At 37.9% G+C, this 142,693-nt stretch overlaps 11 protein-coding genes and 1 pseudogene across 15 annotated transcripts in view; 5 read left to right on the plus strand and 7 right to left on the minus strand.

Moving 5' to 3' along the window:
• Nucleotides 1-16,260: 16,260 nt before the first annotated feature.
• Nucleotides 16,261-19,778, minus strand: LOC133728857 (allantoate deiminase 2). The gene is made up of 12 exons (XM_062156286.1): nt 19,555-19,778; nt 19,339-19,433; nt 18,894-18,997; nt 18,728-18,812; nt 18,507-18,623; nt 18,216-18,325; nt 17,992-18,097; nt 17,770-17,856; nt 17,124-17,366; nt 16,917-17,042; nt 16,670-16,831; nt 16,261-16,570 (listed from the first exon to the last, which is right to left on the minus strand). Exons 1-12 carry the CDS (start codon nt 19,679-19,681, stop codon nt 16,448-16,450), a joined length of 1,485 nt encoding a protein of 494 aa, XP_062012270.1. The 5' UTR covers nt 19,682-19,778; the 3' UTR covers nt 16,261-16,447.
• Nucleotides 19,779-38,879: 19,101 nt separating this feature from the next.
• LOC133732565 (polygalacturonase QRT3) lies at nt 38,880-41,281 on the plus strand. The gene is made up of 3 exons (XM_062160143.1): nt 38,880-39,327; nt 39,477-39,713; nt 40,002-41,281. The coding sequence occupies exons 1-3, from the start codon at nt 39,100-39,102 to the stop codon at nt 41,070-41,072; spliced, it is 1,536 nt and encodes a 511-aa protein (XP_062016127.1). The 5' UTR covers nt 38,880-39,099; the 3' UTR covers nt 41,073-41,281.
• Nucleotides 41,282-49,309: 8,028 nt separating this feature from the next.
• Nucleotides 49,310-53,318, plus strand: LOC133733190 (polygalacturonase QRT3). Its single transcript, XM_062160813.1, has 3 exons — nt 49,310-49,677; nt 49,769-49,993; nt 52,217-53,318. Exons 1-3 carry the CDS (start codon nt 49,489-49,491, stop codon nt 53,267-53,269), a joined length of 1,467 nt encoding a protein of 488 aa, XP_062016797.1. The 5' UTR covers nt 49,310-49,488; the 3' UTR covers nt 53,270-53,318.
• Nucleotides 53,319-55,277: 1,959 nt separating this feature from the next.
• On the plus strand, nt 55,278-56,158 carry LOC133734229 (RING-H2 finger protein ATL74-like). The gene has a single exon (XM_062161866.1). It carries the CDS (start codon nt 55,357-55,359, stop codon nt 55,915-55,917), a length of 561 nt encoding a protein of 186 aa, XP_062017850.1. The 5' UTR covers nt 55,278-55,356; the 3' UTR covers nt 55,918-56,158.
• A 7,167-nt stretch (nt 56,159-63,325) lies between these two features.
• Nucleotides 63,326-66,497, minus strand: LOC133728859 (choline-phosphate cytidylyltransferase 1-like). The gene is made up of 8 exons (XM_062156287.1): nt 66,206-66,497; nt 65,709-65,822; nt 65,292-65,387; nt 64,799-64,841; nt 64,437-64,592; nt 64,260-64,340; nt 63,735-63,836; nt 63,326-63,637 (listed from the first exon to the last, which is right to left on the minus strand). The coding sequence occupies exons 1-8, from the start codon at nt 66,322-66,324 to the stop codon at nt 63,500-63,502; spliced, it is 849 nt and encodes a 282-aa protein (XP_062012271.1). The 5' UTR covers nt 66,325-66,497; the 3' UTR covers nt 63,326-63,499.
• Nucleotides 66,498-67,932: 1,435 nt separating this feature from the next.
• On the minus strand, nt 67,933-71,023 carry LOC133731155 (receptor-like protein EIX2; annotated as a pseudogene).
• A 2,600-nt stretch (nt 71,024-73,623) lies between these two features.
• LOC133728860 (organelle RRM domain-containing protein 6, chloroplastic) lies at nt 73,624-76,413 on the minus strand. Of its 4 annotated transcripts, none has more exons than XM_062156288.1 (5): nt 76,166-76,413; nt 74,655-74,720; nt 74,455-74,523; nt 74,224-74,333; nt 73,624-74,144 (listed from the first exon to the last, which is right to left on the minus strand). In XM_062156288.1, exons 1-5 carry the CDS (start codon nt 76,317-76,319, stop codon nt 74,007-74,009), a joined length of 537 nt encoding a protein of 178 aa, XP_062012272.1. In that variant the 5' UTR covers nt 76,320-76,413; the 3' UTR covers nt 73,624-74,006. The 4 variants fall into 4 exon arrangements, with proteins under 4 accessions (XP_062012272.1, XP_062012273.1, XP_062012274.1 ...); XM_062156289.1 differs by having other exon boundaries at nt 73,638-74,144; nt 74,224-74,330; nt 76,166-76,408; XM_062156290.1 differs by lacking the exon at nt 74,655-74,720 and having other exon boundaries at nt 73,641-74,144; nt 76,166-76,406.
• Nucleotides 76,414-80,957: 4,544 nt separating this feature from the next.
• On the minus strand, nt 80,958-84,568 carry LOC133731156 (uncharacterized). The gene is made up of 4 exons (XM_062158600.1): nt 84,052-84,568; nt 81,726-83,998; nt 81,370-81,605; nt 80,958-81,279 (listed from the first exon to the last, which is right to left on the minus strand). Exons 2-4 carry the CDS (start codon nt 83,106-83,108, stop codon nt 80,958-80,960), a joined length of 1,941 nt encoding a protein of 646 aa, XP_062014584.1. The 5' UTR covers nt 83,109-83,998; nt 84,052-84,568.
• Nucleotides 84,569-96,759: 12,191 nt separating this feature from the next.
• LOC133728864 (copper-transporting ATPase RAN1) lies at nt 96,760-103,178 on the minus strand. Its single transcript, XM_062156292.1, has 9 exons — nt 102,742-103,178; nt 100,911-101,525; nt 100,122-100,551; nt 99,659-99,984; nt 98,791-98,849; nt 98,346-98,688; nt 97,968-98,168; nt 97,627-97,884; nt 96,760-97,481 (listed from the first exon to the last, which is right to left on the minus strand). Exons 1-9 carry the CDS (start codon nt 103,024-103,026, stop codon nt 97,005-97,007), a joined length of 2,994 nt encoding a protein of 997 aa, XP_062012276.1. The 5' UTR covers nt 103,027-103,178; the 3' UTR covers nt 96,760-97,004.
• Nucleotides 103,179-117,849: 14,671 nt separating this feature from the next.
• LOC133728867 (thioredoxin O2, mitochondrial-like) lies at nt 117,850-120,899 on the plus strand. 2 transcript variants are annotated; one of them, XM_062156296.1, is made up of 6 exons: nt 117,852-118,167; nt 118,255-118,305; nt 118,393-118,472; nt 119,621-119,665; nt 120,079-120,173; nt 120,665-120,899. In XM_062156296.1, the coding sequence occupies exons 1-6, from the start codon at nt 117,864-117,866 to the stop codon at nt 120,675-120,677; spliced, it is 588 nt and encodes a 195-aa protein (XP_062012280.1). In that variant the 5' UTR covers nt 117,852-117,863; the 3' UTR covers nt 120,678-120,899. The 2 variants fall into 2 exon arrangements, with proteins under 2 accessions (XP_062012281.1, XP_062012280.1); XM_062156297.1 differs by lacking the exon at nt 120,665-120,899 and having other exon boundaries at nt 117,850-118,167; nt 120,079-120,177.
• A 3,950-nt stretch (nt 120,900-124,849) lies between these two features.
• Nucleotides 124,850-128,377, plus strand: LOC133728866 (protein RGF1 INDUCIBLE TRANSCRIPTION FACTOR 1). Its single transcript, XM_062156295.1, has 4 exons — nt 124,850-125,557; nt 126,789-126,863; nt 127,222-127,383; nt 127,649-128,377. The coding sequence occupies exons 1-4, from the start codon at nt 125,318-125,320 to the stop codon at nt 127,973-127,975; spliced, it is 804 nt and encodes a 267-aa protein (XP_062012279.1). The 5' UTR covers nt 124,850-125,317; the 3' UTR covers nt 127,976-128,377.
• Nucleotides 128,378-142,207: 13,830 nt separating this feature from the next.
• Nucleotides 142,208-142,693, minus strand: part of LOC133732571 (phenylalanine--tRNA ligase, chloroplastic/mitochondrial-like) — a 4,843-nt gene continuing 4,357 nt past the window's right edge. The window contains exons 9-10 of the mRNA XM_062160149.1: nt 142,566-142,679; nt 142,208-142,471 (exon numbers count right to left, since the gene is read on the minus strand). Coding sequence (XP_062016133.1) covers nt 142,421-142,471; nt 142,566-142,679 — 165 coding nt within the window. The 3' untranslated portion in view covers nt 142,208-142,420. The remainder of the gene's footprint in view (nt 142,472-142,565; nt 142,680-142,693) is intronic.

A 142,693-nucleotide genomic window follows, 5' to 3' on the forward strand; every position in this document is an offset into this window, starting at 1 on the left:
CACACCAAAGCTCAAAAGCAGTATTTTCTATGGCTTTGCTAGGTGTTTTGTTGCAAATATAATTTGCAGTTTTTAAAGCCTCACCCCACAGAAATTTAGGCAAACCTGTTGTACACATCATACATCTAACCATGTTCAAAAGAGTCCTATTCTTTCTCTCTGCAACACCATTCTGTTGTGGGTTATAGGGTGTTGTATATTGAGCTTTAATTCCATTGTCTTGCAAAAACAAGGCAAATGGACCCTGTTTGGATCCAAAATGAACATTTTGGCCTGACAATGCACGTCTTGGAGAAATTGAGCCAATATCAGTGGCTCAAGCTATATATTTTCGACAAGCTCGAAATATATATTTAGAGGCTAAATAAAGCCTACTATGGAAGTATGACAAGTCAACTTTAGCATATTTTCCTACTTCAGCTAGGAAAAACCGAGCTAGACAAGGAAGGAGGGGTGGCAGACTAACCAAATGAAATCGAAATGTGCTGAAACTTTCCAGATCCATTCTAGACAGCCCAAGGATCATTTCTTATGCAGAGTGCAAGAGCTTTTTTTGAGTGGAAGGCCTTCAAACAATCAGCCCAATTTTCTATAGAAGCAAAACTGGAAAACTGGACCTGTAAGAGGTCCAGCAGCATTTTCGGCCCAACCACATGGAATAAAAATCTGAAAATTTTTCAGGATGATCTACACTCATAGTGGAACATTTCATATGAAGAAGTCGAAGGCATATAATGAAGTTTTGTTGGAGAAATAATTGAAGGAATAAAGGGGCAGAAACTGACCTAAAACCAGCTCAATATTCACATGTTCATGTTTCCTACCCACATGAAGAAATCTAGATGCTTTTCTCTTTTTCCTTGGATATATTTTTCTTCTACAATCTCTTTAATAGATCATCACCACTTCCATGTTGCTGCACCTTCATGCTTTGCTTTCATTTCATCTTTTCTCTATCTTTTCCATATTTTACAAGTGAACTTAGATCTACTTTCATTATTTTTCTTCCACTCATCATTTCACTCTTCTTTTTCTTCCCTATATAAACACATTCTCCTCTCATTCTAAAGACACCCATTCACATTCAACAACAACATCTCTAAGATGATCTAAGTTCTCTCTAGAGCAAACCTCTCTAAGAGCAACTCCTCTCCTTCTCTTTCTCTTACCGGTGATCACACTCCTAGTCCTAGTCTTCTCAGAAGCCGACTTTCAGTGCCACCAAACCCTCTGTCAACGTACTTCGGTCCTAGTCTCCTCGAGAGCTGATTGTAGTACCACGACCAAACACCGACACCAAGACACATTCACAACACAACATCAAAACATCTCTAAGATGATCTAAGTTCTCTCTAGAGCAAACCTCTCTAAGAGCAAATCCTCTCCTTCTCTTTCTCTTACCGGTGATCACACTCCTAGTCCTAGTCTTCTCAGAAGCCGACTTTCAGTGCCACTAAACCCTCTGTCAACGTACTTCAGTCCTAGTCTCCTCGAGAGCCGATTGTAGTACCACGACCAAACACCCATTCACAACACAACATCAAAACATCTCTAAGATGATCTAAGTTCTCTCTAGAGCAACCTGTCTAAGAGCAACTCCTCTCCCCTTCTTTCTCTTTCTCTTACCAGTGATCACACTCCTAGTCCTAGTCTTCTCAGAAGCCGACTTTCAGTGCCACCAAACCCTCTGTCAACGTGCTTCGGTCCTAGTCTCCTCGGGAGCCGACGGTAGTGCTGCGACCACAACGGTTACAGAACCAGCCAAGCAAGGGTAACGCCCTAGCAACCCAGCCAAGCTAAAGTCACGCTTTAGCAAGATCTCAATACTTCCCGGTGATTTCGCTCTGCTCAATCTGCAATATTGAGTATCGACTTGTGAACAAGAAGAAACTTCAGCAAAGTCCTCACCACGAGGCACAAAGAATCCCGCGACGAGGTTGGTGCTCTCCTCGTCTACAATCGCTTGAAAGAAGTCAGGTCAAGGGACACCCCCGATGACCGCACCCGAACGGTGCTGGCACGCCCGCGCAAGAAAAGAGACTGTTGACCAGCTGCAACAAAATTGGAGCCAAACATTTTGGCACGCCCAATGGGACAAGGTTAGAATTTTTTTTCTCTTCAAGACATTCAACCACCGGGCTTCAAACCAAACATTTTGGCACGCCCAGTGGGACTACATCAGAGTCTTTTCTCTTGAAGCACATTCAACCACCGGGCTTCAAAACAAACATTTTGGCACGCCCAGTGGGACTACATTAGAAGTTTTTCTCTTGAAGCACATTCAACCACCGGGCTTCAAAACAAACATTTTGGCACGCCCAGTGGGACAAACTGTGAGCTATAAATCACACCACTATTAAGAAGTTGAGGTTAGTAAGGGGTTGTGAATCATAACGGAATAGGTGAAGTCTCTTTTGTTAATATTGACCTAAACTCCTTATTGGTGCCTAGTTCAGGTCCCTTAAGGTTAAGGGCGGTTTTTATTAACACTTGTTGAACTGTCTTCACGCTTATGATCTTTCTCATCTTAGTAAGAATAGCCTATGTGAAATGGTGTCTAGAAAGGGGACAACGTTCATAACAGGTTATTGAATCCAGAAGTGCGTACAAATGGGCCTAAACCACTATGTGGGAGTAGTTCATGCCAAAATGGATTCTGCCTCTTTTGTTCGCCCTCCCCCATCTGGCCATTTCAGTAAGGTTGCCCAAAGGATTTGAAAGAAAATTTGTGTCTAGGCGACTATACTTGGGCCGCACGTCTAAACCTTGATTCACAGTGTCTTATTGAATTCAGCTACTTTCAATTCAGACTTCCAGAAGCCATTGGGAAGTCAAGCGCAAACCCTTATCAAAAGGTTTACGTTAACTGCCCGAAACATAAGACCTCCAGTTACAGACCGCACTCGCGTGCAGACTGTCGTGGTCTTTCTGAAGAACAAGTAATCCAAAGATTTTCTCCCCACCCTCCATCAACAGAGATGTCAACCGAACGATGAGGAAATCAACATCCTACTACTGAAGGCGAGAAAGTTCCCACCGCCCAGCCTAATCAGGCTGACGATACGTCTAGCATCACCTAGGTAGCCGCGAGCGCAGTTACAACTATTGACTTTGTGCCTATTCTCGTTCCAGAAAATGCGACCATAGAAGAGCGGCTTGACATCCTTCAACAGAATTCTGCTGCATACCATGAGAAGATGGAAAAAGCCCTTGCGGAGGACCGTCGACGGCTTGATGAGTTCACGATCTCGGTCAAGAGGCTTGAGCTAGGGGCACAACAAACACAAGGGCAATTGGATGGCATGAACCAAAAAATACAGAAGAACCACGAAGAGCTGTTGGTCGCAAGCAAACACATCGCTTCAGAAGTCGTGGCGATTCGCAAAGAAGGATCCAACGTCGCGACCCAGGTGGCCATGCAGAAGGCTGACCTCGATCAGGCCAGAGAGGTTCTACATAAAACACTGGGAGATCCTAGCGCCATTCTGGGCTCTCTAGGTCAGTCCCCTATATCTGGCAAGTACATACCACCAAATGCTCGAGAAAAAGCAAACGGCGGCAGTACAACCACATCCGCTACTGCCGCATCAGTCAGAGGTAAAGAGACTACTCTGGCAACGGGTGGGAAGAACAACGCCGCGTCATCAGTCACCCAAGGAACCAGGACTTTGAAAATCAATGAAGGGGCCTTTGTTGATCATAGCCTGTTTCCACAATATGACAGTGACGGAGTTGAATACGTGCACCACGATCCACCTCCAGCAAACCATTATGGTACCGACAGAGTTAAAAGTCCAGCGAAGGTCACCACAACCACAAAGGGTCAGCCAGCAGTGGGTTTTACGTCACAGACGTCAACCCTACACAAAGTGACCCATGGAGGCGGCATATCTTTGGTTAATCAGGCTTCACAGGCGCTACCACTGATCTGGCCAGTTGATGATACAGTGGTTCACCCACCTCCTCCTGATCCTAGATATATAAGGAGAGAGGAGGTAGAAGCAATGATCAGGGCCGCGAACCAGAGGCCTAACCTGGAGGAGGCCTACCAGGGGCCCTTCCCACCACATATTACACAGACACCTTATCCTAGGGGATATAAGAACATTACGTTCTCTACTTTCTCGGGAGAGGAAGTCGAAAATGCCGCGGCCCATTTGGTTAGGTTTCGAGTACAGTGTGGCCAATACCAGAACGATGACAATCTGAAGTGTAACATCTTCGCTACTTCTTTATCGGGGTCTGCCTTCACCTGGTTCACTAAGCTGCAACCGGGATCAGTTGCAAGTTCGCCCGCGATGGAGAAGCTGTTCAAGGAAACCTTCGGGACTATCGAGCCGGAAGTAGATCTGGCTTCACTCACTCAGATGGCTCAGCAGCCAACTGAATCCGCTGTCATGTACCTTCAGCGCTTTCAGATCCAGAAAGGAAAGTTGAACGTGATTCTACCAGAGAAAGAACTGGTAAAGTTGGCAATCAAAGACATAGAGCCCCGCCAAAGCAAAAAACAGCATGGAAGCATGTAACATCCCGTATCTTAATTCACCGGTTTACTAGTCATTTGGACAGTAAACGACAATTCGATTTACTTTTACTCTTTTTCGGTAACTTTAGTGGCCCTAAAAGTTGACTTTTTGATCGGGTCAAAATTTGAGAAAACTTCCTTCGTGAAAGTTGTAGAGAACGTTAAACCGAGCGCGTGCATATGTGATTCGTAAAAATCGGAGTTCGTATGCGAAAGTTATAAGCGAAAGATTAAAGTTACTGTTCATAGTTACTGTTCAGGGTAAGTTTCTATAAATAGCCAATTTACTGTGGTAAGTTTCCATTTTGGGAAACTTACCGGCTTTTCTCTCTCCTCTCCCCCGATCCTTTCTCCTCTTCGGCCCGATTTCTTCTCCCTCCGATTTCTTCCTTTTCCGGCCACCCCACGATGGAATCCGGACATCATCAGGCTCGCCTTCTCTCCCTTGACACGCCTGGGGTGGTGTTTTGCGGTGGCTCGACCGGTGGAGCTCGATTTGGAGCCGTGAACTTCACTGTAGCAGATTGGGGTTTTCCGGCGATTCTTCCGATTCCGGCCGTTTCCGGCCACGAAATTGACATCGAAGGTTCGGTTTTTGACATAGATCATTTCCCCTAAGGTCTTTCATTTCAATTTGCAGTGTAGAGGTCGAATTAACGATTTGCAATTTCTAGGGTTCTTGGAATTTCTGGAAATTTTTAACCGGCCGAATTGGAGCTCTTCCAGGTAAAATCGGAACTTGTTGTAGTTGAATGAATGGTTGGGTCTGATGAGTAGGTGGTGCTGTCCAAATTTGGTGGCCATTGGAGGTGGTGGCCACCGGCGCGTGGGCCCCACGCGCCGCCACTGTGGATGGCGCGTGGAGGCGTGTAGGGCAGTGTTTTAATTCTAGTTTTTAGCCCATTAAATTCTATAAATGTTGTAGAGCTTGTTTGTGAAGTTTGGTGATTTTTGGAGAAGCTTGGAATTAATTATGAATTTTTGAAGTTTAGGGTTTCGATTATCGAATTATGAGAATCCGACCGTCGGATATCTCTCGGTTCTGACTTGGAACCTTTAAGATAACGAATTGGTATTAGTGGTAGAATGTGGGTTGAATCCGAGGAGAAGTGGAGATGTAATTATGAGGAATTGATTTTAGGAATCGTATTAATTTGTTGAATAGTTATTCACGGAATATAATTGTGTACAGGGTGACGCACCGAGCGATTGCTCGACGAAGGAACTCGTATGCGTGATCACCTGAATAGTACTGTGAGTGGACTTTTATTTTTAAAGAATGATGCATGCATTTATTTTTCCCTAAATAATAATTTATTTATCATTTTATTATCGAGCATAATATTTTGCCTTGGATTTTAATTTTGGCATTGTTTTTTTTCCATATGAATTTCATATACGAATCTATTATGCTCAGATTTGGATTTTATGATTTATTTTCGGAATATGATTAAATTTTCGGAGATTAATTATAATTTATTTTCAATTATGATTCGGGAATGGATTTTGAGCCTTTGATAAGTATCTCCGATATATGGCTTTTATTTGAAATCATGATTTAAGTGATTTTCGACGAATTACTTTCCGAGGTGATTTCCGGAATTTATTAATATATTTTATTCGTCGATATTGAGATTTTTGGAATATTTTTCGAAAATGGAATTTTCGATTGAATTATTTTATCGATTATTTCTCGCCTAATGGTTTATGAATTCTAGAAATTTGGCGTGCGGGGCCACGTCATTGGAGTATATATTTTCTTGAGATTTTCCGAGTATGGATGGGATTCATACTCGTGTTTTGTTGCGAGGTTGGGGAAGCCTTACTGATTTACCGGTTTTCGATTGTTTTTCCTCACCATACTCGGGTCATTCGATTAGGTCTCCTCCTCACTTACTTTGTGTTTGTGAGTGGCAGTTGAGGTAGCTTATTCTCCTCCTCACTTACTTTGTGTTTGTGAGTGGCAGTCGAGGTGATTTATTCTCCTCCTCACGTGAGTGGTAGTCGAGGTTATTAGTTCTCCTCCTCACACAATCTATGTGTGGGTGGCAGTCGAGGGTAGGAAGAGCCTAAGGGGCTCCTTTACCCGTATGGTGATATCTCTTCCCCATATCCTATTATTACTTGACTAGCGGGGCCTAGTCCGATATCTCTTAGCCAGCGGGGCTGGTATGTTTTCACGAGATTTTGAGTTTAAAGAAATGTGTTTTATAAACGTGGCATGCATCGAAGTTTTATAAATTTAAATAAGTGGGAAAGTATTTAAGTTTGCTTCATTTAAATCATCTTAATTATTTATTTTTGTCCACTCACACTAACGTGTTTTCAATACTTTCCCCTGGGCCCTTCGGTTTTAAATGCCCAGTTTGCAGGCGAAATTAGTTGAGGTCGGGCGTACATGGAGTCAAGGCATAGTCAACAGCATTGCTTCCGCGTACTCATTCTATTTCTGTTTCTTTGTTACCTAGGGGATTAGTATTGCTCTGATAATCTATGAGATTAATATTGTTTTAGGTTGAGACTGATATTTGTGAAATGGGAGTTGTGATTTGGGGAGCAGATGGCTCCAGGAGAATAAGGATGGATGATTTAGAAGTGTAAATGTTTTCCTACAGGTTTTGGGTAGCCTACTTTTAGGGGAAGTTCCGCCAAATTTTTGGTAGAATTTCTTCTAAAGTGGGCCCCGCAGGGCCACTTCGGATTTCGGGGTGAAATCCGGGGCGGGTCCTGTCAAAGCATGTTCAACTCTATGGGGGAACTGATCACAGAAGTAGGGAGCTTTGAGCATCTCCTCAGGGAAATGGACGCCATGAGAAACTCATCCAAAGGAACATACATGCCTGGGAAGCATAGAACTGTGGCTGCGCTCAGCCATCAATCAAGTTCCTATGATCCTTACTATAGGAGCGAGGAATCCGGCCTGGCAGAGGCTGACGAGTCTGAAGAAGACGAGATAGCTGCCCTGGAACTCACCGGAAAAAAGGCTTCAACACTAAAGCAACTGAAACTGTGCAAAGAGCCGGTGAAGCTCAAGTCGGTGGTTTTCACCAAACCAGAGTTTGCAAGTTATACTTACGACGCGAACAAAGCGCATGAAATCTTGGATGAAATGATCGCCGCAAGGATGGTGAAAACTGACTTCGGCCCATTTCCCAAACCAGAGCAGTTAAGGGGGAAGAAATACTGCAAACTCCATAATATGTGGAATCATAATACAACCGATTGTGTTAAGCTGAAGGATCAGATCCAAATCTGGTTAAATAACGGTAGTTTGCAAGTAGAGGCACCGAAAACAGCAGCAGCGTTGGTGGACCTAGATCCCTTCCCAGATACCGGCATCAACATGGTGGACGTGGCATGGGGTGAAAAAGATCAGCAGAATCAAAGTCCAGACCATGCGGCTAAGGATTTGAAAAGGGTTGGAGACAAAGTCATGAAGCGGGAATCCAAGACTCGTTTACCCATCGTCCTATGCTCTCGGTGCAAGGAAGAATGTGACACTCAAGCCCTAGATGAGGAAACATCCCAGACTGTCCGCTTTGGATCTCTGCCGCCAATACGGTTAGTATCATCCTCTAGAAACTTCCAACCATACAGCCTAAGAGTATACAGTGGTTCAGAAACTCTTTCTCCAAGGGACTCAAACTTATTCAAAAAGTTGAAGACCGCGAGGGAAGAAGAGCAAGTAGATAAGCGGCAAGGGGTTTTAACCAGACCTTACAGTCCGCCAGTGTCGACGTCCTCCATCAAAGAAGGGAGATGGTATACACAGAAGAAGGGCAAGGCGGTGGAGATGAGCTCTTCAAAGAACAGAAAACTCCAGCGGAGGTTTGGGGAAGCAAAGCGAACCTTGGAAGCACTAGATCAAGGACTGATCAAACCATCGCAATTACTGAAACCTCCAGAAGAGTATCAGAGACAATTGGAGGCACTGGACTCCAAGAGATTCGTTTCCCCGCAAGTTCAGAAACAGCAGCCCAAAGTATCACAAAAAGAGCAAAAGCCACGTGCCCCCAAGAGCAGCGCTCAGGAGAAGTCCCTAGTTCCCGCAAGGCGAGAACCGCCGCCAGCTCGTAAAGTCAATGTTTGGCGGAGAATATCTCACGAAGGAAGAAATAGCGAGCCTTCAATCTTTGACAGGCTGGGGGGCAAAGACAATCGGTCCGCAACTGTGCAGTGGAGGCCTAAGAAAGTTCAAAGTTCGGTGGTCGCTCTCCCAGAGGAAGTGCCAACGGCGAAACAAATTTCAGAGTCGTTGAACCAGGTTCCCATGGTACAGGAGCACGAACAAGCCAAGGCGGTAATCCCCGCAGAGGAATCATTGGTTGCTTTCATGGCTAAACAGTTCAACACCGAAATCTCAGCAGATGAACCCAAGCTCAATCTTGATGATGACATGGACGAGACAGAAATGGTGGATACCTCTTGCAATATGGTTTATGTGCTTCCTGCTAAGTATGCCTTACCAGTCGCTGCGCAGGAATGCGTAGAAACTGACGCAATTGGAAAACAGCAGTTGCAGATCATTTCAGCCGCAACAACACCGTTGGAAAAAGTAGTGTTCCTTGAGACTAAAGATGCTAACAGCAAGGGTTTCTTCATGAGCTTCACAAGACCTATGCCCACCTTGGTGCAACACATGCGACCTTTGTATATCACAGTGGAAATTAATGGGACTAAGGTCAGCAAGATAATGGTTGATACCGGCGCGGCTGTGAATGTCATTACTACAAGGACCATGCAGCTTTTGGGAATCAAGAAGGAGAAGATCCAGTCTACCTCTCTCACATTGAAGAACTTCGCGGGCACAGTAACCAAGACGTTAGGTTTACTGTTCCTAAAAATCAACGTGGGTCCCGCAGAAGGCGTTTATGCGTTCTTCGATACAGATTGTTACGCGGCCTACAGTGCCATCCTGGGAAGAGATTGGATTCATCGGAGCTATTGTGTTCCATCAACACTCCACCAAGAGCTGATCCTGTGGAACAGGGTGACAGATAAGGCTGAGATAATTAAAGCAGACCCTCGCCCTTTCCCTGTTTCCGTGAATTACGTAGATGCTAGGTACTATTTTGAGCCAATTACTCCATTGCAAGTCAGTAACATCGACAATAAGGGCCGCCCCACAGGGGTGACGGCTTCCGAGTTGGCACAGTGGGGGCTCACGCTTGCAAAAGAAGACCTAGCAAGGCCCGGCCATGCTGTGCCCCACGCAATGGATAATTAATGGATTACGACCTTCCAGAGGAAGGGGTAGAGGCCTTCCACTCCTTGTACGACAAGTTATCTTCGTACTTAGTGGAGAAAGAGGCCTATGATCGAGTCGCAACATTAGAAGTGGTTAGCGAAGAAATATCTGGAGCTTTTCATTAATAAAATCTTAGGGAAAGGAGCTTTTCATCTCAAGGACCTGGATGGAGATGTCCATCATAACCCTATCAATGGCAGATACTTGTTGCTATACACATGGCGAAACTACCACCAAGGAAGAGAAGGATCCTCATTCGCGATCAAAAGCAGTCTCCTTCGCATGGGGGGCACGCTAAAGTTATGATCTCCTACAACCTGCCCAAGTTTCGCCAGATCCATGGGGGGCAATAAAGTTGGCAAAGGAAGCGTCAGTTCATGACAAAGGCAATTCAGTAGTGGCATTCAAGCTTTATGGCCTATTTAGAGGCCTATATGGAATCAGTCAAGTATTATCAGTCAAGTCAATACAAGTGGCTTTAGAGCAACAACATTATAAGAGCAGTGCTGATTCAAGACCTCTTCAGTCAAGACGAAGACCCTTTGACTTCGAGGTCTGGGGGGCAATGTTTGGACCCAAAATGAACATTTTGGCCTGACAAGGCACGTCTTGGAGAAATTGAGCCAATATCAGTGGCTCAAGCTATATATTGTCGACAAGCTCGAAATATATATTTAGAGGCTAAATAAAGCCTACTATGGAAGTATGACAAGTCAACTTTAGCATATTTTCCTACTTCGGCTAGGAAAAACCGAGCTAGACAAGGAAGGAGGGGTGGCAGACTAACCAAATGAAATCGAAATGTGCTGAAACTTTCCATATCCATTCTAGACAGCCTAAGGATCATTTCTTATGAAGAGTGCAAGAGCTTTTTTGGAGTGGAAGGCCTTCAAACAATCAGCCCAATTTTCTATAGAAGCAAACCTGGAAAACTGGACCTGTAAGAGGTCCAGCAGCAGTTTCGGCCCAACCACATGGAATAAAAATCTGAAAATTTTTCAGGATGATCTACACTCATAGTGGAACATTTCATATGAAGAAGTCGAAGGCATATAATGAAGTCTTGTTGGAGAAATAATTGAAGGAATAAAGGGGCAGAAACTGACCTAAAACCAGCTCAATATTCACATGTTCATGTTTCCTACCCACATGAAGAAAGCTAGATGCTTTTCTCTTTTTCCTTGGATATATTTTTCTTCTACAATCTCTTTAATAGATCATCATCACTTCCATGTTGCTGCACCTTCATGCTTTGCTTTCATTTCATCTTTTCTCTATCTTTTCCATATTTTACAAGTGAACTTAGATCTACTTTCATTATTTTTCTTCCACTCATCATTTCACTCTTCTTTTTCTTCCCTATATAAACACCTTCTCCTCTCATTCTAAAGACACCCATTCACATTCAACAACAACATCTCTAAGATGATCTAAGTTCTCTCTAGAGCAAACCTCTCTAAGAGCAACTCCTCCCCTTCTCTTTCTCTTACCGGTGATCACACTCCTAGTCCTAGTCTTCTCAGAAGCCGACTTTCAGTGCCACCAAACCCTCTGTCAACGTACTTCGGTCCTAGTCTCCTCGAGAGCCGATTGTAGTACCACGACCAAACACCGACACCAAGACACATTCACAACACAACATCAAAACATCTCTAAGATGATCTAAGTTCTCTCTAGAGCAAACCTCTCTAAGAGCAACTCCTCTCCTTCTCTTTCTCTTACCGGTGATCACACTCCTAGTCCTAGTCTTCTCAGAAGCCGACTTTCAGTGCCACTAAACCCTCTGTCAACGTACTTCAGTCCTAGTCTCCTCGAGAGCCGATTGTAGTACCACGACCAAACACCCATTCACAACACAACATCAAAACATCTCTAAGATGATCTAAGTTCTCTCTAGAGCAACCTCTCTAAGAGCAACTCCTCTCCTTCTCTTTCTCTTTCTCTTACCGGTGATCACACTCCTAATCCTAGTCTTCTCAGAAGCCGACTTTCAGTGCCACCAAACCCTCTGTCAACGTGCTTCGGTCCTAGTCTCCTCGGGAGCCGACGGTAGTGCCGCGACCACAACGGTTACAGAACCAGCCAAGCAAGAGTAACGCCCTAGCAACCCAGCCAAGCTAAAGTCACGCTTTAGCAAGATCTCAATACTTCCCGGTGATTTCGCTCTACTCAATCTGCAATATTGAGTATCGACTTGTGAACAAGAAGAAACTTCAGCAAAGTCCTCACCACGAGGCACAAAGAATCCCGCGACGAGGTTGGTGCTCTCTTCGTCTACAATCGCTTGAAAGAAGTCAGGTCAAGGGACACCCCCGACGACCGCACCCGAACGGTGCTGGCACGCCCGCGCAAGAAAAGAGACTGTTGACCAGCTGCAACAAAATTGGAGCCAAACAGACCCTTTTGTTGGCCGGATTCAGTGTACTTGCCATAGAACTCACCCCCTCTATCTGATCTTACTGTTTTGATTTTCTTTTCTAGTTGATTTTCTACCTCAGACTTAAAGATTTGAAAAGCTTTCAATGCTTGTGCCTTTTCTGAAAGTAGATAAACATAACTGTATCTAGAAAAATCATCAATGAATGTGATAAAATACACATTCCCACAGATAGTTTGATGCCTAAATGGTCCACATATATCAGTGTGTATGAGTTCTAATAAATTTTGGCTTCTATATGCAGTCTTCTTTCTAGTATTAGTTATTTTTCCCTTAAAGCACACAATCTGTTAGATCAGAAAAATCAAGTTCATTTAGGATGTTGTTTTTCACCAAAATTTTCAGTCTCTCTTTTGAAACATGGCCGAGTCTTCTATGCCATAAAAATGCAGACTTTTCATTTAGTTTGGTTCTTTTAACACCTGTTAAAGTGCTAGTACTGTTGGTGTTATTTTCAACAATTAAAATTTCTTGTTGAGCCATTGAACAATTTAACTGTAAATAATCATTCATAATAACACCAGAACCAATTTGAACAGAATTTTTAGAAATAAGAATTCCATTACTATCCATAACAAGTCTACAACCAGATTTTACTAAAAGAGAAACTGAAACCAAATTCCTTCTCATGGAAGGTACATAAAAAACATTGTCCAGAACTAATAATTTTCCTAATCCTAAATCGAGCTTTAAGGTTCCAATAGCCTTGACTGCCACTCTCATGCCATTGCCTACACACAGGTTCACTTCATCACTTTTTGGGATTCTCCTCCTTATGAATCCCTGCAAAGAATTAGTAATATGAATAGGTGAGCCTGAATCTATCCACCAAGACTGTGGTTCAACATTTATAATATTAATTTCTAAGGAAAAAACTATATTAGAAAAAATCTTACCCTTTTTGGCTAACCAATTCTTATAGCCAGTGCAGTCCTTTTTCATGTGTCCTACTCTTTTGCAAAAGTAGCACTTGAACCTGAATGGCCTGTTTTCCTTGGCCACTGCAGCTGTTGAACTCTTAGTTATGGCTTTGGTAGGCTTGAACTTATTCTGGGGCTTTTTCCTTTTAGGCTTCTCAATGAGGTTAATGGTTGTAGCAGGTTCCTTTTCTTCATTGATCCTAGATTCCTCATCCACACAGATGGATATAAGTTCATCTAGAGTCCAGTTTCCCTTTTGAGAGTTGTAACTGGTCTTAAGATGACTAAAACTGTTAGGCAAGGAATGTAGTGCATAATGCACTACTTGCTCGTCCCTAACCCCCATTAAGAGTTCCCTGAGTCTGCCATTTATATTGATCATCTTCATAATATGCTCTCTAACTCCCCCTGAACCCATGTACTTCAAATCATGAAACTCCTTGGTTAGCCTAGCTGCTTCTGCTTTTTCACTTTCTTTAAACTTAGCACCTATGAGTTCCAGAAAATCTGATGCTAGCTCAGGCTCTTCTATACTTCCCCTGACAGTCTTAGACATAGATGTTCTGATGAGGTTCTTAGCCATTCTATTGGATCTATGCCACTTCTTGTAAAGGTCAGTATCTTTCTTGGTGCTCTTTTCATTTAACTCTTCAGGCTTATCCTCAGTAAAGCAGTAGTCTATGTTCTCATGCATTCCCATATAATTTTCCACAGAGTCTAGCCAAGCTCTATAGTTGGTTCCAGTTAACATCAAGACACTGTTCAAGTTCATGTAAGAGTTACCTAAGGAGCAAAACAAAAATTCGAGTGAGTTCTCTGTTTGTAAAGAAAATATGTTTAAGTTTTCTGTGTTTTATTTAGCTTTAAGTAACCAAAACAAGAACATACAGAAAACCTAAACAACCATACTTGCATTCATGTCAGTCCATAACAAAAAACAATGTTAAGCAACACTTTTGAGCAGAAGCATAACATCCTGGAGTTCTTTATCAATATGCCATGTTCAATGAAAACAAGTTATCCAAAAAAAAATTTATCCACATCTTTAGACAGAAGAGAAATTTCTAAGTATCCGTATTTATTTTCATCAAGCATGCATACTGCTGTTTTGTATTCTAAAACCATACTTAACCACTTCTTTGGAAGATAAAACTGAAGCATAGTTTTAAAACACAAAACACAATTTCAGTTTTGTTACTCGATCAGGTACAGTTACTTGGTCAGTTACTTGACCAGTTACACGCACCTGATCGGTGTTTTCTGCCAACATCAATGAAGGATGCTTTGTGCATCATAATCACTTATGCCAACAGAAAACCACAAAACATATGAGCTCTTTTACTTTACATTCTATCCAGATTCATCCTTGTAAGAAAATTAAGCTCTTGTATCTGTCAACTTTAACAACGTGTAAACAAAATCTGGGAGATTTCTGTTCTTCATACAATTTTACACAATCACAGATACAATACCATATCATCAATCAATTCAACATGCATATCAATTCACACATACACATTGAAGCACAGACAATTGTTTCGATTCCAAGAATCCACAGAACAATTAAGAAATTGTAAATTTCATCCGGTCACCATCTACTCTAGCCTAACGCACGCCGGGAATGCAACTAGGGTTCTTGGGCACAATCAAAAATTCAATTATCATGCTATGAATCAAAATCAATCTCACAAAAAAACCTGTTTTTGCTTTTTCCCCAATTTGCTGCTAAAAAAAAAAAACATAGCGGAAGCGTGAATTTTATAATTAACCAGATGCAGCAGTCGACTTTAAGTAACTTACCTTGATCAGGTACCTGACCAGTTACTTGGTCAGTTACCTGGTCAGTTACTTACTTGGTCAGGTACCTGATCAGTTACATGACCAGTGACTCGGTCAGTAACCTGATCAGTTACTTGACCCGTAAAGCAAAAAACCCTTAAAAAAATTTATGTTCGTTTTGCAAAACCCTAAAACGATTTTTCATATTTGTGAGCCTATGCTCTGATACCAATTGTAAAACCATAGTTACATGCTCACAACATATGCACAACAATCATAAAAGGATTAAGGCTTACCTTCAGCAATAACAGACATGGATTCCATCTTATGCAACTGCTTAACTCGATCACTGAATGTGGTCTTCTGTTACTTACCAACTTGCTTCTCAATGGACAGAACAATATGCAATAGTCGTGGTAGTAATCAGGGACCAATTCATCTGTATATATATGAGACTTAAACCTCAAGAAGCTTCCCATTAAAGCATTCATTGTCAGTTTAGGTTTCACGGTTAGATTCCTAATGTATCACAACTTGTAGCCTTTCTTGTAGACTAAGCAATGGATTACTATCCTTAATGAATTGATACACTACTTCATTAAGTCACTAGTATTGATTCACTGTTTGTATCCATGTTAAACTAGGATTGATATTAAGCTAATCATCAATTACTTTATGATGATATGTGTTATGTCCATATTTGATCTTACATGAGCCTCATGCAGAAGACAATAAAGATCATGAAGCAGATGATGAAAAGCTTGGTTTATATACCAGCGTAGTGCTTGGCTTTATCATAGGCTTTTGGGGTGTTTGTGGCACATTGATATTGAAGAAGTCATGGAGGTATGCTTATTTTCAATTTTTTGACCACATCAAAGAGAAAGTAGCACTGCTGCACTAGCGATTGCATTGAAAGTAGCTCGTTTGAAAGCAAGGCAGTGATCGGAAACAAAACAAAAAGAAAGTAGTAGTTATATAATATGCTTGCTGATTTTTATCTATTCTATCTATGCAGTAATGTACGATGTGCATTTCCTTATGAACCTTGTTGTTTGATTAAATGTTGCTGTTGTTATTTTGGTAACGGCAGCAATGATTTAGCTGCTATGCTTTTCTTTTTTCACTTGTAAGGTCAGTCTGGGTGTCCGTATTATCAAGTTTAGCTTTTGTTTTTGGTAGACAGCTGTGAAATTTCCTTGAAGAGGTAAGGTTCTAATGTCCTTCTCTTGGTTTGTAAATTTTTCTATTTCATATGAATAAAGAATAGAAAATGTCACAGTACTAGTAAAATGAGAAACATTATGTTTTTTTATTTTTTCAAAAAAAAAAAAAAAATTACTCGTATGGCTTGTCAAAATGGTGACTGCAAATCAGTAATGCAGGGGCTTCACATTGCAGAGTAAATATGATCCCTTAATTTAGGTGTGCTTGACAAAAGAATTGTCACATTAATCATGATTATGTACAATTGTCACATGCTAGATTATTGAGATTTCTCCTATATATACAGTAATGTCGAAAAAAAATGTTCCAATCTAGAGCTGAGTCTCTATGAATGCTAGGATTGCCAAACCAGATGCCCAAACATCATCATCCAATACATGTTCTTCAGGGGAGTGACTTATGCCTCCTCGACAGCGGACAAAAAGCATGGCCACCTGTTCATATTTTTGGAGAGCAGAATTATACACCAGAGGAAATAACACAAACAGTAACATATAGTTCATGATTCATCTTGCAAATTAAAGATAACAAACCTTGGTTAAATGAGACAGAGCCATTGCATCATGTCCTGCTCCACTCATTAATACAGGTACTTCATCCTGAACAGAACCTGTCATTCTCTTGAGCCCAAGATAAGCTGCAGACTTCAGCTTCGAGGTCAGCTCAGAATCACAAATGACTGCATTTGCATCATGCTGAAAAGGTTCAAAGCATGTAAGGTTACTGTCTTACTTGCTAAGCTACCTGCAAATGATTGAATAAGATATGAAAGTTCCATACCTTACGATCAATTGTGCATGAAACTGAACGCCTATCACACATTTGATACAATCGGTTAGATAATTCATATACAACAGCTTCACGTCCCATGTCATCAATTGCGCGTAAATCTACTGTGAATGTTACCTGAAATCAAGAAGATCATTTTTATTACCAGATTTAGCATTTAATATCAAATTTAGCGATGTCAAGAGATAAACTTCTTGCCTGTCCTGGAATAACATTACTTGCACTTGGCCAAGTCGATATCTCACCAACAGTACAAACGAGTGAAGTTGAAAGTGATTCTAATGAGTAACTTTTGCATTGACCATCAAAAGACAGAAAATCTTGAGGATGCTTACATAGGCTTTCTAATAATACAATGGCTTCCGCAGCAGCAGCCATAGGGTCATGACGCATGGACATTGGAACTGTTCCAGCATGCCCCTGGGAACCTCTCATTGTAACCTACAATGTTTATGTATATTGGACGCTCAGCCAAAATAAAAGTTTAATATAATGCTATTCTAGTTTTACTGCTTTATACATCAACATCTGTATGATGAAATACAATCTATAATTACACATAAGGAGCTTTTGTATTCAACTTCTTGGTTCTCTCATGAAATTATAAAGCAATTTTCCCTTATAGGGAGCTAATGAGATGTGCGTAGTTTCTCATAAAGATATTGTTCCACTTTTTCCAGACCTAAAAATAAATATTAGTCTCTTTTTGAATCCTCATGAGTTCCAGACATATATGTGTAGTTGCATGGTACAATTCTCAACTATGGAAATTTTTCTTGTTTGTATGATTAAATGAAACATAATTTACACATGCACCTATGAAAAGCTGAAACACTTTTGATACCTTTAGTCTTGTCTGTCCAGCTATGCCTTTAACAACTCCTAGAGGAAAACCAACCCATTCCAGTACAGGCCCTTGTTCAATGTGAATCTACAACATGAAACAATCAGCAGAGTTTGCTGTCAGAGCACTAGAAGAACTTATAACATGCATCCATTTTATTGCCGTTTCCACATACGATATTCTAATACAGATTATCAACATAACCAGCGTAGGGCATTATACCTCAACATAACCCCAAACTGACTTTGGGTCATATCTGAGCTGCTGCAAGTGCTCCTCTGTAACTTCTATGGAGTTTCTCTTAAGAGCATCTTGAATTGTCACACCACTGAACAAGGACTATACTCATAAATTTATTGATAAAGATGGAAAATAATAAAATTGAAATAAAAAACATACTAAATAGTGTTACAAATAGATATAAATTGGGATTTATTCAAGGAAACCTTTTATCAGTTATTTGCAGTGCTGAAACTGGTAAAATTCCAGCTACAGCAGCACTTCCTATGAATGTAGACTGAAACCTTACTCCTTCTTCATCACTAAATGCTATTACCTACAGATGTTGAGCAAAAGCAACATGATATTAGTAGTTAGAATTCTAGCAGCGCCACCAAAGAGTAATTTCTGCGTACAGTTTTGGAAGAGATTTACTGCAATGTTTCTTGTGAAGTAGTCTATGACATTTTTCAATGAGCCAATGATATATTTCCACAAAACCTCAATTTTACACTGACCTCAACCGGCCGCTTTAGTTCTCCCAATTTTCCATTGATACTCAAAACCTTCAATGCAGATACCACAGAAATGATGCCTAAAGACCCATCAAATATCCCGGCGTCAACAACAGTATCCTGTTATAACATATAGATAAGGGAATGGAACTGTTAATTACTCCTGTTGTTTGTAGTACCAGAGTACAAATTCAGTTAGGAAATTTAGGGGAAAAGAACGGTACCAAATGAGAACCAAGTATTAGAGCCTCAGCACTAGCATTCCTACCCTCAACTCGACCATGGACATTTCCCAAGCAATCAACCCACCTGGAAATCAAGACCAAACATGAGCCAAGAACTGCTCAAACACTACTGTTTGGATGCAAACAAATTAGGATTGAAGCTCACGTTCGCAAACCAGCATCCTCCATCCATTCGCGGATAAGATTTCCAGCCCTCACAGCTGCTAGGCTCATGAATATCCTCTCAAGATAACCATCACCATCACTTACCTATTGATTCAGACAACAAGCAAAATTCAAGAACAATAACTATGAGTTTCACTACCATAACAATAGTAATGTGTCAGTACAGTATTAACTTTAATTCAAGTTAGACTAGAACGATTTTCTAGAGATTAATCCTTTGAATAATCTGTAGTTAGCACTACATTTCTAACCAAATGATCACTAATTTAAAATCCAATACTTGGTACTTTTCAGAGATCGGATTCAGTCTTGCAGATTGGAGATAAATTATTTTTTTTCCAATGAAAGTTTGAGCTACTAAGGATTGCTGATACAGAAAATAGGCAACAGCTGAAATATTTATATACAGAAATAACAAATGGGACCTTTCCAAGCTGATGGAGTCTTGCCACAGCTTCATCCCTCAAAATTTCAGGATACAAATCCGCTCCTCTGTTTCCCTCATCTTCTCCTCCAACACCTATTCACATCACCATCAACAACAAATCAATGCCATGTAAAGATTGAACCTTTATTTTACTCAGACCAAAAAAAGATAAAACCTTTACAAAATCAACATGCAAGAGCCATTGATTAATTACCAGAAAACCCAAAACAGGGAGTGATGGCTGAAGAGACCAGAAGCAAGAAATGGCAACCCAGAGCCAAAGCGGAGGTCGGACTAAGGACGGAATGGGGTCTGTGGGAGACACGTGTAACAACTGCCATGGCTGCCCGAAACCCAGTTCAGAGAGGCAAGCCACACGCAACTGAAACTCGGTGCAAAGCTTTTGTGATCCTTTAAAAGGCATAAGCTTTGGCCTCTGATTGTTTGAGGTGATGGGGATTGGTGACGGCTGAGGTGGGAGGTGATGTAAGGGCCCACTGGGAGATGTGTGGGGCATCGGGTGACGTGGCAGAATCTTGGTTGCAATATGTGGAGGGGAGCCATGCAAGATGCGAGTGCAGAGTAATAACGAAGAAGGAACCTATGACCATTGATTCAGGAGTCAAGTGCTGTCATACGTGGGATTTACACTAATTATGAAGAAGAAGAATTCAATTCGGAGAGATGGAGCAAAGATAGAACGGTCTATTTGCCTCTTCAAATTTTATTTTGATTTTCCAATTTCTCTGAAACTTCCTCTTTTTGCTTCTACTTTTGATTTTTCAAAATTAAATTAGAAATGTAAATACTTTTACCATCAATATACACTGAATTGTCACATGATTTCCAATTTCGAATAACATTTCATATATTTAAATCAAATTTTTTATGTTCTTAGACAGTGTCCGAAAATAGATATTGAAACATAAAACCACAATATTGAATAGACAGTGACTTGTATATATAGAAATTACGATGACAAGTAAAGGAGTAGTGGAGACAGGAGAAGCGAACGTCGTTTAGCGGCTGCATTATCATCCATCCCATAAGCCTCATATATTCTTCACCCTAGCCCTCCTCATATATTCTTCACCCTAGCCCTCATTGAGTTTCATGACTGTTCACTAATTTGGCTCTAAATAAATAATTTGGTGATTGATTCGGTAGATCTATTGTGTACGATGAAGACAAAAGTATTAGGGCACTCGTGAGTGCAGGTGGTGGTCTCCAGTCACACTCCGACTCGTGGTTTACATTATTGTTAGTTTACTGTTATAATTGCTTAATAAACTAATTGCATGCCACTGAAAACACCACCACATATTCCACATCGCATAATATATTTCCAGGTCCAAAATAGACGAGAAAGAATAGCTTGTTCAGATTTTGTGAGCTTAATAACGTACTTAACTAATAAGCCACAGAATCATATGCAATCCGTATGTGTTATTATCATATTGATTAATAACTTGAAGTTACGTAAGTGGCTTCTTTTCTTCATTTGGAATTTAAATGGCCACCACGCGAGACCAGATTAGTTGTCATAAACTTACAATCTGTCATGTTTAGCCACTAATTAAGTTAATTAATTAGTTAAGCAGATACAATGTGCAAGCTAGCTAGCGCGTTCTTGTTTTGACCATGCATATATATGCTCCATCTTTGAAGCCAAGTTTTCTGGCTTTCTCCATCACTTGCAACTTACAACAATTGTAGCCTAAAATCAATTTCCTCTTCTGGCCAATACGTCAGGTTACAAAATTAGTATGTATGTGGATGAAATGTTTTAATCTAAAAGGAACGTTGGCTAGGAGCTCTGAATTCAGCTCCCGTAACTTTCACAGACAAAGTGTTGATGCATATGAAAATACTCAAAATAGTAGTAGTGTTATGGAGTAATTAGTTTGCATACATTATGAAAGCATCATGTTATAAACGTTAGTAATTGATATTGCTTGAAATTTGGTATGTACTTGATTTTTTTTTCTCTAATCTTAACAATGAATTTTGACGTAGATCTCAGTTTTGCACTTCACCTAAAGTTTTTGCAAACTAAACTCTAAACTAATCAACACTCATCTAACAAATTTTCTCAACTCACTCGTTTTAAATTCTTAACGTACATTGACCATGCATCAATTAAGAATTTACTTGATGAATATATTCACTGTATACTCCTACCCCTAATTTTTGGTCACATTTGATCCAGATCAAATTCATTTAGGATGCATAATTTACGATCATGGTCGTTAATTTATTGCCTCGTCGCCCTTTTCTCCTTCATCAGTCTATCAAGGGAAGGTAGTAGTTCATCGACTTTATGCCTATAGATTCCTGGAGAGCAGTTGTGGTATTATGTGCGCGGTGACGAGGTTTAAATTATACCATATTCAGTGTATTATTGCTGAAGATTCAAGTGGAGTCCTGGACCTACAAAATATTCCCCCAGTTTATTTTATATATGCACCAAGATTCATCATATAATAAGTGAATCCATGGACAACAAACTATACAAATTCAGAGCCGGCTCTGATGCTGTGCAAGAAGTGCGACAGCACAGGACTCCAAAGTGAGAGGGCCGTAATTTTTGGATTAATGCTTTATGTTTATATAATTAAATATAAAAAACAGTATGGAGTATGGCCCTTTTTTTTTTCCTGCGTTCATTCTCTCTCGCTTGAGTCCCTCCTCAATTTTCAGTGGCCTGTTTATTATTTCTCATCTATCTTTTTTTAATGTTTATCCTTTTTCATTCTCTGATTGCTCTAAAAAATCCCAAATTAGAGTAGATCATGTTCTCTCTTAGACTCCCAAAGTCTTCGTTAATATTCAGTTAGAGACTTTGAAGCAAAATGAATCGCATATTCTCATCAATAATTTCTAGACCCTAGTCACGACTCAAGTATGATTAATTGATTTATGGATAAGAAATGAATAAATATTTTGCTTAGTATTTGTTCAATTATTATTTAATAGTTCAATTTGTATAATCTTCCTAATAGTATGTTCAATTCTTATATTAAAAATAATATGAATTAGGGCCCTTCTTTAAAGGGAAGTCTTGATAGGTTCATTACCAGAGAACCATAAGGTTTGGCTGAACATTTAGTCAATGAAGAGCACATTGATAGGAAGGAATCGGTTGATAATACCAGAGAGAATGGGAATGGCAACGAAGTTGTTGAGGGTTTTATGTGAGATCTTTTGTAATTTATGCTTGGCTGCAAACTTTACATTTTGATTGAATATTTGGCATTTTTGAAGTATAAGTTTTAGCTATGAATTTGATGAGTTATCAATGATTTTTTCTTCATAATATTTTCATATAAGATTAAAACCTAGAGGGCAGCATTTTAAGTTTTTGCACAGGGCTTCTGAAAAGTTTGAGACGCCCCTGTATACAATATAAGAAGAAAAGGCTCCATGCAATTACTACATCGTAAAATACTGTACATGTTACTATAAACATGCTGCCTTTGACAAATGCATGAGAACCGTAGGATCAAAGCAGAAGAGGTAAGAAATGAATGGAATTCAAATCATGTAGATAATTGTGCGTTTGCTTTTTGTATACTCATCGTGTGGCAATCATCAGTGACAAAGCTAGAAAACTATATTTTTGGGTGAGCTAAAATTTCAACTTAACTTTCGTAAAACAAATTTTTTTTTTTTTTTTTTTTGAAAAGTGAATTCATTGAAACTTTTAACGATTACAATCGTTTAGAATGACATCTCGAAAAAACCTTGGGAGCAGACACAAGCCATAGACGGCTTGAATCTAGAGCTAAGCTAGAACAAACCAGAAGGTGTACTACACCAACAAGAAGTTCATGTACAATATGAAGGAATGGATGGATTTCAAAACTTTTTAATTAGTGCGGAATAAGTTTAACAATTAAACTACTAACTAAACATAAAATCCATTCCTTTAACCCATGATCTTGGCTTATTGTGATATGTATATAAACATAGCATGCATGGTAAGGAAGAACAAAGAGGGAGTTTCTGTTCTACTCACCCTTGGAGCGTGATTTTAATCCGATCCAAGTGAACCACCAAAGTTCCTCTCCTTGATCTCTCCTTGTGTGTGTTTCCTCCACCTTGAAGCACCTTGAATTAAGAACTCCTTCTTATACTCCTTCTTGTGCTTGTAATCTCCTCCTTGATGTAACAAGTAAAGCCACAAAAATATATGGCCTCTAAGGATCTTCACCAAGTGAATCAAGAGATGAAGAAAGATGAAAGAAAAGAAGAAATTATGCAAGTGTTCTTCTTTCCTTTAATTTCTGAAAAATGGACCAAGAGAGAACTCTCTTTCTCTCTCTCTAATCTGAAAATAATAGTGTGGAGACACTCACTTTTCTTTGTCCATGCTTTCCCTTTTATATAATAGGAAATAACTCCAATTACTAAAAGAAAAATATTGACTTTCATAAAGCCAATATTTTGGCTGGTCCATACATGTTATTGGGCACTAAAAATGTGTCTTGGGCTTTCATTTAAATCTCATTTAGTGAAGCCCAAGTCCACACCAAAAAACCCGACAATCGTTTAGGCCCAATAGGTTCGGTTTTACCCGAAAATCCTAATTATGTTCAAATAATAAATCTAATTAATTATTTGCTCATAACCAACTCTTGTTTAATCTTCTTCATATACAATCTCAATGATCCACTTATATGGTGTGCGATCTCTTAGGTTCTAATTAACAAGGCAGTGAAGTTTATAGAAACCATTCTATTTTGTTTACGAATCAAAAACTCCATTTTTGATTCTCCCTTGTTATTAGGATAATAAATGTTTATTAATCCTCGGGGACTTCACAAGTCATGAGTGACGTCTTGCAACATATCATGACTACCCTAGTTAATGTAGAATGACAAAGAACCTATTCAATTGGAATTACAATACAATACGGTCCTTCTCTTACACTATGTTCTAAATCACATCATCGGGGTATGGAATTGATATGTCAATCCCCTAATGTGATTTTCATTCTTATGTGATTCTTAGAATGTGATTAAAAACTCCTTTTTAAATCTCATTCAATGCTTTGGCCAAAGACTCATTGAATCACATCTTTGAACATACACCTTATTTACTTAAGGATAGAGATTCCTTGTTGTACACTCACATGTCTCCATGACCGAATTGATTATACCAATGAATGCATCTATTATATCCATTAAGAGACACAATGTTATTGCATCATCAAGAGATAATCCATTCACTCATAAGACAACTATGGTGTCTCAGGTCAAAGGACTAATTTGTATTATTGCAATTTAGAGTTCAAGTTTGACATGTAAGTAAGACTCCATACAAGAACTCTAATGATCGCGTTCAGTATACTCTTTAAGTTAAGAGCACCCACATACTTGTATTAGTGTCTCTACACAAATGACAAGAGACATATCATCCTCCATATTGAGAATACATAGTATGTGCTAGTCTTTCCGGATTATCAATGTCCAAGTGATAATCCTATGACTAGGAACCTTTTAGGATAAGAGTGTGAAAGAGTAAATGTCTCACACATCTAACTCTTTAGATTACTTTCTCTTTAACTCATATTCCTTGGACCTTGTTCAATCAAATATTAAGTATAAGCAATGAACAATAAACTTGCCCTTTTGAATAATAATAATTACAATAATAATTACATCAAAATGATTGTTTTAGGACACAATTCCTTCAATCTCCCACTTGTACTAAACCCAATCAGCCATGAAACGTACACCCATCTTCTCAAGATGTTGTTCTAGCTTTGCTTGTGATAAAGGCTTAGTGAATGGATCTGATATGTTATCAACAGATGCTACTTTGAGAATGTTAACGTCTCCACGATTAACAATCTCCCTTATGATATGGAAACGTCTTTCGATGTGTTTGGATTTTTGATGAGACCTTGGTTCCTTGGCTTGAGCAATTGCCCCATTGTTGTCACAGTAAAGTGGAATCGGTGACTCAATGGTAGGAACAACATCAAGTTCAGTGATGAACTTTTTCATCCAAACTGCTTCCTTTGCAGCCTCTGCAGCTGCAATGTATTCTGCCTCAGTAGTGGAATCTGCAGTAACGCTTTGTTTGCAGCTTCTCCAATTTACTGCACCTCCATTCAAGGTGAAGACAAACCCCGATGTGGATTTTCTGTCATTCACATCAGATTGAAAATCTGAGTCTGTGTATGCTTCCACTTGCAACTCTGATTGCAAATCACCACCTCCATAAACGAGGAATAAATCTTTAGTCCTTCTCAAGTACTTAAGGATATTCTTAACAGCATTCCAGTGTTCTAAACCTGGATTGGACTGATATCGACTAGTTATGCTTACGCCATAACTGATATCAGGTCTTGTGCATAGCATCGCATACATGAGGCTCCCTATTGCAGATGCATATGGGATCTTGCTCATCTTTTGCACTTCCTCAATCGTTTGTGGGCACATTTTCTTAGAAAGGTGAATGCCATGTCTGACAGGCAGAAAACCCTTCCTAGATTGTTCCATGTGAAATCTATTCAGCACTTTGTCTATGTACAAGGATTGAGATAATCCAATTAATCTTTTTGATCTGTCTCTATAGATCTTTATTCCTAGTACATAGGCAGCTTCTTCAAGATCCTTCATAAGGAAGGTCTTGGACAACCAAACTTTAATTGAAGATAACATTCCTACATCATTCCCAAAGAGTAGGATGTCATCTACATAAAGTATAAGGAACACAACAGCACTCCCACTGACCTTTTTGTAAACACAAGGTTCATCCATGTTTTGTGTGAAACCAAAAGATTTGACTGCATCATCAAAACGGATGTTCCAACTCCTTGAAGCTTGCTTGAGTCCATAGATGGACCTATGAAGCTTACACACTTTATGAATGTCATCTCTAGACGCAAAGCCTTCAGGTTGATCCATATAAAGCTCTTCCTCAAGGTTGCCATTCAGAAAAGCAGTCTTTACGTCCATTTGCCATATCTCATAATCATAGTGAGCAGCTATAGCAAATAATATCCGAATGGATTTAACCATGGCAACAGGAGAGAACGTATCTTCATAGTCAATGCCCTCTCTTTGCTTATAGCCCTTTGCCACCAACCTAGCTTTGTAGGTTTCTATTTTACCATCTGAGCCTATCTTTTTCTTGAAGACCCATTTGTTTCCAATTGGTCTAATACCAGGTGGAGGGTCAACGAGAGTCCAGACTTGATTGGTATACATAGAGTCAATCTCGGATTCCATGGCTTCTTGCCATTTCTTTGAGTCAACGTTTGACATTGCTTCATTATAACTAGAAGGATCATGCAGGTTTTCATTGTCACCAAGGAGATTTAACTCCCCAAGGCTTTCATGACACAAACCATACCTCTTGGGAGGTATCCGGATCCTACTAGATATTCTTGGAGTTTGTGTTATAGTTGGTTCAGGAAGTTGTTCAACGGGAAATGAAGTGTTAGTTTGTGGCTTGTTGGACACTTCCTTGAGTTCTACTATTTGTTCAACATTTCCATCAAGGACATAGTCCCTTTCAAGGAAAGTGGCATTCCTGCTAACAAACACCTTTTGTTCTTCAGGTTGATAGAAATAATATCCTAAACTATCTTTAGGATATCCCACAAATAAACACTTGCTTGATCTAGCTTCAAGCTTGCCTGCTTCTAGTCTTTTGACATAAGCTGGACAACCCCAAATCTTAATATGATTGAGACTTGGTTTCTTCCCATGCCACATCTCATATGGTGTAAGAGGGATGGACTTGGAAGGCACTCTATTTAACAAATAAATTGCTGTTTGAAGTGCATATCCCCAAAAGGATATAGGTAAATCAGTATAGCTCATCATGGAACGAACCATGTCTAACAAAGTTCGATTTCTCCTTTCAGAGACACCATTGAGTTGTGGTGTTCCAGGAGGAGCTAATGAAGAAACAATGCCTTCTTGTTTGAGATAATCAATAAACTCATTGCTTAAGTATTCGCCTCCTCGATCGGATCTTAGAGCCTTAATACTCTTGTCGGTTTGTTTCTCAACTTCATTTTTAAATTCTTTGAACATTTCAAAGGCTTCAGATTTGTGCTTCATAAGGTATATATATCCAAACCGAGAATAGTCATCGGTAAAAGTTATGAAGTATGAGAATCCACCTTTACTAATAGTGGACATGGGACCACATACATCGGTATGTATTAGGCCTAAGAGTTCTTTAACTCTTGTTCTTTGTCCACCATAATGTGACTTGGTCATTTTTCCTTTTAGACAAGACTCACAAGTAGGCATAGGATCAGATCCTAACGACTCTAAATATCCATTTTTGGATAATTTGTGAATTCTATCTTGGCTAATATGACCAAGCTTAAGGTGCCACATCTTAATGGGGTTAACCGTTTCCCGAGATCTCTTAGATCCCAAAGCATTTTCCTTCATACAATTAATACTACCATCTAAAGCTAGATGAAAGAGACCATCAATAATATTAGCATGACATATCATGCGTTCATTAATAGATACAAAACCACTTAGTTTATCAAAAACTACTCTATAACCATCCTTCAAAAGCATGGAGATGGAGATAAGGTTCTTTATACATATAGGAAGATAAAGACAATTATTTAACTCCAATGTATCTCCTGATGGTAACTTCAAAATATAAGTCCCCACGGCTTTGGCGTCAACTCTTGTGCCATTTCCAACACGTAGGGTGATTTCTCCAGCTTTAAGCTTCCTTGCTCCCACTAGGTCCTGCAACGAAGTGCAAACATGGTGAGATGCACCTGAATCAATTATCCAAGTGGAAGTATTATTAACTGTAAGTATTGATTCAATCACATTGATCATACCTGCTGTTGAAGACTGGTTCTTCAAGGATGCAAGATAAGCTTTGCAATTCCTCTTCCAATGCCCATCCTTGTTGCAAAAGAAACAAACACCTTTTGGTTCCTTTTGTTCCTTCTTCTTCTTCTTTTGGACTGCTCCTTTAGGCTTTGCCACTTGTTTCTTCTTCCCTTTGCCCTTGCCTTTGGACTTGGAAGAAGAAGCGACAATGGCCATACTTCCACTCTCTTTCTTGATTTGCTTCTCAGCTGTTACCAGCATATTGAGAAGATCAGAAAGACTATGATCCATTTGTTGCATATTATAGTTCATTATGAACTGAGAAAATGAATCATCTAGGGAGGATAGAAGAAGATCTTGAGCTAGCTCCGCATCAAGTGCAAATCCAAGGTCTTGAATTTGCTCAATAAGGCCTATCATTTTTAGACCATGTTGATGCACAGGAGCACCCCTCACATGCTTTGTCTTAACAAGCTCATTGACAGCTGTGAATCGCACATTTCTATTTCTCTCACCAAACAATTCAGTGAGATGAAGTAATATAGAACTGGCGCTATCCATATTCTCATGTTGCTTCTGAAGTTGTGAGTTCATGGATGCAAGCATAACACATTTAGCTTGCGTGTCATCATCCTTATGCTTTTGATAAGCAACACGTTGCTCATCGGTTGCATCTTGAGCCAATGGAGTGTGAGGAGGTGCATTTTGTAAGACATAAGCGATCTTATCGAATGTCAATACAATTTTCAAATTGCGGAGCCAGTCATTGAAGTTTGGGCCCTCAAGACGATTTTCATTGAGAATTTTGGTGATAGGATGTCCTGACATATTGCAGTCTACATAACATAAAATAAAAGAAGTGAGATTGATTTTAAAACCAAGTGACTCGGGTCTTAAGAATCAAATGGCACCCTCTCACTATTTTAACAAATTCCAAATCCCTCAAGGAATTCGAGAGTATAAATTAAAACTCTTAGTGAGTATGGAAGACTCATTTTCATTAAGCCAACCGCATCATAATAGAACTATAGGTCAACTTAATTTCCATGAGAGGATACTCTTATCCAATCACATCAAATGTGAATATCCATAACTTTGGCCTCTAAAGTAAGTAAGTCTCACCATAATAGGATATTGATAAATTACTCTAGTTAAGCTATACCCATCATCTCATGTAAGTATAGGGATCAAAAATTAAATCTCATCATAATAGAATATTGACCAAGATTTGTCCCTACCTTACAACATCAAATGTTGAATAACCTCTTTTTAATGCTCCTAGCAAGAAATACCCCCGTTCGGAATGATATTCACATGTAAGAACATCTAATAGGAGATTACAATGTTGGAAGGCCACAAAGAAGCATTCATAATGTCTTCTTCGTTTTTCAACTTAATATCACTTTGAGGGAATTTTAAGGTCTCATCTTTAATAATCTCATTAATAACAATCACATTGCATTTGCTTTGATCCTAATGCAATCACATTTTCATTATACTTGATCTATAATAAAATACTCCCACTTAATTGTTTTTCGGAAAAACAATTTGATTTCGTCAAAAACATTTTTCAAATGGAATCATGGGAAGTATAAAATTACTTGATCAAGTACAACGAACATGCAATTATAATAGGTCACATAGGATGATTATGGACTTGTTGTTTGATCCAACATGAGCCAATATGTTGGATCAAGGTCATGTTTGGGTGGTTGATTTTAATTACGCGTAACGATTACGAAAATTAAATAACTAAGCTAAGCTATTACACTTTGCACTTGAACTTATTTCAAGGCTTGATGACTTCAAACTTCTTCTTTGGATCATCATCATGTGCCTCCATCTTCGATTACAAGAGTGGATAAGGGGCATACAAGCTCCCATTTAAATTTAATCAAACTTGAATAAATTAAATAAGCTACTTAGTTACACAACCAAATGAATTAATCAAATTAATTACATAACCCAAATGAATTAACTACTTTAATTACATAACCACATTCATTCAAAATGAATAGTCGGCCAATCTCATGCTCAATTATATTAGGCCATAGTCCATAATCATCCTTTAATTAACCAAGATTAATAAGGTTAATTAAACAAGCATATTTAACTCAATCAAAATAAGTTAACTACTAAATTACTTTAATTTAAGCAAGTAAATTAGTTGAGTGATTTATGAGATGATGTCTTACATCATGCATCATTAACTTTTGGTGAGTAATTTAGGGGATAATGTTTTACATCATGCATCACCAACTTTTGGTGAGTGATTTAGAGATAATGTTTTACATCATGTATCACAAACTTTTGGTGAGTGATTTTAGAGATAATGTTTTACATCATGCATCACCAACTTTTGGTGAGTGATTTAGAGATAATGTTTTACATCATGCATCACCAACTTTTGGAGAGTTATTTAAAGAAACTAATAATAAAGATGACTAACTCTACCAACTATTTGGTGAGAGAAACATGGAAATGATTTTATGTCATCATTAACTATTAGGTAAATAACAATTCATGAATTTATGGATCAAAAGTGAGAGCAAACACCATGGAAAAATGAGCTAGTTCACAACTAGTTTAGACATATTCCAAAAACCTGGAAATAAAATTCCAGCTTTATGTTCTTCCATTGAACACTTGTTTACTTCATCTTTGAAGCCAAAACATGCATCCCCTAAAGCATATATCATCTAACATGTTTCTAAGATTAACATTTTAATTAAGAAACATATAGAACCCCTTAATACATATCTCATATGCATTAAAGTTTCATAAAACTTAAACCACTTCTTACATGTAATTTCTAGAAACCTTTTCTTGCTATCATAAAATCTACCTTACATCACATGCTTCATAACTTTTATGATAAAGCAAATTTTATGATCTAAATTACATATTACTCTAAGCTTAAGAAAATCACATCAACAAACATACTTAGCCATGTTTATAACATATCAAAATTAAGCCAATGGCTCTGATACCAATTGAAGGAATGGATGGATTTCAAAACTTTTTAATTAGTGCGGAATAAGTTTAACAATTAAACTACTAACTAAACATAAAATCCATTCCTTTAACCCATGATCTTGGCTTATTGTGATATGTATATAAACATAGCATGCATGGTAAGGAAAAACAAAGAGGGAGTTTCTGTTCTACTCACCCTTGGAGCGTGATTTTAATCCGATCCAAGTGAACCACCAAAGTTCCTCTCCTTGATCTCTCCTTGTGTGTGTTTCCTCCACCTTGAAGCACCTTGAATTAAGAACTCCTTCTTATACTCCTTCTTGTGCTTGTAATCTCCTCCTTGATGTAACAAGTAAAGCCACAAAAATATATGGCCTCTAAGGATCTTCACCAAGTGAATCAAGAGATGAAGAAAGATGAAAGAAAAGAAGAAATTATGCAAGTGTTCTTCTTTCCTTTAATTTCTGAAAAATGGACCAAGAGAGAACTCTCTTTCTCTCTCTCTAATCTGAAAATAATAGTGTGGAGACACTCACTTTTCTTTGTCCATGCTTTCCCTTTTATATAATAGGAAATAACTCCAATTACTAAAAGAAAAATATTGACTTTCATAAAGCCAATATTTTGGCTGGTCCATACATGTTATTGGGCACTAAAAATGTGTCTTGGGCTTTCATTTAAATCTCATTTAGTGAAGCCCAAGTCCACACCAAAAAACCCGACAATCGTTTAGGCCCAATAGGTTCGGTTTTACCCGAAAATCCTAATTATGTTCAAATAATAAATCTAATTAATTATTTGCTCATAACCAACTCTTGTTTAATCTTCTTCATATACAATCTCAATGATCCACTTATATGGTGTGCGATCTCTTAGGTTCTAATTAACAAGGCAGTGAAGTTTATAGAAACCATTCTATTTTGTTTACGAATCAAAAACTCCATTTTTGATTCTCCCTTGTTATTAGGATAATAAATGTTTATTAATCCTCGGGGACTTCACAAGTCATGAGTGACGTCTTGCAACATATCATGACTACCCTAGTTAATGTAGAATGACAAAGAACCTATTCAATTGGAATTACAATACAATACGGTCCTTCTCTTACACTATGTTCTAAATCACATCATCGGGGTATGGAATTGATATGTCAATCCCCTAATGTGATTTTCATTCTTATGTGATTCTTAGAATGTGATTAAAAACTCCTTTTTAAATCTCATTCAATGCTTTGGCCAAAGACTCATTGAATCACATCTTTGAACATACACCTTATTTACTTAAGGATAGAGATTCCTTGTTGTACACTCACATGTCTCCATGACCGAATTGATTATACCAATGAATGCATCTATTATATCCATTAAGAGACACAATGTTATTGCATCATCAAGAGATAATCCATTCACTCATAAGACAACTATGGTGTCTCAGGTCAAAGGACTAATTTGTATTATTGCAATTTAGAGTTCAAGTTTGACATGTAAGTAAGACTCCATACAAGAACTCTAATGATCGCGTTCAGTATACTCTTTAAGTTAAGAGCACCCACATACTTGTATTAGTGTCTCTACACAAATGACAAGAGACATATCATCCTCCATATTGAGAATACATAGTATGTGCTAGTCTTTCCGGATTATCAATGTCCAAGTGATAATCCTATGACTAGGAACCTTTTAGGATAAGAGTGTGAAAGAGTAAATGTCTCACACATCTAACTCTTTAGATTACTTTCTCTTTAACTCATATTCCTTGGACCTTGTTCAATCAAATATTAAGTATAAGCAATGAACAATAAACTTGCCCTTTTGAATAATAATAATTACAATAATAATTACATCAAAATGATTGTTTTAGGACACAATTCCTTCACAATAAAATACTGCTCTGAATCACTTATAGAGAAACTAACAGAAAACTGAAGATAAATTCTCAGCCTCCTCAAGATAATTACCAACAATGAAACCATTGCCACGATCTTGAGATTTGAAGACCAAACCATCAGAATCTGTAATTCGGGCATGCAAGAGATCGGTAGATAACTCAAAACTGTGTTCGTCCCAGTACAATTAACACTGCTCGCCAGGCATGCAATTGTGGTACTCACAGCGTGATTATACAGAGATCTTTCATAGATTATAGCAATGAGCAATCTGCCTGCACGTAAGCTCAACACACCCAAAATAAGACGAAGAACACATTTAAGCAAGCAAATATCCAAAACACCTCCTGGGTCCCAAATCCAAATATGTGGAGAACTCAAGCCCAACCATTGGGCTCTGTTTTGGGCCCAAAGCCAGCCCAGCCCCCAAGTCCATGACCTTATACTGGGCACCCAATCAAGGCAGGACCCGGTGCAGAAAGGGAGAACCAGTGTCGTCGTCCCCATTACCGGCAGCAAGCTCGCCGTGCCAAAGTCTAGGCTCGTCACTGCCGCCGTCAGTTGCTGCACCTCCTCCATCCAACTGCCCTGAATCACCGCGTCCGGCAGTGCTTGTGCTCCTCCCGCCTCAACCGCCAATCCCAGATCCAAGTATCGACAGCCACAGCCAAGAACCCTCACCCCGCCGAACTCAGGCGGCCTACCCTATCACCACAGCATGCGATCAAAATCAAATCCCATCAAACCCAGCCTGTTGGACCAACGTAGCATCGCAAATCCGAGATCGAAGACGAACCCCAACTCAGATCTACTCCACACCGGCCAACACTGAACAAGAACACGATCAAAGACGCAATCAACGCCTTCATCACTACATCTCTGGTACCAGCGGATCCTCAGAAGAGTGCTGCCGTTTCTCTCTGCTCAAATTTTTATTGTTTTGAAGAAAATGGCCATATTACTTCTATGAGTAGGGGCACATTTCTCTCATTTGGATGAAAAATGTTGGAATTCCCTTTCAAAAAAAAAAATTTGGAATTAACAGAACATGTGTAAATTGGCAATTTTTGTCAAGTTTATGAGGTTAATTTTCACAGTTATAAGTTTGAGGTGTAAATTGACAATTATATCTAAATTTAGAATGTATTTCGACAATAAGCGTACAGATTATGTATTCCATTCTCAAAAACATGAAAGAGAATACCGTGTATCGTTTATAGTTTTCAAATCATTAGGTAACATTGTCTCGTAAGTATTGTGACAAGGCCCAAGACATCGAGCCTAGCTAGGGGAGAAAGGCCTTTCAAATACATCCTGCCCATGGCCGTGACAACTCATAGCCCATTTCAATACCCCCGTTTCTCCATTTGCTTTTTTTTATTTTTAGCCAATGCTTCTACACGTGCTAAAGATACAGGAATCTTAGCTTGCTAAAGATATAGGAATTTTCTATAGTCCTTACTCCTTACCGCACATCTATTTGAGTAACTTGCTAAAATGATATAGAAAGACACGACTGGTAACATAAGCAATGGAGACGGTTGTTGCATGCACGAGAATTTCAACAGCAAAATTCGTGCTATAAGCTAGCAACAAAATTTGGACTCCTAACTAATTTTCTTGTCTATACATAAACGGTCATATTCTTCCACAATTTTGGCCAGTAAACTGTCCAAGACGTTGAGTTTAAACTGCCTATTTCCTGGAATTTATACTATCATATAGTAATTGTCGAGTGAGAAGCTTTTTTTTCTCTCCCTTCTAGTAACATGGGTTGAAAAGCTGCCTGAAAATATTGAAATATTATATTCTAGAACTAGAATATTCAGGTTTTCGATATTATTTTCTCATGAAGAAAGCTTGAAGCTATTTAATAGTGATGAGACATTTAAACGTCATTCACCAAAATATCTTGAAATTTATTTGAATGTGAAGTGATTTCATAGTTCGATTCCATTGTCTTTACACAATTAGGTTGAAATTTCTTGAAGAAAACATGCCAAATTTATTTCTGTTTGATTTGGAATGTGAAGCTAGAGTTAGCTAGGACAACATCATTCAACTTTGTCTGCAAGACAACAATGTCACGGATCAGAATCATCATATTTGGAAAGAACACTTTCCCACTAAAAGCAAAATGTGTACAAAAATATAGCAATAGATATCCTTTCATGAAAATACCTTACATATGGTAACCCTCATCGAGAACACATAATGTTAATTGATAAAAATTAAAAATACAAAAATGGTAATGTGTACGTGGTCTCTATTCATTTCCTCTTTGATAACCACATAGAAATATATTCTAAGCTAAAGACTAGAGTACCAAAGTTCATCTTACAATTGTCTTAATATATCCCACACAATATCCAGTCAAATTGGACCTCCTACACGTGCAATATTTGGATGGTAAAGGTATCATATACTCAATTTGGCGTCCGCCTATTTCAGATTTCAGTAGTTTAATCCACTACTCATTCTTTAAGTATACAGTTGATCAAGACCCATAAAAAAGTCTAAGCTATAGGTGGGTGTTTGTGTAAGCCATAAGCTATAGGTGGGTGTTTGTGTAAGCCGTAAGCAAAGAATTAAAGTCCATTTGGTTTCATTGCTTCAGTTTCTTCAGGATGAAGAAGAAAATTGAGGTAACCTTACCCAACAGCATCAATGAATGTAAAGCATCATCATGGATCATTCTTTACTTTCCCATCTCACCATCCTCAATCATTCTCTCCAATCGACACCTTATAGGCTTATATACATAGCTAGCAAGTTTTTTTTTTTTTTTTTTGGTAAACACATAGCTAGCAAGTTAACTTGTAATAAATTTTGTAGCCATTTAGGCAAAGAATGCTTTAGTTGTAGAGGTCTATGCCTTCTCAATTTAAATGCATTTTCATATGATAATCCACTATCCTGAAGTGAGTTATGAAATGGGAGGATTTGGTAATGGTTGGACCTTTATGATAAATCGTTAACTTGCTAAATACAGTTATTGACTAAATGGTGTATGGTTTGAGATTTTTTTTTTTTTTTTTTTTTTTCTTAAGTGCTAACGCTATACTTTAATATCTACAAGATAAGAAAAAATCTTGAATAACTGAGCTTGAATTATTTAGAGATAAGTAGTGTCCTAATAACAATTAGCTAGAGGCATTAATACAACAAGGTGTGGAATGTTTTGAAGGGATTGTCTCCTTTTTTTTTCTAAGTTGGAATTCTTTTGAAATACTGCTTTTATTTCCTTTTCCTTTCAGGGAAATGGGCAAGTGTCACTTCTTCTTTCAAGAAGAGGATATGCTAAATGTTTATGAAATTGTTACATCAAGGATACTGTCATTCTTTTCTTTCTTTCTTTTTTTAAATAAAAAAATGAATTACTAAAATTAACAATTTTTTTTTTTTTTTTTTTTCAACACGAACTCAAAGAACAATGTCAGTTTATACGCCACACGTGACCGCCCGCATTATCATGGCTCATGGGTCAACCTGTTATGTAGGCAAACCCCACGCGTAAGTCTTGTTATAGACAAACCCCGCTCATAATCCTTAATCCTTATACCAGTCTCATTCAATTTTCACTGTATCATTCAACTTTATAGGGTGAGAAAATCAAAATTATGTAACACATTGTGTTAAAGACAAAGCATGAGTGATGCATTTGGTAAGGAAATAAAAATAACAATATAGGTAGGTATAATGTGAGAGTTGGGACATCTTTTTTTTTTTTTGGGAGAATGTGATGATTCTCATTCGTGGCATTGTTGGCTTGTAGATGTGAGTTGGGACGTGTAAGTGACCTAATTTCTCCCTATTTGATCTTGGTGATGCCAAATATATCTGGTGACATAATAAGGTGACAAAACGTGCTATGGACAAATGGACGAACCAAATTACTTTCATGTATTGACTCAAAAAACAGTGAACGTACTCTCTTGTTTGGTAATAAGCTTGGGATCTGTCCAGACAGTGAAAATGTACTAATGCTTGCCCGTGAGTTGCATAATCTTTTGTTCGACCTTTACAACTATATAGTAGGGGCGGGTTCAAATTACCCTCTTGCTCTTGCACTTACACTAACATAAATGAATGATTAGATAATAATTATAACATTAAATATTTATTTTTGTTATTAAAAAAAAACTTGACTATAAATATCAAGAGTTGAGATTATCTCATAAGTGCATAAAATAATTTCCATTATATGGTTTGGTGGGCTTTGTATCAGCATAATGGTGAAACAAACTTGTGAAAAATTATTCGGATCTTGAGATCTTCAAAAAATATTCAATTTGAGTTTTATAATCTTGATATTCGCCTCGATCAAGTTTATTTTTTTAATGTCTTTCATTATATTACTCCTTTTTTTTTTTGAATCAATCCATCAATGATTGCATTACTCAAGCCAGAATGACCATTACATACCCCTCCGCTACCATTCGAAGATAGACAAGAGGTTGTGGAGGTAACACACGGTACATAGTACTAGACCACTCATTAGACATCCAGTGCTCACTTATGAAAGCAAGCCTATTACTACGATAATCTACGACGCAGTAATAGACCGAGTAAAACAATACTCATTAGCGCTCGAAAGAAAACCTAACAAGCATGGTCCCTAGAAAAGGGTTATTTGAAAGCAAACACTACTAACAATCTAAAGCCCTAGGTCCAAACATTTGGCCCAAATGACAAAGTGAAAGCCCAGTCCAATAAGACAGCAGCCCTAAAGGACATCCTGCCAAAGCCCAACAACGAAGCCCAGCCCATCTACTATCCACAGCCCCAAGCCTTCAAGCTCCACGCACGCCTGCAGATTGCCGCCGGGACCCTGCCTTACCGCCACCGTCTCCAAGCTCGCTCCCAACCTAGAAGAGAGGGACGAACCACACCACAGATTGAAACTCAACCCCAACTCGGTATGGGTCGCACACTCACTGCCGTCTAGAGCGAAACTCAGCTGCACTCGTCCTGATCGAAACCCAGTCGCCGCCGTCAGGAACGAACAAAACCCAGTCGCCTTCGTCGATCTGAAACCGGTACTCACGAACATCCAACCACGAACATCCAACCCCAAGCTGTCTCAATCCGAATAGGCCAGCTACCTGTTAAAACCATAAGCAAAGAACCCAGAGGGCTACATCATGTGTCGCCTGCCCGGCAGCATCCCCACGACATCAAGGAGATGCCGGAGAGCCACCAGACGAGGGCTGGAGCTGCCTTTGCCGCCACAAGCTTAGTGTTCTTGGCACGAGTTAAAGCCACATTAATCCTATGCCAGTCTCCGAGCAGAGAGGACGTGTAGTTTTGTGGATTTTCAGTTGACCTAACAAAGGAGACTAGTATGCAATCTTTATCTCTTCCCTGGAGACATCAAAGTTACAGATATTATATTACTCCTTTGAATGCATTGAATCAAATATAAAGACTAATTTGAGTAATTTGAAAATGATTAGCCCCTTTCTTCTACTTGTTCTATTGAATGTGTGATTATTATTACAAATTTAACTTCTTAACCTAACATGATTCAAGTCCTTAAATTCCCGTAGGTTTTCTCCTCATATTCAAAATCCCATAAATTGATCAACCAAACCACAATGAGTGGCAATGATCCTCTGGTAACCGGCCTACGATATGTTATTTGAAACTCCCACACTGATACAGGTATTCCCTTCCCCCTTCCTTTGCCTTGCTCTGTAAAAATACCTTTAAGACAACGTCAAACTTGCTGAGGTCCCTAAAGTGAGAAGTTGGTAACGAAAACATATCGAAATGAAAACGCAAATCGTCATTATTAGTAGTATAAATACCCCATTAAAGATGCACCAAATAAAACAACCACGGGGGTGGTGCCTTGTGTGTGATCTAGTAGGAAAGCATTTCGTCTCATTTTCTTAGCAAATCTTAGTTAGGCCCTTCTCTTTCCATGTCCTTTTTCTCTACCTTCCTTCTCTCTCACGCAGATATAAAGTGATGGATTGAATCACTTTTTGGTTCCAACCACCTGTATCTAACTCTGGAAAAACAGAGAGAGAACAGAGCAAAACAGAGGAAAACAGAGAAGGACATGGAAGCTGCAATGCCGGGAAGGACTCTACTGTGGATTATGATTTATAGCTTGTTTATCACAGTTCATGTTTTTGGAGAATCCTCTCATATGGGTCATTTTTCGAGGAGCGATTATCGAGACCAAATGAGAAGACTGCAAGAGTTCAAGGCCTCATTAACCCGGCACGATTCGGGTTCTTTTGTTGCACCATCTTCAGTCTCACCTGCTCCTAGCCCTAACCCTCCGGTAGTTGATCGAATAGCTTTATGTATTATATATTTTCTTGTTGTTTTTGTTGGTTCATTTCTTGGTGTTCTTCAAATAGTTTATATATGGTTGGTCAACTAATTAGTTCATGTTGTTGAAACTTGAAAATGGTGGTGATGATGATGCAGGGGAGGACTAGTCCTCGTGTGTATCACGTGACAACGTACGGTGCTGATCCTACCGGGAACAGAGACAGCACTGAGGCCGTGGCTCAGGCATTTGCAGATGCATTTAGAGGTCCATCAGAAGGGTTCTTGATGGAGGGAATTAGCAACCTTGGTGGTGCACAGATCAATCTTGAAGGTGGCCAGTACCTGATTAGCAAACCGCTCCGGTTTCCTGCTGCCGGAGTAGGAAACCTTATGGTATGCCCCAACTCATGAGTTCAATTCTCATCTAAGATGCATTAAAGTCTAATATTAAAGTATCTAAATGTGTCGTTTATGTGTATTTGATGCATCATGTTACATGTGTATCTTTTTACTTAAATATGTCCGACATGGGTTAAAATTAAAGAATTGTTTTCTGTGTGTTTATAGTCAATTCTTTAAAAGGCGAACATGTGTTTCCCAATTCTTCAGTACTTCATCCGAACAAAGAATAGTAGTTTCCAAGAATGCTGTGATTTTAATGTGAATCTTTGATGAAAACAGATTCATGGAGGAACGTTGAGGGCCTCAGATGACTTCCCGACTGATGGGTACTTGATTGATTTATCTACTTCATCATCATCATCCCCCAACAAGAATGAAAAAAACAAAGAGAGCTCATCATCAATGTCTGCACAGCTTTCTTCATCATCCTACAACTATGAGTACATAACCCTAAAAGACCTTATGCTAGACGCCAACTACAGAGGTGGGGGCATTTCAGTCATAAACTCACTCAGAACCAGCATAGACAATTGCTACATAACCCATTTCAAAACTGATGGCATTCTAGTCCAAAGTGGCCATGAAACCTACATCAGAAACTCCTTCCTAGGCCAGCACATCACCGCGGGCGGGGATCACAACGAAAGAAACTTTTCCGGCACTGCAATCAACCTTAAGGGAAATGACAATGCTGTGACAGATGTGGTGATTTTCTCTGCTGCTGTAGGTATAATGATTTCGGGACCCGCTAATATACTTTCGGGTGTACATTGCTACAATAAGGCCACAGGTTTCGGAGGTGTTGGGATTTACTTGAGATTGCCTGGTTTGACACAGACTAGGATTGTCAATTCTTACATGGACTACACTGGTATAGTTGCTGAAGACCCAGTTCAGCTTGATATATCAAACAGCTTCTTCCTTGGTGATGCATACATTGTGTTGAAATCAATAAAGGGTGTTGCCAATGGGGTCAATATAGTTAACAACATGTTCACTGGGTACAATAAGGGGATTGAAATTGTTCAATTGGACCAATCAAATGGGGGTTTCAAGGAGATTGAGCAAGTTGTTGTGGACAGGAACGCTGTGAGGGGGATGAACATAAAGGGCACAACTGGAAGGAGAACTGTGCAAGGCAATGGAACCTCATGGAATATAGACTTTAACCCAATTCTTCTATTTCCTAATCTTATTAGGCATGTGCAGTACTCTTTGAGCACTGGTGCTAGAAATGTGTTCCCCAACCATGCCCTGAGGAATGTATCAGATAATCGGGTCGTGATTGAGTCAGATGTGGCGGTTCCAGCTTCGGTTTTTGTGACAGTGGATCAAGGAATGTCAAGCTAAAGAAGGGCCGAAGCTAATACAATTTTCAGGTCATCAAGATTTATTGAGTGGAGAATTGTGAATAGATCGGAATTTATGGATATATTTTATACTTTACTAAGTACTACTAATTTTCGCTCGTGATTTATTTGTAATACAAGAATTAAACTATATGATATGTTGTAATAGTTAAAGCCATAATCGTAAATCATATACTAGACGTATGCAAAAATTGGGTCACAATTTCTTATTTTTGCCAAGATCATATAGGAAAAATGGTCACAAAAACAACACAGGTCAAACCCTGAATTGATTGAACAAAAACGTGTTTGAACATCATTCAAATACCATCTAGAGGGTCTCTATTGTACAAGACCATCAAATATGGAAAACACTTCTGGATTGGTTGCTTTGAGGAAAAAAAGAGAAAGAGGAAGAAACACACTTTTGGTGGCGATATTTAGTCTGAGAAACATGACACTATGTAGTCTATGTAATGATATCTGGGTTTGAACATACTCACATAATGAGAATGAAAAAAAGAAAATGAGGATTAAATAAACAAATCAGTTTCAGGTAGAAGTTTGATGGAGTAGGAAAACCAAGGATCAAAAGTCCAAGGCTTTGAAATTTAAAGTTTAACTAATCTTTGCTATTGAATTTGGTTGCTAACTTTAGCATCGATCAGCCAATCAACCTAAAGAGATGGAAATAATGTTAGAGAAATATGTACATGAATAGAGGACCAGGTTATAATCAACAGTGGTTACGAGTTAGGATTATGTCTCCTGTGAGATATATTCATATATCATCAATTATAAAAAGTAGGTTTCTGAAGTTTACAGATTTTTTTTGAATCTTGCCATTGAACACACAGAAGAAAAGTTAGAAGAGAAAGGAAAAAAAAAAAAATTAAGTATGTTGAAGATGACGTGTGATGGATACTAGATGTCATAGAATTTTATTATATAAATTCTATTTTTGAGAAAGAAAAAAATGTCAAATTAGACAAATAATAGGAACAAGAATTACATATAATAAGTTAATAACTCATTACACAATGACACGACATATGAAGATCATTACCTAAGAAATCTCAATTATCCCTACTATTGTAAGCACCAAAAATAGATACTATAAACTATAAACTCTGAGGGAAGAGTTTGAGAATTTGATTGGATTATGTTAGATCAAGGTTATTTCTCTCTGAACAGTCATTTGAATCACCTATGCAATGATCATGGTGGCCTCGCAAGAACGCGGTGGGGTTTATGGGTCCACAAGTACGTTGATGAGCATAAAGGACTAAAAGGAGCAATACCGGTCTAGAAACGACCATCGGTGGATATCTGCGGACTCTTCAAGGTGTATCCACTTCCAAAATCTGCCTGCAGTCAGCTGTTGAATTAGAAGTTGGGCTCTTTCATTGCCGGTTTTGGTGGTGGTTCAATGAGGCCTTAGTTGGGGAGCAGCCTCTCCCTAATCTAAACTTTATTTATCCAACAAAAAAATAGTCACCAATGCAAAACTTTTCCACCCGCATCCTATAGGCTTCATGAAGGGTTTAGGAACCTAAATAGAGACTTTAAAAAGCCCAAAAGATGGACAAAAACACACATTTCTAATAGCCAGCCCCATGTAGAAATCCTCAAGCCCAATATGTCCCACAGTTTCTAACTTCTAATAGCTACTAAAAGATTTTCATGGTGTTGATGCTCGAAAAATCTTTTTCAGTAACGAGGTAAAGGAAACTCGGGACAGAAGTCTAAATCGCAATCTTTTACTCTTTAGTTGCTTGTTATGATTGAAACATGTGTGTTAAGATTATCAAAATAAACCATCCAGAGTCTGCCACATGTATTCATCTATATATTACGCATACAATAATGCTCCAAAAGTAAGTTATTATTTGTTAATGTAGATTACTGTCTAAGCAATCCTTTTATGCGGGAATCACAAACACTGCTCCATGCCTACGGCTGCAGAAAATGGCAATGAATACAACTTTCTCAACTACCATCATAATGTTCATATTTAATCCAAGCAAACGTATTCTATGCTTTTCTGTGAAATAAAGTGTACCAGACATTTCCAGTTCATCTTTCAATACTTGCTTTTCTTGCAGAAAGAAACGAGAAAGGAGGAAAAGCAAAACCAAACTAAACTAAAGGTTATCAAAGGGTTCTTTATTAAAGCTAATTTGGTTGTCTATGTGCTTTAATTTGTGGAATATCAGGTGTATAGAAGAATTTGGAATGAGTATTTGCATTTGTTTTGAGAGAAAATAGCTAGGAGATGGAGTCGCAAAGGTTACAATGTACTTCTTTTTGTTTTAGAGGTTACGGGAAACTTTCCATGAAACACTGAAACATACGATGGAGGGATCAGAGGGTGTTGTCATGGTGTGGCTTGTTAGGAAATTCGGGTCACCTTCTGAATTCCCTAGCCCAAGACCGAAACCGAATCAAGACAGTAATCACAAACTATGCAAGCAAACACAAAATTGTTGAAGAGGTTCGATCAAATAGTTGACCTACGTCCCCGGGTGATGATGATGGTGGATCCACTAAACGAGAAGAAGATTACAAACTTTTGAAGAACGTTTTTGGTTCTTCCACTCAAATAACCTCTCTCCTCACAACCTAAATTCTCAATAGAGAATTCCCAAATACACCCGAACTCTCAAAACTTGCAACTCTCTAAAATCTCTCAAATTATCAGAACACTCAATTGATTCACACCTAAAGCTATGCCTCTAATGTCCTATTTATAGGCTCACAATTAGTCAGACTTACAATAGGATTCAGAATCATAGAAGGTAATCCTAAACATTTACTTCTAAAGAAAAATTCCATAAATCCTAGATACACTAGAATAGCTTTGTAGGGGTGGGCATAAACCGAGCCGGGAGTCAAAAACTGGCCGAACCGGACCGGAAAAACGGTCCGGTAACCGAACCGGATATAAAATGCACTGAAAAACTCATCAGCCGAACCGAACCAGTTCAGCACTTCAAACCGGCCGAAGTCAACCGAATTGACCGAATTTAAATACATATATATTTTTTCAATGTGTTGTCTCTTTCTTATTGGATGAGTTTTGTTTATGTTGCACCTTGCCACACACGATCTCAATCAGCTCATATAAATGCTTATAACCCTAAAGGAGCAGCCTCATTCTCTCACGGCCTCACTCCGATCTCTCTCTCCCATCTCTCATTCTCTCTCTCAAGTCTCACCATCTTCCATAAAAATCAGGCCCAAGCCACGTTCTTCAAGAATAGATGAGTCTATGTCCTTCATTAGATCCGTCCACCGTAGTTAATCGACGACTCTGATCTCTCTCCCTCATCAATCAGAGATTTTTTTTCCAATGCGATTTGGGAATTGAGAATGTTTAAAGTTTTGACATTTTCTTCTTGTTATTAATTTTGTTTTCTTATGAACTTTGGCTCTCAGTATGTTTGCTGAGATTAGTATTAAGCTTCTGAGTTTGATTTTTTGGATTGTTTGCTGAGATTTGTATGTTTGTTTTTGTATTGTTTTCTTTGGTCAACAGTTTGTATGATTAGTTGTATATGCTTCAAGCTTTGATCCTTTTGTTGTTATTTAGCTTTGCGTTTTGCTTGATTTGCTTCATAACGGGTTGTATTAGTGTGCCCAGAATTAATGGTTTTTTTTGTTTGTAATAATAATGCCCAGAATTAATTATGTGCCCAGATTACAGAACTTTTAAACTCATCATTGAACTTGAAGCCCAGAAAATGGGTTTTATTGTTCACCAGGTTTATTGCTTTGGTTGCTAAATAATAAATTGGATCAATTGATTAAGAATATGAATGAAAAAGATAAGAGTAAAGCCCATAAAATCATAAACTAGCCAAAAAAGCCCATTAAAATTGGAAGAAAACAAAAAAAACCCATCTAAAACCGACCCCGAACAGGGCCGAATTCAAAATTCGGTAACCCGAAATTTTCGGCCCAGCCCATTCTTCTTCGATTCTCGGTCCAGATTTTGGCCCAACTGATAAGTTCGGGTCGGACTCAGTTTGGGCCCAAAACCGAGCCGGGCCGACCCGCGCCCACCCCTAGCTTACCTAAAGCCTTCAAAAGTAAAGAATCCAAAACAGACAAGGAATTAGATATTGAGCCGCAATCCTAACAATTTCCACCTCGGCTCAAAATCTCTGAACTTTCACTGAACGCAAGTTTTCTTGGGTCTTCTCAACGAACCACGATCACCACCACACCTCAGTGCGCCTCTTGGCGTGCTTAACATTAAGATGAGATAGTCAAGTTTGAGAAGCACTCAAACTTGACCCTTGGACAACAACTCTTTCCCTCAAACATGCACTGTGCAGCCGATTGCATGCAATCCAAGTCTCCATCAAAGTTACCAAACCTAATAGGAACGATCTTTAATGGTTTGCACAACTCACCTCAAGCAACATCCCCTTGAACGAATTCTGCACCATAAATGGTACCTTCTCTTGACGCATCATTCTCATAACACCAAGTTTGCTTCTCATTGTCCTTTCTAAATCTACTCTCCAAAGTAGGTGACACCTTAATTGTGGAATTTGCATGAGCTAGCATATCCCAACCACAAACTTGTGTTGGGATCCTTATGGGTCTGCCTCCCTTTAAGGACTGCTGCAATGTTGGTTGCTCTTGAAATTTTACATTTTTAGAAGCAAATTTCGTTCCTCCACATTTACTATTGCTCATCTTCCCCAAATGCCTATAGGAACCAAGATTGCCAATCTTTCCACCTTGAACAGAACTTTCAACAGAATCAACTGTTCCACCTTGAACAAAACTCTCATCCAAACGATAGAGACCATTCACCTTCTTACCCTTCATCACTAAGAGTGCTCCATTCAAAACCTTCATATTTCCATCTTTACCCACAATCTTGTGGCCTTCCGAATCCAAAGTGCCAGGAGATATCAAATTCCTATCCAACTTAGGAACATGGCAAACATTCTCTAAAGTCCTCACCGATCCATCATGTACCTTCAATTTGATTGTTCCAACACTAGCAACTTTGTAGGTATGTGCACCCACCGACTTTACTAGACCTTCCTTCACATACTTGTAGGAAGAAAACCAATCCCTATTGGGACACATGTGTTCAGAACAACCTGTATCCAAAATCCACTCATCTTGTGGCTTTCCTAAACATGATGTGACCATGAGTGCATCTCCATAAAATTCTCCATCATCTTCACTCTCCACCGTTGCAGTAGTAGCTCTCTTTGACTTCAATTTTGGACAATTATATTTGATATGCCCAAAATCATGACAGTAATAGCACTCTTTATCTTTGTCTCTATCTTAATCTCTAAAATTTCTTGACTTTGATCTACCACGACTCAAACCCTCTTTCACATTAGATCTCCCTCTTACAACCAAAGCAGATGTATTTGTAGATGTCTCTTCTTCTTCATTTTTCTTTCTCCTAGATTCCTCACTCAAAAGGGTATCCCGAACTTCGTTGTAGACCAACTTATTTTTCCCAGCTGAACTGCAAATAGAGTTGACGGTAACATCCCAAGTATCTGGCATGGAGGTCAATAGTATCAACGCCTTGAGATGCTCTCCAATTATGATATCTACCGTGGCCAATTGTTCAACAATATTGGAAACCGCTGCTTGTTGTTTTCGCACAAAACCACATTTGCTCATCTTCATTGAAAATAACTTTCTCAATAAGTGTACTTGCTCAACAGCGCTTGGTTTCTCAAACATCTCAGACAAAGTATCCATTAACCCCTTAGTAGTTTTCTCATTAATCACATCGCGCCGAACTTCGTTTGATAGCGATAGTTGAATAGCTGCTAAGGCTTGAGTGTCAAGCTCCTCCCAATCCACCTTTTTCATGCCCTCCGGCTTAACTCCTAGCAAAGGCTTGGACAGTTTCTTCAGATTCAAATAGTCAGTTATTTGAGACCTTCACATAGCAAAATCATGCCCATCAAATTTATCAACTCTTATCTCGACGTCTTCAATCCCCATCTTTCCTCTAGCTCTTGAAACCTGGCTCTGATACCACTTGTTAGGAAATTCAGGTCACCTTCCGAATTCCCTAGCCCAAGGCCGAAACCGAATCAAGAAAGTAATCACAAACTATGCAAGCAAACACAAGATTGTTGACGAGGTTCGGTCAAACAGTTGACCTACGTCCCCGGGTGATGATGATGGTGAATCCACTAAACGAGAAGAAGATTACAAACTTTTAAAGAACGTTTTTGGTTCTTCCACTCAAATAGTATATCTCCTCACAACCCAAATTCTCAATAGAGAATTCCCAAATACACTCGATCTCTCAAAGCTTGCAACTCTCTAAAATCTCTCAAATTATCAGAACACTCAATTGATCCACACCTAAAGCTATGCCTCTAATGTCCTATTTATAGGCTCACAATTAGTCAGACTTACAATAGGATTCAGAATCATAGAAGGTAATCCTAAACCTTTACTTCTAAGAAAAAACTCCATAAATCCTAGATACACTAGAATAGCTTACCTAAAGCCTTCAGAAGTAAAGAATCCAAAATAGACAAGGAATTAGATATTGAGCCGCAATCCTAACATGGCTTACATGGAGCCTGGTCTCTAATTTCTTTTAGGGATTTCGGTTCAGGGAAAGTGGCTGAGGGTTTTTTAGTGTCATTTGGAATCAGATTAATGAGATTATGCTAGTTGTGGCATCTTGTTGTTATCTGTTGTCTCTATGTTTGAACCCTAGTCCTTTGAACAGTATGTCGTTGAAGTGTATGTTGGAATATAGGTTGAAGTTGTTGTCCTAGGCTAGCCAATTTTTTATTTCTACTAGTTCTTAGTATAAGCAAAGCAGTTTGTTACGAGTCATGAGTTCATTTTGTACATACATGACATTGTTGGTCATAATCAGCACTGATTTGGAGCCCACCTCCGAACGTCAGAAAGGCCTCGATGGTGTGACCTCTGGGAACACCAAAACAAAGACCTTCACCTGAGCTTTACCTCAAGCCAAGCACTGCCTTGACACCGACATAGCCTCCCACAGAGGTCCAAAATATGAGAATCGATGTACATCAGTCCCACATCAAAGACAAAATGGAGTTCCTCCCTCAACTCACCTATAAAAGGTCTCTCTCTCTCCTCATGAATACTTACTTATTTATTGCTTACTTAACATTATTGCAAGTCATATTTGACATCTTTACACTCGATTCAGATTAGACACATCTTCCTTGAAGTAAATCGTGTTGCTAATAGATTGGCGCACCATACTAGTTTGAATTATATTTCTGATTCGGGATGTTCTCTACAAGGACTCTTGTATTAATGCTCAAGGTCAAGGTTTTATGTCCCCCTCGACGCATTTTAGTCATTCTAATAATAAGTCAGACGTGTGAATGAGCCTCCCAGTTTAGCTGGGTTCCAAACTCCTTCAAAAAAAAAAAAAACATTAACTGACTTAGGCATCAGAGGAGTGAAAACTGCCAAATGCGGTCTCCCTCTTTATGCTAGTGTATTTTATTTGACAGGTGACGCGACCGCATTCCCTCTGGACCCGCGTTAACAAGATTAGGGAACCCCTTGAATCTTGAGCATTGACACATTTCTGTTTATGTAATCAATTTTAGAATTAGTACTCACTATTTGTTATTGACTTATTGTGCTATATTGTTATCACCAGTTGGGTATGTGAAAGATTGTGGCCTTATCTAACAACTCATCTTCATAATTATGAGATATGACTGAAAGATCCACTCAAATAAAAAAAAAATCAACTATAAATTACTAATTAAAATCTCTAGATTTGCTTCCTTTCTTTTTCCTCGGTAAATTTGATGAAATCTGCTCTAGATAAATAAACCACGATGGTAGATTAATTCAAGGAAGAATTGTAAATATCTAATTAACCTTTGCTCATTGAGTGAGAGTCTGATTCTTTTGTGTGTGTGTGTTTTTTTTTTCCTAAGAAATAGTTTTTTTTTTGGCAAGCCCTAAGAAATAGTTGAAAAAAAGGGGAACTTTGATTAGTCATTGAAATGAGGACCAGCATTTTTCTTCTTTCCTTCTTTATAATTAGATAATGTAGATAGTAGACTCACAACGTTAATAACCGAGGGAGGCTAGGATTTTCTTCATTTACTTTCTTTCTTTATTCCCTTCTATATTTTACTCAAGATTGAAGCACTACAGGGGGGAAACGACCACCCACCAATATATACACCAATTAAGACTCCAAAACACACCAACAAATCCTCATTTCCCTCCCTCGGTCCCAAAGCAGGCCAAACAAAAACAAAGCTATACGCCTGTACCAATACCAGGCTACCGCCGGCCCCCTCCTCTCTCTCTCTCTCTCTCCCCTCCTCCTCCTCTTTCTCTATCTATAAAACACCGAGTGGCCGTATAGTCCTGCACTGTTAGAAAAAGAGATAATGAGAATGAGACCTATATCAGCATTGTGTGGTCTCCTGCTCCTAATGCTATTGGTAGAAGAAGCTACATCTAGTTCCAGAAGACATGAAATGCTATCATCATTTCAGGCAAAGCTTCATGAAAAATCACTGTCCGGTCCAACCAAACCGCCTCTCTCATCATTGTTCGAAGCTTCAAATGTCACTAGGGTAAGCGAAAATGATATATACCTGTTCATGTTTTCATACATTTCATCCTTAATTATTCCCAATTTAGTTAAAATAAACTTTGTTTATATAGGATGGGAGAGTGTTTTACCCGATCGGGTACGGGGCAGACCCGACCGGGGCAAATGACAGCACAGAAGCCATAGCAAAAGCTTTGGAGGAAGCTTTTCAGTTGGAAAGCGGGCTTGAAATGCTGCCTGGAATCACTGACTTGGGAGGCATTGTCATTGATCTGCAAGGTGGAAATTACAAGATTGCCCAGCCTTTACGGTTCCCTCCAAACAGAGGCAACATTGTGGTCAGTCTCTCTCTCTCTCTCTCTCATGTTGTCTGTGTCAAAGTGTCATCGTGTACATCAAAACACTGCAACTCCAAGAATAAATCGACTGCTTTGTTCGCATCGGAGAATAGCCATATATGACAGTGTTGGGGTCAAAATTAAAACCGTGTGAGAATAGTAATTCCTGAAAGAGAAAATGTATGATTTTATATTTAATCCTATAGTGACAGATTGAAAATTAGCTGCTGGGAAATAGAAAAGAAAATTTTTAAGACCTGGAAAATTGAAGATGGTGAAAGAGAAACAACCTTTTGAGGGCATGTGCGTTTGTACCACGTCTCCATGTTGTAGTTCGTGCTCATTAACAAAGAACTGCATTCCCGCCCTTTCCACCATTACTTTATTTTCTCTGATGAGGCTCTCCGATCTACTCTCCAACCTCCCATTTGAAAAATTAAAGTTGATAAATGCACTGCCAAATTTGATGCTCTCACATTCAATTTTATATCGACTTTCAGATGACTTTTAAGTTTCCATGTTAGGTTTGTAAGATCGATATTGGTATTTATTAGAGAAAACTAACAAGGTTCAACCCTTTTTTTTTTTTTTTTTTTTTTTTTTTTTAAGGATCAAAGGATTTCACCCCTACCCCATGGTGACTCGAATCCATGACTTCGTCATTAGGTAGTGGGTGCTCTAACCACTGAGCTTACACAATTAAAAGTTTTTTTTTTTTTTAGCCACGTTCCTTCCCAACTGTAACTTTTTTTAATTTTTATTTTAAAACAGATTTTACCTTTTAATTTGCCTATAGAGCATCATAGTATGCATTTTTGAGACTTACTTTGCGATTTCAACATGCAAACAGTCATAGGTTTAATTTTATATTATCTTAATTTTTAATTTTCTTCGTTCAACGCTTGCACTAATTTACATGTTTAATTTTTACTTTTTTTGTTTAACTTCACTCACATCAGTCACATGCCTACGTGAGATTCTTTTAATTTTACTATATTTTGTCAACTATGTTAAAAAGACGATATCTCAAGAAAAAAAGAAGGAAAAAAAAAAAAAAAAGAGGTCGATATCTCATTTTTATACATAAATGTTAGTGAAGTATTAAACCTCAACGTTCAATTAGTAACTTTCCTGTAATAAAAAATGAAACTAGTAACTTTCTTTCTCCGACACCCTTCTTTCTCTTCCTCCATGATAAAGTTGTGTTAGATGTACTGCATATGTCTAATTATTCGAAGGTGACGGGTTTTCAGTGCTTTTCTCTATGCATTTTCACTAAAGACTTCTGCATTCCCTGTTTAACCCTAAAAAAATTCCAACATACTAGTTAGATATCCACACTAAATATATAAGGGGGCAAGGGGGCAAGGGGCCTTTGTTTTCTCATAATAAAACCCTTTTCCTTGGAGTAAGTTTAATAATTTAGGGGCAACACCCTAACTAAAAAGGTAAGACTGAATCACTAGGAATAATATATATATTTCTTAAATAATTGCATCTTTCACTCTTTCTGCAATAACTGTCTTAATCACGCGTACTGGCGGACGCAGCTAAGGCCCAGTGAAGGCCGCTGCCCCCAGTGTAATTTTTAGTTTTGTTGTATCAGCCTCACAACCTATACATATGCTGATAATGTTTTTGACTTCTAGTTATATCATTGCCCCCACTCCATAGCAAATTAGCAATATAAGCCTCAACCTTAGAACTCCATTCAAGTACGGACCTTTATATATGAAAGTCTATAGGCTCAAGTGAAATTCTCGTCCACATATATCAAACAAAGAAATAGAAATATTTCTTTGTCTATAGTTACTGACTTACTAATTAGCTAAACTTTGAAGATTAGTTTCCACAGTTTACAGGCTCGTTGGTAGGCTATATCTTTGATTTAGATTTTTTCATTTTCGCTTGGAATTTTTTTTTGTTTGCTCTATGGATGTTGGTTTTTGGCGAGAAAGTATTCATACGACATACTGTTGACATATGCATTACTAAAATATTGGCATTCATTGAAATTTTATTATGTATTGAAATTTTTTTTGCCCGCTCGCATATATAATCATGCGTCCACCACTGATCACACATGCATACTATGGATGCATGGAGAAGGTTTCTAATTTTAATTAGAAGTTACTATTTTGGTCTTATAGTCATTTTTCCACTTTCATACTCAATACATCTAAAAGATTCTAAACCATGAACATATATGATCATAACAATCAGATACAAGGAGGAACGCTGCGAGCCTCTGAAACATTTCCCGGTGACCGCCACCTAGTCGAATTATGGTCTCCAAATTCTCAAAAGCTTGGGGAAAAAACCTCCATCACCAATCGATTCTTCTTTGATAAAAAAGTCGAAGGCGGTGTAGGAATCTACTACGAAGACATCACCTTTAGAGATATACTATTCGATTCAAGCTTCAGGGGAGGAGGCATTTTCATAGTCGATTCAGCTCGAGTTCGCATAACCAATTGCTTCTTCCTACACTTCACAACACAAGGGATTCTAGTCGAAAAGGGCCACGAAACCTACATATCAAACACCTTCTTGGGACAACACTCCACAGTTGGTGGTGACAAAGGTGAGAGGGGATTTACCGGCACAGGCATCGATCTTGCTAGCAATGACAATGCCGTAACTGATGTCGTAATATTTTCAGCTGAAATTGGGATTGTGTTAAGGGGTCAGGCTAACATGGTCACAGGGGTACATTGTTATAACAAGGCAAGTGGCTTTGGGGGTATAGGTATTTTGGTAAAGTTAGCAGGAAACTCACAAACTAGGATTGACAATTGCTACTTGGATTTCAATGCTATTGTCATGGAAGACCCAGTTCAAGTTCATGTGACCAATGGGTTCTTTTTGGGTGATGCTAATGTGGTGTTGAAATCTGTCAATGGCAAGATTCTAGGGTTAAATATTGTGAACAATATGTTCACTGGGAACCCTAGAAGTACTGTTCCCATGGTTCAATTAGATGGGCAATTTGGGGACATTGATCAAGTGGTGATTGACCAGAACAATGTGATTGGGATGAGCTTGAAATCAACGGTAGGGAGACTAAGTCTGGAGGGGAATGGGACCAAATGGGTAGCTGATTTTTCTTCCCAGTTGGTCTTTCCCAACCGGATTAATCATTTTCAGTATTCTTTACATACAAAAGGGGAAACCAAGTTTACTACACATGCTGTGACAAATGTATCGAACAATGTGGTGGTTGTGGAGAGTCAAAATGAGGTAGATGGTGTGGTTTCTCTAGTTGTTCACCAGTAGATCATTATGTTTCAGAAGAAGATTTTTTAATGTAAGATTAGCAGTTCGATGCTCGTAATCATTTTTTACTTCTCATATATATTGATGATTTGTGTGTATAGAGAATGGATGAGATAAAGAATGAGATAGAAGTTTCGACAGATAATTTCCATAAAATATGTAGACCTATTAGCATATTGACCAAATATGATCATGGTTACAAATAAAGAACATGTTAGCAACTTTTTAATAAATTTTTATTTCATATGGTCTTATAATCAAAAATCATTTTATCTTGTCTTAAAGAAGTAGGTTGTGAGATTTTCTGCTTACCAGAAAAGGAATATAAAAAAAGACATTACGGGTTTGAAGTGCAAAAGTATATGGCTACCTCATGGGCGATGGTTTTGATGATGTGTTTACTCTCTTGGAATCTAGTGTCTTGACCTGGTTAATTATCAAAGCTTGAATTCAACCAAGACTTTGACCAAAAAAAAAAAAAAAGAATTCAACCAAGACAACATCCTGAATCAACAGAAAGATTCAAAGATAAAAGCTCTTTAACTACAGATTTCTTGGGGATGGGAAAAGAAAGAACTTGGGGAATCTAAACATCTATAAAGATCAGACATCTATCAGAAAACAAGAAGTTTATATATACGATTATACTTAGAGAGCATACTGATCATGCAGTTTCTTTTCGCTGAAGATACTGATTGTGCTATTAATCATGATACTCTTGCACGCGGGTATATCAATTAAGAATTTCCTGAATACCATGAGTGGCCCAAGTCATAAAATGAAGTTCAAGACTTCAAGCTACACACATGTTATTGCTACTATACCCACATGTCTAAATTTAGGATGCAAAATTGTATTGGTCCGATGACGTGGGCGAGTTTCATGTAATTTTATTATTTATTTTTTACAATTTATTAAAAATTATTTTCTACATTAGTAGAACTTGTTAAGTTAGTAGACAAAAATTATACATCTCAAAATAACATAATAATCTACAATATAAAATATTTTGATACGTAACAATAATATAAGTTCTTTTTTAGATAAACATGCATATTTGTGTGAGCGGTCAAGGGTCAATGTCAGCCAATTAGTTGCTGGCTACGTTGGTTCGTCTAGTGTTTTAACCATATTGATTGAAGCGATTGCCTCACCTGAATCACCTTAGGGTCGGCCTAATCTAATTCACAGTTCGGATTATGTATTTTATTATCAGATAAGAACATAGCTATTCTAACTACTGTTAATTTGTATACTTTCTCCAAATAAACTCCATATCTAATGCAAGTTGATGGAAACAACCAATAGAAATTTGTAAGATTTCTTTTGGAGAGAGACATACTTTTCCATATCTTGAAGCGCATAAACACAACTAAAGAAGAAGAGACAGTAGTCACTCAGAGTACGCTTTCACCAAAAGAGATAGGGAAGAAGAGACAGTGGATTGTCAAGTAAGCATATCCCATCTCACACCATTTTCCTCATCTCAATTTTACTCTCACACTCCATAATTGAGCCTAGCTAACTGTTCCTACCAGGTGGTTGCTCTTTTCCCTTTCATTTCAGCATGTACTGTCTGATAAAGTAATCTGGGGTTCACATCTAAAACCAATTGGCAATGGAAACTCATAGGCAATGTCTTATTTTTTCAATGTGAGATGTATAATCTCAACACGCCCCCGCACGTGTGGCGAATTTTCAAGCCATACACATGGACAACATTGAGTGACGTGGAGCTCGTGTGGCCGTTAGACATGCACACGTGGGTAATCCGTTTTGATACCATGTTAAAATTCATTGTAAAAGGTTGACGAAAGATGACATTGGGTGACGTGGAACTCGTGTGGCCGTTAGGCATGCACACGTGGGTAACCTGCTCTGATACCATGATAAAGTAGTCTGGGGTTCACATCCAAACCCTTATAAACTCATAGGCAAGATCCCATTTTTCCAATGTGGGATATATAATCTCAACACTGTCAACTTCGTGCTTATCATGCCTAGCTCTCTTCTCCTCTTAAATAAACTTCGAGAGATAGCTATCTTCATTCCCCACCACTTTCAGACATCTCTCCACCATCTCCAATATGGCTCAAACACCCCCTCCAACTCCAATTCCAACTCCAACTCCAACTCCAACTCCTAGTCCTACTTCAATTAGAACAGTACTACTTCGTCACCAAAACCCTCCTGATCATGATATAAATCCACCCCCTCATGATCTCAATGTTATGATCATTTTGGCAGCCATTTGCTGCGCTTTTGTTTGTGCCCTCGGCCTCAATTCCATGCTCCAATGCGTTTTTCAGTGCGTAAATCGTGCCATAACCGAACCAGTCCGATGGGTCGCTTCACGTAGGCTAAATTCAGGTCTAAAGAAGAAGGAAATGGTAGCTTTGCCAACTTCAACTTATTCGAACTCATCAAGCTCTTCTCCATCACCATCATCATCTCCGGGCTGTGCTATTTGTCTCGTGGACTTCTCCGATGGGGACAAGATTCGGGTGCTGCCCAAATGCAACCATCGGTTTCATGTTGTGTGCATTGACAAGTGGTTGCAGTCTCACTCATCCTGCCCTACTTGCCGGCAGAGACTCAAGTCTTCCAGTGATTCCATGCTCTCTCTATCTGAGATTGTCACAACCTAGAGCTCAGATTGGTTGGAGTCATATCGATCAGTAGTATTTTGTTTTATCAAAATATGTCATTTTCTCTACTTAAGATTCTGATCCTTCCTTGTCGAGTTTAGAATGAAATTTTTTTGCAGCCTGCAACTATGTAGAATAGCTAATGAAAATTCTAGTTTGGTAATATTAGTATAGTATGTTGTCAGTTTGTGTAATACCTTATTAATAGTTATTATAAAGATTGATCTTAAATAATGGAAAGTTGGAAACTGTGGCAGCTCTTTTCTCTTTCTAATGATGAGGAGGTGAACAACCACATGAAATTAAAATTGTAGTTGCACTAATCCAGGTTACTTTGGAACCTTTCTCTCTCAGAAATTTTCTTAGCAAAAAACTAGGATTAAGTTTAGGTGCGATTATTGTCACCCTACTAACTACTTTCTTCACCCTATAAGTTTTTGATTTATTGAAAAACTAAAATACCATAATATAAAAGTACAATAAAGGACAATATCTTATTAAGAAAAATAGAAAATTACTCATAAGTGTCACTTTGAAACTTTAATTAGCCATAAGGTCACCAAAGTTTTCTTGTACACATAAGGCCACTTACATCTTTAAGTTATTTCATCTATGACAATTGTGCCCCTCTACAAACAAAACAAACTATCTCTCTCTCCCTCCCTGACCACCGGAGCTAACTACCGCCGGGAGAGAGTGATCGAACCTCTCCACTGTTTGAATTGGTCGTCAGGCTGCCGGGAGAGAGTGATTGAGCCTATCCACAGTTCGAATTCATTGACGAGATTTCTGATGCAAGCCGGGCCGGAGGCGGTATGCGTCACTTGAAGGAATGACTTTATCGACCACGGTCGGAGTCTCCTCCATCTTCCACCGCGACCAGATTGTCATCCTTGTCGTCCACAAGATCTGGTATGGGAGCGCGGGTCGTGGATCTGGTATGCGAGTTGAGGTCATGGATCTGGAGCTAGGCTCCGGCGATCTGGAGTGACGCGCAAATGATGTTTAAAGGCGACCAATGGTCTCTCTCTCAGTTCCCGGCGCTGTGATCTTTGCTGGAGACAGCGTTTTTCAAGGTGTGGAGGAGCGGGTTCAGAGTCATTTGTTCCTGTGAGATCAAACTGTTGGTTTGACAACAATTACGGCGAGGTCTGGTTCGAATCCGCCGTTTGGTCAGAAAGTTATCCTTCGTCTCGTAAGCCCCTCTCTCTCGAACGACGTCGTTTTTGGTGTGAATTTGAGTATATGTTGAGCATATGTTGAATGATTTCTCCATGTTCTATGCACAAAAAGTTACTTGTTTTGACCTTGAAAGAGAAAGCTACTTGTTCTGACCTTGAAAGAGAAAGATTGATACTGGAATATTTGTTTCTTTGTTAGTAAGTGATTAAGCTGGTGGGATTGACTAGAAATGTCAATATGAATAATTTCGTGTTTAATCAAAATGTTGATGCTTAAGGAATGCTGATGCTCTTTACAACAGTTTTAAATGGCTATTTAACCAAGGGATAGTAGCTTTCTATTTTCTTATGCTAGTATATTTTCAAACTAATGTTAATAGCTTCTGTTTTCATTTTGATAGATTTCACGTTAGTAGCTCTTTATAACTGGTATAGTGGTTTTTCAACAAGGTGATAATAGCTTTCTATGTCTCTGTTAGTATTTTTTTAAACTGATGTTAGTAGCTTTTGTTATAATGACTTTTTAGCACATTGACAGTAGCTTTCTACATCTATTGTAATAGATTTTCACAACTATAGTAGTAGATTTTTAAAACTATGGAAGTAACTTTTTATTTTCATAGCTTTGTTAGACTTTGAGAATAGCTTTCTCAGTCTATAGGAGTAGCTTTTTTTCTACTTGGTAGTAACTTTTAGTTTTTGTGAGAGTAGGTTTTGGTGTTGGTTAGTGTAGTTTTTGTTCTGCTTGATAGTAGTTTTTGGTGATGGTGAGAGTAGCTTTTGTTACTGGTTATGGTGGCAGTAGCCATTTGTTGCTAGTGAGAGTATCTTTTTGTGTCGGTGACAGTAGATTTTGTTAATGGTGTTAGTAGTTTTTGATTTTTAGGAGCGTATCTTTTATTTGTGACAGTAGTTTTTGTTGCTGGTGACAGTAACTTTTGTGACCTTGTTGGAAATCTCACCAGCGTAGCTTTTGTTTGTGACAATAGCTTTTGTTTGTGACAGTAGCTTTTGTTGCTGGTGATAGTAGCTTTTGTGACATCGTCGCCAGCATAGCTTTTGTTGCTAATGACAATAGCTTTTATTGCTAGTGGTAGTAGCTTTTGTGACATCGCCGGAGGTTACCGGAAATCTCATCATAGTAGCTTTTGTTGCTAGCCACAGTAGCTTTTGGTGTTAGTGATAGTAGCTTTTGTGGTTGCCAGAGTTTGCTGGAAGTTGGCCGGAGATCGGCCGGAGACCCACCGGAGTTGGCCGGAGACCTCACTGGAGAGGAGAGAGAGAATGGTTGTTGACTTTTTACTCTAGTTGCATTTATGTAAATATGTTGATTTTTATATCCAAAATATAACACCATTTTTAATCTAGTGGCCTTATGAGGGAAAAAATTAGTTGGTGGCCTTATGGCTAAAAAAACATTCAAAGATGCACTTATATGTAATTAAATTATAATCTTATTACACCATACAAAACATGTACTTAAACTTCATTCATCGCTAAACTCTAACGTTTTCTTTCTTAGCATTCATCATATTCAATCGTACGTTCTCATGTTATGCTAACAAACAAAGAATTTGAGATGCGGATAAAGTCAAATAGAAAAAGAATTCGAGTTAAACCCGAGTACCCTACATTGAAAAATGATATTTTGGGTACAGTAAATGGGTGAACTAAGTAAATTGGAAATTAGAAAAATATACATAGGGTGAGAAGAGAATTTAGGGTGAAGAAAGTAGTTAGTAGGGTGGCAATAACTGCACCCTTAAGTTTTCATTGGATAACATCCTTGCTATTTGGGATAGAAGATTTAGGTATATCTATATATCAAATTTTAGTGTGCCTTGCATATTATATCTCTAATTATTATTCTTTAAATAAAATATTAATGAGTAAATAAATAAATAGTTAAACAATATACATGTAAAAAAAATTCAAAAAATACATGTAAAGATTATGTAATGTAATTAATAATTATTTAATTATAATAGGTTATAAGATATCATTTACTCAGTAAAATTTGAGATTCTTTGCATGGAATAAAGAACTAAATTCAGTTTAGTCCCTCAAACTTTAGATCAAACATCAGTTTGGTCCCTCATCTTTTTTTTTTTAATCAAACTCATCCTTGATCTCCCAAATTGCATCAACCTCGTCCAAAATTTGAATTTGACTCCGAAGATGACGTCATGCGCTGAGTTGAAGCCAACAAGGAGGTCCCACATTTCTGATTTTGAACCCACAAGAAGGGCAAAATGGACATTTTAAATTTAATCTAATTTCTAATTTTTTTTTCTCTTATTTTCTCTTTCTTCTGCCTCGCACTCAAATCTGAAACCTCCTTTCTCTCTCTCTCTACTCTCTCTCTCATTCCCAGCCACCATGAACATCTCCTCACAAGCTAAACAGATCTAACACAAACAATCAACCAAAACCAGACAATCGAAAGAAAAAGCAATCCAAAAATCTCAGCAAAAACGAAATCAAAAAAGCATCAGATCTCGACGGATCACAGAAAATGAGAAACCTTAGAGGGCGGAGAATACGACGGCGTTTAGTGAGTAACTTGGCGAGACTGCCGCGCAGATCACGGAGGACGACCTTGTCGAGGCCATTGACGAACTCGACTTCATGAGGAGGAGTGGTAATCGCCCTTAATGAACTTGACCAAGCAGGCGATTCGGTATGCGGATGGAGGAGTCAGAGGACTTGGAATCGGAATTGGAATTGGAATGGGAAGGGGAAGAAAGAGAGAGAGAGAGAGAGTGGATGATGGCCGGCCGCATTAGTCGATCCCGCGGTGTTGCAGGGGCGTTGAAGAAGGAAGAGGTATTGGGCTTGAAGAAGGAAGGCCCAAAATTAAACATGACAATCGAGAAGATTGATGGCTTTAAATTGTGGCTTTGATCTGCCAAACATTTTAAATTCCAGTTGGGATTGGTTGCATATGTAGTTCATTTAAAGCATTCTACTGCAGGTGTGAATTCAAATCCCATTTCGATTTTGCATGAATAATTTTGGTTTTGGTGGAGGTTGACTAAGGTTGAGTTATGTTGGGTTGAAGGAATATCTAAATCTTGTTATTAATTTATGGTTTGGTGTATCCTCAGTAGATAAGGCCGGTGTTCCATCTGTATATCATTCCTGTAGCCTGGGTTGGGATAAATTTTGCAACTTTTGATTTGATTATCTCAATAGCAGAGTGGTTGTAAAAGGGAAAAGGGCTGATCCATTGAAGCTTTAGGAGAGAGTTCAAAAGAAGTCCACCACCAAATTTGGTACATGCATTTTTTACCAGAATTCATGGTGGCCGGCCGGTGTTCATGGTGGCTGGGAATGAGGGAGAGAGAGAGAGAGAGAGAGAGAAAGGAGGTTTCAGATTTGAGTGCGAGGCAGAAGAAAGAAAAATAAGAGAAAAAAAAAATTTGAAATTAGATTAAATTTGAAATGTCTATTTTGCCTTTCTTGTGGGTTCAAAATCAGAAATGTGGGACCTCCTTGTCGGCTCCAACTCAGCGCATGACGTCATCTTCGGAGTCAAATTCAAATTTTGGACGAGGTTGATGCAATTTGGGAGATCAGGGATGAGTTTGATTAAAATAAAAATGAGGGACCAAACTGATGTTTGGCCTAAGTTTGAGGGACTAAACTGAATTTAATCCTGGAATAAAAATAGGGGTTTTTTATCACCATTAGGAACTGAACTTTCTTGCACCAGATACCCAACTTTCAAAAGTAATCAAAGAGGTATCTAGACTTACAAAAACTGATAAATTTAACACCTTTGTTCGTTTTCCTTCACAGCTCTATTAAATCTAAGAGCAAGTTCACCCGTTGGGTCACCGGGTCACCTACTATTCACTACTTTTCAGTGTATATTTTCATTCTCTGGGTCACGAAATACACTGTGCCATTGACCCAGGGCACGAAATACACTGTGCAGGTCACCATGGTGACCCAGAACACTGTACAGGGTGACCTAGGGCACGAAATACACTGTGCTCGTGACCCAGAGGGTGAAATTAACACTAAAAAGTAGTGAATAGTGGGTGACCCAACGGGTGAACTTGCTCTAAGGTTATATACAATTTTTCACTCATTTTGTAGTTGGAAATGACAATATTATCCTTTAATTTTTTTCTCTTCCTCTTTTTATGTTCTCCTTCTTCGTCATCCTTATGCAATCTGCATATTGCATTTACAACCTAACTACGTACCCAATCTTAATTCTTCTTTACTTGTGATGACCCTACTTTAGCTCAATCATCTTCCTTGTGCATATTACATCTGTAACCCAAGCTTTTTCCATAGAATTGAAATTCGTCATTGTTAATGTCTAGATCTAAGGAAGGAATGTGAAAGAAAAAGAAAACGAATCTCAATTGTTATTAGAAAAAAACAACTAATCGCCAAATCAAACAATAATTTTAAATTAAGAACCACCATTCAATTTCAATTCCAACGTAGAAACTCAGTTAATAAGTACCTACAATTGCACATCACAAATTCGTCAATCTATTGAATCCCATTTTCATAGAAATTATAAGTACCTACAATTGCACATCACAAATTCGTCAATCTATTCAATCCCATTTTCATATAAATTAATTTGATTCTATGTTCAGTTGGGTGGACCATATGTATGGCATCACTGAATACCCTGATAAATGCATCTTAAAAACAAATAAGGTTGGGATGTTTCCCACCTCCTGAAGAAATAGAGAAAAAGGGAGAGGGAGACGATAGAAGAAGAAGAAGAGAATCAACAAAATAATAAATGATTGAAAAACTATTCTTGTGTGAAAATACTATTGGAACCCCACAAAACACTACACATGCACCGCCTATGATCAGTTTTAACGGAGAAGTAAAGGAAAATAAGCCGAGGTATCAAGTTGATTTGTTTTTCCAAGTTTAGGTGCCATTTTAATCACTTTTGAAAGTTGGGTATCATTCTGTCCGGTTCAAAAAGTTTAGATCCTGTTGGTGATAAAAACTCTAAAAATAGGGATTGACTTGGTTTAACATGTTTGAACGTGCCATGGGTGATTTTCTAAATTTCATGTGTCATGTGAAATTCACTTGTGCCATGAGTTTAGTATTCGCGAAAAACTGTTAGAATATGTGTGACCTTGCAAACCACTGAAATATCAAAAGAATTTTTAGTTAAAAAAAAAAAATCATTAGAGCTTTCGGTTTTCTATCAATTGTAACACATTCTAAATATCATGCTTTACCATTTGTAAGACTACGAAACACAAATAGAAATGAAGTTTTGTATGGTTTAGCACGTTGAGAGGCCATAGGGGCACTCATGGTAGGAAATAAATGGCATTGCCGAAACATGTTAAACTTTGTTAACACTAGTTTTTTTTGTAAGTTTTCTTCTATCATAAGCTTGCCATTCATAGAGCATGATCTTTAGAACGTGTTCTTGTTGACGGAACATTACAATTTTGAACGAATTTTTTTAATGTGTTTCATTGTTTTCTTACTTTGAAAATAAGAGTTTAAAAATCATTATTTGAGGGGAAAAAATCATGTGTTATAGTCCACAGTTTTTGGTAGAAATCATGATGTTGATTGAAATTTTTTTAGAAATTATTATGGGGTCTAGTTTCATGGAGTTGAGTTGAGGCTATGAATTTTTACAATATAAACCATGCCTAACAATTAGAGCTACAAATCTTTGCATATAAAATGCAATTTGGGATTTATTTGTGGTATTAAAACACCCGTTTGAGCTTCTTGTTGACTAAACACATAGATAGCATAGCAAACAGAAAGATAGCCCGCCAAATAGGAAAAACACACTGTTCTAAAACATGCTATCATGGAAAGTTGGAAACCACTAGCACTAAATTTCCCGAACTACCTCAAGGACAAGCAATTACACTACCTATTCCTCCATGTCAAAGATCTGGTGAGAGGGATCACATTTACGCTCAATCATGATAACAGGACCAGAAAAGGCATGTCTGAGCTTCCTTCTACTCTTCTAGTGCACTTGCATCTGGTTTTTGTGGGAACTGCAAAAAGCCTTCAGTGTTATGTCACTTCTTGGCCTCATAAGACGATGAGAAAAATGGGACAAAAATCACCAACTTAAATCCCACGGCAATCTTGGAACAATATATAATTGAGATTTGAAGTTGACGTCCATTTCAGTAAAGTTCTTCGTGTGTTGCCTGTATAAGTAGATGCCACCACATCCAAATATACATCCAGGATAACTAAAAAGTAATGGACATAATGCGCTAACTAATTCAAACAGGAAACTGTGAGCTGAAACAGAAATTACAGAATTCTAATCATTGTGTATTAAAGATTGAAGCTAAACTTGATTAAAGCTGTTTCTTAGCTAAGTATATCAGCCCAATCAAAGGACAACAACAATAACTAACTTAATTTTCGTCTTCATCATAGTTTTCTTCTTCAAAGTCATCACCATATAGCTCATCATCATCGTCTTCATCACATAAAAGCCTTTTTAACTGTTGCTTCCTTATTCCCTCTTGAATTCGGTCCCTTATGACTGTTCCCTGGTAGAAAATATTGAAATAAATCTCCCCTATATCAGCTTGGTGCATACAACGCAAGTCATATAAAAGAACCATTTAAGAGAGAAAGAAGCCGGACCATTTTATGGAAACCTTCTTCAAACATCTCAAGAAATCCAGCAACCAATCGGTCAGCATTCTCCACCCATTCATTACGATGCATTTTGGCTACAATTTGTATCTGCAAAGTCCCAACAGAGAAAAGGGTAAATCAATTTACTACGGTCATCCTCAGACAACAACTGTAAGAAAATGAGACCTTTGCAAGACTAACAAGACTACTTCATCGTCAGTTAACTAAAAATCAGCAAGTGAAATGCTACAAATTCATGAACAATCATATTACTAGTAGAGAAAGGAACATGATCAGCAAGGTGTTCATATAATCTGTCAGTAATATGATTGAAAATTTACAGATTCTTTTTATATCAAGTTATTAACATGTCTACACACAAACTTGACTGAAAACATACAAATAACTCATGACTCCATGAGTTAGAATAATACATCTCATATATCATATCTCAACTCTCAAAAATCATCTAAAGTTAGTAATGCATATGGAAAAGTACCAAAAACTGATTGAGCATAATGGAATATATACCTTCTCTCCAACTTTTTCTTGGTGCTCCTTCACCCTCTCACGTAGTTTTTTCAGTCCCATATTCACTCTCAGCCGCTTTTCCTAATGGTGAGAAAGAAGAATGATATACAATGGATCACTTCTTGCAGTAGAACAAAAGAGTGATCACTGAAGCATAAGATATAAACAAGAACATACCCTCACATAGCTAACACCTAGATCCTTTCTTGAGTACCCACGGTCCAAATTACGCATCACATACTGGTTGTAATCTTTAACAATCCTCATTATGATATCAGATGTAGAGATACCATCAGTTCGCTTTGTTTCCTTAAACTTCCCAACAGACTTGACCTGTAAAGAAGTTCATAAGAGGGTAGAAATGGATAACGAAAACCTAAAAGCAAGACAGTTAGCGACAACATAGCCTATAAAATCCAGAATCTAGTCCATTCAACAATAAAATGTCGTGGTCCACAGAGAACATAACAAATTTGACACACAAAAGAGAAAAAACAGGTAGCCCAACTACTTGTGTAACTGCTATCAGTAAGACTTACAAATTCATAGACATCCTTTCCAGCCCCACTTGCATCAGCGTAGCTACATTTAAGAATATATGGATAAAAGTTATCTGTGCCGTCATAAAATAAAATACAATAAACCAATGGGAAAGAATAATCTGACAACTGAAAACCACATAGTAATCATGTTACATGGAGACAATCATGAATCAAACAACATTCAGAAATACAGATGAAGTCAGTCAATGACAAATATCCGGCCGTGAACAAAGTAGATAGAAACAGGTCATCCTCACATGATTACTTCTCTGAGAACATAAGCAAACGATTTCAACTTCTTTAAGTGGCATTAATAGATGCTCACTCCCTAAGATTTCATTATTTGAGCATAGTCAACACAAAACTTAGATGCCCCTCTACTCATGTCAATGATAAATCCGTTTTACCCTTGAAATGAAAGTCAGCCAAGCATTTTGCAGAATTCAATCAAGTTCAATGAAAGCAATTTCATTTGGGTTTAGTTTCTTACGGAAGAGAATCGTGGGCCACATAGTCGATCTGATGTTTGTCAAGAAACTCTTGCGTGAGAACCCATGGCGCATCAGGGATAACTTCATCCACCCATCTGTATCAGACACATTACAAGAAAATGCTTTAGGAACAACAGTTGAAAAATGCAAGATAGCTCCGACTGCGCAGATGCAAAAACAGGCATTCACTAATGTGAGCAGCCCATAAAGTAAACAAGGTTACATTACTTATTCAAATTCACTAGCCGTGAATAGTGAAAAAATAAGCAAGAGTGGGAAAGTTCAGAATTCTTTTAAAAGGAAAGCTAATTTCTACTTACTCAACATAGTTCATTAGATGCAACACAAGCTTAAGCCTAACAAAAACACTGCTTCAAAATGTATTCTAATTCACACAAAAGTAGCAACAAACTAACTTGCAATGGCGGAGTGATTCATAGCGCTCCTGGTCGGTCATAACCGTTTTGCCCTTGTAATTGTGAGTAACTTCATCATTGCAGCAGCCAACAAGCAGGTACGTATTTGGGAACCTAAAGTTCAACCACAAAGCAAATATTTCCAAAACTGAATCAAACTCCATTGAATTCATAACCCCAAAAAACATGAAGCCATAAAAAGGCATCAATATAACTGAAATTCACTACCGAGTAATCAGAGCATAAAAAACAAAAACTACAAAAAGGAAATTTTTTGGCCCAAAATTCATATTCCAAGACAAATTCAATTCAATATCGCATTCAAGACCTCAACATCCAGCAGCTAACTACAAATTGACAATAACCAAAACCCAGAAAGGGAATTGCTTGACTTTCAAGAAAGAAAACAACGAATTTAGCCAAAAATAATGAAAACCCACTTCAAATTATGAACAAAAAAATCAAACTGATACGCAGAAACAGAGAAAGAGAGTTACGATTTCTTGGCTTGCTCGAGAGAACGGGCATGTCCGAAGTGAAAGAGATCATATATCCCATCTGCATAAACTCTCACAGGTCGATCCTCCTCACTACTCTGCTTCTTCTGATCCTCCATCTTCAATTGCAGACGGGGTTTCGGGTCTTTTGGGTTTTTCCGGGTTCTGAGAGAAGAACAGAGACAGAGCAAAACAGAGACCCTCTTCTCTGTTTCTCAGTCTCTCTCTGTTTGAAGGAAAATACGACTTGTAGTCTTGTACGGAAACACCGGCTGGGGCAGGTCGTTTCTCTTCGCGAATCGGGACTTCGAGTTTTACTAGGATACGTATTATACTGTTCACCGTTTTGGTTGTTTAATCTGTTCCAGCAAATTAAGGTTGTCTTCTTCTTCTTCTTTTTTTACTTTTATCGTTTATTTGTTTTGTTTTTTGATTTGTGGATCCCGGTCAGTGAGGTGATGCCTGATGCGAACAAAGGCAACAGCATCGACATGGCACTGAGAAAATACTTCGGGCTTAAGTTTCATTACTTTGTTGCTTTAGTGGGTTTGGAGTAATAGAGAATATTTGAAAATTCTGTCACGTTCGGTGTATGTCATACTTATAAATATATTTTTTAGAAATAGAGGTTTTCGAAACTTTAACTCTATAGTATGTGGAATGAAATATTCCTAAAAAATAAACACATTGACGAAACACTTATAAAATTAAACGGATTATAAGCATTTGACGACACAACACTTATAACACAAAAACATGCACACAAATCCTTGAAAAGGAGAGGGACGCCGTTGGTTTGTGTGCACACATCTTTGCAATATGAAGTGGAAGTGTGGAACAGACTGGTCGGACGAGTATGAAATCGGGTCGGTCGGTTTACGTACCGGATACAGTCAGAACACTGGCAGTAAGGGACCGATTCCACGCCTAGTATTTTATAAACAAAGATCAAAGTTGAATTGATTTTAGGGTTGGTCAAACTACTGAAATTAGTATCAGTGAAAAAAAAGTATTGTTGTTCAAACTTCAACTATCGATTTTGACGGGAAAATCAGCAAGAAAAAGCTCGAATTCTTCAGTCCAGAATGTGTGGGTCTCTGTCAGTCAAAAGTCAAAACATGTTCCAAGAGCTTATGTTCAAAATAAAAACAATATATCTGCCGTGACAACCCAACATTAGCTTCCATTCAGCATTGGGAAGCTGACAGATTTAAATAAAAATCTGCAGCACCTAGTGTGGATATTCTCGATCAGGTATAGATTTGTAAAATTACTGCTTACTTTTCCAACTACTAGAATGAATCAATGAATAGAACATTCATTTTTATTTCAAGTTGCCATGTGATCATCTCATTGAAACATGTTACGAAAGATGGAAGACAGAGCAAAGAAAACAAATCGACTCTGCATCGTATATATCTAACAAAAGTAGATAACACCTATTAGGTGTTCCTTTTCCAATCAAAGGTTCCTTCGGAAACGAGCTACTTTCACTGCAATTGCCACTGCTATTTCTTCCATTTCAAATTAAGAGGGAAAACACCTAAGTTTGGCCGAAAAAATAAAAGAAGAGCGAAAACTGCATGTAGATGACACTACACACTAGTGTATTCTCCCAAACAGAAACAGCTATATAGAGTGAATAGAAACATTCATTTCTAGTATTTCTCGTTGCTACAGAACATGTAAATCTTTTATTGAAACATTGTAAACAGATGGAAAAGAGAACAAAGGAAAAACAGAAAGTTAGCTATTCTGTTTAGCAAAGGAACATGTATTTCTAGTTGCTGCATGTATGTAGCATGCATCTTGTTAAGCCACCTTCATTGCTTCTTCTGTCAATCAAGTTTCCTTTGCAAACCATGCACTTCCATTGCAACTGCTAGCTACTGTGTCTTTGATGTTGTCAAAGAACCGAAAATATGCATACCTCCATGACTTCTTTATCAGTAATGTGCCACAAACACCCCAAAAGCCTACGACAAACCTGAGAATGATGCTAACATAGAAACCAAGCTTTGAATTGTTATCTTCATCTTTATTGCCTCCTCGAGAAGAAAATTGTTCTGCACGTGTCTCATCTCCCAGGCAATCTGTTGAAAGAGGAAACCCGCGCAGTGATGGATTGCCCTCGTAAATAGATGGATCATCAAGCGTCAGGAGTTGATTGCCCAAAGGAATTCTTCCAGTCAAGTTATTGTAAGACAAGTTCAAGTAAGACAAGAAGGTCAACGAAGAAAAGCTTTGAGGAAGCTCTCCCATGAGGTGGTTGTGTGAAAGATCAAGGGTTTCTAACCAAGATAGATTCCCAATCTTGGAGGGAATGTTTCCACTTAATTGATTCCTTGACAAGTTCAGGGTACCCAATTCAATGAGACTGCATATTTCTTCCGGGATTTCACCTTCTAAATTATTTGATGAAAGATCAATGCTCTTTACATATTCCATAATCATGTCACTATATTTGAATTCTCTTCCTTTCGATATTACTGTTGTTTCCTCATGAATATAGGCTCCCAATGAATAGCCATCTTCATTGACTAGAGAGGTCATACCATTAAAACACTTGGGAATGGTCCCAGAAAAGTTGTTGTGAGCAAGGTCTAGGATGTGGAGGTAGGAAAGATTGCACAATTGTTGAGGGATGTGTCCACTTAAGAAGTTTGATCGCAATTGTAGCATTTGCAATTCGGCCAGCTTTGATCCTATCCACAAAGGCAATATTCCAGTGAATTTGTTGCCTCCAAGATCAAGTCTGCTCAACTTAGAACAATTATGCGAGGAAGAAGGAATTTTGCCACCAAAATTATTGTTGTTCATCTTCAATACAACAAGAGTCCTTGGGATACCCATTGAGCTCGGAATATTACCAGAGAGATTGTTGTATGCTACATCTACAACATTTATTTCTTTCCACAGACTCCATGCTTGAGGAAACTCTCCAGATAACTTATTGTTTCTTAGTGAAAGGATGTACATACCTTTTATGCTACAAATAGAGGGTGGAATGGTACCTTTCAAATTATTGTTAAAAAGATACAGACTCTGTAACTTGGGCAACAGTTCTCCAAAATCCAAGGGAATAGGCTGGGAAAGTGAACTATCATGAAGACTATCCAGTATCCACAGATCCATTGGTGGACAAAAGCTGAAGAGGGCCATCAAATTGATTATTACTCAGATTTATTAAAATCAACTTTGGAAATTTGGATTGGAATGGTAGCTTTCCTGGAATCTGATTGTAAGATAAATCCAAAACTTCAACTTGGGAAGAAATTTTCAAGAACCACTCCTGAGATATGGAATCCAAGATTCCAGTATGACTAAGGATCACATATGAGAGTTGAGTTTGAGATTGTAGCCATATGGGAAAGGCAGGACCTATTTGGCAATTGTAGATCTCAATTTTGTGGAGCTTGAAAGGAGGAACCCACTTATAATTAGTCACACTAAAAATGAGGGGCATGGGACGGTCTGTGCTCAATGTAAAAGACTCCAACCTTGTCAAGTTTATGAGATGAGCTTCAGTTAAGGTGCCTTCCCATGAATTATAAGACAGATCAAGGTCAACTAGCTGAGACAGTTGTCCAAAACTTGCTGGTATTGACACGCTCATACGATTCAAAGAGAGGTCCAGTGTTTTCAAGGTTGATAAATTTCCAATGGATTCTGGAATTGAGCCCTGTCAAGATGCTGCAGATTTTTTAGCATTCCCAGGGAAGAGGGTAATTCGCTTTCCAGCATATTACCAGACAAATCTAGTGACTCTAAACTAGCATTTTTACAATCTGAGAAACCATTCAAAACCTCTTTGACTCCCCCCTCAAGGTAGTTTAACCTAAGATGTAATTTCTTTAGTCTGCACAAATTTCCGAAGAGCTTGGGAATTTGACCCTGGAGGCCAGTATCAAATAAATCGAGGTCTTCTAGACTTTTTAGGCTTGCAAATTCCAAAGGAATGGGAGCATTGAAAGAATTTCGACTCAGATCAAGTTTTCTAAGGCTCGAAAGATTAAAAAGCCAGCTGGGAAATGAAGAATTGATGTGATTACCTGACATATCAAGGACCAAAAGGGATGTGAAGTTGACCGTCTCAAGTGAGATGGGAAGATTTTCTTTAATGCTGCATGCAGATAAATGCAACTCTAACAATGAAGGAAGCATGTTAACATCATGTAGCCAATTTAATGCATTGTTACTAAGATTTGCTCCTCCAAGGTCGAGATATTTGAGGGAAGGGAGATGAGAAAGCCAATTCAAGTTTTTCGAATATGAAGGGCATGAGGGGTGCTCACAACTAAGGTCAAGGTAATTCAAGTTTGACAGGTTACCAAGTGAAGAAGGAATCTCACCCCCAAATGATGCAGAGGATAGACTGAGATACCTCAAACTTTTAAGCTGCCCAATGAACTTTGGAATCTCTTTGAAACAATTCCAACCTAGGTCTAGGTAATACAAATGCTTCAAGCTAAGCAAAGAAGGATTTAACTTACCTGCCAAGCAAGACCGTCGGTAAGTCAACAATCCCGTCTTTTCATCAAAAAGGGGATATGTAATTGTGTTTCGGAGGTCCATCCTAGCAACATGACCGGTGAGGTTGTTGCATGAAATCCCAATCCATCGACAGCAATCATGTCCCACCCAAGAAGAAATCTTACCAGAAGGATCAGTAAGATGGTGCTTGAAAGAGAGAAGTGCTTGTCTCTCTTCCTCAAAGCATTTCTCACTTCTTGGAAGTCCCTCACCCAAACAGACTTTGCATGTTGTCAGTAAATATAAATAGGCCAACAACAAAAAGAGAAAATAATAGCTAACCATTCTTATGCAAAGGAGGTTTTCTTTGCTACAGATGGTATACAAGTGAATTCAATTTATAGAAGGCTAGCAGCGCTTAAAGTCAATATTAAAATCCATATGGAAATCAGTAATGTCCAATTTCCAAGCTATCAACCCCCTTCGGTTACAAGTTTAGCAAGTCTACCCTGAGTCCCTGACTCAGGTATGGTGCTGCATTGCTGCTCTTCTTCATTCTATTCTTTTCTTGGTCTTCAAATTGAGTGTATAAAAGTTTATATTTGATTAAGCTCAACTTGGGATATATTTAATTATTTATACATTCAAACTTATATAGTGGCTAGTCGTGAGGCTTTACTTTGCAAGTCATTTTATGAGAGCCTATGTGGCTTGCAGAAGTATATTCATATATGAGCTTATGTTTGAATAATCATCAAATAGGAAATACTATTTCCACAAATCATCCAAGAGACTAAGACTGACTTGAGAATAAGAGGGTCTATCAGGAATGAACAAAGGAGAAAAAAAGATTAATCATTTAGTAAAAAAGGACAAGTTCGAACCTGGCGGTCCATACTTTCTACAGAAAGCAGAGCACTATATCTTGATTATTATATTGAATGAATACAAACCCCTTGGACCTTCTTGACGGTTCATGGACTTCATCCTGGAATAGTTTGTCTGCTAGAGATAGAATATACAATTACAGTACGGGGATAAAAGTATTGCAACAAATAAGGTACAGAATACCTGAATTTCGAAATGCCTCCTGGATAATCAATTAGGATAAACTAGATCACAAAAGATATACCTTCAGCTATCCAGTCGAAATTCTAAATTTCTGCAGCAAATTTACTTTTGTGGAGTATGGTATATCTGCAGCTCCAAGTTAAACAATTAAGAGATTGGAGAATTAGAGACAAACCAATTTCAAGTTCTAGCACCTAATGGTTGTGATTGGGACTGAGGAGAAATTGTTGTGATATTTAAGCATTTCTCTATATCCCCTCACTTCTGAACTTACTGCATCCAGATGGTCAGTCTGTGTCAAAAATAATCGCTCCTCCACCATACCAATTTTCACTGGTACCATTACTGCCTAAACTTATTCCCTTTCAAGCATTGAAACAAAAGGTTAGGGAAAATACTCCATGACAATGTAGTGTATGAAGCTCTCTGCTTTCCTTCTAATAAGGTTCATTTATTATCTATAGTATTGAAACATTTATGAAACAGGAAGCAGTTAACATTAAACTTCCTTACATTTCTTTTATTGCTGCAAGTACATTGTACATTACAAGATACATAGTACACAAGAACTTTGATCCCAATCAAAGTTTCCTCTGAAAACGAGCGACATTTAATGCAATTGCTACTGCTGCTCTATCTTTGATGTTGTCAAAGAATTGAAAATACGCATACCTCCATGACTTCTTTATGAGTAACGTGCCACAAACACCCCAAAATCGTATGACAAACCCGAGAATGATGCTAACATAGAAACCAAGCTTTCCGTTATCAATCTCATCTTTATTGTCTTCTCCAGGAAAGTTTGTGCTATAGGTGTGTCGTCTCCTGGGCACTTGGTTAAAAGAGGAACCCCACAAAGTGATGGATTGCCCTTGTAAATAGATGAATCCTCAAGTGTCTGCAGTTGATCACTCAAAGGAATCCTTCCGGTCAAGTTGTCATACGACAAGTTCAAGTGAGACAAGTAGGTCCAAGAGTTGATTCCAATCTTGAAGGGAATGCTTCCACTTAACTGATTCCTCGATAAGTTTAGGGTACCCAGAGTAATGAGATTGGTTATCTGTTCAGGGATTGCACCTTCTAAATTAATATTTTTTCCTTCTCATGAATTATAAGAAAGGTCTAGGTAAACTAGCTGAGAGAGTTGTCCCAGGTTTTCAGGAATAGACCCATCCATACTATTCCTAGAAAGGTCCAGTGTTTTCAAGGACAGACAACTCTGAAATTGAACCTCGGATAGAGCTGCCACTGAGATACTGCAAGTTGTGCAGCATTCCTAAGGAGGCAGGCAATTCGCCTTCCACCTAATAAAAGACAAAACCAGTGAATCTAATCTGGCGTTTAAACAATCTGAGAAACTATTCAAAACCTCTTGAATACCCCCATCAAAGTAGTTGTACTTGATATTTATTGTATTTAGGCTGCACAAATTTCCAATGAGTTTGGGAAAGGTCCCAATGAAAGAATTATAGCTTAGATCAAAAGTTTCGAGACTGGTAAGATTAAAAACCCAGCTGAGGAATGAAGAATTAATAACATTACGTGACATATCAAGGACTTAAAGCGAAGTGAAATTAACTGTGCAGTGAGAGTGGAAGACTTTCAATTTGGCAATTGGACATATGTACCTCTAGCAGTGATGGAATCATGTAGCCAACTTACTCCTACTCTACTGCTAAGGTTTAGTCCTCCAAGATTGAGATATTTTAGGGAAGAGAGATGAGAAACCCATTCAAGTATTTGGAAGAAAAGTGTCATCGACGAGTAGTCATAACGACTGAGATCAAGAGTGTTCAAATTTGAGAGGTTACCGAGAGAAGGGGGAATTTCTCCCCCAGATGTTCCATATGAGAGATTGAGATACATTACACGGGTAAGCTGGCCAAAGAACTCAAGAATTTTAATTCCTTGAAACTCATTCGAGCTTAGGTCTAAGTAAATCAAATGCTTAAATGCAATTATTCTCTATACTATTGTATCTCATGTCTAATGTAGTTGGTTTCTTCTGTCAATGGATTAAGTTCCCTTTTTCCATAAAGAAAGGACATCTTTTTTCCATGACCACAGACATTTGAGACTTCCATTAATAACAAATGTTATATTCATACATTCTAATACAAATAGAGTAATGAATGATGTTCAGTCATTCTAATAATGGCTCCATAATATTAATGCTTCAGCCACATTGAGTTGCTGGGAGTCAAATGTACCTTTGCATCCAGTAATATTTTGAAATCTCCTGTTTGTTTGTTTGCTATCAGTACCAGCAGTCTGTAACTTCCTCTTGCTGCTGCATATACTGCTTCTTTGGGGGTCCAGATGTTTTTGGGTATCCTGCATAAGCATCTTTACCAGGTTTTGCAAGCTCTACATAGATGACCCTGCCATCAAAAGTCTGATATACAAAGCAAATGAGACACAAGGGTAATACTTCCCAAGGAAAAATGTAGCATGACAAAATGGCAAGGTCGAACCTGGTGGTCCATGTTTTCCAGGGCAAGCATTGCATCATCTTGGCTGGTATACTGAATAAATGCAAACCCCTTAGACCTCTTTGAAGTTTCATCCTTCACTAGTTTAACTGCTAGAGACAGTAATACAGTTACACGACTGGGAGAAATGTCTTCGGACAAACTGACAAAGAACCCAATATATGTCAGGCCAATAGGTAATCAACTAGGAGAGACGGATAAGAAGATATTTACCTTCAGCTATCTCTCCGAAATTTGAAAACTTCTGCTGCAAACTATTTTCACTGGTGGAATATGGTATATCTGCAATTCAAAGTAACACACTCAGAACTTGAAATAAGAAACACGTTCTATATTGTTTTTATACTTTTCTGTGACTTCAGCAATGTAATGAACTAACGAGTAATGACACATTTCTGGTATATTTTTAGTACCATATTCAAGTGGCTCTTTTACTATCATATTCAATGAGAGGAACTGATTAGAAACACAAATTGCACCTGGATTTGGAGCAGGCAAAAACCATGATTAATTAAATAAGACTGAAAGGTGGAGAGGCACGAACAAAGATTTTTCCAAGGGTTAATGTAATACAAAAGAAATTAATTGAATCTACTCATTTTGTTCAGAAACAGTTTGAACCGAAAAAAAAACAAAACAAAACAAAAAACAAAAAACAAAATGAAGTACAAAAAGAAATAACCTAAAATATTAAAGGTGATTATGACTGCTACCAACCTACCGTGGTACAGAAAAAAACTCTAAACCTAATATGACATCTTGCATCTTTCTGTCATATCATGGTAGATCAATATAGCTAGTATAATAACGGTTTCATTCAACCCCTTCTTCTTGCAATTATGGCCGGATTAGCAACTTTAAATCTACTAGTATCAATGATATTCCATTCCAAGTAAAGATTGCAAAGATACACGTGATATTCCCAGTGAATAGCGAGCAACTTTGTCCTTGGTAGTGGGATTTCTTGGATAGCAAGTCAAGTAGTCATATACTGAGGAAGAGCTTTAGTAACTAAATCATATTCCACCAATCAACAAACGGTTACTGGGGAACAGCCTTAGTAACCTAAATCACCAATCCACAAATATCCATTCCGAATCCTCTTTTACCCATGAAACAAACAAAGGAACTCAAAAGAAGATTTTCCCATGTAAGTGTTTTCAACCAGCAATAGACATAATTTGCTCTGTACCTTATGCACCGTTCATCTAGGTGTCTTCATTCACCTGAAATACAAATGAACTATCTATGCTAGCCTGTTTGCGTTGCCTAATAGAACTGGGCAAAACTTATCCCTTCACTTCATTATTATCAATAATCACATTGTAAACTATTTCCTTTCAAATATACTGAACCCCAACCACGAAATCAATCACCCTTGTGTTTCTCTTGGTCATCAGTGTAACTGCTCCCTCACTTCTACTATATGTTCAGTCTGCTTCAATCTCAATTTAACTACTTCCTCACCTCTAAGAAACTTTACAATTGTACCTCTACTTGCCTTTTCTTTTTTCCCTATCCTCTTCTTTCCTATCTCATCACCCAAATGAAGTTGTGACTTCGGCTAAGCCTTGTTGCCAAAAAACTGTAATAAGCAAGAACATAGTCCAAAATTGACAAAACTGAGAAGACCCAATGCGCTAAATCATGACAGTTATATAACCAAGAGCTAAACTACATCTTTAACATGTCAAAATTCAAACTTTCACTACGACCCAGATAGTAAAATCAATAAACATCAGTTCATCCACCTCAAAAATTACATCAAACTCACAAACCGAACAAGACCCAGATGGTAAACCAAAAGTAAAGAACCCAGCTTTATCACAATTCACACACTGAACCAATAAAAAGATAGTTCAAAACAATCAACAGACACATAATCAGTTCAAAAACAATAAACAAGGCAAAGAAATGAGCATACTTTTGACCATGATTCTGCTTGCGAGAGGATAGTCGTAGAAGGAAGCTCTGAGCTTCAAAGACTTGGGCACCCTACGGTTTGACCCAGAAGCTTGAAGAGTGTTAATGGGTTTTCCATAGTTGTACGATGGAAAAGAGACTGGAGCTGCCCACATAGTTTCTCAGGTTTCAGTTCTAACAGTCCTGCACTCGCTCTACTTCATCATCCTCTCCGCGGCTTCGGCGTTTTCAGCCCACATTTGGAGTAGTGGATTTTGACCCGACCCGGTGGGCTTGGCTCTTATTTTTGGGTCCACTATAACTACCTAGGGGATCCATATATTCACCTAAGGGCCTCTCTGACTCGATTCTCATCGACAACTAATTAGGTGCTATATAGGAGTGCTATTTTCCGTATTCTTGCTTTAAATATAATATGAGTATAAAGTTTATCAATATTATACTAAAAACATGTTAATTAATTTAATTAAAAATGTGTGGCAACTGAGCTACTATCATGATTATGGTTCTGGAAAAGTCACCAATTTTTTAGCCCAACTTCCCCTAAAATGAATTGCTGGAGAGCCCAAGTGAGACTTGGGTCTCAAATATGGGATAGAACCCTATGATTAGAGTTGCCCAAAACATTCTTATTCAATATCTATACCAACCTCTTCGCATAGAGGCGCTCCTTGTGTTTCTCATTTGTTTTTCGCCGATGATAGCTTGCTTTTCTGTGATGCATCTGTGGAGGACTGTAGTAAATTGAAGGAGATCTTTAGTACCTATGAATTGGCTTTGGGGCAGAAAATCAATACTTATAAATCTGCTATGGCGTTTAGTCCAAAGACTGATCGCGTTATAAAGGAGGAGTGTTGTTCTATTTTGGATATGAAGGTAGTCACTTGTCATGAAAGGTATTTGGGACTGCCTACGGTCACCGGTAGAGACAAAAAGGGTACTTTTAGAGGTTTGGCAGATAGAGTTTGGAAGCGGGTTCAAGGGTGGGAAGGTAAGATTTTATCAAAAGGGGGGAAAGAGATACTTATCAAAGCTGTCGCTCAGGCGATTCCCACCTATACGATAAGTGTTTTCCAACTTCCGGTGGGTACTTGTGCAGAGATTAATAAGCATCTTGCCCGTTTTTGGTGGGGGAAGTCGAGTGGTAAAGGGATCCACTAGAGGAGCTGGGATAAGTTGTGTTGCACGAAGAATGAAGGGGGCTAGGCTTTAGAGAAATCCAGCAGTTCAACAAAGCTCTTGTTGCTAAGCAGGGGTGGAGGTTGTTAAGAGATAGTAACTCTCTGGTAGGAATTAAGGATGCTTAAAGCACGCTATTTTCCTAAATGTGATTTTCTACAGGCTGATGTGGGGAATGGTCCATCTGCTATATGGCGTGCAATTATATGGGGTCGAGAACTTCTTCTACAAGGTCTGAGGTGGAGAGTTGGAAATGGAGTTAATGTTATGGTGTTCATTGATCCTTGGGTTCCTGGTCTGGATGATTTCCGTGTTTCTTACAAGAATGGGTTGGATATGTCAACGAAGGTTTCAGAATTGATTAATGACGCTGGTGAGTGGAATGTTAATAAGCTGGAGCAAATTGGGACGTCCCGAGAAGTGGAAGCTATTCTAAGCATTCCTTTAGTTCGTAGTGGGGGTCGTGATCAACTAATCTGGAACCAAAATAAGAATGGAAAATATTCAGTAAAGAGTGGGTACTGGCTGGCTTTAAAGGAAGGTAGAGAGAGCGTAGAGGTAGTCAGAATGGTGTACCAGCTGCGAATGACTATTGGAGACATATTTGGAAGCTAAAAATTCCCTCAAAGATGTCCCATTTTATTTGGAGGTGTTCAACTGGGTATATGCCGTGCAAGGAGTCTTTGTTCATAAGGAGAATGATAGTGGATTCTATGTGTTCTAGGTGCCAACAAGCTTCGGAATCGCCTTTACACGCGACATTTCAATGTCCGCTATGTGTCGCGGTGTTGGAAAAGGCGAGCTGTAAATACAAGGATGTACAAGCTCCAGAAAGAATGACAGATTATAATCTCTACATAATCAAGAACAGAGAATATGCATAACACAACAACATTGGTCACGCAGTGAAAACCTCAATTGAGATTAAAAACACTGCGGGGCTCTAACTCTTGAGAACCCAATGATTCACTAATCAAAATAGATTACAAAGTTACAACTCAGGTATTGCACTGACCGCGGCAATCCCTCCTGAACTGACTAACTTACAATCTGGGATTGCACTGACTGCTGCAATCCATACTGGACAGACTACACATTTAACTGTGGGATTGCAATGACTGCTGCAATCCTTACTGGACAGACTCACAAACTGTTTTCAACATGGAACAAAACAGAGCAACAAAGAGTCTGACTCTTTTACAATCAAGGGATTGAAACTCAACACGATTTCAATACATAGAACAAACAGAATACCCATGTATATATAGGAGGAAGAAGGAATTCCATTCTGTCAAAGTTGCTAGAAGCTTGGTTGGAGTAGGGCCTTGTGTTTCGGCAAGATAACCAACTAAAATGGGGAACCCTGCTGCAATTGTCTCCCACTTTGATCTTTGACAGCAAGGCTTCCATGAAGATGAACAAGGCCACCTGTCTTCGACAGCAAGATATCCATACTTGCAATTAAACAAACTATCATACTTGGTCTTTAAGTTCATGTATGAATGATCACCAGTTGCTTGCTTCCCACTATCATTTTAGACAGCAAGGTCTTCATGATTACACTGAGTGGACAGCAAGGAAAAGATATAGTTGCTTTCACCTTTCTTCTTCACTCGGATCCATCTCAAGGGGATATTAATTACCTCTCCAAGATTTTCTTCCTCACCCGGATCCATCTCAAGGGGATATTAATTACCTCTCCAAGATTTTCTTCCTCACCCGGATCCATCTCAATGGGATATTGCCTCTCCTTGCCAATATGTTAATACTAACAAATCACCAGAAGATCACGAGGTGAATAGGCACTTGCTTCCTACTTCCATCTTGGACAGCAAGGAGAGATTGAAAGCTGATTTGTGGTTTCCTCCATTCTTCCATGACAGCAAGGTTCTTGTCAGAAGAAGGTGGAGAACCAAGCTGCCATGGTCTTCTTTCTTTCTCCTATGGCAGCAAGACGATATCGAAGCCAGATGCAAAGGCTCCCTCCTTTGTTCTTTAACAGCAAGGTTGTGAGTATAGAAAGATTAGCTCCCATGTTCATGTCTGAAAAGCAATGCCACCACATGGTGCTTAATTAATCCTCCATGCTTTGACAGAATGATCACCATGAAGAGAAGATACCCACGCATGAGAGTGAAGAAGAAGACCACTGCGCACAACTTTTGTGGTTAATGGAATGCCAACAACACATGTTGTACTAACAATCTCCCCCTTTGGCATTCCTTAACAAAATTACTATATGGATGGCTAACTCCCCCTCAACAAATACTTGAGAATTCTTAGGAAGAAAGAAGCCTTCATTCCCTGAAACATTTATCACACAAACTTTGTGAGAAATAAATAATATGATGAAGCCACAACTCAATAAGCCATGTAGTAGCAAAATAATCCTTAACAGAAAAAACAAAATGCCAACAATATCTTCTCCCCCTTTTTGTCAAGGAATGACAAAGGCAACTATGTAGCCGAAGCAATGTAGAAGAAGAATTACCTGTAGATGTTGCTCAAGAGACACCAACCCAAGAAGAAACAATCAGAGGAAGATAGTCCAAATATCAATACTCCCCCTAAATGGGATCATGTTATGAAGGATGCACGAATGAAATGCAAACACACAATGAGTGGGTTTGTATCCAAGAGTTAAAAACAGATTCAATTTGCATAGCTTTTCAGACAAGAGTAGGACCACAAATCCATAAACATGAATGCAACAAGATAAGGTCACATGAGTAAACCATTTTTGACAACCACAAGGTAAGCTGGAAGATGATCGAGTATTCTATACCTTTGTTGTGTAAGTGAACATAACTCAAGATGGAGTGTGTAACATTCTTAGAATCCTTGAAATTAGAACACACATAAGAAGAGAAATAGACCAACATATTCGATAGATATTTCTCCTTATAACACCGTGTGGGCACAATTTGTAATCTTTTCTTTTGCCTTTTCACACAACATATAGTTTTTCACAAGAAAACTAAGACTCATGTAATGAGTTTTATGCCAGCAGCTCCCAAGTCAGATGACTTTAGGGTACTAGATGTAACAAGGACATCCCAAAGGACACATCAACTCGAGTCAATAGTTTTACATACCACCGGGGTGACCAAACCATTTCCTTTTCTTCCCAATCCTTATATCGTTCGTCACGACCAAGGCCTGTTTACTTTGGGAATAGCCTGGCCATGCTCCAAATATATTGTACCTTTTTAACTAGGAGCAATAATAACATTTTAACAACTTCATATGTGTGGACTAAGAACAAGTCAACCAAGAATATTACTTACCACCACAAGGAGTATGTGTGCATGTGATCATACAAAGTGATAGAGAATATGTTGATCATGCTCAAGTTTACACAGTGATGCAAGAACAAGTTCAAAACATGCTAATCATCTCATCACACTCATATTTAAGGAAGGGAGTAGAAACCTTGTCAATCTAAGTTCAAATGAATCTGTCAGACACTTCGGGATACAAACTACACATGCAATCCTGATTCTCTAGAAACCAGAAAAATAAAAAATACAGAAATAAAAAGAGCAATGCACTTATACTACAATGAGATCATACAATATGAATGCATGCAGAATGGATCAAGTGAAGTGAGAGTATCAATACTTAGAGCACCCACCAATGTCGCTTCTAAGAGATTCAAATCGAGCTGTGTCTAAGGACTTAGTAACCGAATCAGCCAATTTGTGTTTAATAGGAATAGAAGCAAGTTCAAACATGTTATCAAGTTTATCCATATGAGCAGAAAGACAATTATTAGAACCTTTTTTAATCCAAATTTGCTTCTGCTTCAAATTCTGCTCTTTGGGGATTGGAATACGCTCTGCCATCCTTTTAATCAACTTTAGATGCTCTTTCAGCTCAGCTTGCAGCGATGCAGTTGGGCTAATTTTTGATGCTTTCCTTTGACTTTGAGTGATCCTGCGAAGTATATTACATCTAGGACGTATGTGTCCCAATTTTCCACAATAATGACAAGTGGGAATGAACTTTATGGAGTTGTGAATATACCTGTGTTTGTCAGAACTTACCTGAGCAACTCTCTGATTGGTTTGAGAATTCAAATTCGGTTCTAATCTTTTGGGCAACTTGGGAGCAGAATCATGGTCATTTGAAGTTTGAGAATGGCCCATTGACTTTTCACATTCCACACCTCTTACAAAGGTCAAAGGCTTGCAAGTTCCACCTTCATACCCTAAACCTTCTTTGTTGCTATGAGCTTTACCAAAGCCAATCATCTTAGAAACCTTTTCAGACCCAATGGAGAACTTGTTGAAGCTTTCCTTGACTTTAAGTAGCTCATCCTGCAATTTCTCATTTTCAAAAGTTAATGAAACATTTAGAGTAGACTGAGCTTTGACTTCAACCTGCAAGATTTTAATTTTGTTAATAAGATCATCATGCTCCTTGTCCCAATCTTGACTCTTGACCTCATTCTGCAAAACTTTAATCTTATCAACAAGGTTAGAACGTTCTTTTTCCCATTCTCTTAAAGAATTTTCAAATTTTTGCTCAAGTTTTTCTTTTTCCACTCTTAAAAATGTAACTTCTTCTTCAAGTTTGCAATTTTTTCGAAGAACAATTTTTGAAGCATTGTACAATTGCTTACACTTTTCATTCGTCTCCTCATCAAAAGCTTCAACTTCAATATCAGACTCGTCGGATAAATCAATATTAAGGGAAGAAGTAAGAGCAAGATTTACCTCTTCAGAATCCGATTGAGATCCTTCATCACTATCACTCCATGTGGATTTTAAAGCTTTGTCGCCACGTGAATTATATCTCCTGTTCCCACAATTAGCAGCAATATGTCCAATTCCACCACATTCATAGCATTTAGGTTTGTCAGGAAAACTTTTCTTTTGAGCAAATTTGGCAAACTTTGAATTTTTATCAAAACGATTCTCAAATTCTTGACCTCTCTTTGTGTCAGAAAAGTTTCTTGAGGTGTTTCCAAATGAGTTTTTATCATTCAGAAATTTTTTAAACTCTTTTGTCAACAAAGTTAAATCCATAGAATCATCAACAATATCATCTTTATCATTAATGGAAGAAAAAGCAACATCTTTTACCTTTTTATCCGGTTTGAGTCTCATCTCAAAAGTTTTGAGATTTCCCACCAGTTCGTCAAGAGTGTAGGTATCTAGATCCTGAGCCTCCTCAATGGCAATCTGTTTGGCCTGGAATTTTGAAGGAAGAGACCTAAGAAGCTTCTTGACAATTCGGTGCTCCTCAAATGGATCATCCAAGCTCCGACATTGACTTGTCACATTGAGAAGCCGAGCATGAAAGTCGTCGATTGATTCATCTTCAGTCATTGACATATTCTCAAATTCCAAAACTAGTCGTTGAAGTTTCTGCCCTCTAACCTTTTTATTACCTTCATAGGTGACTTGGAGAAGATCCCATGCTTGTTTGGCAGTGTCACAGTGGCTGATTCTCATTCTCTCCTTCTTGGATAGAGCTGTGAATAATGAATTTCGTGACTTGAAATCACAATTTCTGTCACGAACCTCCTCCTTTGTCCATTCCTTTCTAGGCTTAGGAATTCTTGCAGAACTCACTTCTTCTTTCTTGGAGTCTTCTGCCATGGTTGGATGTTCCCAACCAATTTCTACTATATTCCACATATTTTCATCTTGAGAGTAGAGAAATGCCCTCATCATAATCTTCCATTGTGAGTAATCTTCTCCATCAAATAATGGTGGACAGTTAATGGAGCTGGAGGCTCTGTCACGTTGATGTTCCATCCTTGATCACGGATCAACTAAAACTCTTTAGAACCCGCTCTGATACCAATTGTAAATACAAGGATGTACAAGCTCCAGAAAGAATGACAGATTATAATCTCTACATAATCAAGAACAGAGAATATGCATAACACAACAACATTGGTCACGCAGTGAAAACCTCAATTGAGATTAAAAACACTGCGGGGCTCTAACTCTTGAGAACCCAATGATTCACTAATCAAAATATATTACAAAGTTACAACTCAGGTATTGCACTGACCGCGGCAATCCCTCCTGAACTGACTAACTTACAATCTGGGATTGCACTGACTGCTGCAATCCTTACTGGACAGACTACACATTTAACTGTGGGATTGCAATGACTGCTGCAATCCTTACTGGACAGACTCACAAACTGTTTTCAACATGGAACAAAACAGAGCAACAAAGAGTCTGACTCTTTTACAATCAAGGGATTGAAACTCAACACGATTTCAATACATAGAACAAACAGAATACCCATGTATATATAGGAGGAAGAAGGAATTCCATTCTGTCAAAGTTGCTAGAAGCTTGGTTGGAGTAGGGCCTTGTGTTTCGGCAAGATAACCAACTAAAATGGGGAACCCTGCTGCAATTGTCTCCCACTTTGATCTTTGACAGCAAGGCTTCCATGAAGATGAACAAGGCCACCTGTCTTCGACAGCAAGATATCCATACTTGCAATTAAACAAACTATCATACTTGGTCTTTAAGTTCATGTATGAATGATCACCAGTTGCTTGCTTCCCACTATCATTTTAGACAGCAAGGTCTTCATGATTACACTGAGTGGACAGCAAGGAAAAGATATGGTTGCTTTCACCTTTCTTCTTCACTCGGATCCATCTCAAGGGGATATTAATTACCTCTCCAAGATTTTCTTCCTCACCCGGATCCATCTCAAGGGGATATTAATTACCTCTCCAAGATTTTCTTCCTCACCCGGATCCATCTCAATGGGATATTGCCTCTCCTTGCCAATATGTTAATACTAACAAATCACCAGAAGATCACGAGGTGAATAGGCACTTGCTTCCTACTTCCATCTTGGACAGCAAGGAGAGATTGAAAGCTGATTTGTGGTTTCCTCCATTCTTCCATGACAGCAAGGTTCTTGTCAGAAGAAGGTGGAGAACCAAGCTGCCATGGTCTTCTTTCTTTCTCCTATGGCAGCAAGACGATATCGAAGCCAGATGCAAAGGCTCCCTCCTTTGTTCTTTAACAGCAAGGTTGTGAGTATAGAAAGATTAGCTCCCATGTTCATGTCTGAAAAGCAATGCCACCACATGGTGCTTAATTAATCCTCCATGCTTTGACAGAATGATCACCATGAAGAGAAGATACCCACGCATGAGAGTGAAGAAGAAGACCACTGCGCACAACTTTTGTGGTTAATGGAATGCCAACAACACATGTTGTACTAACAGCTATGTGTCGCGGTGTTGGAAAAGGCGAGCTTTTATCCAAAGTTGGGCCAAGGTACGTGGAATTCTTTTATTTAGTTTATGGAGGATGCTAGAAGGTTTCTTGTTGTTCTTTTATGGTGTAACTGGAAACAACGTAATGCTGTTCAATTTGGTGAGACCCCAAGACCTCCAGAGGTAGTCTATGAGATGGGGGCTACGGTGTGGGTAGGAATTAATTATGCATGCTCAGACGTTGGTGCATGAAGTTCAGAAGGTAGGTAATGGTCATCTAAAGGTTAATTGTGATGCCTCTGTAAGTCAAAATGGGGGCCAGGTTGGTGTGGGATTTGTTTGCGGGGATAGTAGTGGTTCTTTAATGGCAGTGGTGGGAGAAAAAATTGTAAGTAGACTTAAGCCATGTGCGGCTGAATTACTTGCTATCTTAAGGGGTCTGGAGTGGTGTATTGAACAAGGGTGGAGGCGGACTGTATGGAGGCGGTGCTTTTAGTAAATGGGAATGATGAATGTCTTGCTGAGGACGGCGTGTTAGTTGACACGATCAGATTCTTGTTGGGTTCCGTTGATGTCCAAGATATACATTATGTCCCAAGGAGTGCTAACAGGGTGGCACATGAAGTAGCAGGTTTTGTAGCTCATGATAATGGGCGACATGTTTGGTTAGGGGTTGGGCTCTCTTGGCTCATGGATGTCATTTTAGATGACGGGCTCGTAACTGTTTTGGTTAGTAGGGAGGAGAGTGAAGATTTCTTGTCCACCACCGGTCATTCTTAAAAAAAAAAAAAAAAAAAAAAACCTCTTCGCATTTACTTTTTTTTTTTTTTTTCAATCTACATTTTAAATAAATAAAAAATCAAACAAAGAAAAACTGCATGTCTAAGTCTAACTAACTACTGAAGAAAAAGTGCAAGACACAGATTTCAGAAGTTTTTTTGAGTCTCTATTGAACGGTACGGTACCTAGGAGGCTAGGCAGTCAATCACATGATTTGTTAAGCACCCAATGTAATTTAATTATTTTGGTATCCAACCACATAAATAACACTCCTATCAAATTCTTTCGACTTTTTTAAGACTGGATACAAAGTTGAATGAGTCCAATTATGTATTTTGTCTTGCCAACTACCGAGTCAATAGGCAAAAGCTAGCTAAGCTAAGATTCTTAGTCAAAAATGTCAGAATGGTAGAATTGAAGATAAAGCAAAGGAAGAATAATTCCGATGGATCATGCAAATGACCCTCAAACCTGCAACCAGCTGCTATTGATTGCAGCACTTTCCTCCTCGGATCCTTCCAACCCCTTTCTCACTCAGTCACTCTCTACTGTCTAGTCAATACTCTCCAGTCTTGACTTTTTCTTTCTTTTTTATGGTCAGAACAAGACTCCAGTCTTGGGTGGTATACAATTAACAGCAGCTACTTGTTAGCACTAAACATATACTAATGCACCTCCAGTCCTTCGGTGGAAGTTTCCAAGACTTAATGAAGTTGAACAGATCAAACAAACCCCAATTTGTGAATCAATTACTTAATTATAATCTCAAAGTTTTCAGTAATTATCTTGTTAATTTGTATTTTCTTTAATTTTTTTAATGAAAACAAATTAGATTCTCATTCGTCTCAAACCAGAACGGCACAAATACATATTTTCCACTGCCAACCCAACAGGCAAGTAAGAAAGTGTCATGCTAGCATCACTCATTATACATCCGATGCTCACTTATTAAAAGTGAGCCTATAAAATTATGAAATAATCATAATACATATACCCACCCCAAAACAAATCAGTAAATTTATGAATGGGATGAACAAATCAACTCGTGGTCTAAATAGGGGGAAAAAAAACTCATTGAATAATCTTAAAAAGAATTGACCCTAAATATATTATCCAAGTAAGCAATGAACCACAAGACATCCAGTGTCAAGCTCAATAAGACTAGTTCATCATCATCATCCACCACATATGTAATTAAGCGAAAAGAAAAGTAGAAACAGAATTCGCCTCCCTTTTAATAAAGAATTTAAATTGAAGGGTTTAGTAAACTCCTTCCCAAGTTCCGATGGAAATAGTTATTCTTTCTACTAGAAGAACGAAATGAAAAGGAGATCGAGGATTCAGACTCAAATCTTTTGCCGACAAATAGCAAAGACTAGTTGCTAAGTCAGAAGAAGTGTTCTTTGACAAAACACTTCCATTCATACATAAGAGATCGAGTGAGCTTATTCTAAGTATAGGGTGAGATGCTCGATCGCGGTGCTGAGTAATATGAGCGATCAGCAAAAGAATATTGATTCAAAGTGAATAACTGAATATCATATCTCATACGTATATATGACGAACAATTCCTGAAATAGATATATATTGTTCTATTACAGCATAAGTTAATGAACATAAACTCAAAAGACAATAATAACTACATATCTAGCTTAGAACTTTTTGTCGATCCTTTTCCTAGTAAGAACTATAAGTATCAATTAATCAAGCAATTCATGTAAAGATATATCTTCCTGATCCATGACCTCAAACCCATCCCCGATCTCCATACCAGCTTGCATAGGATTATAACCAGGACTACTCGAATTCGACGAATAATGAAACACATGATCACTACCATTAACATTATCAAACGGGTACATACGCTGTTGCTCTTCTTGATGCAGTTGGACATGGTTTTCTTGCAGTTGCAGTAGCGGGTGTCGTTGTTGTTGCTGTTCTTGCTGCGCTTGCGCTAGCCGCTGCAATTGTTGCTGCTGCTGCTGGTTGTAACTATAGTTGGGATTTCCAAAAGGCGCCATAACTACAGAACTAGTACCTGCACTATTGACTCCGAAACTCAGATTGATCGGACCCTTTTGGTTACCGAACGAAATGGGCGTGCTAGAAGCGGCACAACCTGTGAATTGTTGAACCAAAGCTCGAAAGTTGTTGGCGTTGGCGTTAAGGAGAGTGATGGGGGTCTTCTTGGAAACCCTAGACCTCCGCCGGATTGGTTTCGCTACACTTCCGGTAGGAGTTAGCTGACCTCCATTATTGGGGCTGGTACTGATGAAGCTCTGATCAGTCACAACAGCAATACTACTTGTTGTCACACCAGTTGAATCTGATGAAATGATCCCTCCTCCATTCATGGGAGTTGCAGTGAAGCCTTTCTGGTAGTATTGCTCCCACTCCTTAGAACCAGGCACCATAATGCTAATTAATTTCAATGGTCTCTTTTTGTTGTGAACTGTAAGGAAGGTGATGTATATGAAAGCTTGATATTCTATCTCCATAGTATTTATAGCGACTTGTTTTGGTCAAAATTAAGACAAGTCTACTATTGACCTTTCAATTCAGAGAAGAGATAGAGATATCCTTGAGGGGCAAAGTATGAAGGTGCTTCCTAGAAATTACGTGGGTTAGTATCAATGAGGTAAGCATATCCACATCACTTTCGAACTCTTGAATTAATTTGTGACGTGTAGCCTTCTGAGATGGTCTATGCTTTCTTGGTCAGAAAATTGTTAAAAGACGCCAACCATTGTTAAAAAAAGTTTTAATTATCCTGCTTAATTAGTTTGATTTGCTACTGGTCACCTAACAAATCCATGCTGCTTCAACTAAGTTTCAGATAAGGAGAAATCAATATATAATCATGATCATCCAAGCACTATTTAATTTGGGGGCTTCATGTGTGGATGCATTTGAGTGAGAGAGAGAGAGTGAGAGAAAGAGAGAGAGGCTAATATTTAATGAACTTAACCATGCATCATTACGACTTGAATTAACAATGTGTGGATGACCAACTATGTTTCTTTGACTGCAGTTGAATACATATTTTTGAGTCTAATTAATTCATACAAATATTTTTGGAGGAAATAAATTAGTGGCTCTGTTTTAATTATAATTTTTCCAATAATTAGTTGGAAATTTTGGTAAATAATATTCTTGACATCCGATGCATAATTACAAGTGAGACTTACAATAAAAATATGTGATTCCACTTTCAATGATGAGTCTAACGTATTTTAAGTAGTGTCTGATGTATGCCTTTGCCAATCAAGTGTGCAAGTAAAACCCTAAATTTTGGAATATGTAGAGCATAATGAGCATAAATGAATCATCAACAAGCAAGCAATACAAACCAAATACGTAGGAGAATGGAACAGAATATCACTAATTTGGGAGTAAATGGGACTTGAATATATATTTTGATAGGAAGAAACTATGATCCAATTAATTTATCAAGTAATTGATATTTAGATTCTAAATTAGTGAGACAATGCCCTACACATTGCGTGCGATTAATTAGTAATTGAAAATGGCAACGTATATGCTCAACTCATTGTCACTTTCTAATTAAGTTAAGAAAACAATGATATCATGGGAGATCTGGTAGCAAGCATCACCTATTAATTATTATTCCGAGGTTATTTGCAGGCTTGCAGCACCCTTTGAAATCATGTACTTCATACTAAACTAAAGTCTAAAACTAGTATTTCAGAACAAAGGAATACTAGTTAATTTATTAAAAATAGAGGTCGTATATCACTGTTCCTGGTCTGAAACAGCTTGAAAGATGACGCTAGCACTAGCTGCAAGGATGATCCAATGTGAACACTTCTGTATTTTGATTAATCTTTCTTGATTACTTGAGCACGAAGCTAGCGTTGAAGCTTTCCTTTAGAAGATAATCTAATGAATTAGCTTCTAGAGAGTAATTTGATCAATATTACCGCTTCCATGCATGCATCATTTTTGTCCAAAAGTGTTGCCAATCGAAGATGAGAACATCTCCGCGTTAGTGAGTAAAACCTTACTCCTTATAACCCAATTAATATGAGGATTGAAAACAAGTAGGGTTTAACCAAAGTCAGTTTTCTCAATAATTTTCACCTTGTTCAGACCCAATTTGTAATACAACTTACTTGTTTTGTGCAAGCGAGATGGCGGAGTTCAACTTTGAACATACACAAATCCACATTCGTTAGTCATCACACCTGTAAATAGTATTTACTAAATTTTAGCAAAAATTCTATAATGTATTAAATGATTGATACTCCATGCTATATGACAACCTTATAATGCTAACCTGTTTGCAAAGATTATTACTTTATGCTAGCTGGTTTGGAAGACTAGAAATGATGTTATTTTTAGAAAGGTTTTGTTAATCTTATGTCAATTGTTATGTCAATTGAAGCAATAATGAAAAGCTATGCTGATTTTAACACTAGTACTAGTGGAGCAAAAACTTCAAACCTCTCAACCACAATTGAGTGGTCCTGCTCCTCCTACTTCTTTTGTTAAAATCAATTTTGATGGCTCAGTTAGAAGAGATTCAGCTGCTGGTGGTTTCGTGATGTAGAACAAATGGCAGCCCAAATTGAAGAACAGTTCGATCGTGCAAAAGGAGGAAAACCCAAGTTACTATTGCAACTTTCGCATTTGGTGTCTGATTTGATCGTGCCATAGCTTTCCGGAAAGGGAATCGTGCCAGGAACAAAACTCATTGCTTTGCCATGATGTGTGGGCTTTTTCGGGCTTTCGGGGTCGTTTAGCGCCTCAAAACTGCAATTTACTGTTTTTCAGAATTTTCGGTTTCCTAGTTTGTTTTGGATTTGTTTTATTTTTACCCGTGGGCTTTAGGGTTTCATTGTTAGTCGCCCTAGGGTTTCTTTTCTCATATATATGCAACCGTAAACGGCTGCAGAACCATCTTTTATCATATTATCAATCAAATTGAGATTTATCTCTTTATTCTCTGGTGGACTCCAGAACCTTTGTTTTAGGTTTATTGCTTGTAAACCTTAGGTGATCTTTCCGACTACGTCATTTCGTTATTAGAGACCATAATAGAAGACCAATCATTGTTGCAACCAAGTATGTTGGCAACTCTACTATCCTTGTTGTAGAAGCTAGCTACTGCACTTAGGGATAGCCTGATTGCAGCCAAAGACAAAGGTTTTACAAGAGTTGAAGTTGAAGGAGACTCGAAGCTAGTTATTGTTGCATTTAATGGAGTGGTGATCTCACCTTGGAGGCTGCTCAAATTGATTTAAGACATGAGAACCATTGCAACTTTCTTTTCTCAAATTTCCTTTAAGCATATCTATAGGGAAGCAAACTTTGTAGCTAATACCATTACAAATTTAGGACATGATGTTGCTTCTCTTATGTCTTGGAGTGATAGGGTTCCAAGTGAGGCTTCTAGAGCCTTAATATTTGATGTTGTAAACATTGGTTGCCCAAGAGGCTTCCTTCTTTAAGTATTTTCGTTTTCATAAAAAAATAAAAATATATATATATAAAAAAGACATTAACTTAGTCATTAGTGTTACCATATGACTAGTTAATTTTTTAGTAGTTTGTTTATTCTCAAAGATGAAAATGAGAAATAAAAAGCTAACAACTATAATTTAACTACAGTTCATGCCCTAATTTTCGTAAAAACTAGACACAATAATAATAATAAATAAATAAATCAATCAACTCCTAAGACTAGGTGTGCCCACGAATTTCTGCCAAAATTGTATATTCTTATTTTCTCCCTAAAATTTTTCAACCCTTAAATAATGATTACCAAATACTTCTCAAAGTAACAAAACTAAAAAATCACTAAACAATTTTTTCTCTACTATTCTCTAAATCAGAAAACAATAAAATTCATAAATTTAAAAAAAAATCGTTCAAGTTTTCGGTGTTTTCTATCAATTGAAACACGTTCTACAGATCATGTTCTATGATTGTTAAGCTACGGTACGTGCAGGAGAATTTCAAGAAAAATAGTGTTAACAAAGTTTAACATGTTTTGGCATGCCATTGTATATATACAAAGGATGCCGCCATGGTACCACCCAATGAGCCAAACCATGCAAAGCCCAATTTATATTCAAATTTTCATGTTTCTTCATCTCACCATTGATAAAATAATGTCTTCCTAATATGTTCTTATTGATAAAATATATAAATCTTTGACGGACTTTTATTTTTTAATTTTTCAAAGTCGACAAAATAAGAAAATAAATCTGGGATACCACTGCATGGGTGTGTGTGAGTTACTAACAGCTAATTACCAAATAAAAAAAAAAGTCGACAAAATAAGAAAATTTATAATTCAAAAATTCAAAAAAAAAAATTGTTAGATATTACTCCATAGTTTAGACAAGTAATAGAGGGAAGAGCTGTATTCATTAAAAAAATTCAAAAAAATAAAAATAAAAATCCATTGCTTTATATATATATAGCTCTTAGCTCTCTATTCGTTGATTCTAAACAATGTATCCATCGTATGTCAGAAGACTCAGAACTCAGAAGATATGTACATATAGTTCAAAAATAAGATTATGCATTTGATTGGCGGTGAATATAGGTGATCGATCAAGAATAGAAACATTGTATATTACCGGGTAGTCTTGTTCAACTCCAAGCTCGATCAAATTCAGCAATCAATATGCTATTTCGTCCACACGCTCAACATTCTTTTCCATTAAGTTCCCTCATCACCATCTCATTCATTAAGAATGATAAATATATACTGGCTAGTCTTGTTCAACTCCAAGCTCGATCAAATTCAGCAATCGATATGCTATTTCGTCCACACTCTCAACATTCTTTTCTTTTCCATTAAGTTCCCTTATCACCATCTCATTCATTAAGAATGATGTAACATATCAATAGCATATCTCCGAAAATACATGTATAATGCATTAGTTAGTCAATGGTCAAGTTCAATCCAAAGATAGAGAAAGAAAAAGAGAAAGAAAATGAATGATTGGGAATAAATATTTAAAAAGTTCAGTTGATCGAACTTTCAGTAATTCGATAAACATAAATGTCATTATTTTTCTCTTATTTTATTGTCTAATACATTTCTATTGTAAACAGAGTGTCTTCAAGAGAACTCGGATAGTCGGATGGAACCCTAGGTTCCCTCCATCATCAGCGCTCGTTTCTAGAGTTATCAGAGTTTTGTGGCAGTAAGCGATCGAGAACCATAATCTTAGGGTTGTCAAAGCCCCCTGTCTTGGTTTCTTTATCTCTTTCTCCTTTTTCACCGCAACAACTGTTTGGCTCCAAAACCAGTTGGCTTGCAAACTGTCTCTTTTGAGCGAATGATTGCGCAGGCGTGCCAGCACCGCGGGGTGCAGTCGTTGGGGTAGTCCCTTGACCTGACTTCTTCTTCAAGCGCTGTGGACGAGGAGAGCACCAACCTCGTCACAGGGTTCTTCTCTAGCCTTTCGGAAAATGACTTTTGCCTTACGGATAAGGACTTTGGTTGTGATCTCTTCGCGTCACCGAATCGATACTTAGTATTGTAGACTAAGCAGAGCAATCATTGGGAAGTTTGGAGAAAGCACGGGTTGCGCTAAAGCGTGACTTTAGCTTCGCTGGGTTGCGAGGGCGTTACCCTTGCTTCGCTGGTAGTAACGGTGGCGGTTGCGCTCGCAGTCGGCTCCTGGGGAGACTGGGACTGGAAGTACGGTCGCCGGTTGGTTTGGTGATGCTGACAGTCGGCTCTTGGAGAGACTAGGACTGGCGCACGGTCACCGGGTTTCAACAAGGTTGAAGGTTTGCTCCGGGGAGGCTTTGTAATCGCTAGGATTGATTGCTATGAGAGAGGTGTCTAATTCGTCCTTGAAACCTGGTATATATACCTAGGGTTTCGACTGCTCCTTGTCGTAGAAGGATTATTGATTGAAGTTTCCTAATCAATCTCTGCTACCTGACTCCAATAAGGTTTCGTTTTCCTCATGGATTCCGGAATGGGCGAAGCTGTAACCCAAACCCCAGTAGGCTTATTTTTGGGCCGCAGGTATCGGCCCGCTGTGCTAGATCCACTAAAGGATATTGCCAAAATTACTTTTGGGCTCAAACAACAACTGCCTAGCTTGCTGGTTTTTCGACTACAATTCAGTTGTAGTACTTACCCATTCATTTCATTAGTTTTCTCGATAAAAAAATTTCATTCTTGAATCATTGTAATTCAAAGTAACGAAAATGGTAATGATAGTAATCAAAGAGCTATATGAATTTTTTAAAATTTGCTCGAGTTAATTTTCAAGTATGATATTTGAAAAAATGCAAACAATATATGTACTGAATGTAGTGTAGCAACCTTATACGAAAAATGTTATACATTAACAGTAACTAGTTCTCTTTCAAAGGGTGTACACAATCAAACTTCCTTTAATAAACAAATTGGATTCACAATTGCATTATCTTTTAGCCAAGTGAAACAAAATAAGTGGGGCCTTTCCACCCAATGGAGTCACTAGCAAGAATCATGTGGCTTGTAGAGCAAGTTCATATATAAACATGTGCTGTTTGACCAAAAAATAAGATTATACTTGAGATCCTTTGAACATTTCTTAAGGTCTTTTCTGTCGTTGAAAAGAAATTAGCAACACATCGTTTTCACTTGGAGTGATTGTATATGTCCAATTGTCCATATGATACTGTTGAGGAGTCCATTGCATGCGTATATCTGTAATGTGCACACCTCCTCTCTTCTTTTGTTTTAAGAGGTAATTTCATCATTAAACTAATTAAACTGTCACATACACAGATAGCTACCAAATAGCCAATTATAGTACGTCTTAACAAAACTCAGTAGCCTGAATCTAGTATTATTTAGTTTCTTCACCAACTCACTATGGAAGTTGCCAACAAAATGCATGTTTTCGTTTCTTTCACCGACTCTCGTCGTTTCTCCTTTTCATGAGGAAGTATAAAAATAAAAAATGTGGAAAGTCGAAAATTTTATGTATTAAATTCTTAGGTTCACACTCAGTCCAAGCTGTTTCAAAACACTCACAAAACGAATTAGGTAGAGTAATCTCTAATATCATTGTCGGTTTTCGTTTTTCTCATCTTGCCATATATAATCATAAATATAATTATTGGTTTTCTAAATCACTCATTGAACATTATTCGTGCAAATGATTTAGAATATCATTGATTTTTTGCAGAGATAATTTTCAAATAGGACTTTAAAATATAGAATGTTTGAATCAATTGATGAGAATAAATTAAGAAAAATTATACGTACATTAACGTATTGGTACATCAAATGTAAACCACTATCTATAGTAGTAGACAAGCTTCCTACAATCGTAGACTATCTCTTAATTAGGCTAAGCTAGTTTACCAATACATGAAGTCAGTTTATTTTTGTATCGAGCGAGTTGGTCCTATTACAGTAGGAACTGGTTGTGTGTGAAAGTACAGTCTCCCTAAGATGCACATGTACTATTAGATAATGGTGACAACTAAACTAAGGGCTGATTATTATTGGGTCAAAGTCTCAAAGATGGACAATTTCTTTAATTTCCAATTGAAGCAATAATTAACCTCAAGAAAACAACAGTAATCTTTACTCTTTCTTTCAAACCCTTGCAGATCATGAGCAAGGATATTTTGACCAACATCACATGTATTTCTTTTCTTAGGTTAGGTTTGACCATGTCCTCTTTGCGTCACCAGTGAGCTGGGATCTTGGTTGATTAATCAAGCGGCTAGAAATCAAGACTGAGTTGAATGTTTGCCACAACCTTCTTCTTTCACCTCTCTTGCTGACTACACAACCAAAGTTTGAAGAGTAAGGACTGAAGATATAATTGAACCAACCCACCAAAGTTGGAGTGTGTGGTGTAAAGTGTAAAACCATTAACATCTTAGGGAGCAGGGTTCAGATATATTCCTGCCTCTGGCATAAAGACAATAACACTTTAGGGGATAGATTCATGTATATGAAGAAAATCAATTGCCTCCTTTAATTTGTTCTTTGAAAGGTTCCAAGCAACTTCGGATGCAATTGTCGCGCGCAGTCGACAGCTTCTTGCGTATGAATGATATGTCATATGTGTCGACACACTGAAAACCCATGCCATTATTCACGTGCATAAAAGATGGAGGCTAAATCTGATATTAGGTGCTAGTCACTCGCTCATAAATTTGATATACATATTGTTGGCTTATTCGGATAGAACTTGAGCTTTCAAAGCCAAATTAGCATGGTATGGCAACGTTGTCTAATTAACATGTTATCGCAACTTTGTTTACATCAGATCATGAGTTTCAATACTCAATTATTCACTTTTGTTCATTTGATTACAAGGTGCATGGTGTAATTTCACCTATGTTACTCTTCGTCCGCCTATGTACGTGTAAGTGTTATATATCTATATATATGATACCCATCTTGGTTAATTGCTGACTTTAAACTGTCACAACATTCTTATCCAAATAATTTTGTGATGCAGTCGGAGTAATCTGGGTTTACAAGTTATAAATCTTAAAACAGACAAATCTGGAGTCCAAAACTCTTAAGTTGATTGATCAAAAATATAAGATAACTGTCTACAGCCATTTAAGGTTGCTTAAATACTAGAAAACAAATCCTATGGCAACTAACAATCAAGCCTAAAAGCCTATGGATTAAATCAGAACAAATCCAAAACTAAGTTTTCTAATTATAATGTTGTAAAGATAGTAAAATGCAGTTTTAAGGCCCGAAACGACCTGAGATGCTCAAAAAAGTGCGTATGTCATGACAAAGTGACAAATTTGTTTTGAGCGTCATTCCCTTTCTCGAAAATGTATAATAATTAGCATTTTGACACCGAATGCCAAATTTACAATGTTCCTATTTTATCCTTTACTCGATCAATCTGCTCTTCAATCTGGCTGAAACACTCTACATCAATTTGGACTCACTTGTCTAAACTTTTTGTTATTGGCACACGTCCCACTTGAGATCTCTGTAAAAAGCCACCATTGAAGTATAACATTCTCTTCCTCATCACATCTCAAAATACTCTCGTCTTGTTCAATCAAGTTCTCATGAGCAGGGATAACATCCTGTTCCTATTTTGTTGATTATGCATTAAAACAAAACATTTTTTCATCCTTCAACTTCAACTTAAGATATCCAATTGAACCTAGAAGTCACAGAATGCATCACCAACATTGACAAAAAGCCCTCTTTTCCACCTGAACCATGACATTAAAACACAAAAACATCTGGAATATCACAAACCAGAACCCAGGGATTGTATCAATCAGACTGTATAATATATCCATCTCAAATTTTCAATAATTTACTCCATCCAGCAATCATTGACACTATTAAACACTGAAAATTTATCGAACTCTATCAATCGGTGAACTGTGTACCCAACCTGATTTGTTCGCCGCTAATGTGAAAATGTGATTGCAAGTTCAAATCCAGTGAAAACATCAATCAAAACAAAAGAGAATAGGGAACAACAATGATGAGGTAGTTATTATACAAGTGGAATTTACAAATGATGAGATCGAATTACACCCCATCAGCTCACATACAGAGAATAAAATAAAAAGATGAGAACAATTTTTCACAAAACTGGGATAAGTTCCACCTAAGGATCTTTCTTTTATCCCATTTTAGTTCCTACAAACCCTACAATTTTTACTTTTTCGTTTTTTAGTTCTACTCTACAACTATTTCCAGTATGGTGGTAAGTCGGGGTTTTCTGTATCTCCTAAGGAGCAAAGAGGAGCATACAACACTAACAGATGACATAGCCATGCATGCACCGGCTACCCATGGCGGCAACATGATCCCCAGTGAAGGAAAGAAAACCCCTGCGGCAATAGGTATTGCAATCACATTGTAGGCCATGGCAAACACATAATTCAATCGGATACGAGTGAAAGTCTTTCTCGAGAGATCAACGGCTGTGATCACATCTTCCAAGTTATTTCTCATCAATACATAGTCAGCTGCTTCAATTGCAATATCTGTCCCTGCCCCTATTGCCATACCAACATCAGAAGCAGCTAGGGCAGGAGAGTCATTGATTCCATCACCAACCATTGCAACTATGCTTCCATCTTTTTGGAATGAACGTACAACATCAGCTTTTCCAGCCGGCATTACCTCCGCTCGCACATCTTTAATGCCAACCTGCCCAGCAATATGCAACCAAAACAGTTTAAACATCTGTACTTAAATCCATAAGAAGCTACTAATGGTTGCAAGAGAGAGCATAGTTATAAAGTTCAGCAACAGCGTAGTGAAAAACTGAAGGTATAGACAGATAAATACAAACCTCCTTTGCAACAGCCTGTGCTGTCCTCCAATTATCTCCTGTAACCATGACTGGTATGACACCCATCTTACCAAGTCCCTCTATGACTATTGCAGCTTCTCTTTTTAGTGGGTCTGCAACCCCCAATACACCAACTAAATTGCCTTCATATGCAACAAGTATGCCTGTCTTTGCACTTTCTTCCAGCTCTACTACAAAGTCCTCAACATGGGTTGGAATGTCAATTCCGCTTTCAGTCATCAATTTCCTATTACCAACCTGTTCAGGACACAATACATCTGGTCAGCAACCTTAGGTGGGTGAAGCAAGCATATCGAATAAGGCATCTGTTTAGAACTTACCAGAATAAGTTTTCCATTTATTGAGCACTGGATGCCTCTACCTGGCAAAGCAGAGAAATCTGAGACATCAAAAAGCCATCCAGAGATCAGGGGCTCCTTGCTTTGGTTTGTTGCATCATTGGTTGCAGAAGGCTCATCAAAGAAGTGGAAATGGCGTGCATATTCAACTATTGCTTTTCCTAGTGGGTGTTCACTGCTAGCCTGAGATAATGTAAAGGCAGAAGGAAATTCAATACATATAAATATATAATTATATATAGACATGCAACAGTTGTCATCTTTTGCAGCTTAATATTTCACCTCAATTTTTTAAGCATAGCAAAAGATCAGAGCATGATTAATCATGCCTGTGGAAACTAGTCAGGAATAGAAAATTACCTCTGCAGATGCCACCAACTTAAGAAAATCTCCACGATCCATTCCTGTGAAAACTTTTACAGCAGTAACTGTAGCCTTTCCTTGGGTTAGGGTGCCTGTTTTATCAAATATCACGTACTTAACCTTTTGAGCTCTTTCCAGAGCATCTCCTCCTTTTATCAGCACACCATTATTAGCACCAACCCCTGTTGCGACCATGACAGCTGTTGGTGTTGCCAAGCCAAGTGCACAGGGGCATGCAATGACCACAACTGATATGGAAAACATAAGGGCAAAAACAAAGTGATTTCCATTTTCAGGGAGCCACTGTTCTGGGTAAGCTCCAAAGGCTCCAGCAACATACCTACAACAATCAATGAATACAAGTCAATGGCAGGAATAAATTCTAAGACCTTACATATGAACTTACAAAGTGAAAAGAATGTAACAAAAACTGTGAACTTACCAACCCAAAAATGTCAACAATGACAATACAACTACAGTAGGAACAAAAATGCTTGCAACCTGCATTCACAAAGACATGTTCAAAAAACTAGTTAGACTACAGTTTTTAAAAAAGTAAAGATATTTACTGCATATATCATAAATTCGAACAGACACTGAATCATAAGGAGGGTCAAAAATATATAACAGGACTTCACAATTTTTCATGGGCACTGGATTTCTTGCCCTTCAATTAGATTCAGGTTTCTTAATATGTTAAAAAAACAAACATATAAAATAAGTAGTTGAAAAGAAAAATATCCTCATCAAAATTTAAGAGCACCTTTAAGATTTAGTTCTAGTTTGGCATAAGCACAATCAAAAGGCAAGAAAATAACAAGAGAGCTTGAGAAATAGTCACTGAAAAAAGGCAACTGACACGGTGATGATCAGTATGACTTTCGCCTAAGTCAACACATAACAGCCACAAAGAAAAATAGGACAAAGTACAAGCAACAAATGATACAAGGCCAATATAGCCATTTCAGACTATATACACAATCAACTTCTGTGGAAACTAAAAGGCTTAAACTGTGCACTCATGATACTTATCAACTATAACTTGAGTTTCGATAGTCTACCATAAAATAAGCAACAAGATAGGTTTACAATTTATGAATTTCAAGAAATGAAAGACATTGAATATAGCAGTGGAAACGTTCCTCTTAACCTAATGATGTTTCCGAAGTTAACAATGCTAAGAACTAAAAAAGCAATCTTATGTGCAAATGTTATCTAAAGGGAAGAAAACACGTTACTATGAAATTCCAAAACAGTTTTCAAATGATATAGCACAGAACCAAATTAATTGAAAAGCTGTATTTACTTACAAAATCAGCAAATTTCTGAATAGGAGCTTTGGACATTTGAGCGGTCTCGACCAAATTAATTATTTGATGTAAAACTGTATCAGATCCAACTTTTGTAACTTGTACGTGAAGGGCACCATGTAAATTTATTGTTCCTCCAATCACCAACGTGTTGACTTCTTTTGAAACAGGTATAGCTTCCCCAGTTACCATACTCTCATTTACATAACTTGAACCCCACACAACCATACCATCAGCAGGAACTTTTGTACCAGGAAGAACTTTTAATGTATCTCCAGGCTGAATGAGCAAAGCATCAATTTCCCTCTCTCCAACACATCTCCCACCTAATAGCAAATATAACCAAGAATAGCCAGTTATCATTACAGCTTTACTTTAGATTGCATCATTAACTTATATAAAAAAGGAAATGAAAACTTTGATCGGTAAGGTTGGGGAGAAAACAAATAAATGAGAACAATACCTTTATCTTTAACAAGCAACAAAGCTGTAGCTGGAGTGAGTTCTATCAACTTTTTGATGGCATCTGATGTCTTTCCTTTTGCAAGACATTCCAGATACTTCCCCAATAGTACAAATGTTATTAGCATGGCACTTGTTTCAAAGTATGTAGGAGACCAAAACCCAGTGACTGCACCATATAGAAGTGCACAAACAGAGTAGAAGTAAGAGGCCGAAGTTCCCAAGGCGACCAGAACATCCATGTTAGTTGAACCATTTCGTAGGGCTCTTGCAGCTGCAATGTAGAAGCGCTTTCCAATCACAAATTGAACAACACTCACCAATGCCCACTTCAACCAATCACCCATTTCGAAAGGCCCACATCTCCAGAGCAATAATGAATACAGAAGTGGAATGTGAGGGCAGACTACTCGAATGAGAAAGACAGGAACCTAAAAAAATTATTGAATGTCAGTAACAAATACAAGAAGTAATACACATGTATATAAACATGAAAACTATTATAACTTATGACTAATAAGTGTATTTAAAAAGGTCCAAATTACAACAGTCTAGATCCATTCTGAATGAACTATATAAGAAACAATCTTTCTTATTACAAACTTCAAACTTAATATTCTCAGTATACAAATATCTCCATTGTCTTTGATGATAAGACTGCTCAATTACCATGTTTGATCAAAGCGGTACTAATATCAGGAAAAAATGGGTGAAAACAAAGGCAAAAAGATGAGACAAGGTTAACGATATGATGCACATAACCAAGTGGATACCACGAAGAAGAACTCACACTGAGAACCAGGCTGGAAATGAAAAGCCGAAACATATTTGAGGCTTCATCAACATCTTTGCAAGTCATTCTTGTATAAGGGTTTGCTACTTGAAGTTTGAACTTCCCATTGCTAGCCCCCTCAATCCCATCAACCAAGGATCTAGAAGTGACAACTTCAGGATCAAAGAGGATTTCAAGTTCTCTTGAAATCCTGTCAAGACGAAAATGTCTCACCCCTTTCAAGTTGCTGATTATGGCTTCTAAAACCTGTGCATCTATCTCACTGAATATGCCAGCAACTCCCAGTATAATTTTATCCTGCTCACTACTCTGTACAAAAGATGCTTCAAAACCAGCATCTTCAATAGCATTGACTATGTCATCTTTACTAATTACAGTAGGATCATACTCCACTTCCCCTAGTGAAGTAGCTAAAGCTACAACAGCTCTTTTGACCCCAGGAAGCCCTTTCAGAATACCTTCAACAGAGTTCACGCAAGCTGCACATGTCATACCTCCTATCGAAAACTGACCGGACAGGTTTCCATGCTGCTTTACTCCGTTTGCACTGGGCTCAGGTATAACCTCTGCCTCAAACCCAGCATCTTCAATTGCATTTTTGATGTCTTCGTCCTAAAATAAGAAAGCTAACAATATCTCAGTAACGAAAAAAAAAAAACTACTTTAGCATACAATGATGAGGGTAATCATTGGAGAGAACCTTATAAGGATACAAAATCAAAGTTATAGCCTCAAACAATCAACAAAAAAAATATATATATATATATATACAGCAAAGCAAACCAATTAAACCAAAACAGTAATGCCAAAAAAATGTAAAGCAAAGCATCCAATTTTTTTGAGCAGCGAAGTATTCCTTTGGCTACAGAGCCTGATAAGTATTTCCATCAACTAAGAAAGTCCAAAATGGGTCCTTTGAGAGGCATATGGTCTGAATACTCAATAACTTTGACTATGCATGTGAAAGGAACCTAAATTATATAAATATAAATTACACTGGATCAAGAACTTTTCGGAGTAAGTTTGCACATTATACAGTACACATAAGAAAACTTCAAGCAAACTTCCTGCTGTAAATGCTGATTGCAAGGCAGCTTTCTAACATCATCTTGATGATAACAGGCTTACATTACTTTTAATTTTGACACAATTACTACCTATGTCTAATTCTAGCTCTCTGATCCAGTTGTGCATAGCAGCCTCACAAATTGGGAGTATGTTAAATCTGTATCATCCCTAGGGGAAAGAAAGAAAAAAAGTAAACGGAAAATGCACCCACCTATGAAAAAATCTGGACTTGTGATCATAACGCACCGAAGATATGTAACTTTCAGACAAACCAAAATTAAATGGGGGGGAGAGAGAGAGAGAGAGATCCAAGTTGGATACCTCATCATCATTAAAGAAGGGTGGTGGAGGACTAATATGTCACTACAGCCTAATCCTTATCATGATTGCCGACCCAAATACATAAAGCGAAAATGTAATGCAGGATTTTAACATGATTACAACCCACTACAGTTCAGCTTCAAGATTCTAAACATCACACAAAACCTCAATTTCCGAATAATTAACCTTTAATCATGATCCAGTTCACCTATAAACCATAAACCAAAAGTAAGCATGATCCCTTAGCAACTAAGACTAACCGCTTACGAAGCTCAGCACTGATCCATGAGCCAATCCACTTCAAGATCAACACTCAAATAAACCTACTTTCTACCAATAACCATACTAAATTTGTTCACCAAAACAAAAACCATCATCAAAAAAAAAAAAAAAAAAAAAGAACTTAGCAAAAACCCCCAAAAGCTAAAAATTGACTGACCTTGACCAATCTGGGATCAAAAACCACGTCAGCCCGATTCTGAAGCAAAGCCACGGAGGCCCTGAGCACGCCATTGACGCTCTGAAGAGCTCCCTCAACGGAATTAGAGCAAGCAGCGCACGTCATCCCGGTAACTCTGACCTGAACCGTCCTCATCCCTTCTTCAACTCCCTCCGAATTCTCATACGAATCCAAAAGCCTCACGTCCTCGAGGTCTTCACCGCCGCCGCGGCGGCCGGACTTCGAGACCTGCGTGAGCTGGAGGTCCCTGAGACTCGGCGCCATTGCGAAAGGTACCGAGTTCTCGATGGAGAAAAGAAGAGAGATTTATAAATGGAGCGAATTTGTGAGGGGAATTTGATTTTTGGAGAGGAAGAAGAAGAGAGGGGGGAGGATTTTAAGAAAGGAGGAGACTTTTCCGAGGGAGATGGTGAGACAGCAATTTTTTAACTGAAGTTCCTGAGCTGGTAGGAATGGGGGTTGGAGAATTTACGGTTTTGGCCTTGTATGTTTTCGGTAATGACCGATGGGTTAGGTACTGGCCCCCCTACTTGGAGTTGTACTTGTACTGGTGGGGATATATTGTACTACACAAAGCAGGTCGTTTGTCAATTTGGCGTGTGTGACCGAAATTACCGATTTGACCACATTGGTGCCGGAAGTCGGTGATAATTACTTATCTCTGGTAGTTACTTTGCGGTTAACAGTTAACGATATAACATATCAGACCGTGCTGTAATTAAATATAATTAAATTATAAGATTTGACCACATTGGCAATCTGGAACGTCCTGAACGTGCCGGAAGTCGGTGATAATTACTTATCTCTGGTAGTTACTTTGCGGTTAACAGTTTAACGATATAATATGTCAGACTGTGCTGTTATAAAATATCGTTAAGTTATAAGATTTTAATAGTGTGGTGAATCAAAAAGAATTTTAGTACCATATATTTTCATCATTACTTGTGTTTTGTTTGCTAATAATGTGGTGTCTTTTTTTGGGTAATGATAATGCATGTATCTGAAAAGTTTTTTTTTTTTTTTTTGTTGAAATGGAAAAAGTTTTCTTTTGCTAAGGCACGTTTTAGTACTTTTTTAATGTTGATTGCTTAACTTTTCTTAGTAAGGAAACACTAATGATTTGACTTTTGTGACTCTTGAAGGGAGAATATATAGACCTAATCAAAGGTTATCTAAAAATACCACCTTTGCGTGACAATTGTGCAACTTGCTTATTTCTTGTACTATACTTGGGAATCCATTATACCCTATCAAAAAGAAGAAATTTTAGAGTCTGTACGTGTCCTTGGAAATTTTAGATTGCGATAGTGTAACAAATACAGAGAAGACAATTTAGGAAGGTTCACTTAATCATCATTTGCACATGCAAAAGTTTTTCACAAAATATTAATTTTCTTGAATTGAACGTAGAGTCAGATAGATGTTAAAAAATTACCTGACTTTTCTAATAACCTAAACGTCAAACCGAAATCTATTTACTCAAAAACATCATCTACTTACTTTTTAAGATATCTGTTGCTTGGCACTGTAAAAGTAAAATGGGGAAATTCATCTACTCATTTCATTAGATAGTCCATTTATATAGGGTGAGAATTACAATGGTAATAGCAATTACAATAATGACAATAATAGATTATTGAGCTGTAACCGCTAATTCCCTCTCCGTCAGTTACTTTGACGAAGACACGTAACGTGTTTTTCCTTTAACACTCCCCCTTGTGCCAAGTCAAAGACGAAATGGTGCATGAATTGTTGCCTCACTAAAAACCTTGCCAAGTAACAATAAAAACTCTATGGGAAAAATATACCTTAGTTGAAGGAAAAGAGCACAACACACCTATTACATTTGATGATGACATGTGTGTGTTAGACCCCCCCCCCCTTAAGTCTACATCTCCCACTGATCCTTACATCAGTCAAGAGAGTTTGGAAAGTCTTCGCATTCCTATGTGTTTTCACATGTTTCTCAAATATGGCCTTAGGCAATGATTTGGTAAACAAATCTGCCACATTCTCCTCAAACCTTACTTGATTCACTTGAATCTTGAGGAGAGCCTGTTGTTGCTGATTGTAGAAAATTTTTGGCGATATGTGTTTTGTATTATCACCCTTGATATATCTTAGCTTCATCTGTTCGATGCAAGCTGCATTATCTTCATAAATGCAAGTAGGCTCTTCAGTGGTAAAACTCAAACCACTAGTCCCTCAAATATGTGTAATGATAGCCCTTAACCATATACACTCACGAACCGCCTCATGTAGAGCAATGATCTCAGAGTGGTTCGAGGAGGTAGCCAGAAGGGTTTGTTTGGTTGATATCCAAGATATCGTCATGTTGCCAATGGTAAATACATAACCAGTTTGGGAACGACATTTATGTGGGTCAAAGAGGTACCCAACATCTGCAAAACCAACCAAAACATTATTTGGGGTTTTGGTGTAGTGGGTGGCACTTTCACTATCAACATTTCCTTTAGGGATTGCAGTTCCATTTGAGGTCCCTCTTGTCTTTCTGTAGAGAAAGAACAGTCTCAAGTCAATGGTTCCTTTTAGATATCGGAAAATGTTTTTGATACCATTCCAGTGACGCTGCGTTGGCGCTGAGCTAAATCTAGCTAACAAGTTCACTGAGAATGTAATGTTTGGTCGAGTGCATTGGGCTAAGTACAATAATGCGCCTATTGCACTTAGATAGGGAATTTCAGCTCCCAACACATTTTCCTCATCTTCCTTTGGACGAAATGGATCTTTCCTTGCATCCAAACTTCGACTGATCATGGGAGTGCTAGCAGGATGCGCTTTGTCCATGTTAAATCGACTGAGCATCTTTTGGACATACGCAGACTGGTGGATTAGTATTCCACAAACTCGGTGTTCTAGTTCAAGGCCTAGACAAAATCGAATTTTCCCAAGATCTTTCATCTCAAATTCGGATTTCAAGTAGCTCGCGGTTTCTCTTATTTCATCAAGAGTACCTATTATGTTCATATCATCGACATATACAGCTACAATTGCAAATCTGAAACTTGTTTTCTTTATGAATACGCAGGGGCATAATTCATCGTTCTTATATCTCTTCCCAATCAAGCAGTCACTTAGACGGGTATACTACATCCGCCTGGATTGTTTCAATCCGTAAAGTGAGCATTTCAACCTAATTGCAAACGCACTTCGTGGTTTAGAGTCACTTGACTTGGGTAATGTAAGGCCATCAGGCATTTTCATATATATATCTCTGAATCAAGGTCCTCATAGAGATATACAGTAACCACATCCATGAGCTACATTTCTAGTTCTTCGGAAACTACCAAGCTAACTATGTAGCGGAATGTTAGAACGTCCATTACAGGAGAGTATGTCTCCTCGTAGTCAATTCCAGGGCGTTGTGAGAAACTTTGTGCCACAAGGCGAGCCTTGTACCTCAGGACTTCATTCTTCTCATTACGCTTTATGATAAAGACTCATTTATGTCCTACAGGCTTTACACTTGGTGGGGTTAGCACTACCAGACCAAATACCTGTCTCTTTGCCAGAGAATCTAGTTCTGTCTGGATTGCTTCTTTCCATTTAGGCCAATCTGCTCTTTCACTCTTTGTTAACATTCTGCAACAGAGCGTGGTTCGATATTATCGTGCTCTATAATTTCTTGAGCAACAGTGTATGCAAATACATCATCAATGTGTATGGAAGATCTCTCCATCAACTCATACACACTCTCATAATCCATTGAGATTTCTTTATTCTTTGGAATCATTTCAAACATCACAGCGTCTTCCAGTATTGATTCATAGACATAACTATAATCAAAGACAATCTCATGAGAGAGATTCTCTACATTGATGATTAATGGATTGGTTTGTGCCTTACTCACCCTCTTCTTCCTTGGGTGAGTGTCAGTCGAACCAAGTGGTCTCCCCCTCTTCCTTTGGGGAGCCACGACCTCAACCACACATCTACTAAGTGTGGTTGCAGCGCCTCTATCTGCGGCGCCGTGCCCCTTGTTGGGGACTTCTAACTTTGCAGGCACATTTGCAGCTAGTATATGTGATCTCATCACTTTTGCGATATCAGTAAACACATCAGACATCGAATCTGCTCTGTTCTGAAGATCGATTATTCTTTTCACTTCACTTTCACATTGTGTAGTGCGGGGATCAAAATGAGACAGAGTGGGGACAAACCACAACATCGTTCTTTTGGAAGATCCTTTTTCCTATCTCCCCCTAACGACGGGAAGACTGTCTCATCAAAGTGACAATCCGCAAATCTAGCGGTAAAGAGATTGTCTATTAAGGGTTCCAAATAGCGGATAATGGTTGGAGGTTCGTATCCAATATAAATACTTAATCGTCTCTGAGGACCCATTTTGGTGCGCTGTGGGGGCGTAATAGGCACATATACTGCGCAACCAAATATGAGTAAGTGTGAAATGTCAGGCTCATATCTAGTTACCAACTAATACGCAGAAAATGGTTGGCTAGCATTGGGTCTGACACGAATAAGTAAAGTTGCGTGCAATATTGCATAACCCCAGGCAGATATAGGCAGGTTGGTGCGCATAACCAGTGCCCTAGCCACCATCTGTAGCCTTTTGATGGTGGCTTCTGCGAGACCATTTTATATATGAACATGGGGTACAGGATGCTCTACATCGATCCCAATAGACATGCAATAATCATCAAATGCCTTTGATGTAAACTCTCCAGCGTTATCAAGCCTTATAGACTTGATAGGGTGATCAGGGTGGTGAGCCCTTAAACGTATAATCTGTGCTAGGAGTTTTGCAAATGCAGCATTTCTTGTGGACAATAATGCGACATGTGACCAGCGTGACAAAGCATCCACCAGAACTATGAAGTACTTGAATAGTCTGCATTCTGGATGGATAGGTCCACGGATATCTCCTTGTATTCTTTGTAAGAATGGAATGTTTTGTTTTGTATCTTTAGCATAGGAAGGTCTCGATCATATTTTTGCTAAAGAGCAGGCTTTGCAAAATGAGTGATGTGCCTTTGAAATAGTCAATGAGGCATAATGGGAGGGAGGTAGTGCTTCTGGTACTTCAGAAGGCAATGGCTGCATTTGAGCAGTACTAGGACCGACACCTTGCAGTGTGGCGGATTTTTGTCCCATTATATTTTTCACTCGAAAGAAGGGATGTTCGTGTGAGTTCTTTAAAATACAGATCATCATGTCACGACCAGGGTGCCCTAGGCGATCATGTCAAAGCCTGTATGAGTCAGTGTCCCACATTTCATTGTTGGTGACAGCATAGGATTCAATTATCCTAATAGTAGTGAGGTACAGTCCACTATATTGACTCATTAGTTTCTCTAAAATGCGTTTCCTTCCACATTCATTAGAGGTAATATTCAGTTTCATTCTCACAGTGTGTTTCTACATGATAACCGTTGGCACAAATATTTTTGAAACTTAACAAGGTTCGATTAGCTTTTAGTGCATACAGAGCGTCTGTGACTTTAAAGTTTAAACATTGTGCATCTCATATTCTTTAGAGTATTTCGATTTAGGTAGAATGATAATCTTTTCATTCTAATAATTTTTCTTGATTTTTCTAGATGTATTGCTTTACATCTTTATAGTGCTATTTCGAACCATGTATATAAGTGTAGTAAATAAAATCGAATAAATTCAATGCTTCAGAATAAAATTTGAAATTTATTAATAAACCAACGATAATCAAATCAAGGTCTTGTTCAGAAATCTAATTCATCAAACCATTATTTAAATAAACTTTAAGACCAAGCAATAGTCTAATTAAAAAAAAAATGAGGCATTACGCCTTCACAACTGTCTTTGAAAAATAAAATAAATAAATAAAGCAGATCAGTCATAATCTGGAGCATCCATTGACTGAGCAAGTTCCTTGTTGCCATTGAAGTCTGCAATTGTGAGGTTGATGTCTGGGTCATGGCCTCCTTCTTCCATATAGTGAGCTTCTTGTTCTTTAGACTCCCTATACTTCTTGTAAGTGGCTGCTATTCTGTTGCTTGCTTGGCAGTTCTTGTACCAATGCCCAATAATTCCACACTTATAACATGGTTTATTGCCAACTCTTTCATTTTTGACTGAAGGGTTCTTAGGTGCCTTTCGCACCTTGTTTCCATGACCACTAGCTAGGGCCAACACCACCATCTCTGCGCCATACATTGGGAGGGTAATTATGTATTTATAATGCGTATGAATTTTCATTATCAGGGCAAAACTCAATTTATATATAACATGCTAAATAAAACAATTATTAAAAATAAGGGCTAAATACTGGTTACTACCCTGTGGTTTATGTCCAAAATCAATTCAGTCTCTGGACTTCTAATTTCATCAAAAACACCCCTGCACTTTCAATTTTGATCTAATAGATCCAATTCGTTAATATTCTGTTATGGGTTCAACTTATAGTTGGATTATTTGATGAAAAACTTTTTATTTGATAGATTTCTAATAGTGAGACTCACTCTTAAATTGACTATGCATGTCACCTCAACACCACATCATAAAACATAGGTCATATATGAGCCACGTCAACAAGTTAAATGACTCAATTATCGGAAGACTAACCGATTGTACCTATTAGATCAAAATTGAAACTGTAGGTGTGTTTTTGATGAAATTAGAAGTCCAGGGACTGAATTGATTTTGGACCTAAACCACAGGGTAGTAACCAGTATTTAGCCCTAAAAAAAACATGCTTTAGAATTCCACATTAAAAACAATTATAGAAGGTAGTAATATAAATTACAGGACATGCTCAAAATTTCACAAATAATATATAACAAAATATATGTTACACATAATAACGGCAATAATATAGCATGCTCAAATTTCTACGAATAATAAAAGATAGATAAAATAACAAGGCATGCTAAAAGGATCAATATTATCTAACCATACATGCTCAAAAGTTCTAATTGTAAATAATTAAATTTACCGGAGTATGAAATTAAATAAATAAAAGAGAACATACTTGGTTTTGAGAAAACAAAACTATCTTAGCGCACGCGTGTGTTGATGCAGACGTGTGTAATGATCCGAGGAGCCGATGCAGATCTAGTGCGTTCTGTGCTCTGAGCTAGGCCATGCGGCTTGGCTTGACGAGGAAAGACGTGGCGCGGCTCGGCTTGACAGATCTGGTTTTTTTTTTTTTTTTTTTTCTTCTTGTTTCGACGGGAAGAAGAAAAAAATCTATGGTTTTTTTTTTTTCTTGGCTATTGGCTCTGAGAGTGCTGATAACGTGTAAAAGTAAAATGAGAAAATTCGTCTCATTTCATTAGATAGTCCCTTTATGTTGGGTGAGGATTACAATTGTAATAGCAATTACAATAATGACAATAATGAATGATTGAGCTGTAACCGCTAATTCTCAATTCGTCAGTTACTTTGACGAAGACACATAACTTGTTTTTCCTTTAACATACACATATTTTTAAACGTTTTATAAATTATCTTCTCACCAACAACTAACGATCAACATGGAAGAAAAAGTTTACTAATAACTATTGCATAGGGAGGAAGGAAAACAATTTAACCCCATTGTCGTTGACTGTCTTTCAAAAATAAATATTGTAAATTTAAAATTAGACTCGTTTTATGTTGAGAAATAAAAAATTATCCATTGTATTTCTATTTTCTATTTCTAATTTCAGAATCTTCCCGCTATAAAATAGAGGAAAGAATTTTAAAATCTAGTTGATAAAGATTATTGGATTATGTTAGCGGGTACATCACTGTTAAGTTTGGTGTAACCTGGCCATGTGCCTGTTCGTCCTTTTATAAATTATTTCTTGTCAGTTTTTTTACTTGCAGTCATCATTTTTATATTTTATCTGGGAAAGAGTGAGAAAACGTGAAATTAAAGTTGAATTTGTCGTATAAAAAAAAAACCGTGTTTTCTCGCAAGAAAAGATTTAATCAAAAACGTGTCCACTTGGGTCCAAAACCTACCACCAAATCTTCAAAGCAAAAGAAATGAGGGACTTGTACGAGGGTAGTTTCGGAATTACAGGTGACTTGTGTTGGGTGTAACGGAAAATCGTCAACGTCTTGTTCTGAACGTAACAGAGGAGACGGCAGCCGTCGAATGGTTTGACCAGGCTTCTATAATTCTACGGTGACTGAAGTGCTTACGCAGATGACTTTCCCATCGCTACATGCTATTGCTTCTTCTCCCCCTGCTTTCTTTTTCAATATCTTCTTGCTGAAAATAAAGTAACGAACTTGGTGACACGTGTCCTCTAAATAATTAACCTTTTTTTAGTGAAATGGGCTCTCTTGATGTGAAGTTTGCCAAACAAGTGAATGAGATTGTCAAATCAAAGTCTGCTCATATAGAGGTGTGAGATTCCTTATTTTTATGGCGGTAGAAATGGGTTTACTTGTTATTCTAGAAATAGGAGTTACACGATGTTAGAAGTTGTTATGATTAGAGTCTTTCATTTGGAGTGGGGATTGAATTCGGGTTAAGAATTGACATTTGACTTAATTTAATGTGAATCGTGAATTATTTTTGACCAATCAATTCTAACATGGAAATTCTATGACACATTTTCCATCAATGATTATAAGTACCGGTGTTTTCTATCTCTTTATTTTGTTAAAATGTTTGATTGAATTCAATTTTACTTTTTTTTCCATGAGCCAGAGTACCAATTTTGGTTGGAAAGATGACATTGTTTCCACCAAGGCACGAACTATATTGGAGAAACAAAGCTGGAAAAAAGATTGAATGATATTCCACTAAAAGCACTAACCAAGACAAAAAAGACAACCCATGCAAAAACAATGGGAGTCCCTTCATCCTTCCACCAAGAGGCATCCGTGTCCTCCAACAGTCCAACCCAATATGGCAAACATGATTTGAGAATTATGATATCATCTTGTACTTTGCGGTACTAGGGTGATATAGTCATTTAGGCAATGTATTAGGTGATCAATCCCAAGTTTGATTAAATACTATCAAACCCATCCACCCCCAATTGCTTCAAGTTAAGTCCATAACTGGATGAGATTGAGACGCATAAACTGGGCATGTCCTTATCTGAGATAAGGGGTTAAGTAGGTCTTGATATTTCTTGGGGAACAGGCGAAGCAGGTGAGCTAAAACTTACTGGTTGGTGCAACGTCTAGCTATGACCAATATTAGTTATGAGTTGTTGCAAGACTAAACTTAATTAGGTCATTCGCAGATTTAAAATCTAGGGACTATATGGCATGCGGCTTTAATTTGCTGCTTGCAGATGAACGTAGACAACTATGTGTCTATGTTAATAAAGAGAAAGAGTCGAATGCATGTCTTCCTACCTTACTCGTTATCTCGTTAAACTAGCAATATTTACGGATTACATTTACTGCGTAAGTATCTACGTAATTCTCTTTATGTGATTGAATTTAGATAACACAACTATAATATGCTCGGTTGCATGACTAAACAAAAAACTATCATCATCTAGGGGAAATGATCATTTACTCAATTTTAATTTAAAAATTGTCCACTTACCCAAACACTCTAAGAGATTGCCCACTTACCCAAACACTCTAAGAGATTATTTCCCTAATACTCAATTAAGTATTTTTTTATTCTTTTTTATTTATTTTTGGGACAATTTTGCCCTCTCCTTCTTTGTCACTTGGAGAGAGAAGTCATCGGAGACCTTGCCGGACTTCGGTGGCTAGTGGCCGGCCGCGGACTCCGGTGACCGGAATCCAGAATCCAGCTATCGGACTGGTGACCAGACCCCCTAATAATACCCAGTAATCATATTATTGTCTCCCAATAAAAAAGTTATTGCCCCCCAATAACAAGTTTATGGGGGATCAATAATTAGTGGAAAATTAAGATGTTTTTAATTTTGAAATTTTTAGGAGGTTTATCCAAATAAATAATCTTGTTATTGCCTTCCAATAATCTTATTATTGCCTCAATAAACATTTTATTGCCCCCCAGTAATCTTATTATTGCCCCCCAATAAACTTGCAACAAGACAATTACAACAGTTAAATATTAGTACATTCAGTCACCAATCTACAAAATCTGCCAAACAGATGCTATTCTAGTGCATAACTGGAATTAAAACATGTTTTCTGCATATTTTCACATACTAGACAACTTGTGGCCTGTGTTTTGCCCAAAAAAAAAAAAATAAGAACAACCTGTGGTCGCCGCCCACCATGCTGAAGCTAACGAGGTGGCTCTCCTCGTCCAACAAGTCTAACCTCTCCATGCTGCTGTAGGCCGGAACCTTACGAAGAATACAGACGTCGCCTTTCCCCGATGATGACATGGCAGCTCTTAACGAAGGGCTTGTATGCTTAGCCGTGGGTTGTCAATCGCCGAACCGGACCGGCAACCACGTGGTGGAGACGAGAGCAACCATCTCTTGCGTCACGGGGAGCGGGATCGGGGTTCGCGGCTTCTTGATCATCATCCCTAACCGAAATCTCCAATCGCCGTCCTCGCTCGACAAAGATGGTGGAGGGACGCCGTCTTCATCCCCAATTGCCTCGCCAATCGTCGTCAATTCCTCATCCCCAATCGAGATCTCCAATTGCCCTCCTCGCTTGGCAGAGATGGTGGAGGGACGCCGAGATCTTCATCCCCAACTGCCTCGCCAACCTCGTTCGGCAGAGATGGTGGTTGGTGTCCACTGGTTACGACTCCCTGAGTCGACTCGGTCGAGGAAGGAAGAGAGAGAGAGAGAGAGACTCTGAGTCATGATAGAGAGAGAGTGGGGAGTAGTTTGTTAATTAAAATGAGGGTAACATTGTCATCTATGTTTAAATTGAGTAAATGGGATTAAAAACTTATTAGTGGAGTAAGTGGGCAATTTTTAGACTAAAATTGAGTAAGTGGTCACGGCCCCTATCATCTATTGGAGAAGAACCAAGACTTTGTTCAGTTACTTTCTTTGTATAAATGGGTGAGGCATGCAGTTGCTTCTTTGTGGTCCGGCTTAGGTTGAGCTCTGTTTCCATGGCTATTGTCAGAACCGTTTTGCTAGGAGACTGGGATTTGACATGGGAGCTGAGAATTCGGTCCTACGAAAAATGCTTTTGGCTCATGTAAAAACTTATATTTCTATTATGTTTAGGCTATGACCATTACAAGCCTACTACATATTAACGTATCTTGAGAGTACTGCAACTTTACAATGCATCAAACTGTAATGGTAGATTAGCTTCCTTTAAAGATAGACCAAAATTAGATTTTACTCTTGTTCGAAAAATGCTACATCAAAGATGTTCCAAATGTAATGTTACTTATCCGGCTGTAATTATAGGTTAAGTTTGGTAATCATGCGTTTCAAATGCTTTCAACAACATGTTTGTAATTGTACTCCAGCAGTACAACTGCGCCTTGTCATGCCTGTCAACCTCGGTGACATGATGGCAAGTTGTAGATGTACTGGAGTACAATGCAACTACACACTCCTCTTTCTAGTGAGAGATTTTTTTTTTTTGGCTGTTTAAGGGATCGCTTATTAGACCCTCACATATCCACATCTCAACCGTTCAGTTTTTAGATATGTATGAGTAGATCATCTTTGCATATTTTCAACCAAATTGATAATCATTAAGGCATTCATTAATGCGATTTACAATTATGAACACTAACGGTTGGACAGATTCGGTTTGTCCATTGATTTAATCTAGTTTAATACCTTAACGATCATCAATTTGGCTGAAAATTTGTAAAAGTGATTTATACATTAGGACCTAAAAACTGAACTATTGAGATGCAGAAATGCAATCGAAAAGTAGGTCCCACAAGGGATCCCTTAAAAAAATTTAAAAAAAGTTCTCTTAATTGAATGGCCCTTTATATATATATATATATATATGCTATAAACTAATAAAAGTTATATACAGAAAATGAATCTTCCAAGACTCCTAGAATTTGGTGGCATGAGGCAGCTGCTTAAGGTTGGCACCCCTCAGGGCTAACCCTGCATTATAAATGCGATTTACAATTATGAACACTAACAGTTTAGGTTGGACAGATTCGGTTCGTCCATTGATTTAATCTAGTTCAATATCTTAACAGTCATCAATTTGGCTGAAAATTTGCAGAAGTGATCTATACATTAAGACCTAAAAGCTGAATAGTTGAGATGCCGAAATGTAATCTAAAAGTAGGTCCCACAAGGGATCCCTTAAAATGGCAAAAAAAAAAAAAAAATCCCTTAGTGGAAGGACCCTCTATATTAGGGCTGGATTCGGTAGTAAACCGATCCATTTTTCCCCAAACCGATGCCGAACCGACCTCCGTCGGTATCGAGATTTTCAAACCGCCACCGATCCGACATAGTCGGTATACCGACTGTCGGCAAGCCGAGATTTCGGTTGGCACAGTTCGGTTTTGAGTTTGCAGCTGGAGATTCAATGGTGTTGGACTGTTGGAGATGAGGATGATCTGATGATGGAATATGTGTTGATTTGATGGGGATTGGGGAGGAAGAAAAATGAAAAAAAAGATGAGAAGAGAATAGATGAAGCAGAACTGCAAAAACTGCAGAAGAAGAAGAAGAAAGGTCGAAGACCAGGTGAGAGAGAGAGAGATTCTGTTTTGTGTTTAATGAGATTTCAAACTTTAATCTCACCTAAGAAGAGTATAAATATAAACTTTGAGAACATTTAGCCATGAGCAGCTCGTGCTTTAGCGGTGAGGGGTTGAGTTCTTGTGAAAGAGGTTGAGGGTTCGAATCATCTCTAATACAATTTTATATGTTTTGTATAATTGTTCGGTATCACCTAAAAAGAGTATAAATATAAAGTTTGTTGATATTATATTGAGTGCAGGTTGTGCTCCAGCGGTGGGGAAGCGAGCCGTTGTGGAAGGGGTTGAGGGTTCGAACCTCATCTCTTGCGTGGTTTTGCATAATTATTCGGTATGAGGTATTGTATACGGTCGGTACGGTATGCCGACGGTATGCAATATCTCATACCGTAGCCGAGCCGAAGGGAGCCATACGGTACGGCTCAGCCGAGCCGAAAGTCGGCAGGCCGAATTTTCCGCTCAAATCGGTCCGGGCCGGTTCGAAAATCGGCTGGTTCGGTTGCTTCGGCCCATTTTGCCAGCCCTACTCTATATATACATGCTATAAACTAATAAAAGTTATATACGAAAAATGAATCCTCTGAGACTCCCAGAATTTGGTGGCATGAGGCAGCAGCTTAAGGTTGGCACCCCTCAGGGCCAACCCTGCATTTTGTGAATGTTAGCTCAGTGGTTAGAGCGCCCACTACCTAGGATCGAGGCCCTGGGTTCGAGTCACCATGGGGGTAGGAGTGAAATCTTTTGATCCTCTTTAAAAAAAAAAAATAATAATAATAATAATAATATCATTTCCGCAGGATTCTACTATTGATGAGGACCTCTCTTAGGCTCCTCCTGAAACCTAGCTGCCATGGCTGGTTTCTTCAATCACGACAACCAGAGCCATGTTCCCTTCTAAGTGGAGTTCCCCTCTCCATCCTATGCTGCCTGATACCAGCTTGCCAATGTCGACCTTTGCTGGCGATCACACCCACCGAACATGTGCGCTGTGATTGGTTCACAACAAATTTTCGCTCTAAGTTGGGAACGTTAAATGCTCAGGCCAGCATCCAGCGTTGGAAGGTGTTAGTGGGTGGTGTGGCCCTCCAAAATACACTAGCAAGGAAGGCATGTTCTGAAGATCTCGGTCGGGTCCGACCAAGCAGATGACGCTTGAAGTTTTTGGGTGATTGGCGAGATAGCCTTGATTTGCAGTTGAGGCTTAAATCTAGCTGGCTGTGGCTAATGGCAAAACTAGTCCAGCGATCAAGGAAACACCACATGTTCAGAACCCATCAAAAAGTGGGGAGGAGCTTTGTTCTCTGTTCTGTTGAAGCGATGTCGAGGGGCTGCGATCTCCATGGCGCGGCTGCGAAAGGCTTGATTGAACAGTTTGCAGGTGAGACGACGGTGTGTAGTTTGTCAACAAACGGCGACACCGATGATAGAGGGGTGCCCAAGTCAGTGAGGAGGCCCCGATCACTTTGGGTGCCCAAATCACTTTGGATACCCAAATCAACTTTTATGAGGTTTGGATTTGGGCCCAACAATGGACCAAATCTATGGGATCGAGTCCATTAGGGTTTCGTGTTTGAGATCCTGGAGGTTTAATCCAACAAGCTTTGTTCTTGTGTGACACTTGCAGTACTAGCGAATCTTTTGGAGTAGTACCAAAGGAGGATTCAAGTTATTGTGAAATAAGTGAGCACTGGATGTCTAATGAGTGGACCTATCTCTATATACCACCGTGGATACTACCACATCTTCTTGTTTTGTCATCAGATGACAGCGGAAGAGTATGTAACGGTCATTCTGGCTTGAGGCTAGCAAAAATTACTTGTAATTTGAAAACACTCCAAGAATGTTTTCTGGATGTGCTACAACAAGATTGTAACCAACTCTTTTTGAGTTCCAATTTATGAATTATACCATAATATATACAAGTTCAATTTTTCACAAACCATAAAAGGTGATCTGATCATCAAAACATCACATGGTTTTTTCTCATATGTATGAGAATGACATTTTATTAGATGACTTAACCCAAACAAAATATGGTCTGATGACTTAATCCTAACTTGGATATCATAAAGGTTGTCACCCTGTTCCTAAAGCCTGATGCTTTAATTTATCTACTCTATGGCCTCTAAGGACATGCCCTCTTGGTAATAACTGAAGAGTGTGTGGTTGTTGCAGAAGCAAATTGTCCTGACACTTGCCTCGCCAATTTTCAGTTGTTTGTGTGCTTACTGGAAGTGTAGATTGCCTTGGCATTTGCCTCACATGATTTACCTAGAAGTTCAATTATCCATATAAATAGCAATGAAAACGAAACAATTACCAGAAACTAGCTAATCTGATGGTTGGGTAGCAAATTGGCTAATTTGAGAATTCAGGAAGCAAATCTAAAGCACCAAATTAACACTATGACGAAAGCTAGAGAAACAAATTGGCAATTAAGCCCAAATTTATTGATGGCCCATATTACTTGTGGGCTCTTCTTCTTGGTTTTAAAGGCCCGCTTTCTCCTTCGTCTTAAACCCTCCTACACATGGAAGCAGCAGAGCTCGACACGAAAATGGCGAGAAGAAACTCAGGGCTTCTCCTGGTGCGCCAATTGCTTGCCAATCGCAGCAACCTCTGCGCTGCTCTTCTTCCTCACCACAACCTCCCTTCTTATTCAATCCCAACCCTAAATTCATTCTCAAAGACCCAATCTTCACCTCCTCCCAATCCAAAACCCTTCTCCAATTTCTCAACCTTTCGATCCCTCTCATCATCCTCAGGTGCTCCCTCCAACATTGTAGTCGTTAAGTCTGAGGATGAGTTGAAGAGCGCACTGAGCAAAGCTAAAGGTCTATATAGTACTTTTTTGAATTGGGTTTTGAGGAAAGCATGTAACTTTGATCCAAAGTTTTGATCTTTTCTTTGTTTTGTGGTAGATGGGTCTCTGCCGGCGATTTTTTACTTCACTGCAGTGTGGTGCGGGCCGTGTAAGTTGTAAAAGGGTTTTACTTTTTTACCAAACGAGGACTAAACTTGGTTTATTGATATATTTGCAACTTTGATGTACTTTGCAGGCAGGTTCATAGCTCCAGTTATTGGGGAATTGAGTGAGAAGTACCCACATGTGACGACATTTAAGATTGACATTGACGAGGTGTGTGTAGTTGTGTATTGTTTGAATTATGATTTAAGGTCGAAAGAACTGAATTTGTTGGTAGATTATGAAAGGTAGTATCTTGTTATGGTTCTTAAGAATGATAAGTTTACTGTGTTTAGTTCGTTTTGAAGTTTACGGCTTGCGGCGATGGCTAACTAGTTTGCATTCTTGTTTCTTTTTCTCTGGTTGCAAGAACAATTTTGATTATAGGATTGTGATGTGTAGGTGAGTGAAGGAGGAAAAGTAGTATTTAATTTCATGGGATAGCACTAATGTCAAATATTTATTGCCTCTCAGAAATACCAAAACTGAGTTCAGAATGCTTTGGGTTTATAGTTTAGCGTATGGAGGAACTTGAAGTTTGGGTTTTGTGGTTTTACAAAATAGTGCACAAGTTACATAAGAAAATGGAGAATATGTGAATCATTAATTTAATAGGCCATGGTGGTTTAATATATATACTGATATGAGGTCATATATTGAAGAGGAGACTATCTTGGCTGGATGCAATCATGTACTTGAGATCATATACATAAGCTGATAAGAATGTGAAGAGGAGACTGTATCGATTGGATGCTTTGAAGTTCTTTTGGAAGTGACAGCACAAAAGCTAATTGCATTTACTTCAGTAATGATAAAGAAAAATGTTTTTGAATAGACAGACCTAACAGCTTATGATCCTAAGAAAGTTATCTAGGAGAGTTGTAAAGACATTAGTATATTTAGCACAATCAGGGCATCGTTCTATCCCATAGATCCCATAAAAATCTTACTGCAGACTTTTGAATGATTAATTTTAAACCTCTAACTTCTTAATACAATGTAGGTTTAGCTTAAAAATAAACCCCATAAACTTGTTGACATAATCTGTGACCTATGTTTGCATTTGCATCTACATTCAATTTCATTTATTTGGAAGGCATGGAGGTTTCTTCTATGATTGTCTTCTTATCTGAGCTATATCTTGGTAAATGATAACTTCTTATTGAATTTCATTGGCTATGCATTGATGTCCTGCTCATGTAGTTACTTTTTTTTGGACTGTAATTATTGTCCGACATGCAGATTCTTATAGAAGAATTATGATATTATTTCTTCTTATGCGTCAAATTCTGTAAAACTAACATTGTTTCTTCTCTCTATAGGAGGGCCTTGGAAGTGCATTGGGCAAGTTGAATATTTCCTCTGTGGTAAATGGTTTGATCCTCTTGTGTTTTTGAATGAAATGTCTATATTTTGCTCTGTGATCAAATGTTTCATATGTACTGCAAAGACAGCTCCTTTTGCGCTGGGCTGTTGAATAAATTCTTCACCAGTACTCCAATGCTCCGATTCCTTATTCCTGTAATAGGGACGCTCTGTTGAATATTTTATCATTGTATGTGCTACTTTAATTTTATCGTTTCTTCTCGATTTCCCTGCAAGTAGAGTTTAGCTGTGCCATATATGACATGCCATTGTGAATTTATAGCAGTTACTTATCAGTTAATGTTTAGAGAAGGTGCTAAACACTTGTTCAAGCAAGTATATATAATTTAATCCTTTTGTTTTTTTTGTCAAGAAAAGTGAAGATTACTTTGCTGATGTGTGCATTTTGCTGCAGCCAACATTCCAGTTCTTTCAAAATGGGAAAATGGCAGCTGAAGTTGTTGGTGCTGATGCTGCACGCTTGAAAGATATTTTTGGAAAACTCTACAAGTAAATCTTTATCCAGATATTTTACATTTTCGTGCCTTTACATTTGGACCAACAAAAAGGCTACTTTAAATGTCTGCATTTTACATATTTTGAATGCAGTCGTAACTTCATTTCTTGGTGCACTTTGTTTCTTCTTTTAATTTACTGCATACTTGAAGAAATATTATGCAAAAGAAATAATAGAAAGGAAAACATTTGATGTGGTGTATATACTGTTAGGAATCTTGATGGCATTAAATCAGGTGACTCATGTTTTATTGCTTAACTTGTTTAACTAGTTTCCATTGAAATGCCGAACATTTGGATACTTGGGACATGTTTTTGAATCTACAAATCATTTTCACTTGAATTACTGAAGTGCGGTTATAGAGGCATTCATGCTGTTTTCCGTTCTCCCTCTTACTTGACACATAGTCTAAGACATGACCGTATAGTTTTTACCTTCAGTTGTATCATTTGAATTATGGCTGAGTAATTCTGTTATGTTGCAGGCCGGACTTGTGAACAAAGAGAGAAGCAAAACAAGGCGAGTCTAGGTGGAGCTGCCAGCAAAAGATGTAATATGAAATCATTGTACAAGAAGCTGATTATAAGCTTTCTCTTCTCCACACTGGCTTGTCTTTTGTTGACCCACTAGGTTTTAGCGTGTTAAATCTTAAAACCATATGAATTCTGAACCTGTACAATGGATGAAGTTTTAAATAAAAGGTTTAGTTCGAAATACAATTGTCTGCTCGGCCCATACTTGGGCCCTCTCTCATTATTGATGAGTTGTTGTAGGCAATCAGAACTCAGAGCCTGCAAGCAGCAAGCATAAGGATCCCAAGCATAATGGAATCTTATATGTCACTAATATGTGCTCTTGCCAATTTTACTCGCAAATATTTTATTTACACGTCGTTAAAATGCTGTTTCATTGTTTCATTGTTGAAGGCTGTGAAAGTTCCCATCCTCTTGGAAGCATTTTGAACAGCTGCAAGTCTCTACTTAATGGTTTTGAAGATGTGAAGATTCAGCATATTTTTAGAGAAAGCAATATGACAGCAGGATGCCATGGCTAAGAGCAGCCTCTCTCATGATCCTGGGATTGTTATTTTCAATACTCCCCCCCCCCCCCCCCCTCAAGCTTCAAGTGCTTTTATGGATGATATTTGTGGAGTTATGAGGAGCAGAAGATCGAAAGTTAGCCTCCATGGCTAGTGTTTCTTTGTGTTTCTTTTTGCTTTAGGCCCTTTGGGCCTCGTTGTAACAAAATAATAATAATAATAATAATAATAATAATTCCTACAGAATAATTTGATGCTTGAAATAGGGGTGTAAAACGAGTCGAGTGGAGGTGAATGTCAAGATTATCAAGCTTGAACTATTTTTGAAGGAATCAAGCTTGAACTATATTTTGCGAGCTCAAGCTTGAATTATGTTTTGTAACCTTTAGTTCGGCTTGATTTGTTTTTCCCAAGCTTGAATTTGGCTTGGCTGAGCTCAATTATGGAACAAACTCGAACTTTAATGAAGTTTAACTTGGCTCAATGTAAGAAAGATATTGCAAAATTATGAGAAACCACTTTTTTTTTTTTTTTTAACTAGAAGTTGATTGCATTAGACTAGACAAAATGCTAAAGACTACAAACTTAAAAGATAGAGAAAAAGTGAGGCAACAACCAAATTCCTTTCTAAACACTGCAACTCATTACAAGACAAATTGAGCTCGTTTTTTTAAGCGAACCTGTAAAAAAAGCCAAAAAGACTAACTTCGTGTCATCTAGGGAATAATCATCAACTAGCCCTCTATTCGCCTACATGCAATTATGATACAAAACAAAATGCTACTTCCTAGTAAACAAATAGGAGCCAAGTGCTTATCCATAAGCCGCTTTCTCTAGTTCAATTCAAGATAATTACCAATTCCATATAATCATGATCCAAATTACGACTGACACTTTAGAGACTGTAAGACCCAACATCGCTCAAGGAGGTCAAACTCTTGGGCTAGGCTAGCCCAAAAATACTAAGTAATGAATGAGGGTGTCAAAGCACCTTCCAGCCTGGGTCAATTATGAAGACAACCAGATCCACTAAAACGGGCCCATAAGAGACTGAACCCACATGGCCCAAGCTAAGAGGCTGGCAGGAGCACCCTGGCTGCCAGCCTGCCATTGCCGCTGGAGGCTCATCTACCCATGGTGCACCGAGGCTGTCCACTACCACAAACATATCAAACCCCGGCTAATCAAACCTTGCTCCGACTCGAACACCTATATGCCCCGACTCGCTCGACCTCAAGTCGATCATAACCTTTCTCCCCACAGACGCCAAATCAAACCAATATTTAATATTACATACTCGAAATAAGCAATAACACTTAACTATTTTTAAGGAAAAATATATTATTTATTTTAATATTTTAGGTTCTTTAGTTGGTTCTTAAAGTATATGAGATGTTCATAAGTTTTACGAGTTAAACATGCTCGAATTCAAGTTTGGCGTGTCATTATTGTTGAGCTTAATAATGAGTTCAAGCTAATTAAATAGCTCATTTCTCTTATGAACACGCTTCAAACTCAAAATATATCTAGCTGATTTACAAACTGTAATTCGAATTTGGAGTAGCATAAGTGTAGAGATATCAGTGAGGAAGTGAGTTAGCAAGTGGATAAATAAGAAGTTCAATATTTTTTAAAATAAAAATTAACAAGTTACCTACTTAAAAAATAAATAAAATAATGAGTTACTTAACTAATGAAAATTTCGTATTAAAGAATTTGACATGTATAAAACAATAACTTTAGAAACACATAGAGACATCTAGTGATCTAGGTATCGACAACAATTGGAATCCTAAGCCACCACGACATCCCTAAGTTACCATGAAATAATATTGTTGAAGGAGAATGAACCTAGTTATTCCAAATTATTATATACTTACCTAAACAGTGTTGTTCTCAAATCTCTAACCTAACTATTTTAGGGAATATTTTGGAAAGCTAATTGTCCGTTGCATTTCCACGTGCATCTCTGCTTAATTTTACACCAAATGAATTGCAGAATGAGGGCACATTCCCTTTGTTTTGTTCCATATAGATGAACACTCTAAATATCAACTATAAAATGCTCCGATTTCTTCTCATGATAAGTTGATAACTAAATCAAACCGATTTTAACATTTTTTGGGTATAAAAACATTAAACAGGATGAAAAGATTCGAACTTTGATCTTGAAAGGATTTTTGAAACTAATCAAATTATCATAGTTTCTTGAATCAGAGTTTATAGTGGTTAGCTTCCAATTAACTGACTGTTCTCCACTTCTCCCTCAATGAGACCTTCCCACCTGAATCACTGCTAGCAGGCTTAGTTAGTAACAATCTAACACAGCATGATTAAGAGCATTTGGGTAAGTTCCAAAATAGGACGCCCCTCCCCAAATTAGTAGACAAACATGACTACAATTAGGTGTTTTTGAGTCATCCAATACCATACAAAATATTTCTTTGAGTAATTCGATGAATTTTTTAAAACCAGAAAATAGACAGACCAAGTATGAAGTATTGAAGTATATCTCCTTATGCATGAAAAATAGTATAATTCATAAAATTATTGCATGAAAATAAAAATGAGAAAAAAGGACACACCAAGTGCGCATAAATACAAGTAAAGGACCTGTAGGTCATATGCCAAGCTTTTTAACCGAGGTAGTGCGATTGTACCTACAGCTAAAAGAGACAAACAACCCAGGGCCATCTTATTATTAATAATCGAAAAGAGTACTGTTTATTTATTTTTTTCCTTTTCTTTTTTCTCTGGCTTCTTCATTAGGCTATGCATATAATATACGGGATTACGGGCACTCCTAAATTATGAAGTTTTTTTTTCTTCTTGTTGTTATTTGTTAATCTCCTATATTAGTTTCATGAACAGGGGATTAAGGTTATATGCTCTTTCTCAATGATAGTGTATGTAAACTGAAACTACACGAACACTTACAGAAATTGCATGCATCTTTTTTATGGTCAAAGAAAGATTTGTGTATTTTTCTGGTTTCTGTTGAAGAAAAAAGGGAACCCCAGCAATAAATAATGCAACCTAATTAAAACCTAATAGAACAAACTTCATGGTTCCAACGTAATGCATCTGTCAGACAAAAAGAAAAAGAAAAAAAATGTAATTATAGCTTTGCTTCTATGATTGTTATTACTCTACACCAGAAGTCTATTCACATTTGATGGGTGACTTGAGAACTATTGCTATTAGCAGCTTAATGCATAATAAAACTCACCGCACAAGATCTTCTTATTTTCAATTTGTTTGGTCTGAAAAATTCAGGCAAAACCAAAAAAAAAAAAAAAAAATGGTGCATAAACTTGACATAACTCACTCTAGGGAATGCAGATAAGGAGACCTGCAGGTAAGTGGATAACCAAGTGAAGGGTGGCAATAACAGTGTGCTTTTACTGTTGGAAAATGAACCTTACTGCATAAGCTTGGACATAACCCTGACTTGACTTGATAGACAGCCAGTGTTTGACACATGCATAACGAGTAATGACTAATGACCTAATGAAGCTTGTTTAACACATCATTTTTTTTGTCTGAAAGCTTGTTTAACACATTTCATTGGCGAAAAAGAAAACACAGTTCACCGATCAAACAAAGCAAATCAAAGGGTGTATTGTAGTTAGTAGCAATAAGCAGGAATTACGCATCAAAGTGCAGGAATTCAATTTTGTAGTATGCAAATGCTGTGACTGAGTTTGTAGTACTGTAGAAGAAGCACATATTGGTGGACTGTCTTCCCGCCATTTACTCCACTATCCCCACCCTACACTACACTACACTACAGCACCTCTCTCTCTCTCTAAGGAAAAAATGTTTTCTCTTTCTGGGTTTTCATTATTTCTCAAATAAAACTCTCTCTCTCTCTCTCTCTCTCTCTCTCTCTAAACGAAAACAGTTCTGGAACCTCCCCTGCTATAAAAGAGCAAGTTTTGATTAGGGTTTTTCAAAACCACTTGGGAAAACAAACAAAAAGAAATCAAATTTGTTATTGGGTGGCCATAGCTTAAATACCCCTTTTGAGCTCACACACCAACACCACTTACTCTTTGAGTCTTTCTTTGAAGACAGTGAGAGAATCTCAATTGAATTATGGTGAGACATCATCATCATCAGAGAGAGGTCTCTTCATCATCCACAGCATGTATGGAGGATGAAATGAATCACATGAAGCCTGCATGGCTACAAGGTTTGATGGGGGAGACATTCTTTGGTGGTTGTGGGGTCCACGAGAACCGCAGGAAGAACGAGAAGAACGTCTTCTGTTTGCACTGTTGCCTCTCTATTTGCCCACACTGCCTTCATTCTCACCGCTCTCATCCTCTACTTCAGGTACAGTAAATATTATCATCATCACTCTTATCAACAATTGAAGCTTGTTTTCATCGATGATTGTTCAATTCTTGCTACCCTTTTCAATTCACACGATTTTATATCCAAAGATTCCATCTTTCTCTTCTATTCGGTTCTTGCTAGTTTCAACTTGATTCTTGGTGAGTGTCTGGATAATTTGCTTTTGGATTTTTCTGGTGTGTACTTTTTCTGGGTGTAAGTCCAAAATTCTTTTGCAATTCCACTGTAGAATTCTCTGCCCCTCTGCTACTTGGTAAATTCATGTGCAGCTCTGCAACTTTGGCTTTCAAATTTTGTTGCACTTCTTTGTTTGGGAAGAAAAAAGTTCTGGATTTTTGTTTTTCTTTGTTTCTTTGAGTACTTGCACAATCAGGGTGAATTTTCACGAAGAGTTCATTTGCTTGTGAATTCTACCCATGAACTTCATTGTTAGGGATCTTTCTCTCATTTTCTTCCTGAAATGTTGTAATTCACACTCCACACTGAAATTATACCATTTTCCCAACTTTGTTGAATCTTCTCCTCTGAGTCCTCTCTACTTTTTCAGAAACTTTCTTTGCTTTCTGATGATCTTGATTTTTGCCAAAGAAACAAAAAGAAGAAGAAGAAATTCTTGTTGAACTTTTGAATCCTTCAATTATGTCTCATTTACTGCTCTGCTTCCATGCATTTTCTGATTTTTTTTTTCCCCATATTAATTGAAGATTTCCCTTTTATCCATTGGCACCCTGCAAAAGTTCCTCTCAGCTGTTGCTTTCAATGAAAGTGAAACTTTGACTAGATTTCCCCAATTTCATAATTGAATTCACCCCATTACATTTATTTTTTCTTTCATGAAAGGTTGGTTGCCTCTACCAATTTCACCTAAATTTCAAACTAGTTTCCTCACTTTCCTGGAGGTAATAACTTCAGTTTTCTCCATTACTAGGATGAGTTACTAACTTACTATATGTTTGGAAAGGAAGATTTTGAACTTCGAAGTTACCTAATTCTACTTTGTTAATCATCTTAATTTGATGTCATATGCATAATTCAATTGTGTGGGATAAATCCCATTTGGGTTAGAAAATTACCTCAAGATTTTCTTTCATGTACATATATGTGCAATTCAGTTAACTCTAGTAAATCCCAAATCGGTTGTCCTCCAATCACTATTTTTCTGGCCAAAACAAGTCCAATTGACCTTTTTTTTTTTGACTCCATATGACAGGTTAGAAGATATGTGTACCATGATGTGGTTAGATTGGGTGATCTTGAAAAGCTCATCGACTGTTCTTATATTCAGGTATAATGAGGTTTTGGTTCAATATCGAACAATCAAACAAACTCAGAAGAAAAGCAAAAATTCTATGATGTTCCCTTTCATCACATGTTTTTAAGGTTTCAAAGTGTTAAAACTTGGTATAAGTAGATCTAACGGTTAAAAAATCTAGAACATCACATATTTTGGAGCATGACAAAAATTCTAAAAATTGAAAAGAAAAAACATTAGTTTATGTCAGCTGTGGCTTGTCTTCTTGTTTTGTGTTCATGATGGTGAAAGAAGTATGAATTGGGTCGCTCGCCAAGTCACAAGTTACTTTTTTTTTTTGTTTCTCAATTCTGTTAACCATTATGTTATTGTATTCATTGTTTGGATGCAGCCCTATTCCAATAACGGTGCCAAAGTGATATTCCTGAATCAAAGGCCACAGTCAAGGCCACTGGCGAGGACTAATTGCAACAAAGGCTTTGCTGCCAATATCTGTTTCACCTGTGACAGGATTCTCCAAGAGCCATTCCGCTTTTGTTCTCTCTCATGCAAGGTCCATTTCAATTCTCATTGTCCAATTGCCTATATCAAGGATTTTTCACATTTTCTGACACACTCGTTCTACAATCATAGCTAAATGCTCAGAAGATTCTTTGCTAGTAGATAATTGACACATCTCTGCACATAATGTGGTTCGCTAGTGTAGTATTTTTATGATTAATTTGCGATCCTTGTAAGATTTGGTTTGATAATTGACATATCAACTGTCACATAATGTGGTTCACTAGTATGGATTGAAAATGGAATCCTATGAACAGGTTGATCACATGGTGCTCCAAGAGGAAGATTTATGCGGTATACTGTACCGTTTTGATGAATCCGACTTCACAATTTCTCAATTCGAAGGACTACGGATGGATGGCTCGGAGGTGATCGATGACGATGGCCAAATGATGTCTAGCTCTATCCTAGAGGACCCTGAAATGCAGTACAGAGGCTCATCATGCTCCAACAACAGCGATTCGGTAATGTCACGTGAACCGGAGGTCGTCGGCAAGAAGAAGAAGAAAGGGATCCTCCCAGGGATTATGCTCTCCCTCAGCAGCAGGAGAAAGGGAGCTCCTCAGAGGGCTCCTCTTTCTTAAGTGAACAAACTATGGAAACAGTAATAATAATAAATGGTTTTAGGGCTATTAATTATTGGCACCATCCTATGAAATATGTTATTAACTAGGTACTAATTCTAAGTTTGGTCCAGGGTTAATATAGCTTTAATTTCTGTAATGTTATCGTTTGTATTAGTGAATGTTAATTACGGGGTAATGTGCATGGGAGCATTTCCATTGCTTGGCTTTAGGTGGCTGCAGAGAGCTAGATATTATCTGATTATCTGAAGGGTTTTTGGGCTCTCAGCCCTACCAATTTTGTATGTAAGCTAAGGCAATGGACCTTGCTGGTACATACTATAAGTTTATTTGCTTGGAGTAATTAAGCTATCAACATTCTTCTACTGTTTGTGCTGGACCGGTCAAATTGATCTCCATTCATTTTTGTTTTTGTTTGCAGCGAGTTTGGATGCAACTCTGCAACTTTTTTTTTTTTTTTTTTTGTCTTCAGCCAAAATGTATAGAACCTTTATTAAGCTCATGGATAAGTACAAGAACTTGAGTACTTTCGTCCAAAACCTATGTCGAATGCCAAAACGATTTCACTTTTTTTACTAGTTGGGTTTTTTGTCTATCGAAGTCATGAAGATATATGAAACATCGGGTTAGTCTACGGTATATCAAGTAGGACTAGTTTGACACTATTTTACTTATGTATTGAACTAACCTGTCTCCATATATCAAATTAATTTTATTTAATGTATCAATACATTCATAATCAAGTTAGAATACGTGAATTGACTTAAAAAAATGTCTCGACCTAGCAGAGCTCTGCTAGGGTTGGGAGAGAGCCGCCTTCGGGTTTGGCCTCTCTGTACCTCTCTCCGTCATGTATGGAGTACAACTACGGCGTCTCTTTTGGGATCGCCCAAATCAAGGCAGGGTTTTGTCGTGTCTTCTCTTTTGGAGGTTTCTCCTGCGCCATCGTGGCTCATAGGACTGGGGACCTGGTCTTTTCTGGAGTGATTGCCTTGTGTGGTGCAGGACTGTGCAATATCAGGGGTGCCATCAAGTTTTGGTGGCTCGTCTAGGCCACGGCGTGCGCGGCTCAAAGGATCTGAGATGCAGGCAGATCTGGTTCAACCATGGCAGCTGCGATTGACGGGTTGGGTTTTGCACGGGTCGGGTCAGATTCTGTTCAAGGCCCTTCATGGTTGTTTTCCGGCTGACCGGCGTCTACTGGTATGGGGGCAAAGTCAACTTGCGATTCCAATTCCGTTTTGCTCGTCTGTTTTCCAGGTTGACGACGTTGGGCTCAATCTTTTGGTCCCTCGTCATCGGTTGGATGGAGGCACGGTGGGGTGGCGCTTTGGAATTAAAGTCAGCTACTTTCAGGATTTTGGCAGTTTCCGACGTCGGCGCAGCTTGGGTGCAGGTGTCAGGGGCGGCAAAGTCAACGGTTCTGTTGTCTTGGTTGCCAGGGCCAACCCTAAGTGCTGTTGGGCCTTGCTTTGGTTTTCTGATTTGGGCTTGGGACTTAATGGAATGCCTAGGGCTGCAGCCTGTGGTCCATGTGGGCCTCTTCAGTTTTGGATCTGGATTTGGGATCCCGGTGGTTTTTTTATAAAAATTTGGGATCCAGGACGGTTTTTGTCTAGATACCTAATTTTTTATTGGGATCAGTACCCGCGAGGAACTGACGGGATTATTGGTCTGAGGTTGTCAGCGAGTCTACTGATGGATTCTGTAGAAAACTTTTATTATTAGTTTCTTATTAGTTTACTCACCCCTGAGCTTCACTCAATAGGTTGTGTGATATTGCGTTTAGCGGTGTCTCTTTCTGACGGCCCTACAGGGGCGGGTCACTGTGTAATATTGCTTCTTCCATATTGAATAAAAATGTCTGACCTCTTTCAACTCAAAAAAGTTAGAATACGTGAAAAGATAACTCAACTATTTTTCAAAAGAAACGTATACTAAAACTACAACCATCACCTATAAAAGGATTACAATATATTGGAGCATCATTAAAACAAAACACAATGAGACAAAACGGTAAATGAACAAAAAAGAATATCATCCACTAAAATAAGAAGAGTGAGACTAAAAATAGGTTTTTTTTTTTTGGGCTAAAATAAGTTCGGAATTTAAGATCAACATTCATCATGCATTTGCAGTTTAATTTGAAGATTTCAAATCTTTGGATGTTTCTCAAGATTATAGTTTAAGTGTCTCCCAACTAGAATTAGTAGTTAAGTTGACCAACTTGATTATAATCCCCCTCAAGAGATTATAGTTTGATTTGAGTCCCTCTTAAGAGATTATAGTTTAAACACTTTCTAGAAATTTAGTAGAAAGGAAGTTAAAATCAGCATTTATCGTACATTTGTGGTGTTGTATTGTACTATTGTATGAAACAAATGCTTATAATCACAAGGCTCTGTTGGTAAGTTGGTTGGTGTGGTATTTCGTCAAAGAGATGAGTCAATGGAAAAATTCATAATGATCGACCCAGAGAAATTCGTTGGGAACTTAGGAAGCAGCAAAGCCAAAGGAGGAAAGAAGTTTCATAATTTTTCTATACTAGATTTCGTTCTCGGCAACGGTTTTGACCAACCAAAATGTTTGTAAAGGTATGATGATAGCTTAGGCAGCATGGCAGAGGAAGCAGTAGCTAGCTCTTAATCTAAGAAACAATGGTGGTTGAGGAAGCACAGACGACAGAGTAGCTCCTTTCCCAGAAGAGCAGATGGGTAGTGGGTTCCACAGACCCCACTCCAACAGTAATTGTAAATTTCATTTTCATTTTTCATTAAAACTAGTTTTCAGCCATATATGCAAGCATTTGGTTGAATAGCCGAAAGAGTGAAAGATTAAGAATGCATAACAACTGATCCGTGAATTGAACTCAGGTGCTTTTACATCACTCATGCCACTAGATTAAATAGTATTGAGGATGGTAGTAATCTTTAATCCACTTTCTAGTGTATAATGCAATCAGTGAGCTTAGATTATACCAATGTAATGAATTAGTTGTTATGTTTGGAACTTATCCCTCTATGATGGAGATAATTTGCATAGAGCCATAGAGTGAATGCATGATATTATTTGTATGTATATTTATGTATTTGTTTATGCAAGGAAAATTGCATGGTCAAGTTGATGCGGAATAAAAACATGTTAGATCTTTTTGTCAACTTGACTATATGCATTTATTCTTGCATGGTCTAGTTGATGCAGAATAAATGCATTTTAGATATTTTTGTCAACTTGGCAATGCATTAGGAACAAGTGCATGGTCAATTTGATACATTGGGTGATGTTGAGATTCTAGCCCATATGACTTCTTGCTTTTCCCATCATGTTAATAGAGAAATGTCTCTACACGTTCCTAGACAAAGGGTTTCTTAAATGACTCATGAACGTAGAAGGTTCATGAAGGAAGCGTGTTAGACCTTTCTGTCAACTTAGACCTTCAAGTTGACAGAAAGGTCTAACACATGCATGGTCAACCCAATGCATCAACTTGACCATGCATTTATTTTCAATGCATGGTTACGTTGACATAAAGGTTTAACACATGCATGGTCAAGCTGATGCATTGGGTGGTGTTGAGATTCTAGCGCATGTGACTTCTTAGTTCTCCCATCAAGGACTCTAGAGTCTTCCATCTTTGACTACAAAAGGATGTGTCTAATTGTCTATCAGCCATTTGTAGATAGAGCTCTTGGAGTAGAGTGATATTCTAGGATCGAGAGAGGGCGTACAAAGGGTATTCGACTGGATAAGGGTTTCAATTTGATAGAAAGAGGATCTGATTGGATAGAAAAGGTATATGATTGGATGCAAAGGGATTGGGTTGGGCATAAAGTTTAGCAATGTAATATTGTACTTATGTAATTCTCATAAAATGAATATGAAAACTCTCCGAAGACGTAGACATAGATTTTGGCCAAATATCGTTAAATTTTGTTACCTACATGGCTTATTTGTTTCTTCTTTCCATCCCTTGTACTAACACTTGTGCGGCGGGGGAGTATTTCCTAACATTAGCGATTTTACGGATTGATCAAATTTGAATTATGAAAATATTTAATAGGAGAGATCATGAATCTCAATTTTTTTTTTTTTTGTATTTGTTGGTCATAGATCTCAATTTAATAGACTTCTGAAGCAATTTATTGAAAAATTATCCCAATTATGCTTTGTTGTTGTGTTTGCGGTTTGAAAATCAAGTCATTTGCTAAGAAATTAAAACTTTCATGAGTTTTGATTTTAGTTTTTGGTAATGTTGGGAAAGAAATCAGAAAATTTAGAATTAAAAAGTGAAGGAACAATGAATCCATTTTCTTCCAAATTTTATTTTTTACATTTTCCAAAGTCTCATATTTGTGAAACAAACAAACCCTATGAGTTTTTTTTTTCACGAAGCTCTCCAATAACTTTAATTTACTTATCTCAATTCTATCGAATCAACGGCCCGTAATCAAACTACTTTAAAAGCAGTTTTGACCATATTCTTAACAAATGATTCTCACATGCAATCTCTCAAGTTAATTCTTACACTCATCACTTCTCTACTTTCTCCATTGACTTTAATTTCACATATTTCAATACTAACAAATTAACAGCTCACAATAATCAGAATAATTAACAAGTAGGTCTTAAATCCAATCTCTGAAATTGCCCCCGACTGGCGACTACAAGTCATTTACTCCTTCCAGATAGATGTGAATCATGTGATCATCCATACCCCAGTACGTGCGTTGTCTTGCTAGGTACACTTAAAAGCTTTGGAGGTGGCCAACATTTTCAACGATAGAAGCATACTTGATTAGTTGATTTGAAGGGATGAGATTACAACTGGTGTACTAGCTAGTCTAGTCTCAAACTGGTGAGCTGGTTTGGCTTGCACTTTGCAGCAGCATAGCATATAAGCGCACACAAGATGACATTAGATTGCAAACCCGAGGCAGAAGCAGAGTGCGCTGAGGCTGATTACTTCTGAGCTGCTTCCACATGCTGCACTAGAATTGAGCCCTACTACTTTCAAATCTTTTCGTTTTGGCAACAAGATCCTGTCAGTCACCCTTTATTACTTGCATCATTGCATTTCTCTTCTTAGCCTCGTTTGCTTTTAGCCTCCTCCCTCCCCTTACCTCCTTTTTCACTAGGTATGCATTTTTAATCCCGGTATACAATCAACATTATTTTAGATAGAAATTTTTCTACGCATTCGCAGTATAAGTGACTCTGCACCTATTAAGTGATCTCAGTCATAAATATTTATAGTCAACTTTTTTTTAATAACAAAATAATGCACTTGATGTTATCTAGCGTCTATTTTTATTAGTGCGCAAATACACGTCGTGTTCTAAATCCCTTTCTTATTTTAGATTTTGGGATATATATACTAGATCAAAAATCTATAAAAAAAAAAAAAAGGAAATAGATGGTAAGATTACATGTAAAATTTTTATATATTAACTATAATTTAAAAGTTTAGTCCAATCGTTCATTTAAAAGTCTTTATTGTATGATACTCTCTAGAGAGAGCCCTAAGATAAAAGTGCTTGTAAATGATTAATAACCACGAAAGCATTGATGGAAGGAGTGAGACCACACATTGCTTGCTTTTTAAGCCAAGTCTATATATAGCCCTCAAGGCCTCAACCCAATAAGCACAAACGAACATTATTCATTTGCAAAAGTCTCATTTGAAGTAAAATAACATAAGGAATCAGCGAATTAATAGTTGTTGAAATCCTACCATTGAAAAGCAAAAAGAAAAAAACCCATTTTTCCGACAAATCATTCGTTAGCCAAACCTCCAAGAAAAATATAAAATAAAAAGGACACACAACTAAATAATCATTTCGTTGGCAAAAGACAATGTTTAGTCGGTTTTATGGGTCTCATAAACAAGTGCATAGTAACAAAGGATGCATACTTACCTACAAATATTATTTGGTCGTTTAAAGTCTTCCGTTAAAATATAAAATAAAAGGAAGAAGCTCCCATCATCTAAATCTTAGCAACATATATGACACTGGTGTTACTCTATTTTCACAATTTCGTATTCAACATTTACGGTTAATTTGAAGAGTATTTATGCTCTAGAGCATACAAGAAGTTCCTTGTATCCACGCAAGAACATGTACTGTGTAGTAGTGTATGGCTTTTTGGATGTGATGAGAATCAAATTTTCTCCATTATTGGGTGGGTGGAGTCAGGTGAAGCACATGGCTATGTCACATTCTATTTTGGGTATCTATTGTAGGAACCTACCAACCTAGGCAGAGAGAGAGAGAGAGAGAGAGAGAGAGAGAGAGGCTATCGGACATCCGCATGCTTGGGGTTATTACACCTGGCATCACTACCATGCAGGAAACAAATATATTTTGGCTCCACCTTCAACCATTAATTCCCGAGTTTACAATCATCCAACATTATCCGAGTATACCTAATTTTTTTTTTCGATGAAGTCTGAGTATACCTAATTTAGAGATAGGTGGAGATTATGAATAATGAATTATATGATAGATAATGCAGATCGAGGGAACATGTAAGTTGAATATTCTGTTTATAGTTTTGAATATGTTAAGTTACATAGTAGGGGGGTTTTTTTTTTTTTTTTTTTTTTTTTTAAGTTAAGTTACATAGTTAGATAGGAAGAACTCCCAAATTGAAGAGTTGAGAATAAATGTAAAATAACATAAAATTATAATTTTAAAAGTTACATTCCTCATATACTGGTTAAATATTTTTAAACTTTCAAAAGAAAGTTATGAAGGATATGGTGGTTAAACTTCATAACACTAATTCTCAATACATATAAATATTATAATTGTAGTATTAATCGCCTCAAATATCTCATTTGATATCTACGTATACATAATATAAGAGAATCATTGTCATTTTTAACCTTTTTTTTTTTTCGACAAACATTTTTAACTTACTATAATTTTCGTCGACTATCTTTTTAAGGTAAATCTTCATAGAATATATTTCATAATCTCTAATTCACATGAACAGTATGTAAACTCATAAGGTATGATTTAGTAATTTGACATGCTATATTATTCTCAACCATTGATTTGTTGGTTAGTTTTCCGTTAATTCATAATGGGGCTCTTTTGAACCTCACTTTTTAATGACATGACACTAAGGTGACGTGTATAGTAGGCAATGAAACTAAAAAATGACGGATAAGTTAACGATTGAATATGATTAAATAAATTAAAGAGTACAGGAGCAGACAACGTGATCAAATTGAATGTGCAAAAATAAAAGTATTTTAAGGGGTAAATAAATGTAAAATAAATTTAACCCTCGTACATGTGAAAGTATATTTTTAGTCAGTAAGATCAGAGAACATTTTATTATTACATGACCTCCATCAATTTATTTCCAAATAATCAACAAGCCAGCTCACAAGCAAGTGAGCATCACATTAAAATGCTTAAATGCCTATTGCAACTTATTTCATGTCTCGTGATGATGATGTTGTTGCAATGGTGTTCACCTGGTCAGTTGCTGACCGAATAATTTATGCTCAATAATCCTTGGATTTACATCCAATAGTGGAAAACAAAACACGTCAACTTAATAATAATTCTCTCTGTCATTGGATTTACATCTAAGAGTGATTGAGCATTATTTTCTTGGTCAATAACTGATCAGGTAAACATTTTCAGATGTTGTTGTTGTTGTTGTATGTTGTCGGTTCATTTTTAAATAAAAATGTCAATAATTATATTAAGAAAATAACTAAAATTGGAACCTTAATATATCAGTCAAATTTATCATTCTTAACTAAAATGTCGGTTCACAACTAATTTATCAGTCAAATTTAGAACCTTACACATAAAAAAAAAAACACTAATATTACTAAATCAAATGATACTAAACATAAGTTGTTTTTCTTGTCCGACACAATCATTCATATTTATTCTTCTGCATGTATTTTCTTTTCTCAGAAAATTGGAAGGTTCTGAATTAACCCCAATTAAAGAAAGAATAGAAGGAACACTGCCCATGGCCCAAGTCATGGACTACCATGCAGGATGCTTTCTGCAACTGCATGCAGTATAGACTTCAAATGAGCATTCCAATGCGAACATATATGTGATTGCAATATGTAACCCAAAAATCAATCAATTAGGTCATCACTATTATTACCTTTCGAATAATCTATTCACTGATAAGTTAAGACAATAAATTTTTTTTTTTTTTTTTTTTTTTGAAGAATATCATGTCGATATATAATAATACTCAGGCCAGAAATGACCATTACATATCCTCCCTCTACCATCTCTGGGTAGATAAAGAGTTTGTGGAAAACCACAGCGATACATAGATTAGGTCCGATCATTTGACGGTACCCATGCTCACTTATTCAAGCAAGCCTATAGACTATGAAGTAACATAGCAAATAAGCAAGCCTAAAGATAAAAACTTATAGCTACCCTAAAAACAAAGGAAATAGAGTTCCCTAAACAAAGGGAAAATTGAACAAAAGACAAACTAAAAGTAGCCCGCCCAAAATCGCATCCCCACAACCCCAAGAAATATCCAACTCAGGCCCAACAAAGAAAGCTTGACCCAAGCCCAAAGTCTATCTTCATCACACTGGTCGTCGACCACCGCCCCCGGCGCCAGATCTTGCTGCCGAAACCCATCGCCGGATCTCGTCGCCAAAACTCATCGCCGGATTTCGCGCCCCAAGTTAACGCCAGACCACACCGCCAATCCAAACGCCGACCTTGCCTTCACAAGCCCACGTCGGACTAGATCACCGCAATCCATCGTCAAGGCACGACTGAGCCACGCCGCGTCGAAAGTAGCCTCCCAAGATGCAGCCGATCCAGCCCCCGCTATCACGTCGCCGATCTTGAAGGTGCCTCGACGAAGCGCGACCAGCGTTGAACCACCGTCCACCGTGCTAAAGACTTCGTTCGGAGCGCTTGTCAAACCATCCAGCCAAACCGTAAGCCAAACCCAAGAGACTGTCAGGCAACTAGTGTTCAAACACCCGTCCGGCAGCAACCCATTGACGACGAGGCAGACCCACGCCGACTAGGAGCGCCGCCGGACGAAGAGGAATTTGCAAACCCTAGACCCAAGCCGTCCGAGTTTTTTGGAGCAGAAGAAAAATCATATAGTTTGCCAGTTAAGACAATAAATGGATCTTTGGTATAATTGAAAAATGATTACGAAACTACAACTTTGAAATCGAAGTTGGAAGACAAAATTATTTATCAAACAAATTCGATCTTCTATCGAAATGGAAAAGATAATGATTGAGATCATACAAGAAGCTGAAAGACAAAACTATTTGATAAACAAATTCAATCTTCTATAATAGTATAATAATTAGAAGAAGAAAAAAAATATTGGGACAGAAAATGAATTTATCAATGTCGTGCTTTAGTTAGAATGTATTAAAGAGATTTAAATCATTTAATAAAGACTCTAAATATAAGATATTCCGAAATATCATACACCTTTCAAAAAGATTGAAATCAGAAAAAATCTACAACTAATAATTGATCGAATTGATTAGAATTGTTGTTGGGTTTTGAGTAAAATATATAGAAATTGTATGTATATTGGTTAGGGTTATGTAACTTGTGTCATAACCAACCCCACCTCCCACCTCCAACCCACCTGAAACCCTGAAACCAAGTCTCTATGATCAAATTGATAATGAAATGAAATGTCGCCAATAAACTATAAGGCTCGTGATCGAGCTGATGCATCTATCTTACAGCTTACCGTACTCCCAATCACAGAGGGGACCTAGGGGCCAATTCTCTTTTGGGACTGCTCAAATTTATGTTGCTTCATGAACTGAATTCACTTTTGAGACTCTTCAAGCTACTTGAATTAATATATATGTACTAATTGGCAGTCGACTCTGTCGTAATGCGACATTCAAGAGAAATGATGCGTTTTACACTTTTAGGCCTTGTTTGTTTCCTGGAAAATGGGCATTGGGAAAGGAAAGTGTTTCATTTCCTGTGTTTGGGACAGCCATTGGAAGGGAAACACTTTCCCAAATGAAGGGAAAAAGTGGAGGAAATCCATTCCCTCCCCCCCCCCCCCCCTCCGGATTCACTTTCCCATGGGAAAGGAAATTGATTCATTTCCTTTCCCACCAACCAAACATAGCCTTACTATTGATAAGGGTTAATTAACCATTGGATATGAAGATGGAAACCTACTGCTGTAATTCAGTTTTGGTCCTTTCCGAAACTTTAATACAGTTCCCCCAGAAATCCAGAATATCAGATTATCAGGAGAAAGCCTAAATAATCCTTAGACGTTTTAAAATGTTTTCAAATTGATACTGCAGTTAATGGCTTCTAATTTGATTTAGATCACTCTGGAGCCAAGAGTGTATGGAAGATGCTAGTAGTTAACTAGTTATCCTCACTCTCTTCGCATGATGCTTTAGATGCTAAAGTGGTTTTTGGTAGTAGGCATGTTAATCTAGTAGCACATACTTTAGCGCAGGAGGCCAAAGCTAGTCAATTTGGTAGTGATTTTTTTACCAACATCCCTCCAAGTGTGGAGGCTCTCATACTCTCTGATTGTAATGAATGTTTCATCAATGATTAGTCTTTCATTTCCCTCAAAAAAAAATATGTGACATGTTATGCAGTGAAATTACTATATGCTATCACTCAACAGATTAATACAATAGTTCATTTGTACAAGTAATGGTTTAGAGTTTAGATTGACAAAACTATGCTAGATTCAAGATGCTAGGTTACTTGATTAGAAAATAAATACATCGATGTGTTTGTAGAAACCCACGAATGATAACATAATTTAATACTCAGTCTCACTTACTCAGATTTGTTGGGTTAAACAAATGAAAGAAAAGCATACATGCAAAGAAAAATTATTTCCATAAAATATATACTAGGGTTTCTTTAACAGTGTAGATGTGACTTGTACGTACTCGATCCGATCACGATTCAGATGTATATACATCGATCTGCATTTTGATTCTTAGCTAGAATCTCGCTTTTGTTGTAGTGGCTTGTTTCTTTCAATCACTCTCTCCTCCTTCAACAGTACTTTTGCAGAAGATAGATTAACGAACGTGAAATAGAAGCCTTCACTATCATTATTGTTTAGAGACGCTTTTACACTGGAACCCACTTGAAATGACCAAACATGCGTTGACTTAATTTCTCATTCAAACTCCATCATCATTGATCGAGCTTCCTGTTGTCATCACTAGCTAGCCAGCTAGCAATGAAAATCAATGGCATGAATGGTGTATTATATCCTTGTGTGAGCAGGGAGCTAGTCTCTTGTATAATCTACAAATTAACGACAAAGAAGTTGAACATTGAGTTCTAGCACGTACAGTAGGTTTCATTTGACAGTAGAATAGCTTCAAAGAACATTGGAAACACCTCAGTCCCAACATCTGAATCTACAGCCCTAAGAGATAGCCTTTGGTTGGTTGCAAGGAGAGGAGTCAGAAACATCCAAGTGGAAGGAGATTTCAAACTCGTCATAGATGTTAATAATAAGATTCAACCACCTTGGAGAATTATGCAGATCATAGAAGACATCAAGAAGCTTTCAAGAAGATTTAAGTTGTTCTCTTTCAATCACATCCTGAGAGAAGTTAATTTTGTAGCATATGTGTGTGCTAACCTAGGCCACAACTGTAATGGAGAGAAAGTTTGAGAAAATTGTTTCCCCAGAGTGTTTCAAGAGTTGTTCTCTTTGATTGTTTAGGATCAAGGTGCCCTAGAGGTGTTTGTATTTATCTTAGTTTGTTTTTTATCAGAAAAAAAAATGTAACGATAGATGAATTCTTTACAATAATAGCCAACTCCATAGACTTGATCGAGATTAGACCAAGCTGCTAATACATAGGGTCAGTCCTCTAACTCTGTATTAAATTAATCTCCTTAATATATAAGTGTTGAGAATATATACATCCCACATAGGAAAAATGGGACATTGCCTATGAGTATATAAGAGTTTGGGTCATTCCATCCATTACCAATTGGTTTTGGATGTGAACTCCAGATTACTTTATCATAGTATCAGAGCGGGTTACCCACGTGTGCATGCCTAACGGCCACACGGGCTCCACGTCACCCAAGTTGTCCACGTGTATGGCTTGAAAATTTAACACACGTGCGGGGGCGTGTTGAGAATATATACATCCCACATAGGAAAAATGAGACATTGCCTATGAGTTATCTATTGCCAATTGGTTTTGGATGTGAACCCCAGATTACTTTATCAATAAGTATATTAATGTAGCGTAAATGAATCATTTTGAAATTAAAATTGAATGCACAATGAGTTTGTGGGTAAAACGGGATATGTTTATGTGGTTGAGTTCAAACTCACAATGATAGGATTGTATCTAGTACAATGATATAATGAAGATCATGAGGTCTTGTGCAATCAGGCTAAGATGAAGTCTGGTAGGATCCGAGTAAGATGTAAGTGTAAGTGTTTGGCGGGTACTTATGTAGGACTTTGGGAGACACATCCCATGCACAGAGAGAGAGCCTTTGCAACTTGCTTCTACTCTATGGATGAGTGACCAGGATTAAACCATCTGTGTTTCTAGGAATTGATCGATCGTAATTTAAACCAACTGTGTTTCTAGGAATTGATCGACCGTAATTAAGGGACCAACAATATTGCGGAGCATTTTTCTACCAATTAGCAAAACAGTGTGCTGCTGCATAGCTCTCTCTCTGACCTCGGTGTGTTTATACAACGCTCTTTCTGATGTTAAGCATCTCTAGCTAGGTGTTGGAACCTGCAATACCCGACTTGTTAATTAAACTCTCTTCAAGTGATTATAAGCTTCTCATGGAGGAATGGAGGATCATAATGCTTAATCCTGTAATGAAGGATCATATTCCTTAATCTCAGAAAAGAAAAAGGAGACAGTAATGAATCTGCATGCAGATGGGGGCATCATCGTCATCTCCTGCTAGCTTCTAGCTAGCTAGAGCACACCTAGGGCTCAGCAGAGAGACAAGGTGGAGGTGGAAATGGACCCAACAAGAGATATTCCATAAGCTATCATTGTCCCTATTTTTTGACTCTGCTTCTGCTTCTGTCCAACCTTTGACCGTATGACTCTGCAGTTTGCCCTACCTTAGATAGGCCTGCACCACCTTGAATCCTGATAGATTAATAGGCTATATCCTTCCCGCTGGCTACTGATTTCTTGTCACAATAATGCGTTGTCATTTGAATATCTCGGGCTATACATATTTCCGAATAAACTATGCTATCAATTTTATGGGACGTGTTTGAAAAAACATTATACCTATTCGTCTTAGTCATCGTATGAATATTGGTTTTGGTTTCGACGATGCCTTGATACAACGTATCAAATGGTTTATTGTGTGGCTCACTGTTTAGCTTCTTTTGCTTTTCTGTCTAGATCTTCTTTAGTTTGGAAAAACATTCCCCTAAATTTTATTCTTAATGTACTTTCTTCTGATTATAATTTCGTTTAAGTATTGAATAAAGAGTTGACAATTTCCCCTCAACAAAAAAAAAAAAAAAAAACATATCAAATGGTTTTGTTTTTGATGATGTCTCTTAGAATCGGTTTAAAGTTTACATCCGACTATTTTTTTTTGAGAATTAAAAAAGAAAACAGAAAAAGAATAGTCAGTAAATTTTAAACCGATTTACATCCAACTATTTCTTTTCTATTATTTTAGTCCTTTATACAGAAGCAAATCCGGTGCAAGTTTTTCATTTATTACTTAAATGGGGACAGCTGACGCCTGACGCACATAAAACGAGGCCCATATGCACACAGGAGATGCAGAGGGAACACAAATAAGTTACAACCTAAAAATGGTTTTGGTTATGATAATGCCTCGACACATTACTTGAAGTTCATGACGACTCAAATGGCATTTTGAGTTACGCTGGCATGTGAAATTTTGATGCGATGATAATATGCTTTGATGTCATGTGAAATTTGTTGTTTGCTATACCAGCCCAATTTGCTACAGTGACCAAATTCGAACATGTGTACTGAACCAACTACTGATACATTAGTCGGCATGTCATATTTGATAGACAAATTTGTTGACCGTGAGTACTTTCCAATCACTTGGAAGGAACTTTTAACAAGAAAGGAAGCTCAAGAGAGTCGCCCAGCATCCACGAGAGAGAATTATAATTATTCACACACCCATGCTACTCACTGTGGCATTTCTCTTGAACCAAATTAGCATTTATCAGACAACATGCTGGTGCAACTCTTGAGAGAGTACATTTTGTCACCCGAAAAGGTTCAGTTTTATTTTATTTCTCAAGTCATGTGTGTTAGGCAGGCTAAAATACAGTTGGCCAGAAAAAGAAAGGATTTTACATTGTAAAGCAAAAATTCAACACCTATAAATGAAGTTCAGAATTTACACAATTTCGAGCTGCCAAAATAGGCTACCGCACCAGGAACTCTCATCTCAAGACCACCTTCAGCTTGCTCTCAACCAACTCTCTTACAGTACCCTGCACATGCAATTGTTACAAGTTTTGAGGTTATGCCTTATGTGTGATTATAAGAAGGAAATAAATGTCATGGCCTCGTATGTATCTGAACCACCTGCAACTTATTGATCTCCTCATCTGTAAGTGACCGTTCCATGGACCTATACGCAATCCTGTAACAGTGACTGGTCATTCCTTTCTTGTTTGTGAAATTGTCTATCAATTGCACCTGACAATTATACA

This window comes from Rosa rugosa, chromosome 2 (assembly GCF_958449725.1).
Source record: "Rosa rugosa chromosome 2, drRosRugo1.1, whole genome shotgun sequence".
Classification (NCBI taxonomy): domain Eukaryota; kingdom Viridiplantae; phylum Streptophyta; class Magnoliopsida; order Rosales; family Rosaceae; genus Rosa; species Rosa rugosa.

What these genes read in the sequence shown, in the direction of transcription:
- LOC133728857 (XM_062156286.1), bottom strand. Translation starts at nt 19,681, where the DNA reads ATGGCAGTTGTTACACGTGTCTCCCACAGACCCCATTCCGTCCTTAGT. An exon ending in GACTCCATCAGCTTGGAAAG is followed by an intron (nt 18,998 to 19,338) that starts GTCCCATTTGTT and finishes CTGAATCAATAG; the next exon opens with GTAAGTGATGGTGATGGTTA. An exon ending in CTCTGTCTCATTTAACCAAG is followed by an intron (nt 16,571 to 16,669) that starts GTTTGTTATCTT and finishes AAATATGAACAG; the next exon opens with GTGGCCATGCTTTTTGTCCG.
- LOC133732565 (XM_062160143.1), top strand. Translation starts at nt 39,100, where the DNA reads ATGGAAGCTGCAATGCCGGGAAGGACTCTACTGTGGATTATGATTTAT. An exon ending in CTCCTAGCCCTAACCCTCCG is followed by an intron (nt 39,328 to 39,476) that starts GTAGTTGATCGA and finishes ATGATGATGCAG; the next exon opens with GGGAGGACTAGTCCTCGTGT. An exon ending in CCGGAGTAGGAAACCTTATG is followed by an intron (nt 39,714 to 40,001) that starts GTATGCCCCAAC and finishes TGATGAAAACAG; the next exon opens with ATTCATGGAGGAACGTTGAG.
- LOC133733190 (XM_062160813.1), top strand. Translation starts at nt 49,489, where the DNA reads ATGAGAATGAGACCTATATCAGCATTGTGTGGTCTCCTGCTCCTAATG. An exon ending in AAGCTTCAAATGTCACTAGG is followed by an intron (nt 49,678 to 49,768) that starts GTAAGCGAAAAT and finishes TTGTTTATATAG; the next exon opens with GATGGGAGAGTGTTTTACCC. An exon ending in CAAACAGAGGCAACATTGTG is followed by an intron (nt 49,994 to 52,216) that starts GTCAGTCTCTCT and finishes CATAACAATCAG; the next exon opens with ATACAAGGAGGAACGCTGCG.
- LOC133734229 (XM_062161866.1), top strand. Translation starts at nt 55,357, where the DNA reads ATGGCTCAAACACCCCCTCCAACTCCAATTCCAACTCCAACTCCAACT.
- LOC133728859 (XM_062156287.1), bottom strand. Translation starts at nt 66,324, where the DNA reads ATGGAGGATCAGAAGAAGCAGAGTAGTGAGGAGGATCGACCTGTGAGA. An exon ending in TAGGTGTTAGCTATGTGAGG is followed by an intron (nt 64,341 to 64,436) that starts GTATGTTCTTGT and finishes TCTCACCATTAG; the next exon opens with GAAAAGCGGCTGAGAGTGAA. An exon ending in AAGAAAAAGTTGGAGAGAAG is followed by an intron (nt 63,837 to 64,259) that starts GTATATATTCCA and finishes GGGACTTTGCAG; the next exon opens with ATACAAATTGTAGCCAAAAT.
- LOC133728860 (XM_062156288.1), bottom strand. Translation starts at nt 76,319, where the DNA reads ATGTGGGCAGCTCCAGTCTCTTTTCCATCGTACAACTATGGAAAACCC. An exon ending in AAGCAGAATCATGGTCAAAA is followed by an intron (nt 74,721 to 76,165) that starts GTATGCTCATTT and finishes CTCCAAATCCAG; the next exon opens with GTGCAATTTGTGTTTCTAAT. An exon ending in AAAAGAGCCACTTGAATATG is followed by an intron (nt 74,524 to 74,654) that starts GTACTAAAAATA and finishes TTTGAATTGCAG; the next exon opens with ATATACCATATTCCACCAGT.
- LOC133731156 (XM_062158600.1), bottom strand. Translation starts at nt 83,108, where the DNA reads ATGGAACATCAACGTGACAGAGCCTCCAGCTCCATTAACTGTCCACCA. An exon ending in ACAAAATTAAAATCTTGCAG is followed by an intron (nt 81,606 to 81,725) that starts GTTGAAGTCAAA and finishes GGGTCTGAAAAG; the next exon opens with GTTTCTAAGATGATTGGCTT. An exon ending in GTAAGTTCTGACAAACACAG is followed by an intron (nt 81,280 to 81,369) that starts GTATATTCACAA and finishes TATACTTCGCAG; the next exon opens with GATCACTCAAAGTCAAAGGA.
- LOC133728864 (XM_062156292.1), bottom strand. Translation starts at nt 103,026, where the DNA reads ATGGCGCCGAGTCTCAGGGACCTCCAGCTCACGCAGGTCTCGAAGTCC. An exon ending in TTGATCCCAGATTGGTCAAG is followed by an intron (nt 101,526 to 102,741) that starts GTCAGTCAATTT and finishes TTCTTATTTTAG; the next exon opens with GACGAAGACATCAAAAATGC. An exon ending in GTTGCTTGTTAAAGATAAAG is followed by an intron (nt 99,985 to 100,121) that starts GTATTGTTCTCA and finishes ATTTGCTATTAG; the next exon opens with GTGGGAGATGTGTTGGAGAG.
- LOC133728867 (XM_062156296.1), top strand. Translation starts at nt 117,864, where the DNA reads ATGGAAGCAGCAGAGCTCGACACGAAAATGGCGAGAAGAAACTCAGGG. An exon ending in TGCAGTGTGGTGCGGGCCGT is followed by an intron (nt 118,306 to 118,392) that starts GTAAGTTGTAAA and finishes TGTACTTTGCAG; the next exon opens with GCAGGTTCATAGCTCCAGTT. An exon ending in TTAAGATTGACATTGACGAG is followed by an intron (nt 118,473 to 119,620) that starts GTGTGTGTAGTT and finishes TTCTCTCTATAG; the next exon opens with GAGGGCCTTGGAAGTGCATT.
- LOC133728866 (XM_062156295.1), top strand. Translation starts at nt 125,318, where the DNA reads ATGGTGAGACATCATCATCATCAGAGAGAGGTCTCTTCATCATCCACA. An exon ending in GCTCTCATCCTCTACTTCAG is followed by an intron (nt 125,558 to 126,788) that starts GTACAGTAAATA and finishes TCCATATGACAG; the next exon opens with GTTAGAAGATATGTGTACCA. An exon ending in TTTGTTCTCTCTCATGCAAG is followed by an intron (nt 127,384 to 127,648) that starts GTCCATTTCAAT and finishes TCCTATGAACAG; the next exon opens with GTTGATCACATGGTGCTCCA.